General features: G+C 39.1%; 1 protein-coding gene across 1 annotated transcript; it reads right to left on the reverse strand.

Annotated features, from left to right (window-relative positions):
* Nucleotides 1-15712: 15712 nt before the first annotated feature.
* On the reverse strand, nt 15713-108295 carry LOC124623051 (adenylate kinase 9-like). The gene is made up of 8 exons (XM_047148844.1): nt 108225-108295; nt 108113-108126; nt 107875-108000; nt 81942-82128; nt 81192-81353; nt 15915-16129; nt 15825-15829; nt 15713-15763 (listed from the first exon to the last, which is right to left on the reverse strand). Exons 1-8 carry the CDS (start codon nt 108293-108295, stop codon nt 15713-15715), a joined length of 831 nt encoding a protein of 276 aa, XP_047004800.1.
* Nucleotides 108296-144179: the final 35884 nt, after the last annotated feature.

The raw sequence follows: 144179 nt of genomic DNA on the forward strand, positions 1-144179 counted from the left end.
AGGTCCTGAATACTGGCATGCTGTTAAAAGTACTGTGAAGTACCTGCAGAGGACCAAGGACCTGAACAAGAGGTACAAAAATGACTCTACTGGCTGCTGGTCTTTTCTTGTGCTGATTATGCTGGTGACTACGATGGTCACTGGTCACCAACCAGCTATCTGAGCTTGATAGCACCTGGGCTTGTGTAATGGCGTTCACATCAGCAGAAATGTGTGACCAGAATAAATAATGAGGCTGAATACACAACAGGTTCAGTTGCTGCTACAGAAGATGTTTTGGTTATGTGGTTTTCTCAACAAACTTGGTTTTCAGTTAGAAAAACAAACTGGGCTCTGTGCCAATAATCAAAATGCTATTCTTTTGGTTAAAAATACAGAGTTGGTGAAGCTTTACTGAACTTTGAAATTTGATTCTATTTTCAATCTGAGATACTTTTAATAGTTTCCACAACAAAACTCTGTCTCAAAATCTGCTAGAAAATCCAAAAAGATTCTGGTTAGTTGTAAAGTACACCAGTGGCAAGACACAATAAATACCTTCACTGTATGATAGGGATGGTAATGTTACAAATGACAGCATCATCACAGCAAAGTTACAGAACAGTTTTCTGAAATTCCTTCATGGAGTAAATACTACAGAATTCGAATCACGAACTGCTATCATGATAAATAACTTACAAGGGGAGGCCGCCAATTGTGAAATTCAGATTCGATTCATACTGTGCATAATAAAAGCTCATGACCAGAGGTGTAATGTGGCAAAGCACCAAGATGCACTTCTCAGCCATTGTCGAGAAAATCGACATTTAAAAGAAACCATTGCGGGGAAATACTCTCTACGATTAATAATTTTCTACAGCGTCGTGGCGTAGCGTTAAGCACTCGGGATCGTAATCCGAAGGTCGCTGGATCGAATCTCGCGCCATGCAACCTTTCTTTTAGTATTTGTAATTCAAATGTATACACACACCCACCCACCCACACCCACACACACACACACCCACACACACACACACACACACACACACACACACACACATATATATATATATATATATATATATATATATATATATATATATATATATATATATATATATCTAAAAAGAAAGATGATGAAACTTACCAAACAAAAGCGCTGGCAGGTCGATAGACACACAAACAAACACAAACATACACACAAAATTCTAGCTTTCGCAACCAATGGTTGCCTCGTCAGGAAAGAGGGAAGGAGAAGGAAAGACAAAAGGATATGGGTTTTAAGGGAGAGGGTAAGGAGTCATTCCAATCCCGGGAGCGGAAAGACTTACCTTAGGGGGAAAAAAGGACAGGTATACACTCGCACACACACACATATCCATCCACACATACACAGACACAAGCAGACATTTGTAAAGGCAAAGAGTTTCAAAACTCTTTGCCTTTACAAATGTCTGCTTGTGTCTGTGTATGTGTGGATGGATATGTGTGTGTGTGCGAGTGTATACCTGTCCTTTTTTCCCCCTAAGGTAAGTCTTTCCGCTCCCGGGATTGGAATGACTCCTTACCCTCTCCCTTAAAACCCATATCCTTTTGTCTTTCCTTCTCCTTCCCTCTTTCCTGACGAGGCAACCATTGGTTGCGAAAGCTAGAATTTTGTGTGTATGTTTGTGTTTGTTTGTGTGTCTATCGACCTGCCAGCGCTTTTGTTTGGTAAGTTTCATCATCTTTCTTTTTAGATATATTTTTCCCACGTGGAATGTTTCCCTCTATTATATATATATATATTTTTTGTCTTTAAATGTGTCTGCTTGTGTCTGTGTATGTGTGGATGGATATGTGTGTGTGTGCGAGTGTATACCCATCCTTTTTTCCCCCTAAGGTAAGTCTTTCCGCTCCCGGGATTGGAATGACTCCTTACCCTCTCCCTTGAAACCCACATCCTTTCGTCTTTCCCTCTCCTTCCTTCTTTCCTGATGAGGCAAGAGTTTGTTGTGAAAGCTTGAATTTTGTGTGTATGTTTGTGTTTGTTTGTGTGTCTGTCGACCTGCCAGCACTTTCATTTGGTAAGTCACATCATCTTTGTTTTTAGATATATTTTTCCTACGTGGAATGTTTCCCTCTATATTATATGGTTATAATAGAGGGAAACATTCCACGTAGGAAAAATATATCTAAAAACAAAGATGATATATATATATATATATATATAAAATTCCCGGCAATCAGTTGCAACAATTATGCATATAACAAGTTGTTGAAAGTCATTTGTCGTGGAAAAACTGGCGACTTCGAAGATCATTATGTTTTTTGCAAACGAAGTTGTATTTCACAAATGTTATTAATTGTCTTCATAATATTTACCACGTATAGTTAACGGAAGACGTAGAAACGATTCCGAAACAAATACGTATAGTGTAAGTCAAACGTTCGAATTAGAATAGAGACCCCACGAACACACATTTGCTGTGGCAGGTATGAAATATAAACTCCGTTACTCACTCATTACACTTGAAGGACAGATGTTGAATGGACCGAATCGAGCTGCCGCATAACAGCGTAGTTGCCTGCTAACTTCGAAAGAAGGTAGATGCGGTCCCTAGCGCAACTTATAACATCGTCGAAAGTCAGTGCGTACGTGAGAGCTTTGGTACATCCTGTTAAACAAACGGAAAAATGGAGGCGGTACAATTGGAGAGCGATCCGGGCCCTTCGCATGAAAGTGATGTGATCGAAGAAGATTCTATACACAGTCAAGTGGCGAAACAACAATTGAAAGATGCGTTGGTGTATTTTGAAAGCCTCCTTCATAACAGTAATCACATCACAGCAGAACCGTCATCATCAATCAACGAAGAAGCCGTGGTAATTGGGGAAGAAATGTTCCAGAATACGCTGAAAATGCTCGCCGAAAAAACCCTCGTTCATGATGAGGAAATGATAGACATTAATGGAATCGACGATAATAATGCCTATGAATACGTTGAAACGAGTCCCATTGCCAACGAATCATCAGACGAATACGAGCCGGATGATAAGAAAAAAAAGGGTACGACTATATTTCTCTGGATTACAAAATTAGAGCTGTCAATCTGGCCAAAGAACATCCAGGCTGGAGTCTCAAAACTCTACAAAAACAGGGGTGCTCTCGTTTGACAAATATGGGCTATTTATCCAGGTTGGAAGAGCAAATCAAACGTGGCGGTAGCAAATTTGATAAATATTGTACCTTTGATTCATGGGTGCATGATCGCTTCGTATAAGCTCGACAAAACTTCCAGCAAGTTACTACCAGAAACCTGCAGCAGTGGGCCTTGGGCGCTGCAACTCAGTTCCCAGGTTTCAACTTCAAAGCTTCAAAAACATGGGTCACCGAATTTAAAAAGAAGCATCGGATTCGGCAATGGAAAATCACAAAATTTGTTTCCTGGAAAGAGACGGCTACCCAAGACGAAATTTTGGCCGCAGCGGACACATTTCGGATCCAGACGCGAATGTTGATAACTAACTTCGACAAAGATTTCATAATTAATACTGATCAAACAGGTACGTAAAGAGCTGTTCACAAATGTCATATGACATGATGATAGAATATGATAATCTGATATATGATAGACAACACAGATTTCGTATATTTCTTATATAAATGATATTTTTATATTTTGTTTGTCAGGGTGCCAGTACCAGTCCACGTTCTACAGAACTCTCGCCGAAAAGGGTCAAAGGCTGTCCTGGTAACCCCACACGACATGAACAAGGTGACGCATTCATATACGGCACAATATTCAATCACGATGTCTGGATGAGTCTTGCGTCTTGTTTTCGTATGCCTACAAGAGTCCACAGGTATGTTTGGACCCAGAGTACAGAAGATAGTTGATGAGTACGCCAAGAAGTATACCAACATTGTTATTACATGCTCCAAATCCGGTAAACTAACGACAGGTTTGTTCATGGACTTCTTGCGTAATGTTTTGCAACCATACGTACAAAAGAAAGAATTTCTCCTTCTGATCGACTCTTGGGGTGGGCAAACGAACCCGGCGTTATACAATGAGATGTTCCAGGATGATAAGAAGTTACCAACATGCACTATAAAAGTCATTCCTCCAAAGTGCACTCGTCTCGTCCAACCGTGTGACGTGTATTTTTACCGGCAGATAAAAAATTTGATCAAGCGCCTTCAAAATTGTGCTTTTTTAATCGAGTGAAACCGTGACATCAACTCCAAAGACACTTGTATAAAAATTCAATCCATCGTCCACCACCAATTGTCTTCTCCGATTTTTGTCGATATGATACAATACGCATGGTATGCATCAAACCTGACGAACGATAGAACAATTTTTCAGAATGTCGATCAGGTGTGTTTCCCAACAGATAATTTAAAAAACAATTGTTCTTGTAAAAACGCATCGTTTATCAGATGTGCTCGATGTTGTGCTGTTTTCTGCTTTCCATGTTTCTATGATAACTATCACTCCGGTTCGTGCGATACTCCAGCTACTTCTGGTCACTTATTGTTAATTATGTGTGCGAGTGTATACTGAACTTTTCAATAAATTGTATCCACTTTAATATTATTTGTGATATTGTGTTTTATTTCAAGTATTATTTTTCGTGTGTGTATATATATACATTTGAATTACAAAAAACAAATAACAAAAAAAAAAAAGTTGCATGGCGTGAGATTCGATCCGGCGACCTTCGGATTACGAATCCGAGTGCTTACCGCTGCGCCACGACGCTGTAGAAAATTATTAATCGTAGAGAGTATTTCACCGCAACGGTTTCTTTTAACTGTCAATTTTCTCGACAACGGCTGAGAAGTGCATCTTGGTGCTTTGCCACATTACACCTCTGGCCATGAGCTTTTATTACGCGCAATATGAATCGGATCTGAATTTCACAATTGGTGGCCTCCCCTTGTTAGAACTAGATATCCTAGTGAAGCAACTCAAATCACTTGATAAAGGCAAGTCTGCCAGTCCAGATTGTATAGCAGTTAGATTTATGTCAGAGTATGCTGATATTATAGTTCCATACGTAGCAGTCATATACAACCTCTTGCTCGATGAAAGATCCTTACCATTTTACAACACTTATTTACAATGATCACATTACTGCACTGAATTTGTACACAAGCCAGATTGTATTATTTTACATTATTACTAACACACACACACACACACACACACACACACACACACACACACACATTCTAATAGGAAATTCATCAATGGAGTAGAAGGAGTTGGCTTACCAATAAATCATTTAGGCTCCTCTGGTAGTTAAACTTTTTATTCCTGTTGGCAAGTTATTGAAAATGTGTGTTCCTGAATAATGGACACGGACTAAAGTAAGTGACTTTAAATCTTTGTATGGATTATTCTTATTTCTAATGGTGATTCTACATCTACATCTGTACTCCATAAATCACTGTGATGTGCATGGCAGAGGGTACATCATTCTGCACCAGTTCTCAGGGTTTCTTCCTATTATAATCACATGAAACAACTGGTCTAAGATGGCGACGAGTGTAGTGATGCATAGTGAACGAGTGAATAAAAGTTATGTTCTGTCGTAAAAAAGGAATCCTGTGTAAACTGTAAAAGTGAAATCAAAAAACTAAACGAACGCATTTCAAGTTTACAAAAAAATGTAGATGTTTTAAGACGTGAGATTTTGTATATAACTAATGAAAACTGTGAGCTTAAGAAGTTGCGCCATATTCTAAATGATCAAACAATAAAGCCACAAAATGGGAACCTGGTGAGTTATGAGAAGTGGAAAGGAAGTGATAGACAGGCATCAAAGGCAGCAAATGAAATTATAATTACAGATAAAAACAGGTACAATGTTCTGTCGAATAGTAGTGATGCCTGCAATAAGGATATGCAAAACGCTAGTGAAGTGATGCAAGACAGTGAAACAACATCCGAGTGGATAAAAGTGTCGCTAAAAGGTAATCCCTTGTCCACTAAAAGAATAACAAACTCTGTAAAATCTGTCACAATTTGCGATAAAAACAAATACGACGTTTTGCAACGAAGTGAAAATACAAATAAACAAAAACCGACGTGTGTGACAAAGAAGAAAGAATCAAAAGTCGACGTCTTTGGAGACAGTCACGCCAAAGGAATTTCTCAAGAACTGCAAGAAAATAGTAAATCAACAACAGTCACAGGCATGGTTAAACCAGGTGCTGGTTTCAAAGAAGTGACGGAAAACATCGTAAAATATAACTATGACAAGCAGGACGGTGTTGTAATCTGCGCAGGAGCTAAAGACATTTACGAAAACAATGCTATGAAAATGTATAAACAGCTCTTGAGTCTTTTGCTAGTACTGTCAAATACAAATATTTTACTGGTGAACTTTACCCACAGGCATGATTTACCTGAATGGTCATGTGTGAATAAGGAAATTCACAGAATTAATGCGAAACTTAAAAGTAGTTGTAGGCTATTCAGCAATGTGAAATTAATTGACTCAAGCACACTTGACAGAGAATGTTTTACGAAACATGGGCTTCACCTTAACAGAAATGGGAAGGCCAGGTTAGGAAACTTAATAAGGGAAGCAATTAAATGCAATTACAAAGTGACAGCCACTGAACTGGGATGGTATAAATCTCCAATAGAAGAAACACCAGCAAAAACAGGAGCAGCACGCAAATGGACCATCCAAAAAACAGTAGCAACAGAGGAACCTATTACTGAACCAACAGCACGAAGAATCCTGTCAGCACCTCCACCACATCCACTACCATTACCACCACCACCACCTCCGGCCACAGAAGCACCAGCAGCAACAACAGCAGCAGCAACTGAACCAACAACAACAGTAGCAGCAGCAACAAAACCATCAACAACAGTTGCAGCAACATAACACTGCCTAAGGAGGAGTCAAAGACAAGGTATATCTACATCATTAAATAAGGATTTTTTATGGCTTCAGACAAAGAAATGGAAAAGATTGTGACAAATCAGCAAGGAAATTTGCAGATAAGTCACAACTACTATGGAAAAAGCAGCACATTACCAGGTAATGACAAAAGAAAAAATACTTGCAAAACAGTCAGGATAATGTGTCAGAATATTCAATGCCTCAGAAACAAAGTACTAGATCTAGAAGTAGCTTTAAATAATCTTGCTGATGTCTCTTGTATTTGTTTATCTGAACACTGGTGCAAGGCTAGTGAATTAAGTCTCATAAATATAAGCAAGTTTAATTTAGCAACACATTATTGCCAAAGTGTTTTTAAAAATGGTGGGGTATGCATTTACTCTAGAGTAGGACTGCAGTTCAAAGTGAAAACAGAATTGGACCATCTAAATATAGAAAAACATTTTGAATCATGTGCCATAGAGTTAAAAACCGAGGAGAAGAGTGAAAAACTAGTTGTCATTACAGTATATAGATCTCCACTGGGTGACAAAAACATATTCTTCAAAAAAATAGAAGCAGCATTAAACACTTTTTATAGTAATGAAGTGAAATTATTTTTATGTGGAGATTTTAATATTAACCTGTTAATTGAAAGTGATGAAAAAAGACAGCTTTTGAGTATACTCAGCAGCTTCCACATGAAACCACTCTTTACAGATGCCACCAGAATAACAGAACTGTCATCTTCTCTTTTAGACAATATTTTCTCAAATATGGAGAATGGTATCACTGAGCCACTGAACGTAAACTTAGGTCTTTCGGATCACAATACACTATTAACATACATAAATTACTCTATCCCCAAGGCAGTAAAATATAAGTGGGGATACAAAAGGCACTTCTATACAGAAAAAGTAAATACTTTCATCCAGTTGTTAGCTAATGAAACCTGGGAAGATGTCTTTGCACAAACTACAACCGAGGAATCTTTCAATGCTTTCTCTAGTACATTCATGTCCCTATTTGAGATGTGTTTCCCAAAAAAGCTCACAAAGATCAATGTCATGCCTAGGAACACAAGCCAGTGGATAACACCTGCTATTAGAGTATCTAGTCAAACACTAAAACATATCAGTCAACACAAAAAAGATAACAAAGATGAACACTTCACAGATTATGTTAAGACATACAAGAAAATTTACAGGAAGGTGATCAGAAAAGCCAAGACAATGCACAATGACAGTGTAATTGCTGGGTCAGCAAACAAATCAAAAGCTATATGGAATGTAGTAAAAAAAGAAATAGGCCCAAGCTAAAATGTTAGAAATCCAGATGACTTTGTTTTAAAAGATGATCAAGGTGTGCTAGTCAGAAATCATACTTTAGCAAATTACGTTAATGACTACTTCATAAATAGTCCAATCAATCTGCATAAAAATTGTCCTAAGATTAGTAGAACATCAATCCCAGAAGAACAAAGTGTGAATTCATTATTGCTACCTCCCACAAACAAATTGGAAGTTAACACAAATAATAAAAACAATGAAGAATAAAATGTACTCAGGGATTGACGAGATACCTTGCTCAGTCATGATGAGATGTGCTAGTGTCATATCAGACCCACTCTCACACATCATAAAAATATCATTTTCAGAAGGTGTCTTTCAACAACGATTAAAAATTGCAAAAGTAAAACCATTGTATCAAAAGGGCAATATACATGAAGTGGGAAACTATTGACCAATAGCTTTATTATCGGTATTTTCAAAAGTAATAGAGACAGTCATGAAAAACAGAATTACAAATTACCTCGAGAAATTCAATCTATTGTCTGTAAACCAACACGGCTTCCGCAAAGGAATGAGTACAGAGTCAGCCATCACCCAATTCATTGAAAATATTGTAACGGGGCTAGATAAGAACAACAGTACAATAGGAATAAATTTGGACCTCTCAAAGGCATTCGATACTGTCCATGATATCCTGCTAGACAAATTAGAATATGTCGGTATATGAGGAGTAGCTAAAAAGTGGTTTCAGTCATATCTCCATAATAGGAAACAGGTAGTAGAAATTGCAACAACAAACAGTAAAAACCAAAGTATTGTTTACAGATCGGATATTCAGACTGTGGCAATAGGGGTACCGCAGGGGAGTGTTCTAGGACCTCTCCTATTTCTTCTTTACATAAATGATATCAAGATTCCAGTAAATGGTACTCATATAACCCTGTTTGTGGATGACACAAATATTGTAGTAACTGACATAAACTGGGTATTGCCAACATCTGCAACCAGAGTTATAGAATATTTGCAAAATTGGTTTGAAGTGAACAAATTAACCATAAATATCTCTAAAACTAATTATATCCATTACAGGAAAGCAAAGTCACCCTCTGATCTAGATCTCAGAATACAAAATAAAGAAATTGTGACAGTTGCTACCACAAAATTCTTAGGTGTACATACAGATGAAAATTTAGACTGGAAATCCCATATCCTGTATCTCTCACATAAGTTAAGCTCTGCTTGCTTTGCTTTACGCGTTATTAGCTTTGTGTGTAGTAGGGAATGTAGCAGAGCTGTTTACTTCGCTTATATACATTCTGCTATTACCTATGGCCTCATCTTCTGGGGTCATAGTAAGAAAAATCTCAAAACCATCTTCACTCTACAAAAACGAGCTGTTAGAATAATTACCAACAGTTCAAGGCTAATTCCTTCAAAGCAATTATTTAAACAGCTGAATATTCTACCCCTACTGTGCCTCTATATACAGAAAAGCATAATTAATGTAAAACGATATATTAACAATTTCCAATCCAACTCGGATCTACATACTTACAACACAAGAAAGTGCAATGACATCATATAAAAAGAGTTAACAAGGCTTTGGCGCAGAAACAAACAAACATACAAGGAAGTAGATTGTATAACAAACTACCGGTAAAGATAAAAGAAATAAAAAAATTGTCTTCATTTAAAGAAGCAGTATTCAAATTTTTAATGACCAACTGCTATTATAGTGTAAAAGAATACCTGGAATAGCTCCATACTAAACAATTATATTTATGTACTCTGTGCCAATAGTAATTTTTATCTGACTGTTGCTATGATCTAAATAAATAATATGTACAAAAGTGCTAGAATTGTATGTGTTGTATCTAAATATCAACTGTGTATTCCATGTAAAAAGTCTTTCTCATACATCAATGTAAATAATCAAAGTTGTACATGCTATTTCAATGTGGTCTGATGTTACGTAGTCTACTATGCACATCTGTATTTTGTATAGTATTGTTCACCCTATATGTGTGTATATATATACTATGTATTTTTTTGACGAAATCCATGCAATGTAAATTGTCTCTGGATGAATAAACTACTACTACTACTACTACTACTACTACTACTATGGACCACAGGAAGAATGCTTGTTTGAATGCCTCTATGTGTGCAGTAATTACTCTAATCTTATCCTTATGTTCCCTGTGTGAGTGATAAGTAGGGGATTTGTGAGTGATAAGTAGCGGATTGTAATATATTCCTAGAAACATCATTTAAAGATGGTTCCTGAAACTTTGTTAATAGACCTTCTAGGGATCGTTTACATTTATCTTCAAGAGTATTCCAGTTCAGTTCTTTCAATATCTCTGTAACACTCTCCTATGAGTCATGCAATCCTGAGACCATTTGGTTGCCCTCCTATGTATTGCATGAAATGAGCTGTTGCTTTAATAAAGAGATATATTTGTAATGGAATAAATATACTGAAAGCAGTAGTTAATATCCCAAGCTCCCAAACCAGGCACCTGCGAGATGTTCTTGAGTTCACGCCACAAATAATTCTTACTAAACATTTCTATACCTGGAAAATTTTAGCTTGGCTTGATGAGTTACACCAAAAAATAATCCCATATGACATTATGAAATGAAAGTAAGCATAGTACGTCAGCTTTTTCATATTTACACACCCTATGTCTGACAAAATTTGCACTGCAAATAGAGATTTGTTTAGGTGCTTCAGCTGTTCTGTGATGTGCTCCTCCCAATTGAATTTATTACCAAGCTGTAATCCCAAGCATTAGTTAATATCCCAAGCTCCCAAACCAGGCATCTGGAGGATGTTCTTGAGTTCAAACCATAAATAACATTTCTATACCTGGAAAACTTGAGCTTGGCTGGACGAGTTACCCCAAAAAATAATCCCATACGACACTATGAAATGAAAATTTAAAAAGGGAAGTGGGTAGGTTAAAGTTAGATATAGTGGGAATTAGTGAAGTTCGGTGGCAGGAGGAACAAGACTTTTGGTCAGGTGAATACAGGGTTATAAATACAAAATCAAATAGGGGTAATGCAGGAGTAGGTTTAATAATGAATAGGAAAATAGGAATGCAGGTAAGCTACTACAAAAAACACACTGAACGCATTATTCTGGCCGAGATAGATACAAAGCCCACACCTACCACAATAGTACAAGTTTATATGCCAACTAGCTCTGCAGATGACGAAGAGATTGATGAAATGTATGATGAGATAAAAGAAATTATTCAGAAAGTGTAGGGAGATGAAAATTTAATAGCAATGGGTGACTGGAACATGACAGTAAGAAAAGTAAGAAAAGGAAACATAGTAGGTGAATATGGAATGGGAATAAGGAATGAAAGAGGAAGCTGCCTGGTAGAATTTTGCACAGAGCGTAACTTAATCATAGCTAACCCTTGGTTCAAGAATAATAAAAGAAGGTTGTATACATGGAACAAGCCTGGAGATACTGAAAGGTATCAGATATATTATATAATGGTAAGACAGAGATTCAGGAACCAGATTTTAAATTGTGCGACATTTCCAGGGGCAGATGTGGACTCTGACCACAATCTATTGGTTACGAACTGTAGATTAAAACTGAAGAAATTGCAAAAAGGTGGCAAATTGAGGAGATAGGACCTGGATAAACTGACTAAATCAGAGGTTGTACAGAGTTTCAGGGAGAGCATAAGGGAACAATTGACAGGAATGGGGGAAAGAAATTCAGTAGAAGAAGAATTGGTAGCTTTGAGAGATGAAATAGTGAAGGTAAAAAGATGAGGGCTAATATAAATCCTCGGGTAACAGAAGAGATATTGAATTTAATTGATGAAAGGAGAATATACAAAAATGCAGTAAATGAAGCAGGCAAAAAGGAATACAAACATGTCAAAAATGAGATCGACAGGAAGTGCAAAATGGCTAAGCAGGGATGGCTAGAGGACAAACGTAAGTATGTAGAAGCACATATCACTAAGGGTAAGACAGATACTTCCTACAGGAAAATTAAAGAGACCTTTGGAGAAAAGAGGACGACTTGCATGAATATCAAGAGCACAGATGGAAACCCTGTTCTAAGCAAAGAAGGGAAAGAAGAAAGGTGGAAGGAGTATATAGAGGGTCTATAGAAGGGTGATTGTTCCTGAGGACAATATTATAGAAATTGAAGAGAATTTAGATGAAGATGAAATGGGAGATATGATATTACGTGAATAGTTTGACAGAGCACTGAAAGATCTAAGTCAAAACAATGCCCCGGGAATAGACAACATCCAATTAGAACTAATGACAGCCTTGGGAGAGCCAGGCCTAACAAAGCTCTACCATTTAGTGAGCAAGATGTATGAGACAGGTGAAATACCCTCATACTTCACGAAGAATATAATAATTCCAATCCCAAAGAAAGCAGGTGTTGACAGATGTGAAAATTACTGAACTATCAGTTTAATAATCCATGGTTGCAAAATACTAACACGAATTCCTTACAGAAGAATGGAAAAACTGGTAGAAACCAACCTCGGGGAAGATCAGTTTGGATTCCGCAGAAATGTTGGAACACGTGAGGCAATACTGACCATACGATTTATCTTAGAAAATAGATTAAGGATAGGCAAACCTACGTTTCTAGCATTTGTAGACTTACAGAAAGATTTTGACAATGTTGACTGGAATACTCTCTTTCAAATTATGAAGGTGGCAGGGGTAAAATACAGGGAGCGAAAGGCTATTTACAATTTGTACAGAAACCAGATGACAGTTATTAGAGTCGAGGGGCATGAAAGGGAAGCAGTGGTTGGGAAGGGAGTGAGACAGGGTTGTAGCCTATCCCCGATGTTATTCAATCTGTATATTGAGCAAGCAGTAAAGGAAACAAAAGAAAACTGCAGAGTAGGTATTAAAATCCATGGAGAAGAAATAAAAACTTTGAGGTTCGCTGATGACTTGACAATTCTGTCAGAGACAGCAAAGGACCTGGAAGAGCAGTTGAACGAATGGACAGTGTCTTGAAAGGAGGATATAAGATGAACATCAACAAAAGCAAAATGAGGATAATGGAATGTAGTTGAATTAAATTGGGTGATGCTGCCAGAATTAGATTAGGAAATGTGACACTTAAATTGGTAAAGGAGTTTTGCTATTTGGGGAGCAAAATAACTGATGATGGTCGAAGTAGAGAGGATTTAAAATGTAGACTGGCAATGGCAAGGAAAGTGTTTCTGAAGAAGAGAAATTTGTTAACATTGAGTTTAGATTTAAATGTCAGGAAGACATTTCTGAAAGTATTTGTATGGAGTGTAGCCATGTATGGAAGTGCAATGTGGACAATAAATAGTTTAGACAAGAAGAGAATAGAAGCTTTCGAAACGTGGTGCTACAGAAGAATGCTGAAGATTAGATGGGTAGATCACATAAGTAATGAGGAGGTATTGAATAGAATTGGAGAGAAGAGAAATTTGTGGCACAACTTGACTAGAAGAGGGGATCAGTTGGTAGGGCATATTCTGTGGCATCAAGGGATCACCAATTTAGTATTGGAGGGCAGCATGGAGGGTAAAAATCGTAGAGGAAGGCCAAGGGATGAGTACACTAAACAGATTCAGGAGGATGTAGGTTGCAGTAGGTACTGGGAGATGAAGAAGCTTGCACAGGATAGAGTAGCATGGAGAGGTGCATCAAACAAGTGTCTGGACTGAAGACCACAACAACAACAACAACAACAACAATCCCAAGAATTTAATACAGTCACTTCCTCTATCTGTTTGTCATTATATTTTAGTGATATACTGGTGGGATACCTCTTACTAGTTCTGGATGGCATGCAGTGTATTTTTTTAAAGTATAAAGACGAAGAATAGCTCAGAAACCATTTATTATGGCTGCCAACTGTGGACTGCATTGCTTCCACCCCATACTGGCAGTCGAAGAAATGCTTCCACTGACGAGCACAAAACAGTCACTATTTACAAAGTAATTGGTTTATTAATAGTGTCTGTAATCACTACTATCAGTTGGAGAGACTATATCATAGACTGCCAAGAGAGAGCAAAATTCTTTACATTTCATTGTGTTAGGCTTAGGACATTAAGTACCATGCATCAAATTGTATGAAAGTTAAGTACCATTTTGTAATACACTCTCAATAAGTGTTATTATTATTTCTTATTGGATTGCCACATTTCTGTTACAGTGCTATCCTATCAAACAAGTATTTAATTAGCAAAAGTGCAATCAGCCAACTTCAAGGAACTATAGCAGGGAAACACTTTTCTGGCACTAAGGATGTTCGCACTGAATTAATATTAGCATTCAGTTATCACAATCACAACAAAATCAGAAGTGATATCTGGTGTTCCTCAAAGAAGTGTATGAGCCCTCTCCTGTTATTAATGTATGTAAATGATTTAGGTGACAATCTGAACAGCAGTCTTGGATTGTGTCACAGATGACGCTGTCTTTTCCTGTCTAGTAAGGACATCAGAATATAAAAACCAAGATATTAGACAAGATATGTTTAAGGTGTAGAAAGTGGCAACTGATCCAACATGTGAGGTCATCCACATGAATACTGAAGGAAATCTGTTAAATTTTGATTACACAATAAATCACACAAATCTAAAGGCTGCCAGTTCAACTAAATAACTAACAATAACAACTATGAAAAATGTAATTGGAATGTTCACACAGATAATATTGTAGGGAAGGCAAGCTAAAGACTACATTTCATTAGAAGAACACAGAAGATGCAAGGAATCCACTAAAGAGACTGCCTACAGTACACTTATCCATCTTTGCTATAGTATTGGTGTGTGGTATGGGAGTCTTAGCAGATAAGATTGATGCAGGACATTGAAAAATTTCAAAGAAGGGCAACTCATTCTTCATTAAATGCAAATAGGGGAAAGAGAGTCACAGATTCGATATATGACTTGAGGTGGCAATCATCAGAACAAAGATATTTTCGTTGTGGTGAGATATTTTCATGAAATTTCAGTCTCCAGCTTTCTCCTCCAAATGTGAAAATATTTTGTTGACCCCAGCTACATAGGAAAAAATGAAAGATTTAATTGTTCAATTGTCCCACAACTGTATGAGTGTGGAACATTAAAGAAATAGTGTGTGTCTGATGAACCCCCTGCCAGGAACTTAATCATAAATTGTGGAATATTCATGTAGACACAGAGCATTACAAACATACAAGCACATAAACCATTAAATATATGTAGACATGTTGAAAATCATAAGACTGAAGTCTGTTGCATTTGTTCTGGCAAACAGTTGGCACATTTGTTAACAAAGTCTTTGATTTAAAATAAATTCCTGTCAATGGAGTCAATGGTCTCAAAAACAAACTCAGTATCACAAAAGCATCAGTATGATTAAAACAAGTGTGTTATATTGAGAGTTATTATCATTGATAACCTTGTTTTGATATTCTCTCATAATGTGAGCACACCAGATGGCACTTTTGTATGTTCACACTGAGGCATTGTAAAATGTGTCATTAGATATTGTAACTATGTTATGGTTAGGTTCTAATAAAGTGCAATATTATTGTTTAACACTAAGTTTATTTCACTTTGTGACTGTTGGCAAAACAAAATTATTTATATAATAAAATAAAAGCAAAGAAGTGCATTAGTGTACATGACCTGCTACGTGAAATTTCACACATGAAAGCAATGATGAATAGTGAGAATAATTTATTTAAAATTTCATTCATGAGTATTATCTCACCTTTGCCTATTCCTTGGAAATACTTATTGTAACTATTCATTACGACAAATATTTTCTTTTTTATGTCTTGATACGATTTCCATTTTGAATTATCTTCGGTAATGAATAGCAAATTTTTGTTCTCAAAACCAAGTCGTGCAAGATTCTTAGTTATGGCCTCTTTCCATGAGTTGTATTTATAATGCAGCAGTTCAGCAGAGTAAATGGGAGCCTCTCTGTATAAAGAACATATTCAAGCATTATTGCTTATATAACTTTAAAACAGTTAGTTGTAAAACACACACACACACACACACACACACACACACACACACACACACACACACACACACAGTGAATGAGTGAGTGAGTGAGAGAGAGAGAGAGAGAGAGAGAGAGAGAGATATGTGTGCAAGAAAAAATGTTCAAAGTTAGTGCTATTTTGTGATCTATCACATGTTATAAGCTTCGCCCAACAACCATCAGTACATGTTTGTTTGTCTTTCCTAATTTTTTGTTGTTGTTCCTATCCTGAAATTTCCAGTACAGTAATAACTATGACACAATTTCAAACTTTAACTGTGATGGAAAGATACAAACTTAGGCAATATTTGATGGATAAGGAAGTTATCAGAAACACAATTCTAATTCTGACATTGAACTTTGGAAACTATGGTTTCCTTGATTTTCATGTCTTTTTTTTATTTATTTTTTTAGCAGCAGATCCTTACTTTCTTCAATAAATATTGATTAAGGTGTAAGAAGAGGATTTACTTTTCAATTTTTGAAGTAGGAACAAATAGGATAAAACTACCAGTAAATGTATGATCATACAAAGAGTAAGATGTACAATGCAATGGAAGAGCTTGAGAAAGCAAAATTGTAGTGTAAGCTGTAATGTAATGTACAGTGTAATTATAATTAAAGTTAAACTTTCAGACCACTGTAGAAATAACACCAGTGGACAGAATGATGTCACATTGCAATGGCAGAAGAAAAATAAATAGTTTCAAAATGTAACAATAGATGGCACTGTAAGCATCATAATTTAATAGTGGTCAACTACAAATGACAAATGAATCATACAACAATGTCTAAGGTGTACTTTTGACATTAAACAAACTGTACTACTCAGTGTGCATGGGTGTACAGGTGTGATACCGTAAGCCCATATACCATGACAAGGTCATATCACATCGGATGGGAAAAATCAGTTTTTAACTGTCCTGAGGCCAAAAACTGCATAAAAAGAATCAATCAAAATCAAATTGGATTATTAATTTCCATGCAATTGGCGCAAAACATGTTCAATATGCTGTCCACCATTTTCTGCAACATGTTGAAATTGAGAAACAGCATGTTCCACAACTGATAGAAGTGTTTCCTGGGTCACGTTCAGAATGTGTTACGCAATGCGTGCCTTCAATGCAAGTAAGTTTGCAATCAGAACAGTGAACACAACATCTTTCAGATAGCCCCACAGCCAGAAGTCACACGGATTAAGATCAGGTGATCGAGATGGCCAGGATGTAGGGAAATGGCGACTGATAATTCTAGAATTTCTGAAATGGTGCTTCAGCAGCTGCTTAACTGGATTTGCAATGTGCGGAGGTGCATCATCTTGCTTAAAAATGAGCCCATTCTAACACTTTGGACGACAATTTAAGTGTGAAATAGATATACTAACTCCAATTTCTTTTCCGAGATGACTTACTTGAGATGTTCGGCCAACCTTTCTTGCTGGTTAGCCTGCTGCTGGTATCTCTCTTTCACTTCTTCTCTAAAGTATGCTGCTAGGTACAGGAATTTCTTAAGACTCTGTCTACTTATAAAAATAAGAAGATGTACAAAGTTTCATTTGCATTAACTAACAACATATATTTAAACATCACACATGTTACAAAACCCACTCTTCACATTAAATATATACTGTTTAGTAAGTCTCTTGCATCTCCAAAGATCAGAAACAAACTAATTTACATATATGAGAAAGGTGGTTTAAACACCATGTCCATTCTCAACATGAGTCAGGTTACACGTCTTCCCTTCAACAAGGCTAAGACAAGAATTTTTCTCAAGAGTACCTTCTCAACTGTTTTCGTTATTATATCAATGGTCACTGACACAATAGCACCGAATAATATAGAAGCTCCATGGTTCTCCCGTACACTTTCACTAAAACTTCCATGGATCACCAGACAAGTACTTGTCATCGCCGTTCAACCACAGTGTCTACATTCTTCTTGCAACTGAATTTCAAACCTGCACACCCAAACATGTAATTCGCAGTAGGTAGGATTCTATCATCTCTCACTCACATCTAACACATCTAAAATATCGTGTTATTGAGATGGTAGAAGGCTGAGTGGCTGTAGAATTTACGCAGAAATTCTCAAAACACTACATATTCCCCCCCCCCCCCCCTCCCCCCCCCCCACCATGACCTCATCAGACCCACGATATTTTATACACAATCGTTATGTAAATAATATCACTCATAACATTTCATATCATAACAATATACTTTTCTAATACATGTTTATACATACATCTTTCACTTCAACAACAATCTTTTTTTTTCTCTCTAGAACAATCATTAGCTGAGTGTTTCTTTATTCTGTTCTTACTTTACTTTGATATCCAGACATGAGCCTTTATTCATGGTTCCGTCAGCTCCCCTAGTATTAGAAACTGTAAGAACTCTTTCCTTATTTTCAATCATAAACTTCAGGTGTTGATGACACATGAGTAATCTACTTTCCATTCTCTCTCTCTCTCCTTCTTCTTCTTCTTTTTTTCTAGTACTTTTCCTTCGTATATACTATTTTTGTAGTTTGGAGGAACTCTGGACAAAAGGAAAGTGTTTTTAATTTTTTTTATTTATTTTTTATTTTTTTTATACTCGTAAACTTACATGAAATGTAACAATGATAGTTGTGCATAGAATTCAAACTCTCCAGAATAATCTCTACAAAATTTGTTACTTTTGTCACGATACTGTCCCCTTCTCCTAGGATCAGTACCTATACCTCGCTTTTGGGTTGACCTTATGAGAGCACTTCCTCTTTCCATTGTGGTAGGTATGCCCCTTTATAAAGCATTCCCAATTTTTAGGCCACAGGTTGTTCTATCTCCATGTAGGTACACCTGCCCTATATACTTAGCAAATGCTGGGTCCACCCCCCTTATCCTTTTTGAGTAGGCCTCATGGTTCATTATCCTAGTATATATTCCTATGTATACTATAATTAAGTATTCTCTGGTAAAAATAAAAATCTATTTTACACTTTGCATTCACTTTTTACTATTTCATTTATTCCCTAGAGTTCTTCTCTACTTCTCAACTTCTATACTCTTAGTAAATACTATGTCTGTATATACTATTCAAGACCCACTATCCTAAAATTCGTCAGAGCATTTATTAAACTGACGTTTCCTAATTATCAGCATTACTAATGCTACTCCTGCTTTCTTTTTTTCTTTCTTTGCTCATGTCTCTTCCTTGTCTATCTCCTGCTCATTATTGCTTTATAGTTATACCTCAACTCACACGTTTTTGTCCTCCTTCTTTGCGCACGAGTGCCACTATTCTTTCTTTACGTACACATATAAAAACACAGTTAGATATAGATATATATATAATAGAGGGAAACATTCCACGTGGGAAAAATATATCTACAGGGCTATTACAAATGATTGAAGCGATTTTTTTATATATATATATATATATATATATATATATATATATATATATATATATATATATATATATAATAGAGGGAAACATTCCACGTGGGAAAAATATATCTAAAAAGAAAGATGATGAAACTTACCAAACAAAAGCGCTGGCAGGTCGATAGACACACAAAAAAAAAAAAAAAAAAAAAAACACAAACATACACACAAAATTCTAGCTTTCGCAACCAATGGTTGCCTCGTCAGGAAAGAGGGAAGGAGAAGGAAAGACAAAAGGATATGGGTTTTAAGGGAGAGGGTAAGGAGTCATTCCAATCCCGGGAGCGGAAAGACTTACTTTAGGGGGAAAAAAGGACAGGTATACACTCGCACACACACACATATCCATCCACACATACACAGACACAAGCAGACATTTGTAAAGGCAAAGAGTTTGGGCATTTTTTGGGCAGAGATGTCAGTCGGGGCGGATGTACAGAGGCAAAGATGAAGTTGAAAGACAGGTGAGGTATGAGCGGCGGCAAATTGAAATTAGAAATTAGCGGAGATTGAGGCCTGGCGGATAGCGAGAAGAAAGGATATGTTCAAGGGCAAGTTCCCATCTCCGGAGTTCTGACAGGTTGGTGTTAGTGGGAAGTATCCAGATAACCCGGACGGTGTAACACTGTGCCAAGATGTGCTGGCCGTGCACCAAGGCATGTTTAGCCACAGGATGATCCTCATTACCAACAAACACTGTCTGCCTGTGTCAATTAATGCGAATGGACAGTTTGTTGCTGGTCATTCCCACATAGAACGCTTCACAGTGTAGGCAGGTCAGTTGGTAAATCACGTGGGTGCTTTCACACGTGGCTCTGCCTTTGATCGTGTACACCTTCCGGGTTACAGGACTGGAATAGGTGGTGGTGGGAGGGTGCATGGGACAGGTTTTACACCGGGGGCGGTTACAGGGGTAGGAGCCAGAGGGTAGGGAAGGTGGTTTGGGGATTTCATAGGGATGAACTAAGAGGTTGCGAAGGTTAGGTGGACGGCGGAAAGACACTCTTGGTGGAGTGGGGAGGATTTCATGAAGGATGGATCTCATTTCAGGGCAGGATTTGAGGAAGTCGTATCCCTGCTGGAGAGCCACATTCAGAATCTGATCCAGTCCCGGAAAGTATCCTGTCACAAGTGGGGCACTTTTGGGGTTCTTCTGTGGAAGGTTCCGGGTTTGAGGAGATGAGGATGTGGCTCTGGTTATTTGCTTCTGTACCAGGTCGGGAGGGTAGTTACGGGATGCAAAAGCTGTTTTCAGGTTGTTGGTGTAATGGTTCAAGGATTCCGGACTGGAGCAGATTCGTTTGCCACGAAGACCTAGGCTGTAGGGAAGGGACCGTTTGATGTGGAATGGGTGGCAGCTGTCATAATGGAGGTACTGTTGCTTGTTGGTGGGTTTAATGTGGACGGACGTGTGAAGCTGGCCATTGGACAGGTGGAGGTCAACGTCAAGGAAAGTGGCATGGGATTTGGAGTAGGACCAGGTGAATCTGATGGAACCAAAGGAGTTGAGGTTGGAGAGGAAATTCTGGAGTTCTTCTTCACTGTGAGTCCAGATCACGAAAATGTCATCAATAAATCTGTACCAAACTTCGGGTTGGCAGGCCTGGGTAACCAGGAAGGCTTCCTCTAAGCGACCCATGAATAGGTTGGCATACGAGGGGGCCATCCTGGTACCCATGGCTGTTCGCTTTAATTGTTGGTATGTCTGGCCTTCAAAAGTGAAGAAGTTGTGGGTCAGGATGAAGCTGGCTAAGGTAATGAGGAAAGAGGTTTTAGGTAGGGCGGCAGGTGATCGGCGTGAAAGGAAGTGCTCCATCGCAGCGAGGCCCTGGACATGCGGAATATTTGTGTATAAGGAAGTGGCATCAATGGTTACAAGGATGGTTTCCGGGGGTAACAGACTGGGTAGGGATTCCAGGCGTTTGAGAAAGTGGTTGGTGTCTTTGATGAAGGATGGGAGACTGCATGTAATGGGTTGAAGGTGTTGATCTACGTAGGCAGAGATGCGTTCGGTGGGGGCTTGGTAACCAGCTACAATGGGACGGCCGGGATGATTGGGTTTGTGAATTTTGGGAAGAAGGTAGAAGGTAGGGGTGCGGGGTGTTGGTGGGGTCAGGAGGTTGATGGAGTCGGGTGAAAGGTTTTGTAGGGGGCCTAAGGTTCTGAGGATTCCTTGAAGCTCCGCCTGGACATCAGGAATGGGATTGCCTTGGCAAACTTTGTAAGTAGTGTTGTCTGAAAGCTGACGCAGTCCCTCAGCCACATACTCCCGACGATCAAGTACCACAGTTGTGGAACCCTTGTCCGCCGGAAGAATGACGATGGATCGGTCAGCCTTCAGATCACGGATAGCCTGGGCTTCAGCAGTGGTGATGTTGGGAGTAGGATTAAGGTTTTTTAAAAAGGATTGAGAGGCAAGGCTGGAAGTCAGAAATTCCTGGAAGGTTAGGAGAGGGTGATTTTGAGGAAGAGGAGGTGGGTCCCGCTGTGACGGAGGACGGAACTGTTCCAGGCATGGTTCAATTTGGATAGTGTCTTGGGGAGTTGGATCCTTAGGAGTAGGATTAGGATCATTTTTCTTCGTGGCAAAGTGATATTTCCAGCAGAGAGTACGGGTGTAGGACAGAAAATCTTTGATGAGGGCTGTTTCGTTAAATCTGGGAGTGGGGCTGAAGGTGAGGCCTTTGGATAGGACAGAGGTTTCGGATTGGGAGAGAGGTTTGGAGGAAAGGTTAACTACTGAATTGGGGTGTTGTGGTTCCAGATTGCGTTGATTGGAATTTTGAGGTTTTGGAGGGAGTGGAGCTGGAAGTGGGAGATTGAGTAGATGGGAGAGACTGGGTTTGTGTGCAATGAGAGGAGGTTGAGGTTTGCTGGAAAGGTTGTGAAGGGTGAGTGAGTTGCCTTTCCGGAGGTGGGAAACCAGGAGATTGGATAGTTTTTTAAGGTGGAGGGTGGCATGCTGCTCTAATTTTCGGTTGGCCTGTAGGAGGATGCTCTGAACAACAGGTGTGGATGTGGGAGAGGAAAGATTGAGGATTTTTATAAAGGATAGGAGTTGATGGGCGTGTTGATTGGCTGAGTGGATGTGTAGGTGAAGGATTAGGTGGGTGAGGGCAATGGATTGTTTGGTTTGGAACTGGTATAGGGACTGATGGAAAGAAGGGTTGCAGCCAGAGATGGGAACTTTAAGTGTAAGGCCTTTGGGGGTGATGCCAAATGTCAGACAAGCCTGAGAAAATAAAATATGGGAGTGTAATCTGGCTAGGGCGAAGGCATGTTTGCGGAGGGAATGTAAATAAAACTTAATGGGGTCGTTGTGAAGGTGTTGTGAGGGTGACATGGTACTAGAAGGTGGAAAGTGGAACACGAGGCTGAAATGAAAATGAGAATAAATATGAAAAAATATATGGGGAGAGATAAAGGTAAAATTAGAAAGCAAATGGAGATCTGGTGTGAAAAAAGGCGAAAAAGGGTTGGTTAGGGCTGGGCTATGTAGATCCTGTGGTGAACTTGTGTAGGTAGATAATGATGTGCATAAAGGTTAGGTGGTTGTGTTGCCGCCAAAACACGTTAAAGGGTGGAGAAATTCGGGAAAATTTCGAAAAAACTACGTGAGGATGTATTAAAAGGAGTGGTTTGGTGGTGGCAGATTATGGAAATGAAGCTAACAATTGTTTGATGAAGAAATAATGACGTTAAAACCTGTGGGAAGCGGCTAAAAATGATCGGTGATGTGAGAAAAACGGAAATGGAAATAAAGCAAAAGTTATTAAAACTGCCGAAAGGGTTGTTTAATAGCTGAAAGGAACTGTTTGTGGACTGGAAACGGTGGATTTTATAGCAGCAAAGCGGAAAAAAATTTTTTTGGTTATGGTTTGGAAGTGATTTACGTATTATTACGTATTATTGAGTGTATATCGACGGGATAAAATTGTATACTGGATTACGGTAAAAAAGGAGAAGGTGAATAGAAAGTGATGGCAAAAACAGAAGGAGGAAATAAGACGACAGAAAAGACTTCGAAATGTAACAGTGACAACAACAATAACGATAACAATAACAAACGTGATTGTTGGCTTCAAATTAATGATATGAATATAATAGAGGGAAACATTCCACGTGGGAAAAATATATCTAAAAAGAAAGATGATGAAACTTACCAAACAAAAGCGCTGGCAGGTCGATAGACACACAAAAAAAAAAAAAAAAAAAAAAAAAAAACACAAACATACACACAAAATTCTAGCTTTCGCAACCAATGGTTGCCTCGTCAGGAAAGAGGGAAGGAGAAGGAAAGACAAAAGGATATGGGTTTTAAGGGAGAGGGTAAGGAGTCATTCCAATCCCGGGAGCGGAAAGACTTACCTTAGGGGCAAAAAAGGACAGGTATACACTCGCACACACACACATATCCATCCACACATACACAGACACAAGCAGACATTTGTAAAGGCAAAGCGTTTGGGCATTTTTTGGGCAGAGATGTCAGTCGGGGCGGATGTACAGAGGCAAAGATGAAGTTGAAAGACAGGTGAGGTATGAGCGGCGGCAAATTGAAATTAGAAATTAGCGGAGATTGAGGCCTGGCGGATAGCGAGAAGAAAGGATATGTTGAAGGGCAAGTTCCCATCTCCAGAGTTCTGACAGGTTGGTGTTAGTGGGAAGTATCCAGATAACCCGGACGGTGTAACACTGTGCCAAGATGTGCTGGCCGTGCACAAAGGCATGTTTAGCCACAGGGTGATCCTCATTACCAACAAACACTGTCTGCCTGTGTCCATTCATGCGAATGGACAGTTTGTTGCTGGTCATTCCCACATAGAACGCTTCATAGTGTAGGCAGGTCAGTTGGTAAATCACGTGGGTGCTTTCACACGTGACTCTGCCTTTGATCGTGTACACCTTCCGGGTTACAGGACTGGAATAGGTGGTGGTGGGAGGGTGCATGGGACAGGTTTTACACCGGGGGCGGTTACAGGGGTAGGAGCCAGAGGGTAGGGAAGGTGGTTTGGGGATTTCATAGGGATGAACTAAGAGGTTGCGAAGGTTAGGTGGACGGCGGAAAGACACTCTTGGTGGAGTGGGGAGGATTTCATGAAGGATGGATCTCATTTCAGGGCAGGATTTGAGGAAGTCGTATCCCTGCTGGAGAGCCACATTCAGAATCTGATCCAGTCCCGGAAAGTATCCTGTCACAAGTGGGGCACTTTTGGGGTTCTTCTGTGGAAGGTTCCGGGTTTGAGGAGATGAGGATGTGGCTCTGGTTATTTGCTTCTGTACCAGGTCGGGAGGGTAGTTACGGGATGCAAAAGCTGTTTTCAGGTTGTTGGTGTAATGGTTCAAGGATTCCGGACTGGAGCAGATTCGTTTGCCACGAAGACCTAGGCTGTAGGGAAGGGACCGTTTGATGTGGAATGGGTGGCAGCTGTCATAATGGAGGTACTGTTGCTTGTTGGTGGGTTTAATGTGGACGGACGTGTGAAGCTGGCCATTGGACAGGTGGAGGTCAACGTCAAGGAAAGTGGCATGGGATTTGGAGTAGGACCAGGTGAATCTGATGGAACCAAAGGAGTTGAGGTTGGAGAGGAAATTCTGGAGTTCTTCTTCACTGTGAGTCCAGATCACGAAAATGTCATCAATAAATCTGTACCAAACTTCGGGTTGGCAGGCCTGGGTAACCAGGAAGGCTTCCTCTAAGCGACCCATGAATAGGTTGGCATACGAGGGGGCCATCCTGGTACCCATGGCTGTTCCCTTTAATTGTTGGTATGTCTGGCCTTCAAAAGTGAAGAAGTTGTGGGTCAGGATGAAGCTGGCTAAGGTAATGAGGAAAGAGGTTTTAGGTAGGGCGGCAGGTGATCGGCGTGAAAGGAAGTGCTCCATCGCAGCGAGGCCCTGGACATGCGGAATATTTGTGTATAAGGAAGTGGCATCAATGGTTACAAGGATGGTTTCCGGGGGTAACAGACTGGGTAGGGATTCCAGGCGTTTGAGAAAGTGGTTGGTGTCTTTGATGAAGGATGGGAGACTGCATGTAATGGGTTGAAGGTGTTGATCTACGTAGGCAGAGATGCGTTCGGTGGGGGCTTGGTAACCAGCTACAATGGGACGGCCGGGATGATTGGGTTTGTGAATTTTCGGAAGAAGGTAGAAGGTAGGGGTGCGGGGTGTTGGTGGGGTCAGGAGGTTGATGGAGTCGGGTGAAAGGTTTTGTAGGGGGCCTAAGGTTCTGAGGATTCCTTGAAGCTCCGCCTGGACATCAGGAATGGGATTGCCTTGGCAAACTTTGTAAGTAGTGTTGTCTGAAAGCTGACGCAGTCCCTCAGCCACATACTCCCGACGATCAAGTACCACAGTTGTGGAACCCTTGTCCGCCGGAAGAATGACGATGGATCGGTCAGCCTTCAGATCACGGATAGCCTGGGCTTCAGCAGTGGTGATGTTGGGAGTAGGATTAAGGTTTTTTAAAAAGGATTGAGAGGCAAGGCTGGAAGTCAGAAATTCCTGGAAGGTTAGGAGAGGGTGATTTTGAGGAAGAGGAGGTGGGTCCCGCTGTGACGGAGGACGGAACTGTTCCAGGCATGGTTCAATTTGGATAGTGTCTTGGGGAGTTGGATCCTTAGGAGTAGGATTAGGATCATTTTTCTTCGTGGCAAAGTGATATTTCCAGCAGAGAGTACGGGTGTAGGACAGTAAATCTTTGACGAGGGCTGTTTCGTTAAATCTGGGAGTGGGGCTGAAGGTGAGGCCTTTGGATAGGACAGAGGTTTCGGATTGGGAGAGAGGTTTGGAGGAAAGGTTAACTACTGAATTGGGGTGTTGTGGTTCCAGATTGCGTTGATTGGAATTTTGAGGTTTTGGAGGGAGTGGAGCTGGAAGTGGGAGATTGAGTAGATGGGAGAGACTGGGTTTGTGTGCAATGAGAGGAGGTTGAGGTTTGCTGGAAAGGTTGTGAAGGGTGAGTGAGTTGCCTTTCCGGAGGTGGGAAACCAGGAGATTGGATAGTTTTTTAAGGTGGAGGGTGGCATGCTGCTCTAATTTTCGGTTGGCCTGTAGGAGGATGCTCTGAACAACAGGTGTGGATGTGGGAGAGGAAAGATTGAGGATTTTTATAAAGGATAGGAGTTGATGGGCGTGTTGATTGGCTGAGTGGATGTGTAGGTGAAGGATTAGGTGGGTGAGGGCAATGGATTGTTTGGTTTGGAACTGGTATAGGGACTGATGGAAAGAAGGGTTGCAGCCAGAGATGGGAACTTTAAGTGTAAGGCCTTTGGGGGTGATGCCAAATGTCAGACAAGCCTGAGAAAATAAAATATGGGAGTGTAATCTGGCTAGGGCGAAGGCATGTTTGCGGAGGGAATGTAAATAAAACTTAATGGGGTCGTTGTGAAGGTGTTGTGAGGGTGACATGGTACTAGAAGGTGGAAAGTGGAACACGAGGCTGAAATGAAAATGAGAATAAATATGAAAAAATATATGGGGAGAGATAAAGGTAAAATTAGAAAGCAAATGGAGATCTGGTGTGAAAAAAGGCGAAAAAGGGTTGGTTAGGGCTGGGCTATGTAGATCCTGTGGTGAACTTGTGTAGGTAGATAATGATGTGCATAAAGGTTAGGTGGTTGTGTTGCCGCCAAAACACGTTAAAGGGTGGAGAAATTCGGGAAAATTTCGAAAAAACTACGTGAGGATGTATTAAAAGGAGTGGTTTGGTGGTGGCAGATTATGGAAATGAAGCTAACAATTGTTTGATGAAGAAATAATGACGTTAAAACCTGTGGGAAGCGGCTAAAAATGATCGGTGATGTGAGAAAAACGGAAATGGAAATAAAGCAAAAGTTATTAAAACTGCCGAAAGGGTTGTTTAATAGCTGAAAGGAACTGTTTGTGGACTGGAAACGGTGGATTTTATAGCAGCAAAGCGGAAAAAAATTTTTTTGGTTATGGTTTGGAAGTGATTTACGTATTATTACGTATTATTGAGTGTATATCGACGGGATAAAATTGTATACTGGATTACGGTAAAAAAGGAGAAGGTGAATAGAAAGTGATGGCAAAAACAGAAGGAGGAAATAAGACGACAGAAAAGACTTCGAAATGTAACAGTGACAACAACAATAACGATAACAATAACAAACGTGATTGTTGGCTTCAAATTAATGATATGAATATAATAGAGGGAAACATTCCACGTGGGAAAAATATATCTAAAAAGAAAGATGATGAAACTTACCAAACAAAAGCGCTGGCAGGTCGATAGACACACAAAAAAAAAAAAAAACACAAACATACACACAAAATTCTAGCTTTCGCAACCAATGGTTGCCTCGTCAGGAAAGAGGGAAGGAGAAGGAAAGACAAAAGGATATGGGTTTTAAGGGAGAGGGTAAGGAGTCATTCCAATCCCGGGAGCGGAAAGACTTACCTTAGGGGGAAAAAAGGACAGGTATACACTCGCACACACACACATATCCATCCACACATACACAGACACAAGCAGACATTTGTAAAGGCAAAGAGTTTGGGCATTTTTTGGGCAGAGATGTCAGTCGGGGCGGATGTACAGAGGCAAAGATGAAGTTGAAAGACAGGTGAGGTATGAGCGGCGGCAAATTGAAATTAGAAATTAGCGGAGATTGAGGCCTGGCGGATAGCGAGAAGAAAGGATATGTTCAAGGGCAAGTTCCCATCTCCGGAGTTCTGACAGGTTGGTGTTAGTGGGAAGTATCCAGATAACCCGGACGGTGTAACACTGTGCCAAGATGTGCTGGCCGTGCACCAAGGCATGTTTAGCCACAGGGTGATCCTCATTACCAACAAACACTGTCTGCCTGTGTCAATTAATGCGAATGGACAGTTTGTTGCTGGTCATTCCCACATAGAACGCTTCACAGTGTAGGCAGGTCAGTTGGTAAATCACGTGGGTGCTTTCACACGTGGCTCTGCCTTTGATCGTGTACACCTTCCGGGTTACAGGACTGGAATAGGTGGTGGTGGGAGGGTGCATGGGACAGGTTTTACACCGGGGGCGGTTACAGGGGTAGGAGCCAGAGGGTAGGGAAGGTGGTTTGGGGATTTCATAGGGATGAACTAAGAGGTTGCGAAGGTTAGGTGGACGGCGGAAAGACACTCTTGGTGGAGTGGGGAGGATTTCATGAAGGATGGATCTCATTTCAGGGCAGGATTTGAGGAAGTCGTATCCCTGCTGGAGAGCCACATTCAGAATCTGATCCAGTCCCGGAAAGTATCCTGTCACAAGTGGGGCACTTTTGGGGTTCTTCTGTGGAAGGTTCCGGGTTTGAGGAGATGAGGATGTGGCTCTGGTTATTTGCTTCTGTACCAGGTCGGGAGGGTAGTTACGGGATGCAAAAGCTGTTTTCAGGTTGTTGGTGTAATGGTTCAAGGATTCCGGACTGGAGCAGATTCGTTTGCCACGAAGACCTAGGCTGTAGGGAAGGGACCGTTTGATGTGGAATGGGTGGCAGCTGTCATAATGGAGGTACTGTTGCTTGTTGGTGGGTTTAATGTGGACGGACGTGTGAAGCTGGCCATTGGACAGGTGGAGGTCAACGTCAAGGAAAGTGGCATGGGATTTGGAGTAGGACCAGGTGAATCTGATGGAACCAAAGGAGTTGAGGTTGGAGAGGAAATTCTGGAGTTCTTCTTCACTGTGAGTCCAGATCACGAAAATGTCATCAATAAATCTGTACCAAACTTCGGGTTGGCAGGCCTGGGTAACCAGGAAGGCTTCCTCTAAGCGACCCATGAATAGGTTGGCATACGAGGGGGCCATCCTGGTACCCATGGCTGTTCCCTTTAATTGTTGGTATGTCTGGCCTTCAAAAGTGAAGAAGTTGTGGGTCAGGATGAAGCTGGCTAAGGTAATGAGGAAAGAGGTTTTAGGTAGGGCGGCAGGTGATCGGCGTGAAAGGAAGTGCTCCATCGCAGCGAGGCCCAAAGTTTGCCAAGGCAATCCCATTCCTGATGTCCAGGCGGAGCTTCAAGGAATCCTCAGAACCTTAGGCCCCCTACAAAACCTTTCACCCGACTCCATCAACCTCCTGACCCCACCAACACCCCGCACCCCTACCTTCTACCTTCTTCCCAAAATTCACAAACCCAATCATCCCGGCCGTCCCATTGTAGCTGGTTACCAAGCCCCCACCGAACGCATCTCTGCCTACGTAGATCAACACCTTCAACCCATTACACGCAGTCTCCCATCCTTCATCAAAGACACCAACCACTTTCTCAAACGCCTGGAATCCCTACCCAGTCTGTTACCCCCGGAAACCATCCTTGTAACCATTGATGTCACTTCCTTATACACAAATATTCCGCATGTCCAGGGCCTCGCTGCGATGGAGCACTTCCTTTCACGCCGATCACCTGCCGCCCTACCTAAAACCTCTTTCCTCATTACCTTAGCCAGCTTCATCCTGACCCACAACTTCTTCACTTTTGAAGGCCAGACATACCAACAATTAAAGGGAACAGCCATGGGTACCAGGATGGCCCCCTCGTATGCCAACCTATTCATGGGTCGCTTAGAGGAAGCCTTCCTGGTTACCCAGGCCTGCCAACCCGAAGTTTGGTACAGATTTATTGATGACATTTTCGTGATCTGGACTCACAGTGAAGAAGAACTCCAGAATTTCCTCTTCAACCTCAACTCCTTTGGTTCCATCAGATTCACCTGGTCCTACTCCAAATCCCATGCCACTTTCCTTGACGTTGACCTCCACCTGTCCAATGGCCAGCTTCACACGTCCGTCCACATTAAACCCACCAACAAGCAACAGTACCTCCATTATGACAGCTGCCACCCATTCCACATCAAACGGTCCCTTCCCTACAGCCTAGGTCTTCGTGGCAAACGAATCTGCTCCAGTCCGGAATCCTTGAACCATTACACCAACAACCTGAAAACAGCTTTTGCATCCCGTAACTACCCTCCCGACCTGGTACAGAAGCAAATAACCAGAGCCACATCCTCATCTCCTCAAACCCGGAACCTTCCACAGAAGAACCCCAAAAGTGCCCCACTTGTGACAGGATACTTTCCGGGACTGGATCAGATTCTGAATGTGGCTCTCCAGCAGGGATACGACTTCCTCAAATCCTGCCCTGAAATGAGATCCATCCTTCATGAAATCCTCCCCACTCCACCAAGAGTGTCTTTCCGCCGTCCACCTAACCTTCGCAACCTCTTAGTTCATCCCTATGAAATCCCCAAACCACCTTCCCTACCCTCTGGCTCCTACCCCTGTAACCGCCCCCGGTGTAAAACCTGTCCCATGCACCCTCCCACCACCACCTATTCCAGTCCTGTAACCCGGAAGGTGTACACGATCAAAGGCAGAGCCATGTGTGAAAGCACCCACGTGATTTACCAACTGACCTGCCTACACTGTGAAGCGTTCTATGTGGGAATGACCAGCAACAAACTGTCCATTCGCATGAATGGACACAGGCAGACAGTGTTTGTTGGTAATGAGGATCACCCTGTGGCTAAACATGCCTTGGTGCACGGCCAGCACATCTTGGCACAGTGTTACACCGTCCGGGTTATCTGGATACTTCCCACTAACACCAACCTGTCAGAACTCCGGAGATGGGAACTTGCCCTTGAACATATCCTTTCTTCTCGCTATCCGCCAGGCCTCAATCTCCGCTAATTTCTAATTTCAATTTGCCGCCGCTCATACCTCACCTGTCTTTCAACTTCATCTTTGCCTCTGTACATCCGCCCCGACTGACATCTCTGCCCAAAAAATGCCCAAACGCTTTGCCTTTACAAATGTCTGCTTGTGTCTGTGTATGTGTGGATGGATATGTGTGTGTGTGCGAGTGTATACCTGTTCTTTTTTCCCCCTAAGGTAAGTCTTTCCGCTCCCGGGATTGGAATGACTCCTTACCCTCTCCCTTAAAACCCATATCCTTTTGTCTTTCCTTCTCCTTCCCTCTTCCCTGACGAGGCAACCATTGGTTGCGAAAGCTAGAATTTTGTGTGTATGTTTGTGTTTTTTTTTTTTTTTTTTTTTTTTTTTTTTTGTGTGTCTATCGACCTGCCAGCGCTTTTGTTTGGTAAGTTTCATCATCTTTCTTTTTAGATATATTTTTCCCACGTGGAATGTTTCCCTCTATTATATTCATATCATTAATTTGAAGCCAACAATCACGTTTGTTATTGTTATCGTTATTGTTGTTGTCACTGTTACATTTCGAAGTCTTTTCTGTCGTCTTATTTCCTCCTTCTGTTTTTGCCATCACTTTCTATTCACCTTCTCCTTTTTTACCGTAATCCAGTATACAATTTTATCCCGTCGATATACACTCAATAATACGTAATAATACGTAAATCACTTCCAAACCATAACCAAAAAAATTTTTTTCCGCTTTGCTGCTATAAAATCCACCGTTTCCAGTCCACAAACAGTTCCTTTCAGCTATTAAACAACCCTTTCGGCAGTTTTAATAACTTTTGCTTTATTTCCATTTCCGTTTTTCTCACATCACCGATCATTTTTAGCCGCTTCCCACAGGTTTTAACGTCATTATTTCTTCATCAAACAATTGTTAGCTTCATTTCCATAATCTGCCACCACCAAACCACTCCTTTTAATACATCCTCACGTAGTTTTTTCGAAATTTTCCCGAATTTCTCCACCCTTTAACGTGTTTTGGCGGCAACACAACCACCTAACCTTTATGCACATCATTATCTACCTACACAAGTTCACCACAGGATCTACATAGCCCAGCCCTAACCAACCCTTTTTCGCCTTTTTTCACACCAGATCTCCATTTGCTTTCTAATTTTACCTTTATCTCTCCCCATATATTTTTTCATATTTATTCTCATTTTCATTTCAGCCTCGTGTTCCACTTTCCACCTTCTAGTACCATGTCACCCTCACAACACCTTCACAACGACCCCATTAAGTTTTATTTACATTCCCTCCGCAAACATGCCTTCGCCCTAGCCAGATTACACTCCCATATTTTATTTTCTCAGGCTTGTCTGACATTTGGCATCACCCCCAAAGGCCTTACACTTAAAGTTCCCATCTCTGGCTGCAACCCTTCTTTCCATCAGTCCCTATACCAGTTCCAAACCAAACAATCCATTGCCCTCACCCACCTAATCCTTCACCTACACATCCACTCAGCCAATCAACACGCCCATCAACTCCTATCCTTTATAAAAATCCTCAATCTTTCCTCTCCCACATCCACACCTGTTGTTCAGAGCATCCTCCTACAGGCCAACCGAAAATTAGAGCAGCATGCCACCCTCCACCTTAAAAAACTATCCAATCTCCTGGTTTCCCACCTCCGGAAAGGCAACTCACTCACCCTTCACAACCTTTCCAGCAAACCTCAACCTCCTCTCATTGCACACAAACCCAGTCTCTCCCATCTACTCAATCTCCCACTTCCAGCTCCACTCCCTCCAAAACCTCAAAATTCCAATCAACGCAATCTGGAACCACAACACCCCAATTCAGTAGTTAACCTTTCCTCCAAACCTCTCTCCCAATCCGAAACCTCTGTCCTATCCAAAGGCCTCACCTTCAGCCCCACTCCCAGATTTAACGAAACAGCCCTCGTCAAAGATTTACTGTCCTACACCCGTACTCTCTGCTGGAAATATCACTTTGCCACGAAGAAAAATGATCCTAATCCTACTCCTAAGGATCCAACTCCCCAAGACACTATCCAAATTGAACCATGCCTGGAACAGTTCCGTCCTCCGTCACAGCGGGACCCACCTCCTCTTCCTCAAAATCACCCTCTCCTAACCTTCCAGGAATTTCTGACTTCCAGCCTTGCCTCTCAATCCTTTTTAAAAAACCTTAATCCTACTCCCAACATCACCACTGCTGAAGCCCAGGCTATCCGTGATCTGAAGGCTGACCGATCCATCGTCATTCTTCCGGCGGACAAGGGTTCCACAACTGTGGTACTTGATCGTCGGGAGTATGTGGCTGAGGGACTGCGTCAGCTTTCAGACAACACTACTTACAAAGTTTGCCAAGGCAATCCCATTCCTGATGTCCAGGCGGAGCTTCAAGGAATCCTCAGAACCTTAGGCCCCCTACAAAACCTTTCACCCGACTCCATCAACCTCCTGACCCCACCAACACCCCGCACCCCTACCTTCTACCTTCTTCCGAAAATTCACAAACCCAATCATCCCGGCCGTCCCATTGTAGCTGGTTACCAAGCCCCCACCGAACGCATCTCTGCCTACGTAGATCAACACCTTCAACCCATTACATGCAGTCTCCCATCCTTCATCAAAGACACCAACCACTTTCTCAAACGCCTGGAATCCCTACCCAGTCTGTTACCCCCGGAAACCATCCTTGTAACCATTGATGCCACTTCCTTATACACAAATATTCCGCATGTCCAGGGCCTCGCTGCGATGGAGCACTTCCTTTCACGCCGATCACCTGCCGCCCTACCTAAAACCTCTTTCCTCATTACCTTAGCCAGCTTCATCCTGACCCACAACTTCTTCACTTTTGAAGGCCAGACATACCAACAATTAAAGGGAACAGCCATGGGTACCAGGATGGCCCCCTCGTATGCCAACCTATTCATGGGTCGCTTAGAGGAAGCCTTCCTGGTTACCCAGGCCTGCCAACCCGAAGTTTGGTACAGATTTATTGATGACATTTTCGTGATCTGGACTCACAGTGAAGAAGAACTCCAGAATTTCCTCTCCAACCTCAACTCCTTTGGTTCCATCAGATTCACCTGGTCCTACTCCAAATCCCATGCCACTTTCCTTGACGTTGACCTCCACCTGTCCAATGGCCAGCTTCACACGTCCGTCCACATTAAACCCACCAACAAGCAACAGTACCTCCATTATGACAGCTGCCACCCATTCCACATCAAACGGTCCCTTCCCTACAGCCTAGGTCTTCGTGGCAAACGAATCTGCTCCAGTCCGGAATCCTTGAACCATTACACCAACAACCTGAAAACAGCTTTTGCATCCCGTAACTACCCTCCCGACCTGGTACAGAAGCAAATAACCAGAGCCACATCCTCATCTCCTCAAACCCGGAACCTTCCACAGAAGAACCCCAAAAGTGCCCCACTTGTGACAGGATACTTTCCGGGACTGGATCAGATTCTGAATGTGGCTCTCCAGCAGGGATACGACTTCCTCAAATCCTGCCCTGAAATGAGATCCATCCTTCATGAAATCCTCCCCACTCCACCAAGAGTGTCTTTCCGCCGTCCACCTAACCTTCGCAACCTCTTAGTTCATCCCTATGAAATCCCCAAACCACCTTCCCTACCCTCTGGCTCCTACCCCTGTAACCGCCCCCGGTGTAAAACCTGTCCCATGCACCCTCCCACCACCACCTATTCCAGTCCTGTAACCCGGAAGGTGTACACGATCAAAGGCAGAGCCACGTGTGAAAGCACCCACGTGATTTACCAACTGACCTGCCTACACTGTGAAGCGTTCTATGTGGGAATGACCAGCAACAAACTGTCCATTCGCATGAATGGACACAGGCAGACAGTGTTTGTTGGTAATGAGGATCACCCTGTGGCTAAACATGCCTTGGTGCACGGCCAGCACATCTTGGCACAGTGTTACACCGTCCGGGTTATCTGGATACTTCCCACTAACACCAACCTGTCAGAACTCCGGAGATGGGAACTTGCCCTTGAACATATCCTTTCTTCTCGCTATCCGCCAGGCCTCAATCTCCGCTAATTTCTAATTTCAATTTGCCGCCGCTCATACCTCACCTGTCTTTCAACTTCATCTTTGCCTCTGTACATCCGCCCCGACTGACATCTCTGCCCAAAAAATGCCCAAACTCTTTGCCTTTACAAATGTCTGCTTGTGTCTGTGTATGTGTGGATGGATATGTGTGTGTGTGCGAGTGTATACCTGTCCTTTTTTCCCCCTAAGGTAAGTCTTTCCGCTCCCGGGATTGGAATGACTCCTTACCCTCTCCCTTAAAACCCATATCCTTTTGTCTTTCCTTCTCCTTCCCTCTTTCCTGACGACGCAACCATTGGTTGCGAAAGCTAGAATTTTGTGTGTATGTTTGTGTTTTTTTTTTGTGTGTCTATCGACCTGCCAGCGCTTTTGTTTGGTAAGTTTCATCATCTTTCTTTTTAGATATATATATAATGGAAGGAAACATTCCACGTGGGAAAAATTATATTCTTCCTTTCGTCTTCCCCTCTCCTTCCCCTTTCCTGATGAGGCAACAGTTTGTTGCGAAAGCTTGAATTTTGTGTGTATGTTTGTGTTGTTTGTGTGTCTATCGACCTGCCAGCGCTTTTTTTATATATATATATATATATATATATATATATATATATATATAAAAAACAAAGATTCCATGACTTACCAAACGGGAAAGCGCTGGTAGACAGACACAATAAAAAACACACAAACACACACACAGAATTTCAAGCTTTCGCAACCAACGGTTGCTTCATCAGGAAAGAGGGAAGGAGAGGGGAAGACGAAAGGATGTGGGTTTTAAGGGAGAGGGTAAGGAGTCATTCCAATCCCGGGAGCGGAAAGACTTACCTTAGGGGGAAAAAAGGACAGGTATACAATCGCACACACACACATATCCATCCACACATATACAGACACAAGCAGACATATTAAACGCAAAGAGTTTGGGCAGAGATGTCAGTCGAGGCGGAAGTGCAGAAGCAAAGATGTTGTTGAATGACAGGTGAGGTATGAGTGGCCGCCACTTGAAATTAGTGGAGGTTGAGGCCTGGTGGATAACGGGAAGAGAGGATATACTGAAGGGCAAGTTCCCATCTCCATAGTTCGGATAGGTTGGTGTTAGTGGGAAGTATCCAGATAACCTGGATGGTGTAACACTGTGCCAAGATGTGCTGGCCGTGCACCAAGGCATGTTTAGCCACAGGGTGATCCTCATTACCAACAAATACTGTCTGCCTGTGTCCATTCATGCAAATGGACAGTTTGTTGCTGGTCATTCCCACATAGAAAGCGTCACAGTGTAGGCAGGTCAGTTGGTAAATCACGTGGGTGCTTTCCATTTGGCTCTGCCTTTGATCGTGTACACCTTCTGGGTTACAGGACTGGAGTAGGTGGTGGTGGGAGGGTGCATGGGACAGGTTTTACACCGGGGGCGGTTACAGGGGTAGGAGCCAGAGGGTAGGGAAGGTGGTTTGTGGATTTCATAGGGATGAACCAAGAGGTTATGAAGGTTAGGTGGACAGCGGAAAGACACTCTTGGTGGAGTGGGGAGGATTTCATGAAGAATGGATCTCATTTCGGGGCAGGATTTGAGGAAGTCATATCCCTGCTGGAGAGCCACATTGAGAGTCTGATCCAGTCCCGGGAAGTATCCTGTCACAAGTGGGGCACTTTTGGGGTTCTTCTGTGGGAGGTTCTGGGTTTGAGGGGATGAGGAAGTGGCTCTGGTTATTTGCTTCTGTACCAGGTCGGGAGGGTAGTTGCGGGATGCGAAAGCTGTTTTCAGGTTGTTGGTGTAATGGTTCAGGGATTCCGGACTGGAGCAGATTTGTTTGCCATGAAGACCTAGGCTGTAGGGAAGGGACCGTTTGATATGGAATGGGTGGCAGCTGTCATAATGGAGGTACTGTTGCTTGTTGGTGGGTTTGATGTGGACGGATGTGTGAAGCTGGCCATTGAACAGATGGAGGTCAACTTCAAGGAAAAGTGGCATGGGATTTTAAGTAGGACCAGGTGAATCTGATGGAACCAAAGGAGTTGAGGTTGGAGAGGAAATTCTGGAGTTCTTCTTCATTGTGAGTCCAGATCATGAAGATGTCATCAATAAATCTGTACCAAACTTTGGGTTGGCAGGCCTGGGTAACCAAGAAGGCTTCCTCTAAGTGACCCATAAAAAGGTTGGCATACAAGGGGGCCATCCTGGTACCCATGGCTGTTCCCTTTAATTGTTGGTATGTCTGGCCTTCAGAAGTGAAGAAGTTGTGCGTCAGGACGAAGCTGGCTAAGGTGATGAGGAAAGAGGTTTTAGGTAAGGTGGCAGGTGATCGGCATGAAAGGAAGTGCTCCATTGCAGCGAGGCCCTGGACGTGCGGGATATTTGTGTATGGGGAAGTGGCCTCAATGGTTTCAAGGATGGTTTCTGGCAGTAACAGACTGGGTAAGGATTCCAGGTGTTTGAGAAAGTGGTTGGTGTCTTTGATGAAGGATGGGAGACTGCATGTAATGGGTTGAAGGTGTTGATCTACATAGGCAGAGATACGTTCTGTGGGTGCTTGGTAACCAGTTACAATGGGGCGGCCGGGATCTTTGGGTTTGTGAATTTTCGGAAGTAGGTAGATGGTAGGAAGGTGTCGGTGGGGTCAGGAGGTTGATGGAGTCAGGTGAAAGGTTTTGTAGGGGGCCTAAGGTTCTGAGGATTCCTTGAAGCTCCGCCTGGACATCAGGAACAGGATTACCTTGGCAAACTTTGTATGTAGTGTTGTCTGAAAGCTGACGCAGTCCCTCAGCCACATACTCCCGACGATCAAGTACCACGGTCATGGAACCCTTGTCAGCCGGAAGAATGATGATGGATCTGTCAGCTTTCAGATCACGGATAGACTGGGCTTCGGCTGTGGTGATGCTGGGAGTAGGATTAAGGTTTTTCAAGAAAGATTGAGAGGCAAGGCTGGAAGTCAGAAATTCCTGGAAGGTTTGGAGAGGGTGATTTTGGGGAAGACGAGGTGGGTCCCGCTGTGATGGAAGACGGAACTGTTCCAGGCAGGGTTCAATTTGGATAGTGTCTTGGGGAGTTGGATCATTAGGAGTGGGATCAGGATTATTTGTCTTCGTGGCAAAGTGATATTTCCAGCAGAGACTACGAGTGTAGGACAGTAAATCTTTGACAAGGGCAGTTTGGTTTGATCTGGGAGTGGGGCTGAAGGTGGGGCCTTTGGATAGGACAGAGGTTTCAGATTGGGAGAGAGGTTTGGAGGAAAGATTAACTACTGAATTGGGGTGTTGTGGTTCCAGATTGTGTTGACTAGAATTTTGAGGTGTTGGGGGGAGTGGAGCTGGAAGTGGGAGATTGAGTTGATGGGAGAGACTGGGTCTGTGTGCAATGAGAGGAGGTTGAGGTTTGTTGGAAAGGTTGTGGAGGGTGAGTGAGTTGCCTTTCCGGAGGTGGGAAACCAGGAGATTGGATAGTTTTTTGATGTGGAGGGTGGCATGCTATTCTAATTTGCGGTTGGGCTGAAGGAGGATGCTCTGAACAGCCGGTGTGGATGTGGGAGAGGAAAGATTGAGGACTTTGGTTAGGGATAGGAGTTGACGGCTGTGTTCATTGGCTGAGTCGATGGGTAGGTGAAGGATTAGGCGGGTGAGGGCTATGGATTGTGCAGTTTGGAACTGGAATAGGGACTGATGGAAAGAAGGGTTACAGCCAGAGATGGGAACTTTAAGTGTGAGGGCTTTGGGGGTAATGCCAAATGTCAGCCAAGCCTGAGTAAATAAAATATGGGAGTGTAATCTGGCTAGGGTAAAGGCATGTTTGCGGAGGGAATGTAAATAAAATTTAATGGGGTCGTTGTAGGGATGTTGTGAGGGTGATATGGTATTAGAAGGTGGAAAGGGTAACATGAGGCTAAAGTGAAAATAAAAATATATAGGAAGAGATAAAGATGTGAAAAAAGTTGAAAAGTGTTGGTTTGAGATGAGCTATGTTGATCATGTGCTGAACTAAGGTTGGTGAACAACGATGGGTACAAAGTTTAGGTAGTTGTGTTGCCACCAAAACACGTTAAAGGGTGAAGAAATTCTGGAAAATTTCTAAAAAACTGCGTGTAAATGTATTCAAAGGACTGGTTATGTACTGGCAGATTATGAAAATGAGGCTAACAATTGTCTGACGAAGAAATAATAACGTGTTTTGGAGGCAACACAACTGCTTGTGTCTGTGTATGTGCGGTTGGATATGATTGTGTGTGCGAGTGTATACCTGTCCTTTTTTCCCCCTAAGGTAAGTCTTTCCACTCCCGGGATTGGAATGACCCCTTACCCTCTCCCCTAAAACCCACATCCTTTCATCTTTCCCTCTTTTTTCCCTCTTTCCTGATGAAGCAACCGTTGGTTGCGAAAGCTGAATTTTGTGTGCTTTTTATATATATATATATATATATATATATATATATATATATATATATATATATATATATATATATATATATATATATATATATATATATATATAATGGAAGGAAACATTCCACGTGGGAAAAATTATATATAAAAAACAAAGATGAGGTGACTTACCGAACAAAAGCGCTGGCAGGTCGATAGACACACAAACAAACACAAACACACACACAAAATTCAAGCTTTCGCAACAAACTGTTGCCTCATCAGGAAAGAGGGAAGGAGAGGGGAAGACGAAAGGAAGTGGGTTTTAAGGGAGAGGGTAAGGAGTCATTCCAATTCCGCTCCCGGGATTGGAATGACTCCTTACCCTCTCCCTTAAAACCCACTTCCTTTCGTCTTCCCCTCTCCTTCCCTCTTTCCTGATGAGGCAACAGTTTGTTGCGAAAGCTTGAATTTTGTGTGTGTGTTTGTGTTTGTTTGTGTGTCTATCGACCTGCCAGCGCTTTTGTTCGGTAAGTCACCTCATCTATATATATATATATATATATATAAAAAACAAAGATGATGTGACTTACCAAACGAAAGTGCTGGCAGGTCGATAGACGGACGGGTATACACTCGCACACACACACATATCCATCCACACATATACAGACACAAGCAGACATATTTTCAATATTTCCAATTTGTCTGCTTGTGTCTGTATATGTGTGGATGGATATGTGTGTAAGAGCGAGTGTATACCCGTCCTTTTTTCCCCCTAAGGTAATTCTTTCCGCTCCCGGGATTGGAATGACTCCTTACCCTCTTCCTTAAAACCCACATCCTTTCGTCTTTCCCTCTCCTTCCCTCTTTCCTGATGAGGCAACAGTTTTTTGTGAAAGCTTGAATTTTGTGTGTGTGTTTGTGTTTGTTTGTGTGTCTATCAACATACCAATGCTTTCGTTTGGTAAGTTACATCATCTTTGATAAAAACAAAAGATTCTGTAACTTACCAAATGTGACTTTTTGATAACTTACCAGATGAAATAAAATGTCTGACAGACAGCAGTAATAGTTTCAAAAACAAATTGAAATCATACCTCCTTGACGACTACTTCTATACCATAGATGAATTCTTGAATATGAGTAAATAAATCTGGAGATATAATATATGTGCCATTTAAGGGAATGGGATAGATAATAGAAATATTTAGGTATAACACTATAATGTAAACAAAAAAAAAAGAAGAAAAAAAAAAACTTGTTTACCATGCGCATTTCTTGTGCATTTGACATGTTCTGCATCATAACAGTTTTTTTGTGCTATTGATCAATAGAACATGTAACTAACTAACTAACTATTTCATTTCATTCTAGTTCTTGGCAACCTATTCCAACCAGTATAAGTGTCTGGTTGGGATTCTGTTTTTTATATATGCTTTCCCTCACCTCAAGAAGCATTTTTATGTATTTTAAATTAAATTTTCTTCTACCATTGCAGTTGTTGGCACGGTTGCCAGTAAACTGTAAAGTATCTGGGTAGATGTTGACTTGTAGGGAATGGGGTGGCAGGAGGGGAAAGAACTGTAAAGTAGTCTTAAGTTTCTTGGCATTACTGAAGTTTGTAATTTATTTTCTGCACAATTAAATAAAATATTTTCACTATAGGCATTCTCAGCATCTAAAATATCACCTAAGAAGAAGAGATACCTGCCTGAAGATCTAACTGCTATAACTGAAGATGTAATAACAGACAAGAATCTATTGCACAAACAATCTTGTTTCACCAAGCGCCTAGCATCCAGCACTCATTGGTCTAGTGATTATTCATATGATTTTGAAATGCATCCCTGTTGATTTTTGAACATTTTTGAACACATTCTAAGTTGATTTGTGAATGAATCATAAGCTGATTTTTGAATGTGTGCATAGTGTTCGTGATGTCTCTGCCAGGGGAATCCCCATCGCTTCTAGAAATAAAAAACTTTCCCACAGACAAAAGCTAGCTGAGCCAATAAACCTGAGTGGGTGAATGCCAATCATTGTTTGTTTATGTGATAGACAGGGTGTCCAAATGATCAGCATTGTTATAATTATAAGTGAAATCCATAGATTTAGACTACCAGAATGGAAATAAATGATTAATGGGAATAACAGATAAGAAAGATTACGTATGGTCTTCGCAGTGTATCCAAGAAAATGAAATATTAATAGAAAGTTTTTGCCAGATTGATACACTGCTAAGGGTTGTACTGTCTTCAGTTAGCAGCCACTTATGATCTATTCTTGGAATAGAGCAGAAAATGCATTGTACAAATCTGTAATAACGCCTAACCGGATAATAAATGCAGGATAACTAAACCAGTGATTCTGGCACGGTTAGTGAAGTTAACCAGAATAAGTTTTGACAATGGCAGGAATAGTTTCAGAATTAGTAATGATAAGATTTTTTTATTAGAACGAGAAAGAAGAAGAAACAGGACATTACACAAAATATATGGAAGAATATGACAAATCCAAATTTATAAAAAATTTGGTACACCTACTTTTCAATTTCATGTTTGAGAAACTGGAGCATATGAATGAACTGTGAAACTGTTTGATAACATAAAATTTTTTTCTTGTAGTAAGCATAGAAGGCATTTGATATTGGTACTTCATGAATTATATTCTGTCATGTTATTTATGTAAACATGGTAGAGCAAATTTACTATTTGTGCCTAAAAAGCCTCACTTATGTGGTTTGTATTACAACTGCCTATTTTGTTTTATCTAGCAGACTGTGACAAAATAGATGTAATCAAATCTAAAATCCACACCAGTCTCGGATGCTATTCCTATTAACAGCTTTTTCAGCATTAGACAACAACATTTAGATTTTTCATGTAGCTAAACATCTGACAAACTTTGATGAGGTAATAGACTCTTTCACAGAAAGGAAACAGGCCATGCAAAGCTGTAGCAACATAAGAAAGAAAAAATGCTGGGACCAAAGGATTGAAGAAATGTGTACTGTCTCGCTTTTCTCTTGTCTTTATTGGTTTTCTGTTTGCTATAGATAATTTTATGTCACATAAAAGATAAAGTTGTTAGCTAATAGGTAATAAAGAGCACAAATTTTCTGAAGAGTTTGTATCAGCCCAGTTACAAAATATTCCACCCAGTATTAATTGTGATTTTTTTTAAGGGGGTTAGGATGTCAAGCCAGTCGACTGGGAGCAGAAGAGGCACCAAGGACATTTCCATTTCCACTGTCCTGAATATATGTCTGATGGTTTCCACCACATAATATACATGTTTGAATTCCACAGAGTGAATACACTGACATGTGATAGAAGAATGCTGTGTGAAAAGGTGTGGCACTGCACTTTGGCACACATAAGACTAAATAATGTGTCTTACATTTCCTTGAACATACACACATCAAAAAATTTTTTGCATCACCTCAGCTCCGAGAATTCTGGAACTTGTAGAGAAACCTGGAATAGAGATCAACATAAACATCACTTCTGCCCTTTTTATTGTTCATGAAAACCACACATTGCATGTTGTACCACCATACAGCGAGACCATCATACGTAGGGATCCAGATTGCTGTACACATCGGTACCTCTAACACCCAGTAGCACATCCTCTTGCATTGATGCATGCCTGTATTTGTCATGGCATACTATCCACAAGTTCATCAAGGCACTGTTGGTCCAGATTGTCCCACTCCTCAACGGTGATTCAGTGTAGATCCCTCAGAGTGGTTGGTGGATCACGTCATCCATAAACATCTCTTTTCAGTCTATCCCAGGCATGTTCAATAGGATTCATGTGTGGAGAATATGCTGGCCATTCTAGTCGAGTGATGTCATTATCCTGAAGTAAGTCACTCATGAGATGTGCATGATGGGTACGTGGATGGGGGTGCGAATTGTCATTCATGAAGATGAATGCCTCACCAATATGCTGCCAATATGGTTGCACTATTGGTTGGAGGATGGCATTCACATGTCGTGCAACCATTATGCCGCCTCCCATTACCAACAGCAGCATATGCCGACCACACATAATGCCGCCCCAAAACAGCAGAGAACCTCCACCTTGTTGCACTCACTGGAAAGTGTGTCTAAGGTGTTCAGCCTGGCCGGGTTGCCTCCAAACATCTCTGATTAAGGGCATATGCGATACTCATCGGTGAATAGAATGTGATGCCAATCCTGAGCGGTCCATTCGGCATGTTGTTGGGCACATCTGTACTGCATCGCATGGTGTCATGGTTGCAAAGATGGAACTTGCCTTGTATGTCGGGAGTGACATTGCACACCATGCAGCCTATTGCACACAGTTTGAGTCATAACATGACATGCTGTGGCTGCACAAAAAGCATTATTCAACATGGTGATGTTGCTGTCAGGGATCCTCTGAGCCATAATCTGTAGGCAGTGGTCATCCATTGCAGTAGTAGCCTTTGGGTGGCCTGAGCACGGCATGTATCTTTGTATCTCCTCCATGTACAAACAACATCACTTGACCATCTAGGCATGGTTGAACCACAGACAACAGGAGCCGTGTACCTCCTTCCCAGTGGAATGACCGGAACTGATCGACTGTCGGACCCCCTCTGTCTAATAGGCACTGCTCATGCATGGTTGTTTACATCTTTGGGTAGGTTTAGTGACACCTCTGAACAGTCAAACGGGACTGTGTCTGTGATACAATATCCACAGTCAACATCTATCCTCAGGAGTTATGGGAACTGGGGTGATGCAAAACTCTTTTGATGTGTGTATATGTTTTATATATCAAACTCTTCAGAAAGATGTGTGCTTCAAAATGAGTATATTTTTGTATAATTGACATTTTTTAAAATTTTTGACTTCCTATATCAAACACTTGATGGTGTGGGGGGAAGCAACTATCAAGTTTTTGCCCCGGTTGAAAAATAGTCTTTCAGAAAGCATAGTAGAAAAAAAATACATCCCAAGAGCGACAATCCAGTTTCATATGAAACAGGATGTTGTGGAAACAAAGTGTGAACCACAACCAATGCTTTCACAAAATGATGAGAACACTCTGGTGAAATGGATAATAGACAGCTGCAATAAGAGTTTTCCCAGATGTGTGCAAGACATTATCCTGAACATAAAAATGTTTCTACAAATGGATGAGAGGGAAAATCCTTTCAAAAACAGTACACCTGGAGTTGTATGGTACCAAGCATTTCTTTGGAGAGACCCAGAGGTAACATATAGAATTAGTGAAGCTGTGATGGCAGCTAGTACCTGTGTGAGTAGGATATTTGTAATTGGTTCACACAAATTAGTCAATGCCTTAAGGATGAAGGTCTTTTTGATATATTACAGGATCCAACAAGGGTATTTAATGGTGATGAGATATCTTTTTTTGTAAGTCCAACAGGCAGTTAAGTGCTCGGACAAAAGTGGTCTAAAATATGGACCAAACTGAAAGAGGAATGACTAAAACTTCAATTACGGTTATGTCTCCCTTCTCTGCATCAGGACTGATGGCCCTAGCAATGGTAATTATTTCATATCAAAGGATTCCTGCAGGTGTTCTGAATTCTGCTCCACATTCTTGGTGTATTGGTCACAGTTATTTTAACAATATGAGGCCTATTCAGAAAGTAACGTCTGATCAGGTGTGAAATGGAAACCACTGTGAACATTCAATGAAGCTTTGCACAGATATGTTGAGCAGTGTTTCTAGTATTAACATCAATTGTGTTACATCACTCTTTTCAGTTCTGAGAGCACAGTGACCACATAGAGATGCTTAGAAATAGTTTCTCCTGCCAAGTATGAAGGCCTGGTGGGAAATTTTACCTGATATCATGCAGCCTCCATGCGTTTCCTTCTTGAGGACAGTTCTTGCCCTGGCAATGAAGATACTCCAGCAGCATTTTTGATTGGGAAGTGTTTGATCACCCATAATACACTCCATAATTTGCTCCCTCTGAGTTTAATCTCTCCTCATATAAACCACTGGCTATGAAAAAAACATTTTGGCCAGCATAGAGAATTGGCAGCAAGCTCAGGTGGCTGCCTTCTATGGCGAGGGTATTGGGAAATTGGTACAACACTATGACAAATGTCTAAGTTGGAACGGTGACTAGGTAGAGAAGTAGCTGGAAGGTGTAAAATGTTCAAATGTGTATGAATTCTTAAGGGACCAAACTGCTGAGGTCATCAGTCCCTAGACCTACACAGTACTTGAACTAACTTATGCTAAGAAAGGACTCAAACCTACAGCAGGAGGGGCCGCGCAGTCCATGACATGGAGCCTCTAACCACGCGGCCACTCCGAGTGACTGAAAGGTGTAGCTAACTGTTGTAAATAAAACATTTTTGATTTTCACAGTGGTTTCCATTTCGTGGCTGAATGGACCTTACTTTCCGAATAGCCCTTGTACATTTTGTTGACGGCCACAAGAGTCACCTCACGTGCCAGATGATTTGTGCGCCCAGCTTGGTATTGTACTTGTAGCTCTTTATCCTAATGCCGCCTGTATTCTACAACCTGCAGATGTAGCAGAATTTAGGTCAGTTAAAGAGGGGTGGAGAAGAGGAGTTGTTGAATAGTGGAATAATCATCCTCACAAGACCTGATTAAGGATCAGTTTTGTCCGCTCTTGAAAGTTGTCTTAGACAAACATGTGAAACCAGAGAATGATTTCCAGGACTGCAGTCTTGTGCACTGCAATTCAGACCCAGTGAATTTTACAAAAAGTCTTGGCTATTCAAATATTGAATGTGTGACAACAAAAGCAAATGAAATGGGTGAAATACACCAATTAGATTTTGAAATTTTCAGTAATATAATTGTAAATGAGTTATCACAAAAGTTTGCCAACACAGAAAATGAATGTACAGAGGAACACAGCAATGAATTTCACATTCTCTTTCATATGGGAATGAAGTATTTAATAAAAAACCGAAAAAATTTAGAGGAAAGAGAGAAGAGATGAAGAGAAGGACCTCATGGAACAGAATGCCAAAAAAAGAGATGGATCTTCACAAGTAATTAGGCCTACTAATAACTGTCCAGAAATTAATGCAGGAAGTATGTAATCCTATAAGCAAGGCCTTTGTTATGTGTGTGCTAGAAATATCTGGCCACATAAAGAAGACTCACTAAAGTGCTCCATGTGTAACAAACTTTTTCATGAAAAGTGTGTCCCAAAAAGTCGTTTGGTATATATACCCGAAGTTAAAGAGGATACAGTGTGCAACCTGTGTTTCAAAGTGAATGACAGAGATTCAGACAATAGTTTAATAGGTGAAGAGAGTGAGTAAGTAACCATTTTTTTGCCTTTAATATCTTCATTTTGTTTAACCCAACAATAACTACACTCCTGGAAATTGAAATAAGAACACCGTAATTCATTGTCCCAGGAAGGGGAAACTTTATTGACACATTCCTGGGGTCAGATACATCACATGATCACACTGACAGAACCACAGGCACATAGAAACAGGCAACAGAGCATGCACAATGTCGGCACTAGTACAGTGTATATCCACCTTTCGCAGCAATGCAGGCTGCTATTCTCCCATGGAGACGATCGTAGAGATGCTGGATGTAGTCCTGTGGAACAGCTTGCCATGCCATTTCCACCTGGCGCCTCAGTTGGACCAGCGTTCGTGCTGGACGTGCAGACCGCGTGAGACGACGCTTCATCCAGTCCCAAACATGCTCAATGGGGGACAGATCCGGAGATCTTGCTGGCCAGGGTAGTTGACTTACACCTCCTAGAGCACGTTGGGTGGCACGGGATACATGCGGACGTGCATTGTCCTGTTGGAACAGCAAGTTCCCTTGCCGGTCTAGGAATGGTAGAACAATGGGTTCGATGACAGTTTGGATGTACCGTGCACTATTCAGTGTCCCCTCGACGATCACCAGTGGTGTACGGCCAGTGTAGGAGATCGCTCCCCACACCATGATGCCGGGTGTTGGCCCTGTGTGCCTTGGTCGTATGCAGTCCTGATTGTGGCGCTCACCTGCACGGCGCCAAACACGCATATGACCATCATTGGCACCAAGGCAGAAGCGACTCTCATCGCTGAAGACGACACGTCTCCATTCGTCCCTCCATTCACGCCTGTCGCGACACCACTGGAGGCGGGCTGCACGATGTTGGGGCGTGAGCGGAAGACGGCCTAACGGTGTGCGGGACCGTAGCCCAGCTTCATAGAGACGGTTGCGAATGGTCCTTGCCGATACCCCAGGAGCAACAGTGTCTCTAATTTGCTGGGAAGTGGCGGTGCGGTCCCCTACGGCACTGCGTAGGATCCTACGGTCTTGGCGTGCACCCGTGCGTCGCTGCGGTCTGGTCCCAGGTCGACGGGCACGTGCACCTTCCGCCGACCACTGGCGACAACATCGATGTACTGTGGAGACCTCACGCCCCACGTGTTGAGCAATTCGGCGGTACGTCCACCCGGCCTCCCGCATGCCCACTATATGCCCTCGCTCAAAGTCCATCAACTGCACATACGGTTTACGTCCACACTGTTGCGGCATGCTACCAGTGTTAAAGACTGCGATGGAGCTCCATATGCCACGGCAAACTGGCTGACACTGACGGCGGCGGTGCACAAATGCTGCGCAGCTAGCGCCATTCGACGGCCAACACCGCGGTTCCTGGTGTGTCCGCTGTGCCGTGCGTGTGATCATTGCTTTAACAGCCCTCTCGCAGTGTCCGGAGCAAGTATGGTGGGTCTGACACACCGGTGTAAATGTGTTTTTTTTTCGATTTCCAGGAGTGTATATAATGTAGTGCCAATTACTGTAACTTACCTGCTAACAACCGTGCTTTTTTGGATTGTTATTTCATTTAGTGAAAACTTTCTGTAAAAAGTTATAAAATCTTTGCTTAAAATAACTCAATATGTATACTAACCATAAAAGAACCACATAAACATTACAAATTTTCAACTGGAAAATAAATTTTCCTTGAAATAAAATCTTTAACCATGCCAACAACTGTGCCTTTTACCCATGATTGGGGGAATGGTGAATAGTAAATTGGGAAACTTGGGTGGATAATGTGCATAATTTTGTAGGATATTGGCCATATTGGGGAAAAAAATGATACAATTGAAACAGCATTTGGTCAAGAGATTGAGAAGGTACAAGGTGGGCTGAGTAGCAATGTAAAGGATGTGTGCAGAGGCAAAATACACTTGATGGAGAGACTAATAAATCATTAAGAATTTGTCTGGCAGAATTGCAGGCTGTTAGAAAGAGTTCATAAAGACTAGACTTTCGAAATAGAAATCCACGCCAAGGCATGAGGCATCTTAGTGCGAGTAGCAGATTAAAGATGAACATGTTGAGCTAAATTCTCTAGCAGTGGTTTAGGACACCACTGTAATTAATGTACCATGAATTGAGATGAGAAATGCAGATTATTTTGCACATGAGAGAAGATATCATCATATTAATTTTCTAAAGGCATGTAGAGATTGATCTATGCCAGGAATGTTGGATGAAGCAAAGATAAAATAAGAAGCATTTGAAAACTATTTTCTAAACAACTTTTGGAGGGAAGCAAGCAAACATAACTTCATAATCACTTTTAAGCAGACTGAATTACAATAATGGCAGTGTTAGAGCATGGTAGTTTTGTTTGCATGAATTTGGAAAATTAAACACAGAAATTGGTTGTAAGGAATGTTGATGAAAATCACAACAATTAAAATATGGTAGCTGGATTTCCAGTGGAGTGCATAGCTCGATCAGTTTGATAGATGAATTTTCAGATTACATTGACAAGCTGGAACAGACACTAAAATTCAAATCACAAAATTTTAATAACTGACAGGGAAATGGGAATAAGAATATAAACCAGAGTAACAATCAAAATCATAACTATCATAATAATAACTTCCATAGAAACAATAATAATGATTTTCAAGGCAGAAATAATAATAATGCAAATTTTCAGAATGGAGATCATGACAAGGATCAAAAATCTGAGAGACCAGTAATTCATGAATCACCAAACCACAATAAGAGGTCAGGAAACTGACACATGCTGTATTTTAGGTCTGAAATGGGAAAATAAATTGGCAAGAAAAAGGAAATATAATGTTGACAATTTAGTTACACATGACCACACAGAAAATGCCTGACTCAGACATTGCATATGGAGGTAGCTAAGAAGGTAGACAAAATGTGGTAAGATTTGAAGCGGCGCAGCACAAAAGAGAACATACTGAGTTAGAGGAATGCACTTTTGAATTAGATAGTGGGATATGGTGCAGGAGAAGAATTATCTGGAAGTGAAATATGGAATAAAAGATTGAGATAGAAGTTAATCCAGAATTGCCAGAAATTGAATATATTGTGAATTCTGATGAGGTGTGGAGCAGTAGCAGCAATTTGTTAGAGAATAATGTTGGTGAAGGCAGCATAGCTATGATATAATCAGCTGGATATAATTTAGTGATTTATTTGTAGATGTAAGGGAACTTGTGTGTGGGGAATGTTATAATGCACAGGCAGATGTTGGTAACAATGTTATTGGAGGAGTCTGTAAGGTACTGGCAGAAGAAAGTGATGTATTGTAAAGAGAGATGAAGATGATGTTTCTGGTAGTAAAGTTAAGTCTGAGGATGCTGCAGGTATTTAAATCGATACTACTGAGGCAGCAACCAGTGCACTTATCATCATAGACAAAGGTGAGCTGGTGGTTTTAGATGAATTCATAAATTCTATGGGTGTATTAGAAATGGATCAGGGGCATATGCCCATAGGGTAAAGGAAACCTCTTGTTTTAGGAACTGACATTAACAAAGAATGGTGTATCAAGAAGGAAAGTGTTTACTCTATTAATGACTAAAGGTCATTTAGTAAAATATTGAAGGTCTTATTACCTCATATGTGTGCAAGAGAAATTTTTATAGTGGAAAGGGGAGTTAAAGGGAGAAAAAAATGAAACAGGCAAAAATTTTGCGAATAAAAATAAGAACAATAAACTGGTAATTTTTCCAGTCACTGGTGTCAAAATTAAAACTGGCCCTGGTGGCATAAGCAAACTGATCAAAAATAAAATTTTATAAAATTTTACATGTGGTTTATGTTATCTTAATACAAGATGTTTTATAATTAGTGGGATAATCAAAGAACTACATATTTTTTAAGTGAACAGAAACCCTTACTAAATGTGAAGCAAAGTACCTTGAGTTAGATTTACAAAGTAAAAGATGAAAAATAAAGTTCAAAGTTAAGTTAACAGGTAAACGAAAAATCATCCGTGTGGAATGAGAGAAGGTAGCTGTGAACCGGAATCCATAAGTGAGCAGATAAGACACAGTACTGAGCTAATTGAAAATATTTCAGCAGTATGAAAAAGATAAAGTGTGTGGTTTGTTGGCCTGATAAGGGGACGTTATCTCAGGCAATCCACGTACTGTGGTTGATTCTGAGTATTAAGTTAAGATGATGCCTCACAAGCTATCAAAGTAAAACCTGTAGCTATTGTGTTGGTAGATAGGGTGGATGTGTTGAAGCATGCTGTGACAAAGCAAGCTGGGATGATTATACTTCCACTCTTGTTTTGCCATCTGCCTCCTTAAAATTCATTTTGTTATTAACTAATTACCATTAACACATGTGAGTATAATTTGCATTTTCATAAAAGAGAAAGGATGAAGGATGGCCCTTAGTTTTAAAGAATATAACACAAGATCTAATTTTGTGCTTAGTTTTATGTATGTAATTCATTTTCTAGTTTATGTTGATTATTCCTAGTCAGAATCTTTCATTATAGGGTGAAATCAGTAATTGTTTCATAACTTAAATTCTATTGTTGGCTTATAAACAAATATAAATTCTGTACTAAGTATAAACATTTGGAGGAACAACTAAGTATTCTTAAAGTGTCTATTTGGCTCTATTCGAAAACATGTTAGCAAAGCCAGACCTTAATTAATTCCAAAGTAATTAACAGTTTTGTCAAAAGTATTGTTTGTGTAACTAAATATGTTAATTTCATGATTTAAACAAATAATTTGGCTTAACGCCTGTAGTAGAAGGAACTTAAAAAAAAAATTTTTTTTCGATGTGTTCAGTTAATTTAATGAGCTAAGTTTTAATTGTAATTTCTGTAAATTTAACTTCGGACAATGTGTAGTTTCAGTGCCTTTATGGTTAGGATATGTAAGGGCCCAGTTTTTGGTCCCTAGGCAGACAGTTCACAGCCGAGTTTCAGACGAGAAACCTGTGATGATTAGAACAACAACAATATTCCAACTTAATTGTGAAATAAGTGTTACACAATTTGGCTGTGTGTCTGCTCCATACATACCTTTTGTTCTTCAAGAACTGTGAACTTTGTAGTTGGGTTTTTACTGCTCGTAGTAAACTATTGTAGCAGTATATGGAGGTTAGCCTCCAAAATATTAATGAGGCTTATGTAAAGTGAAAACAATAGTGTACTGGCCATATATAACTGTGTGTTATTGTGGGAGTTGTGAACAGTGAAAGTAAAGTAGTGTGAAACGCAACTGTGCACCTCTCAGCTACATTATTTAAAGTAGTCAGTGAACTTCCACACCCCATTTTTCAGCCAGTATCACAATGCAGTACATTGACACCGAGGACAACAAATGAAGAAATAAAGAAGGCAAACTGTCACAATGCAAGCACCACACATTCAATAGGGTCAAAATTTATGCGCTCACCTGAGGATGAACTTAATAGTGTAATGAGTACTGCCGTGGGTTGCTCACTATATGAAGTGATGATGGGTTGTAAGCCAAAATTCTTCTTAATTGAAATTATTAATTTCCTGCAGAATAATGGCAGCTGAAAGATAAAAAGCAGTCAATGCTGGTCTGGGGTAAATGGCACCAGAAAGGAAAAGAGATATGATGGTTGACATAAGCCAATAAATTGTAACATTGGGGGACAAAGTGTTAGCAAAAACAAAGAGAAATTGAGTAATGTAGGTGGGGGAGATCAAAAAACTCTTTGAGATATATGAAGGACTATTCATTGTCACAGAATATCCACACTCAAATTCATAAAGGATTAAATATCCTAAATCTCAGATGCTATTGCTGTTACAGAATGTAAATGAGTTGTGACTGTACACAGAGAAATGAGACTTGTGTTACAAGTGTGAAAGTTTATGGACCCATAGGTAATCATCATTTTTACGTAGAACTTAAGATTTTTTATGGCATATGACTTGTTTGATGCATCTCTCCATGCTACTCTATCCTATGCAAGCTTCTTCATCTCGAAGTTCCTAATGCAACCTACATCCTTTTGAATCCGCTTAGTGTATTCATCTCTTGGTCTTCCTTTACAATTTTTACTCTCCACTCTGCCCTCCAGTACTAAATTGGTGATCCCTTGATGCCTCAGAAAATGTCTTACCAACCGATCCCTTCTTCTAGTCAAGTTGTGCCACAAATTTCTCTTCTCCCCTCCTCATTAGTTATGTTATCTACCCATCTAATCTTCAGCATTCTTCTGTAGCACCACATTTTGAAAGCTTCTATTCTCTTCTTGTCTAAACTATTTATCGTCCATGTTTCACTTCCATACATGGCTACACTCCACACAAATACTTTCAGAAATGACTTCCTGACATTTAAAACTATACTTGATGTTAACAAATTTCTCTTCTTCAGAAACACATTCCTTGCCTTTGCCAGTCTACATTTTATATCCTCTCTACTTCGACCATCATCAGTTATTTTGCTCCCCAAATAGCAAAATGCATTTACTACTTTTAAGCATCTCATTTCCTAATCTAAGTCCCGCAGCACCATCCGATTCAACTCGACTACATTCCTTTATCCTCGTTTTGCTTTTGTTGATGTTCATCTTATATCCTCCTTTCAAGACACTGTCCATTCCACTGAGCTGCTCTTCCAGGTCCTTTGCTGTCTCTCACAGAATTACAATGTCATCGGTGAACCTCAAAGCTTTTATTTCTTCTCCATGGATTTTAATACCTACTCCGAATTATTCTTTTGTTTCCTTTAATGCTTGCTCAATGTACGGATTGAATAACATCGGGGATAGGCTGCAACCCTGTCTCACTCCCTTCCCAGCTACTGCCTCCCCTTCATGCCCCTCGACTCTAATAACTGCCATCTGGTTTCTGTACAAATTGTAAATAGCCATTCGCTCCCTGTATTTTGCCCCTGCCACCTTCAGAATTTGAAAGAGAGTATTCCACTCAACATTGTCAAAAGCGTTCTCTAAGTCTACAAATGCTAGAAACATAGGTTTGCCTTTCCTTAATCTATTTTCTAAGATAAATTGTAGGGTCAGTATTGCCTCATGTGTTCCAATATTTCTACGGAATCTAAACTGATCTTTCCCAGTTTTTCCATTCCTCTGTAAAGAAGTCGTGTTAGTATTTTGCAGCTGTGGCTCATTAAACTGATAGTTCGGTAATTTTCACATCTGTCAACACCTGCTTTCTTTGGGATTGGAATTATTATATTCTTATTGACGTCTGAGGGTATTTCCCCTGTCTCACACATTTTGCTCACCAGATGGTAGAGTTTTGTCAGGGCTGGCTCTCCCAGGGCTATCAGTAGTTCTAATGGAATGTTGTCTACTCCCGGGGCCTTGTTTCGACTTAGGTCTTTCAGTGCTCTGTCAAACTCTTCACACAGTATCAAATCTCCCATTTCATCTTCTTCTACCTCCTCTTCCATTTCCATAATATTGTCCTCAAGAACATCACCCTTGTATAGACCCTCTATACACTCCTTCCACCTTTCTGCTTTCCCTTCTTTGCTTAGAACTGAGTTTCCATCTGAGCTCTTGATATTAATGCAAGTGGTTCTTTTTTCTCCAAAGATGTTTTTAATTTTCCTGTAAGCAGTATCTATCTTACCTCTAGTGATACATGCTTCTACATCCTTACATTTGTCCTCTAACCAACCCTACTTAGCCGTTTTGCACTTCCTGTCTATCTCATTTTTGACACGTTTGTGTCTTTTTGCCTGCTTCATTTACTACATTTTTGTATTTTCTCCTTTCATCAATTAAATTCAATATCTCTTCTGTTACCCAAAGATTTCTATTAGCCCGCATCTTTTTACCTACTTGACCTTCTGCTGCTTTCACTATTTCATCTCTCAAAGCTATCCATTCTTCTTCTACTGTATTTCTTTCCTCATTCTTGTCAATCATTCCCTAATGCTCTCCCTGAAACTTTCTACAACCTCTGGTTCTTTCAATTTATCCAGGTCCCATCTCCTTAAATTCCCACCTTTTTGAAGTTTCTTCAGTTTTAATCTATAGTTCATAACCAGTAGATTGTGGTCAGAGTCCACATCTGCCCCTGGAAATGTCTTACAATTTAAAACCTGGTTCCTAAATCTCTGTCTTACCATTATATAATCTATCTGACACCTTCCAGTATCTCCAGGCTTCTTCCATGTATACAACCTCCTTTTATGATTCTTGCACCAAGTGTTAGCTATGATTAAGTTATGCTCTTTGCAAAATTCTACCAGGTGGCTTTCACTTTCATTCCTTAACCTCATTCCATATTCACCTGCTACATTTCCTTCTCCTCCTTTTCCTACTATCAGATTCCAGTCACCCATTACTATTAAATTTTCATCTCTCTTCACTATCTGAATAATTTCTTATATCTCATCATACATTTCATCAATCTCTTCATCATCTGGCATATAAACTTGTACTATTGTGGTAGGCATGAGCTTCATATCTATCTTGGCCACAATAATGCGTTCACTATGCTTTTTGTAGTAGCTTACCTGCATTCCTACTTTTTTATTCATTATTAAACCTACTCCTGCATTACCCCTATTTGATTTTGTATTTATAACCCTGTATTCACACGACCAGAAGTCTTGTTCATCCTGCCACCGAACTTCACTAATTCCCACTATATCTAACTTTAACCTATCCATTTCCCTTTTTAAATTTTCTAACCTACCTGCCCGATTAAGGGATCTGACATTCCATGCTCCGACTCGTACAACACCAGTTTTCTTTCTCCTGAAAACAACGTCCTCCTGAGTAGTCTCCGCCCGAGATCCGAATGGGGGACTATTTTACCTCCAGAATATTTTACCCAAGAGGACACCATCATCATTTAACCATACAGTAAAGCTGCATGCCCTCGGGAAAAATTACAGCTGTAGTTTCCCTTTGCTTTCAGCCGTTCACAGTACCAGCACAGCAGGGCCGTTTTCAATAGTGTTACAAGGCCAGATCAGTCAATCATCCAGAATGTTGCACCTGCAACTACTGAAAAAGCTGATGCCCCTCTTCAGCAACCACACATCTGTCTGGCCCCTCAACAGATACCCCTCCGTTGTGGTTGCACCTACAGTATGGCTATCTGTATCGCTGAGGCACGCAAGCCTCCCCACCAACGGCAAGGTCCAAGGTTCATTTGGGGGGAGGGGGAGGGGGGGGGTTATTTCAACTATTCCTAGTTAACATCTTTCATTATAGGACGAAGTCAGTAATTGTTCTTAACTTAAATTCTAGTGTTGACATATAAACAAATATAAATTCTATCATAATTACTAACATTTGAAAGACGAAATACTAGCAATCTTTAGGTATTTATTTGGCTCTATTCAAAAAAATGCTAGCAAAACCAGCCCTTCATTAATTCCAAAGGAATTAACATTTTTGTCAAAAGTAATGTTTGTGTACCAATATTTGTTAATTTCATGATTTAAACAAATTTATTCAGCTTAACCCTCATACTAGAAGAAACTGTTAAAAGGAACCAATTTTTTGATCCATTCAGTTAATTTAATTAGTTAAGTTTTAATTGTAATTTCTGTAAATTTAACTTTAAACAATGTGCAGTTTGTAGTACATATTTATTGTGATTATATATAAGGGCTCAAATTTTGGTCATGAGACAGTCAGCCCACAGCCGAGTTTCAGGTGAGTAACCTGTACTGGTTAGAACAACAAAAATGCTGCAGTTTAACTGTGAAATATATGTTAAACAATTAGGTCATGCAAGAAAAACAGTGACAGTGTTTGCTCCATACATACCTGATTATTCTTCCAGAACTGTGCACTTTGTGGTTAGGTTTTTCTGCTCGTAGATGTTCAATAAGTAACTATTGTAGCAGTATGTTGAGTTTCACCTGCTAACTATTAATGAGGCTTTTTGATCTATTCAGTTAATTTAATTAGTTAAATTTTAATTGTAATTTCTGTAAATTTAACTTTAAACAATGTGCAGTTTGTAGTACATATTTATTGTGATTATATATAAGGGCTCAAATTTTGGTCATGAGACAGTCAGTCCACAGCCGAGTTTCAGGTGAGTAACCTGTACTGGTTAGAACAACAAAAATGCTGCAGTTTAACTGTGAAATATATGTTAAACAATTAGGTCATGTGAGAAAAACAGTGACAGTGTTTGCTCCATACATACCTGATTATTCTTCCAGAGCTGTGAAATTTGTGGTTAGGTTTTACTGCTCGTAGATGTTCAACAAGTAACTATTGTAGCAGTATGTGGAGTTTCACCTGCTAACTATTAATGAGGCTTATTGCAAATTAAACAATAGTGCACTAGCCATATAACTGTGTAATATTGGGGTTTGTGCAAAGTGAAAATTAAAGCATTGTAGAACGCAACTGTGCAACTGTCGGCTACATGATTTACAATAGTGTGTCTTGGAATCCACAACCCATTTTTCAGTCAGTATAGCAATGCAGTACATCAACACTGAGGACAACAATCATCAATCAACAAAGAATTAAAAGCGGGTGAGACTGCTACAGTGGGCCTTCATCAACAATATACATAACAGTATAAAATATATTTAAAAACAAAGATGATGTGACTTACCATACGAAAGTGCTGGCAGGTCGATAGAAACACAAACAAACACATACATACACACAAAATTCTAGCTTTCGCAACCAATGGTTGCTTCGTCAGGAAAGAAGGAAGGAGAGGGAAAGACGAAAGGATGTGGGTTTTAAGGGAGAGGGTAAGGAGTCATTCCAGTCCCGGGAGTGGAAAGACTTACCTTAGGGGGAAAAAAGTACAGGTATACACTCGCACACACACACTTATCCATCCGCACATACACAGACACAAGCAGACATTTGTAAAGGCAAAGAGTTTGGGCAGAGATGTCAGTCGAGGCAGAAGTAAAGAGGCAAAGATGTTGTTGAAAGACAGGTGAGGTATGAGCACTGGCAACTTGAAATTAGCGGAGGTTGAGGCCTGGCAAATAATGAGAAGAGAGGATATACTGAAGGGCCAGCTTCATCCTGACCCACAACTTCTTCACTTTTGAAGGCCAGACATACCAACAATTAAAGGGAACAGCCATGGGTACCAGGATGGCCCCATTGTAGGCCAACCTATTCATGGGTCACTTAGAGGAAGCCTTCTTGGTTACCCAGGCCTGCCAACCCAAAGTTTGGTACAGATTTATTGATGACATCTTCATGATCTGGACTCACAGTGAAGAAGAACTCCAGAATTTCCTCTCCAACCTCAACTCCTTTGGTTCCATCAGATTCACCTGGTCCTACTTAAAATCCCATGCCACTTTTCCTTGAAGTTGACCTCCATCTGTCCAATGGCCAGCTTCACACATCCGTCCACATCAAACCCACCAACAAGCAACAGTACCTCCATTATGACAGTTGCCACCCATTCCACATCAAACGGTCCCTTCCCTACAGCCTAGGTCTTCATGGCAAACGAATCTGATCCAGTCCGGAATCCCTGAACCATTGCACCAACAACCTGAAAACAGCTTTCACATCCCGCAACTACCCTCCTGACCTGGTACAGAAGCAAATAACCAGAGCCACTTCCTCGTCTCCTCAAACCCAGAACCTCCCACGGAAGAACCACAAAAGTGCCCCACTTGTGACAGGATACTTTCCGGGACTGGATCAGACTCTGAATGTGGCTCTCCAGCAGGGATATGACTCCCTCAAATCCTGCCCTGAAATGAGATCCATCCTTCATGAAATCCTCCCCACTCCACCAAGAGTGTCTTTCCGCTGTCCACCTAACCTTCGTTACCTCTTAGTTCATCCCCATGAAATCCCCAAACCACCTTCCTTACCCTCTGGCTCCTACCCTTGTAACCACCCCCGGTGTAAAACCTGTCCAATGCATCCTCTCACCACCACCTACTCCAGTCCTGTAACCCGGAAGGTGTACATGATCAAAGGCAGAGCCACGTGTGAAAGCACCCACGTGATTTACCAACTGACCTGCCTACACTGTGAAGCTTTCTATGTGGGAATGACTAGCAACAAACTGTCCATTCGCATGAATGGACACAGGCAGACAGTGTTTGTTGGTAATGAGGATCACCCTGTGGCTAAACATGCCTTGGTGCACGGCCAGCACATCTTGGCACAGTGTTACACCATCCGGGTTATCTGGATACTTCCCACTAACACCAACCTGTCAGAACTCTGGAGATGGGAACTTGCCCTTCAGTATATCCTCTCTTCTCGTTATCCGCCAGGCCTCAACCTCCGCTAATTTCAAGTTGCTGCCACTCATACCTCACCTGTCTTTCAACAACATCTCTGCCTCTTTACTTCCGCCTCAACTGACATATCTGCCCAAACTCTTTGCCTTTGAATATGTCTGCTTGTGTCTGTGTATGTGCGGATGGATATGTGTGTGTGTGCGAGTGTATACCTGTCCTTTTTTCCCCCTAAGGTAAGTCTTTCCGCTCCCGGGACTGGAATGACTCCTTACCCTCTCCCTTAAAACCCACATCCATTCGTCTTTCCCTCTCCTTCCTTCTTTCCTGATGAAGCAACCATTGGTTGCGAAAGCTAGAATTTTGTGTGTATGTATGTGTTTGTTTGTGTTTCTATCGACCTGCCAGCGCTTTCGTATGGTAAGTCACATCATCTTTGTTTTTAAATATATTTTTCCCGCGTGGAATGTTTCCCATTATATACAGTATAAAATATTATATATTTACATCAAGTACAAAATCTTATCATTCATATCTACTCAGCTTTATAACAAAAACTTTATCCCACTTAATTAGATTATAAAATTACATAAATACATATAGATAAAATAAAACTATTAAATACCAGTACTTTAGTTAAATAGGCATAGTAACATACGGCACAGAAGTCAGGTGCATAATTAGATGCATACATGGATAAAAGATGTTTAGTTTTATCTCAGAATGGTTTGATAATTATGAATTTTTGTTGAGAGAGTTATGAAGCAGACCTACAGATTTGAGCAAAATTACAGGTATTCATTAATGCTGTAGAAGCTGTTGTTTATTAGTAGATTTTTTAGTTCTTTTTTAAATGTATTAATGTTTGGTATTTTTTTGATGTTATCTGGCAATGCGCTGTAAAGAATTTTTGGTTTGTAAACAGCACTGTTCTGATATTCTGATTTGCTGTGCACATCCTTATCATATGTTAAGTACATCACAGTTTGGTTACAGAAAAGAAAAGTAAACTATACATGCCATAGAACTCTTCGTGAGAGACATTTTAGCAGCATTTGAGGACCATGTTCACATACAGGTAACCTTATGTGATCTGAGAAATGCCTTTGACTGTGCTGACCACTTTTGTTTTGCTCACAAAACTTGAGTATTATGAAATATATGACAAAAGTTTAAAACTCATCAAATCGTAGCTTAAAAAAAGGAAGCAAGTAGTGAGTTCAGAAAGTCGTCTGTCAAACACACTTGAGGTTCAACATGAAGTGCCACAGGGATATAAATTAGGACCACTTCTTGTACATATACACAACTTACCGGGACATACTACAGATGCAGCATCATCATCTCAATCAACAGCAGAACCACCATCAGAGACAACAACAGAGCTACTATCACAAGTGGTGGCAGCATCAGCATTGCCAGAATCAGGAATATAATCATCACACTAACAAGTGAAGAAGCAACAATAGAAGAACCAACAACATCAACAGAAGAAACAACAGCAGAAGAATCAATAGGAGGCACTCATAACAAGAGAAAAACTTCACCACCATACCATCTTAAGGATTTTTAGTAGAAACTGAGAGGAAAAAAAAAAAAAACAAAAACAAAACATTAAGATAAGTAATATACAAAAAGTTGTGTCTGGCCAGTTTAGAGTAGATAATTTTGATGACATCACATCTAGAACAGCAAATAATAATCTTATTATGCATTTGAATATTGGAGGTTTGTCAAGTACTTTGGTCACTAAGCTTCATGATTAAGAAATATTTCTAGAGAGAACAAAATGGTCTGTAAAGGTTATTTGCTTAAGTGAACATTAGCTTAAAGGTGAAAATACAAATTTATTGGACAAACTTACAGATTATGAAGTAGCAGTTAGCTTATGTAGAGACAGTGGGTATGGAAGTTCATGTATTCTGGTTCATTCATTAGTAAAATACCAAATTAAGCAAAATTTAAATAATTTAAATGAAGAACACACATGTGAGACATGAAGCATAGAACTTAAGGACTATAACATGCTGATTATTCAGCATATATGGTACCCATGCTTACTCAGTCTCCTGCAGTTTTCTGGCCAAACTTGAAAATTTACTCCACCAACTCAAAACTGAAAAGTAAAAAAATTGTTTTTTTTGTGCTGATTTTAATATAGATGTGAGAAAAAATGGCAAATTTGCCTTTAAGATGATGGAGCTGATACCCACACATGGTTTTATTCTAAATTTTGTAGAAATGACAAGGGTAACTGCTTTGTCAGCATCCTGCGTAGATAACATTGCTAGTAGCTTAAACTACAGAGTAACAGAAAAATGTGTAGTAAGCTTAGGGATCTCAGACCACAGGGCTCTATTAGTGTCATTACCCTGTGTTAGCCCAAAGCACACAAATAAGAGAATCAGAAATTTTAGACAAGAAAATATAGAAAGGTTTGTCAATAAAATCAGCCTCATCTCATGGCCATTTACTGCTAAGTCCTCAGTAAATGAAAATTTAAATAACTTTCTGGAGGCCTTCTTGATGGTTTTCAATGAATGCTTTCTTTTTATAACTATACAAACGACACACCTAAGAAGGGTTCATGGATAACAAGGGGTGTTCAAATTTCAAGCTTGAGGAAAAGAGAACTTCATATGGAGGTGAAAGTCAATCTTTCGAGGAAGAATGTTTTCCCTATAGACTGAAGTATGCACAAATATGACCCATTTACAAAAAAGGCAGATACTGAAATGAGTAATTATTGACTAATTCATTGTTATCAACATTTTCCAAAATATTTGAAGAGCTGCTTGTAACCAGATAGTTAACTGTAATAATCTGCATAATATTATCCGGAACAATCAGCATGGTTTCCAAAGAGGACACTGCACTGTGCAAGGCATTAATGAACTTATTACAAAATTTAGCAGTAGTCTAGATAAAAATATGAATGTATCAGACATCTTTTGTGACTTGAGTAAAGCCTTTGACACAGTAGACCACAAATTACTACTTCGCAACTACAAGCATATGGTTTTAGTGAAAATTCATTGAGGTGTATTCCTATTAAACAGGAAACAAAGAACAGTAATAGAAGAAACTGGTAATAGATTCCTCTCAAGTTGGAAAAGGACAGAACAAGGTGTGCCACAAGGTTTTGTCCTTGGGCCAATATTGTTCTTGTATTATATAAATGACCTGCTGATTAACATAAATTCAGACACTATTCTGTATGCGAATGACTCTACAGCAATAGTCTGTTGCAAGAAAAGTGAAAATTTAATTAGTCATCTTCAGCAGTCTCTGGGTGAGAAATAATGGTCTGGAATTAAATCTAACAAAGACTCAAATCATTCACTTTACCACAAAAAAAACTGTACAGGATATACCAGAAATACCAAATGAGGGTAATCACCTAGCCACCCCAAACTGTACCAAATTTCTAGGTGTAATTCTGAACAAGAATTTATCATGGACAGACCATGTAGATGCCACATGTCACTGTCTAAATAATCTAATATTTGCAATGAATGTTATAAGCTGTATAATAGAAACACCAGTCAAAAAAGTTGTATATCATGCATATTTTGTATCTCTGATTAGATATTGTATAATTTTTTGGGGATCAGAGAAAATAAACTTTCAGAGAGTCTTTAGGCTACAGAAAAAAATCATTAGAGCCATGGCAGGTGCAGAAAAAAGACAATCGTGCAAAACTACCACACTACATTGCCAAGCAGTACATAGTACGTCTCTCCCTGTGAAAGATTCCAGAGTTAGGACTTCCCCTCATTTGGATCTCTGGGAGGGGAACACATTGAGAGTAGACATATTTGAAAGGAAGAAAGAGACAGTGAAGGAAGGAAAGATAAGGACTGGAACATGGAATGTGAGGACACTACTGCAAACAGGAAAGCTAGAGAATGCAAAACAGGGGATGAAATGGAACAGATTAGATGCCCTAGATGGGGAGAGAATGGAGAGATAGAAAATTGAGATTATAAGCTCTTTTACTCAGGGGAAATCAAGAATGCTGTAAATGGAGTAGGAATATTGATAGGGCAAAAGCTAAAAAATAAGGTAATCAAGGTACAATATATTGATGGAAGATTGATGATGATACAACTGATGGGTAGTTCAAAAAGATTTGGTGTTAATACATGTATATAAGCCAACCTGCCAGCACAGAGATGAGGAATAAAAGAACTCATAGAGAAAGAAAATTGAAATGCCTGCATTATCATCATAGGGGACTGGAATGCAATGGTGGGTGAAGGAAGAGATGAAGATACAGTAGGAAAATTTGGATTATGAATAAGAAATGAGAGTGGTGAACAAATAATTAGTTTCTGTAAAGAAAATTCATTAGCAATGGGCAACACATTATTTGAACACCACAAAAGGAGATGTCACAGATGTATATCAAATTTGAATGAGAAAGATATCAGTTGGACTACATTCTGATACAAGAAAGGTTTAGGAGCTGTCTGAGGAATGTAAAAACTTATCCAAGAGCAGATATAAATTCAGACGACAACCTAGTAGTAGGAGAAATACAAGTGAAGTTGAAAGAAGTCTGTAGAGGTAAAGGAAAAGAAAGAATAAACACAGAAAGACTCAAAGAGATAGTAAAGGCATCAGATTTGGAAAACAAATTTATGGAAAAATGGGAAAGAGGTAGTGTTGATGAAAGTGTTAATGACAAATGGATAACAATGAGGGAAGGACTTATGCACTCTGCCAAAGAAGTACTAGGAATTAGAGTATCCCAATGATCCAGGAAAGAATGGATAACAGTAAACATGTTGAAATAGATGGAAGATCAGAGAAAGTGGGAAAATGTAGAAACTGAAGAAGGCAAAAAGAGGTATGGGAAACTGAATAATGAATTAAGAAGAGAAATTGAAGAAGCATGGGAAAAATGGATGAAACAGAAATGCAATGAAATGGAGAAAATGGAGAAAGAGGGAAGTATGAAATGATGTATAGATTGGCTAGTGAGATAGTTGTTAAACATAAAAGAAATAGGAATAACATGGAAATAGAAGAGTGAATTGTACTCTGGCAGAAGAACCACATGAGGGTTTGGGCAGATGCCAGGAATATATTGAATGTCTGTATAAGGTGAATGAAATACAAAGTGAAATTAAGGTTGAAGAGGAGCAAGATGTGCTGGAAGGTGGAAAGGGATCCACCATCTTGGAAGCAGAAGCTGAAAAGGCGCTGAAGGAGATGAAGAATAGGAAGGCATGTGGAACTGATGATTTGCCAGCAGAACTGTTGAAGAGTCTGGGAAACAAGGCAAAAAAAAGAAACAGCTACCTCTGTAAAGAGATATATGAAAAGGGGAATTGCCTGAGAACTTCCTTGCAACAGTTATGATACAAATAGAGAAAAAGAGAAACACTAATAAATGTGAAGAGCATAGGACCATCAGTCTAATTTCTCATGCAGCTAAAGTGTTGCTGAGAGTGTTGAATAGAAGGCTGTATGGCAAGCTGGATAGAGCGATCACAGAGGAGCAATTTGGATTTAGAAGAAGAAAAGGAACAAGAGATGCTGTTGGCCTGTTACAAATTAAAGGGGAAAGATATATGGAAAAAGGTAGAGAAATCTTTGCCGTTTTCAAGGATTTAGAAAAGGATTTTGACAGAATTCAGTGGAACAAGCTGATGGATATTTTGAGGAGGAAAGGAGTAGAATGGAAAGAGAGATGACTGATACAGAATCTATATTTACACCTGAAAGTAAGGATAAGGATTGAAAATGAAATGTCAGAAGGAAGTATCATTGGACAAGGTGTGAGACAAGATTGTTGCCTTTCCCCACTGTTGTTTAATGCATACCTTGAAGAAATTATTGCGTAAGGCTTAGATGGGAAAAGAGGAATATGTATTGGTGGAAACAGAATCGAATGTATAAGACTTGCTGATGACATGGTATTAGTGGCAGAAAGTGAGCAGACAGTAAATAACATGGTGAAACATCTGAATGAAGCTTGTGTGGAATATGGGATGCAAATGAACACAGCTAAAAGAAAGAGTATGGTCATCAGTAAAAGACGCAGACTGTCCAGTATTAAAGTAGGACAATGTACCATTAGCCAAGTAAGTGCATTTAAATATCTTGGAAGCACAATTACTGAAGACTTGAGATGTCACCCGGAGGTGAAAACTCGAACTGGCATAGTGAAGGAGGCATTCAACAGAAAGAGGAGACTCTTATGTGGCAAATTAGATAAAAGTCTAAGGAAAAGGCTTGGCAAATGTTTTGTCTGGAGTGTGGCACTATATGGGGCAGAAATATGGATGCTGAGACAAGAGGATGAAAAAAGATTTGAAGCATTTCAGACATGGATATGGAGGAGAATGGAGAGAATAAGCTGGATGGAAAGAGTGAGTAATGAAAGAGTATTGGAAATGGTTGGTGAGAGAAGATGCCTGCTGAAGGTTGTAAGAGAAAGGAAAAAGAACTGGTTGGGACATTCACTGAGAAGGGAGTGCTTGCTAGCAGATGCTTTGGAAGGACTGGCTTGTGGGAGAAGACTGAGAGGAAGAAGGAGATACAAGATGATAGATAACATAAAGGGAAGATGAAATTATGCAGACCTGAGGAGGATGGCAGAAGACCGGACAGCATGGAGAACTACCATGTGAAAACCTGCCTTTTGGCAGAATACTAATGATGATGATGATGATGATGATGATGTGCAGACTTCTGTTCAAGGCCCTTGATCTTATGGCTGTTCCTGGCCTCTATATCTATGAGACAATTAAGTTTTTTTTTAACAAAACCCACATATTTTTGAGGATAACCTGTTTAAGCATGATCAACTCATAGGCTAAAACTGCTGGAGAAGACACCTTACTATATGAGTATCAGGCTGGGAAATAAAGTCTGTGAGAAATTTTAAAATTATGAATCGTAAGAATTTGGACATCATTTAAGAAAATACCTAGCAAGTAAATATTATTACAGTGTAGAAGAATTTATGACTGACTGTCACAAACAACTGTGCCTGATGTTACATTTTATTCTGTCATCCTAAAAAAGTACTTTAAGTAAATACTTACTCTTAATTTTACTTTGTTTTCAACATGATTATTTTAAATCATTTTGTAGTAGTAAAAATTACAAAATACCTATAATTAATCTGTATACTTACAATTAGAAAGTAGCTTTAAACTGATGAGTCACCTATATCCCAATCGTCTGATTGTATCTGACATGTTATCTGACAATAAAGTTTCTCTTCTCTTCTATTCTATTCTATTCTATTCTATTCTATTCTATATGCATGCAGATGATACAACTTTTCTGTCTGTAAACCATTTATTTCATAACCCTGCTAGAAGTATAAATTTGGCAACACAAAATGCAGTATCATGGTTTAATGTGACTGGTCTACTAATAGATGAGAAAAAGTCCCAGGTTATGTGGTTCAGTCTATCAAAGACTGTAAAAATAGAAAAACAAAATGCAAAATTTTTAGGTATCATACTTGACAATAAACTAAGGTGGAACTCTCATGTTGAACACATAGTGGTTAGGCTGTCAAGAGTTATATATCTGCTGAAGAGACTGAATGTGTAAGTACAGCACGTTTCACTTTTTTCAATCTGTTTTAAGGCATATATATCTCCAGTGAATCAGCAAAAAAATAAATGAAATTTTGGTGATCCAGAAGAAAGCAATCAGAGTAACAGCAAAGGAGGATAACAGGAGACACTGTAAAACATTGTTCACTACATACAGAATGTTAACAGTTATTAATCTATGTATTTTTGACAATGTTAACTCTATACTGGCTGAACTACCAAATTTAGGTTAACAAATCAAAGCCATGACTACAATACAAGGATATACACTTCTCTGCTCTTGCCACAAAGTAGATTAACAAAAACTCACAATAGCCATAACTACATGGCAATTGAAATATATAACAAATTGTCTAAACATGCCACAAGCATGCCAATCAAAGTATTTAATGAAAAATCACACAACTTCTATTCATTATAAGAATTTTTTAGATTAGATTAGATTAATACTTGTTCCATAGATCATGAATATGACACTTCGTAATGATGTGGAACATGTCAGATTAATAAAAGATGCCTGTACAAGATATTACATTACACAAAATATTGCATGACACTTAATTTATATCTAAAAATTCAGCCAATGAGTAGAAGGAGTTGTCATTTAGAAATTCTTTTAATTTATTTTTAAATGTTAGTTGGCTATCTGTCAGGCTTTTGATGCTGTTTTCTAGGTGACCAAAGACTTTTGTGGCAGCGTAATTTACCCCTTTCTGTGCCAAAGTCAGATTTAACCCTGCATATTGAAGATCACCCTTTCTCCTGGTGTTATAGCTATGCACACTGCCATTACTTTTGAACTGGTTTGGATTATTAACAACAAATTTCATAAGTGAATATATATACTGTGAGGTTACTGTGAGGATCCCTAGATCCTTAAATAGATGTCTGCAGGATGACCACGGGTGGGCTCCAGCAATTATTATGATTACACGTTTTTGAGCAATGAATACTTTTCTACTCAACAATGAATTACCCCAGAATATGATGCCATACGAAAGCAGTGGATGAAAGTAGGCATAGTAAGCTAATTTACTGAGATTCTTATCACCAAAATTTGCAATAACCCTGATAGCATACGAAGCTGAACTCAGACGTTTCAGCAGACCATCAATGTGTTGCTTCCAGTTTAATCTCTCATCAATGGACACACCTAAAAATTTTGAAAATTCTACCTTAGCTACAGACTTCTGTTCAAAGTCTATATTTATTACTGGAGTTGTGCCATTTACTGTGTGGAACTGTATATACTGTGTTTTATCAAAATTTATTGAGAGTCCATTTGCTGAGAACCACTTAATAATTTTGTGAAAAACATCATTCACAATCACATCACTTAGTTCTTGGTTTTTGGATGTTATTACTATACTTATATCATCAGCAAAAAGAACTAACTTCGCATCTTCATCAATGTGGAATGGTAAGTCATTAATGTATATCAAGAACAGTAAAGGACCTAAGACCGAACCCTGTGGGACCCCGTACTTGATAGCCCCCCAGTTTGAGGAATCAGCTGTTGTTTTAACATTACATGAACCACTTATTTCAACTTTCTACATTCTTCCAGTTAAGTATGAATTAAACCTTAAACCATTTGTGCACTGCCCCCCTCAAACCATAATGATTTAGCTTATCTAAAAGAATTCCATGATTTACACAATCAAAGGCCTTTGAGAGATCACAAAAAATACCAATGGGTGATGTACGGTTATTCAGAGCATTTAATATTTAATCAGTGAAAGTGTATATAGCATTTTCTGTTGAAAAGCCTTTCTGAAAACCAAACTGACATTTTGTTAGTACTTTATTTTTACAAGTATGGGAGGCTACTCTTGAATACATTACTTTCTCAAAACTTTTGATAGAGCTGTCAGAAGAGAGATTGGGCGGTATATGTTGACATCCAACGTATCCCCCTTTTTATGCAATGGTTTTACAATGGCATATTTCAGTCTATTGGGGAAAACACCCTGCTGCAAAGAGCTATTACATACGTGGCTGAGAATCCTACTTATCTGTGGGGAACAAGCTCTAAGTACCTTGCAGGAAATGCCATCAATTCTGTAAGAGCTTTTACTTTTCAGTGAGTTTATTATTTTACTGATTTCAGAGGGTGAGGTTGGTGGAATTACAGTTGTTTCTAACTGCACAGGTATGGCCTCTTCTATTAGTAGTCTTGCCTCTTCTAGTGAAGATCTAGATTCTATTTTCTCCACAACATTTAAAATATGATTATTGAAAATATTTTCAATTTCTGATTGTTTGTTAGTACACTTGTCATTCAGTTTTATGGCACTAAAGTCTTCCTGTGCTCTTGGTTGCCTTGTTTCCCTTTCAATAACATTCCAAATTGCTTTAATTTTATTATCAGAGTTACTGATCTCAGACATGATACACATGCTTCTGGACTTTTTAATAACTTTTATTAGTACCACACAATAGTTTTTATAATATTGAACAATTTCAGGGTCAGTACTCCCTCTTGCTGTTAGATACAGTTCTTTTTTACAGTTGCAAGATATTCGTATTCCTTTAGTTAGCCAACGTTTTTTATATGTTTTCTTGGAATTATGTTTAACTATTTTCTTGGGAAAACAATTTTCAAATACCCTTAAAAATGTATCGTGAAATAAGTTATACTTCAAGTTTGCATTGGGTTCCTTATACACTTCATCCCAGTCTAGCTCCTGTATGCTTTCCCTAAAGTTTGCAATATTTATATTGTTAACTGAACACACTGCTTTGAGAGTCTGATTTGATATACTGCATGGAGCTATGTCATGTATTGTAACTAGCTGTGCACCTTGATCTGAAAGACTATTCTCAACAGGATAAGCATTTATGTCCTTAAACTTATCTTGGTCTATAAAAAAGTTATCTATCACTGTACTGCTGTTCTTTGTTATCCGAGTAGGAAAATCAATGACGGAGCTCAAATTGAAAGAACTGAGTAATACTGCAAGGTCATTCATCCTATTACACTCTATCAGGGAATCAACACTGAAATTCCCACAAATGATAATTTGCTTCCCCCTGTCTGACAGACAGCACAACAAAGCATCCAAGTTTTCTAGAAATAGCTGGAATTTCCCTGAGGGGGACCTATACACTGTTACAGTTATGAGAGTGCCATCATTTAGTTTAAGTTCAGTGGCACATGCTTCCATATGTTGCTCTACACAAAATTTTTTGTTTCTAATTTTTTTACACTGTGGAAGCTTTTGACATACATGGCAACTCCTCCTCTCATCATATTATCTCTACTTACATGTGCAGCTAATTTGTACCCATTGATGCTAACCTTTTGCATATCAACTTCAATCAAAGAATGGAAAATGCAGGATGGAATGTAACAATATTATGAAAGCTGCTATATCAACTTAAATATGTAAAAATATATCTAAAAGTAAACTTACCAAATGAAAGTGTTGGTATGTTGATAGGAGACAATAAAAAACACACAAACACACACACAAATTTCAAGCTTTCACAACAAACGGTTGCTTCATCAGGAAAGAGGGAAGGAGAGGCAAAGACAAAAGGATGTGGGTTTTAAGGGAGAGGGTAAGGAGTCATTCCAATCCCGGGAGTGGAAAGACTTACCTTAGGGGGAAAAAGGGACAGGTATACACTCGCACACACAGACACACATCCATCCGCACATATACAGACACAAGCAGACATTGTAAAGGCCTTTAATCTAAATTGGAATCAGGACAGTGAGATTCAATTTGAAGTTCTGGGTTTATCAATATGTGGGGACACAAGCTCTATGGACTTCTACCCCCGAGAATATCACTGCAAAAACAATATCTCTGGACCTTGGGTAGTGTGTTCTGAGACACCAAGTGTTTAAGTTGTATCTGTCCGTATAATGTGTATAAATAAATATTGTGTATGTGAATCAATAATGTTGACAGTCTTTACCCATAATGAATATTGTGTCTGTTACCCAATTCCTACACTGATGACTTCAAGTTTTTCGACAACCGTGCGGCGACATTTTTGTGTGACATGTTCTCCACCTCCACCCGACATGAGAATCCAACACCTTGCCGACAAGGATCCTACACACACAGATGGTCAGCCAGCTACAGTCACTGATATCAAGTGTTGTGAGTGTTTATCTAATGACTTTTCACTGCTACAAGCAGAAAATTGCAATTCTTTTGTGTTTAATACCCACACAACAATGCAACCATTGTCACATCAGTTCACATACAAGGACTACAATACTGAACTTACATTGACCATAGCACCTTTAACAAACACTGAAAATAGTGCTATGAGTGCTTATGTGGACACTAACCTCATCAGACTACATAACAAAGGACCAACAACCATTGGCGGTAATGCACAATGGCGCTACTCTGCTGCCCCCACCATTCTTGAGTGCAATATTCCAATTGATATACATTTAGCTAGTACTAATGCTACTCGCAAGTCTCCTTATGAGCTGAGTGGCTCTATCATTATTGAGATATCAAGCATTGACAGGCTAATCATGGACACCAACCACAGTGACGTAACAAAATGCCAAACAATCAGTGACAACAAATAAATATGCAGGTCAGTGTATTTGGTGGCCTCAGGGACAGACAGTGCTGGTTAACTGTGATTTTGGACAGAACAGCATATTTCCATGAACCACTTTCGCTCTCACATCATGCGGGTGATGTCATGGCAGCCGCGTTGCATACCGCGGTACGCCTTGGATGTGACGTCACAGCCCCACTGGCCGCACCATTCCCTACATCCAGCTTGCACTGGAATATGCTGATGCTCGCTATGGCTGCATGACATTACCATTTTACCATGACTACACATCAACAGCTACCAGGATGCCACAACAGATGCATCACCAGCACTACGACCAAAAAACAGATATCAGAATTACAAGCTGACTACTACACCACTCGCACTGACAATGAAGGGCATCAAGTTCAAGCCAGACATCGCCACCACACCTACAGTGAAATCCACACCACATGGGCTGATGACCTGCCACGAATTTATCCAGCTGACAGTGATTACACAACACGCTGCTGATCCTATGGGCACACCGCACGGACCTCCTGTGCCACGATGGCTTCTGCCTGACCGTGACTTCACCCCACCTACTGCGACATGTGTTACGACTGAGGGGTATGATGCTGTTAACAAGAACTTACTTGCCACACCATCTGCACCATTCACTACATTTCATTACATCGACGCCACCACAGCAACCACGAGGGCTGCAATGCAACTAAAGGGACAGTGTGCACAGTGCACACATGGACAAACAACACCAGAAAATTGTGATATCCAACGAAACTACATTTGTTCTGCAGTTCGCCGATGCGTCTATATGGTGACACCCGCCAATCCACAGGTGTGACATCACTGCCTGAGTGGCTGCAACACGCGCCAGACCACAGCTCCAACCAGAATATTATGCCACACCATGCTGACAGGTACAACAAACAGGTGCCATACCTCATCAGGCCACCACAGTTGGTCTGAGCAACACCTTTCAGCTACTGAATGATGATAACTCAGTGGGAATAACACAAAATGACCACTACAGGAATGACCTACCATCTATCAAACTCCACCCACAACTATCAAACTCCACCTGCTGCCCATTCACAAAGACTCACCAGAAGTATGGTTTGCTTTATGCAAATGTATGATGAGGACAGCAGGGATAAAGGAATAAAGGATGACTAGAGCAAGCTGTTAATACTTCTCAACCATCTCAGCGAACAAGCGGATCTCATCAGCAATATACTGCTAAATACTTCAACTGTGCACAAATATAAGATGATGAAGTCACTAATATTGCAATGATTATCACATGTGCTGGAGGAACAGCTGCACCTTGCCATAAATGGCATTATGGCACAAACTGCACCTGAAAATTGATAACAACCTACTGCCAGACTGGGCCCTATGGTCATTATGGCTATTGAAGCTTCCAGACCAGATACAGACAGCAATTCTAGTACATGTGGACACACCATTGAGAACGGGCCTAAGACTGGCCAATAGGATGCTGGCACTTGCATGCCACCAGACCCTGATCAGTGCCAGGACATGTATCTATGACAGCCACACCAGTAATGGAAACGGTGCACAACAGACAACAAAACAGCAGCAGCAGCAACAGCACCCACAGTGCAAAACACTGCACACAGACCCTGGTCAACTTCCTCCTCCCTCTGCAACTGGACTGCAGCCACCTTGCAGGCCATGACCACTGCAGTGCCACAACAATCACGGCACATGGACCCAGCTCCTGCAGGAAATAAACAAACAAGGAAGACAGCTGACACCCGGACTGCCACAACACAGCCCAACCAAAACAAAATGACAAGTGGCTACTGCTGGTTTCACTCGCGATTCAGTGCCGACACATGCCACTGCTGACAACCATGCAGCTACCCAAACTACACAGGTGCACCAGTCCACTGCCCTACATTAAGCTGCCTTTCTACTGGAGACACCAAAGCACATAAAATGCAAGACACATGGACAGACAGCACATGACCGTTTGTTTATGATCGCTGGTTACAACAGCATGCTGGTTGAGACAGGTGTGGACATCAGCACACTACCCCCACATCTCACCACAGGAGGTTACAAGCCCTCAACCATAAAACTCCAAGCGGTGAATAATTCAATAATACCAGTAATGGGGACAACCTCCTCGACACCTGGCTAGACGACCACACACCACGTCCATGGACTTCCTTTGTAGCTGAAACATCGGAACTGGTGTTTGGAACGAACTTCTTCCATCATTACTGCCTCATCCCAGACCTCAGCAGGGCTCTGTTATTACAAGGTGATGGACTACACCTTATAGGGTGCGTCTGCAGTGACAGTGCACCATCCACCACAGACCCTTTCCCTCCAGGAGACTGCAGCGGATCTTGCATTATAGAATGCAACATTGTGCAATGAACTCCATGAAAAGATCATGGATTATGAGAAGATCTGCAAAGTGAACAATGAAACATGTACAGAGAATGAGCATCTACATAGCCGCCATCATGAACTGTACAGCCAACTGCAACAAATCCAGCAGCAACTACAGATGGCTCGGCCCACCTGGTGTCACACGATAACTTTACAACCACTAGCACGGATACACAAGTTAGTACAGTGCCTATTATACTTGGTGACACAGCTCTCATGAGAGGGGTTGAACAGTGACAGTGTTTACTCTCTTGCGAGCAGGTCGAACAGTGTCAGTCAGTTTTCTGGTCTTGCAAGTGGGTTACCCACCAACAAGGCTACAATCCCTGGGGACAGATCAGACAACAACAGGATACCGCCGCCCCCCCCCCTCCCCGCCGCGCAAACAAAACAGTTAGCACAGTTATGGACAGCACTGTACACAGAATTAACATGACTCTGCGAGTGCCCGCCCCAGACACACGCACACACACACACACACACACACACACACACACACACACACACACACACACACACATGCACACACACACACACACACACACACACACACACACACACACACTTGAGGCGGCCAAGACAGCCAGGATGGTATAATCAGACCTTTGGACAATGCATGGGCATTACCTATCACTATGCGCCCAGGCAGTATATGGCGCCTCTGCGGTGACTACCAGTACCTCAATGCCACAGTGATTATAGATAACTAACTGGTCCTGAATATCCAAGATTTTGTACACAAGCTGGCAAGGGCAACCATCTTTAGCATACTGGGCTGTAAAAGAGCGTACTCCCAAATACCTATTGCCCCGGAGGACATTCACAAAATGGCCATTATCACTCCATTCAGTTTATATGAATTCTTATTCATGCCGTTTGGGTTGAAAAATGCTGCACAGGTGTGGCACAGATTCATTGATGGGTTGTTTTTCAATGTGCCTCACTGTTACTGTTATTTAGATGATGTAATTATATTCTCAAAATCCACGCCTGCATGGAGTATATGACAAGCTGTCACAACACGGTGTGGAAATTAATACTGACAAATGCCAACTGCAACAGCCTAGCATCATGTTCGACGGCCACCTAGTTGACACATTAGACATATGGTCCACACAGGACAAAATTGAGCAGATTACTAACTGGCTCCCTCCCACAAATTACAAAGAACTATGTAAATTTCTAGATGTTATTACTTTCTAACAACAAACCTACCCCATACAGCAGAAACTCTCCACACAACTCCCATCACAGAAGGTCTATGGGGGAAAAGTACATTGAGGAAGAGGAAGCTAACATGGACAGCCAAGATGCAAACTGAATTTGACAACATTAAAGTTGAACTAGCCCACACCATCACACTCGCACTACCTACACTGGATGCTCATTTTATCATTACATCAGGTGCTAGTCACTGAGTGGTAGGTGCTGTATTACAGTAGGAAGTACCAGGGATGACACAACCTATCTTTTTTTCTCAAGGAAACTTACAGACTCTCAGAGGAAGTTGCCCATCTTCGACTGCAAACTACCGGCCATGTATGAAGTGGTGATCTTCTTTTACAACGATGTTGAAGGGAGACCACTAACTGTCTATAGAGACCATTGACCATTAGCTGTGCAGTAAAGAATCCATCTGCCAATGCCACACCATGCAGGTTTAGGCACTTGGACCACATCTCATAGTTCACAGCAGACATTCGCCAAGTGCACAGAGTGGACAATATGGTTGTGGGCTACCTGTCCTGCCTTACAGCCATGACCAATCAACTGGATTTTGATCATCTCACCGATGCATGGACAACAGATATGGACCTGGAACAATTCTTGTCAGGCAGAGACAAGGGATTACAACTATGACAATGACCAGTGCCTGGAACCAACAAAGTAGTTTGGTGCGATGTGTCAACGAGGAGGCAATGACCTTACATCTCTGCCAACTATCGCCAAACAATATGCGGCTTACTCCATAACTTAGCTCACCCTTGAGTGTGCCCCACAATGAAACTAGTTTCAGAGTGTTATGTGTGGCCGAATATGAAGAAGGATTGTGCCACTTGGACATGAGAGTACATTCCTTGCCAGAGCGTGAAGACAGGACAACACAACCAACTACTGTTAGGGCACTTCCCTGTCCCAAAGGGCCACTTTTTCCATTCATGTATAGATTTAGTGGGGCTACTAGCTGAATCTAATGGATTTCATTATATCCTATTAGTCATTGACTGAACGACTTGGTGGGTGAAGGCCGCTCCACTCAGGGACGTATCAACAGAGACAGTGGCAAGATCATTCATTGACCTATGGATAGTGAGATTTGGCTGCCCTGAGTCGCTAGCAACTGATCAGGGTAGACAATCTGAATTGACCCTGTTTACAGAATTGTGCCGCCTCTGCAGCTGCCACTAATTCCATACCACAGCCTACCATCTACAGTCAAACAACGTAGTGGAATGGTGGCACCTCATGCTGAAAATGGCACTGGTGTGCCATGATAACGAATAGTCAGAGTCCCTACCCTGGGTGCTGCTGGGTATCAGAATGCCTCACTAAGAGGACCTCAGTGCCTCGCTAACAGAGATCCTATACAGCGAAGAGATTTGCCTCCCAGTGCAATCTGTCACACAGACAATGAACAAAGGCAACAAGGACCTCCCAGACCTCGTACGATGGGTCAGAGAACGGATACGCAGCATCACAGTCCCACTACCATTGCACCACTGTATTTGTGCACAAAAACCTACTGACTTTATTCACGTAATGCTATGCACAGGTGCCATTAAGCCAGCACTGCACCCAGTATACAGTGGAACATATAAAGTACTAAGACAGAGACACAACACATTCAAGATCATGCTAGCTATCAAACCTACTACTGTGTCCATCAATAGACTGAAGCCAGCATGGACTTTGGCGGAGACGCTGTGGAACAATACCGCCCCTTTGATCCCACGCCACGACACAATCCCTTTTCCATCACTATCTTCCTGAAGATATCACAGTGCCTCTACATGAAATGATGATTGTGGTATCTGGCATGTACAAAAACCAACAGGTCAGCAACAGCACGGTCTCGTAATCATTGTACCATTCCACACTGATACCACAGTCAGTCGATACAGCTGCACTGTTATCTATGCTATCCAGGGAGAGCATCCCACATGTGTAAGCCCCAGGCCACAACATTGGAAACCAGACACAGGATCAGCCTACACACCCAGCACAGGATGCATACAACCTCCGGCTGATGACCTAACAATGGCACCTTCAGTACCACCTACTGAGCCAATACCGATGTCACGAACATGCAGACTGCTGCACTGACCAAGACATCTAGATGAGTACAAGTTAGCATCTCCAGAGATGACCTGCACCATACTGCAACACAACTTCAGCACTCCATGCCTTTGGGGGGAGCACTGTGGGAACACAAGCTCTATGGACTTCCGTCCAGTGCGTATGTGAATCGGTAATGTTGACAGTCTTTACATTGTGTCCATTACCCAATTTTGACACATATTTAACAGTGATTGATGGGATATTAGTTGCTTGGTGAGACTAATGAATCTTGCTAACACAAAAGCCATATTTCATTGTGAAAGTGGGAGAGGAATGTTAGGAGAAATTATGCACTAAATCATGTGTATTTACCCACGGCATGAAGTAAGTTTTACATCAGTAAATCAAAGTGCATTGTGTCAAGTTTCTGTAGTTTAAAAATTGTGTGTTGTTAACCAACACAACATTAGTAGTTTTGGTTCCTACTGGCATCAGCTATCCAGGGTTAAAATTTCCTGACACAATTTTTCTCCACCCTGTATTATGTTTAATAAAGTCAATTTTAGTGTTACTTAATGTGCCACATAGCAAGCTAAGTGCCACATTAAGAGGAGGCATGTGACATAAAATTTATGTGACAGTAAGCTATCAGGTGCCTAATGTTACTGAAATCATGGAGTTGTAAGCACTGAGTTGGCTGAGGGGTTAAGGCAAGGACAAGAGGCTAGGCTATCTTCAGTAGCTGTGTTGCTGCCAGCAAGCTAGCAACCAACGACAGGACATTGGTGGTCTGTACTGGGCAAGTAAGGGGTAAGTGAGTGCTGGCTTGAGTAGCAACACATTGTGGGAGGTGCTAGCACTGAGGATGGCAACTGTTGCAATATAGCAGACTGAGGCTACTGAGAAATACTTTAAAAATAAATAATAGTTCACAGTTTCAAATTATAACACCACCACTCACATCAGATTAATCTTGGCACTGAGGTGCATGTATTGAGGAATCAATACTACATGTGTCACAAGAAGTACTCAAGGAAGGTCATAACAATAAATGAATCCATACAAATTACAAAAATATATGCATGTATGTATGTTCTACATCTCCTCCTACACTACTGGACCAATCTCAACCAAACTTGGTACACATATCACTTACTGTTTGGAAAAAATTCCTGTGGGGGTGGGGTTGAAAAAGCACTGTAGCCCACAACATGCGATAACTCTTACTTTAGTACAGATTCAGACATACAATGTAGATCATAGTGCAAGAGTCATTAGCAACTTGTTCTTAGCATCAGTTATCTTCAGTGACTTGACAGGACCCCCCCCCCTTTATAAGATGTGTAATTATAAATCTATGACAGAAGGTGTATTTCCTGACAAATTTAAATGTACAGTTACCTGTAAATGGAGATAAGCAAATTACCTCAGTTCATTGCAGGTGTATTCCACTGCTACCAGTATTTTCAGTTTATTTCAAAATGTGGTTCACTGTAGCACACTGACTCATTTTTAAGGAGATGAAGTGGTACCTATTCCTCAGTTTGAGTCTCATGCAGAATCATTTCCTGACCAGGTCATATATGAAGGGCTTATTTCAATAGTGGTACATGTCCATTTTTGATCATTTTGAGATACAGTCCTACAGTTAAATGAGCGCTGAAAAATCTGCAGTTGAGATACCAGAAATATTCAAGCATGTGGCTTCTTGTTAGAGATGAACTTTTCATTCTGTTTGTTTGGATCATTAATTTCAGAAGCATTATAGGCAGAAAAGTGGAGGTAATGGACTTTTACCACTATTGAAATAAGCACTTCGTATGATCCCACAAATGAAATCCTAGCAGAGGGAAACAACAAGACTCTGTCAAAGACAATGATAGAATTCTACTTCAGAAACTAAAATCTTCTCAAATTTTTGGCATGACTAGAGTCTTAACTTTTTAAAAGAAAGCACATGATGACATTGACTAAATACACCAAGAAAGTTAAACTAAACTCAGAATGGGGAAACATAACACAAGTAGACTAACAAATTTTGGCATTGTGTCCAGATCAGTTCTTAATCCAGATAAATGACTTTGTAAGGACTTTATAGAACTGTTTAAAAATTTTACTGTCTGCTGATGAAGAATATATATTAATAATATATGACTGACATGCTCCTATCAGCTTTCTAAACTTTTGGGTTGGTGGGTTTGGGGAGGGGTCAAAACAGCAAGGTCATCAGTCCCATCCCATCGAATTAGAGAAGGATGGCAAAGAAAATTGGCCATGCCCTTTCAAAGGAACCATCCCAGCATTTGCCTGAAGTGATTTAGGGAAATCACACAAAACCTAAGTCAGTACTCGGGTTTGAACTGTTGTCCTCCCTAATGCAAGTCCACTGTGCTAAGCACTGTGCCACCTCGCTGGGTCTAAATTTTTGCTATTTGTATGTAAAATGGTTATTGATTTCTGAATTATATAACTCCATCCTCAGACATTCTGTATATGATTAACCAGTGAAATGACAATGCAATACTGCAAGCAAGAAAGCTAACTGTAAACATGTCAAACATATATTATTAATAAACACAACTGAAAGCCCATGAATTACATTTGGAGAAACAGATCCCACAAAAACAAGGGCCCCAACACAGCCATAAGCTACATCTTCAGAAGAAGGAAGGACTTTAAGGAACATGAAAGCTGCACAACTGAAATAATAGGAACTGTGATATATGTAGGTAAAAAAGAAAATGAAGTTGTACATATGAAAGAAATTTGTTAACATTTAAGTTATTCCTGCTATGTGCTTTCATCTGTTTCTTTTCTGGTGTTATATTTTTACACCAGTCTTGCTTAGCCATGTAAGCAGAAGACTAAGATTCAATTAAATTGTTCTGTAATTTATGTGTCTTTGGTTTGTGTATCCAATTTTGCCAACGTGAGTATTTCACCACATGTTCAGTATACTTTAAAAAGCCTGATGAGATAGAAGAGTCACTTGTTGCTGCAGCATCAAGCATATTCATAATGACTGAGCATGGATGGACTGAAAATGAAATAAATATATACAATTTACAGGCTTATACCTAGGCAAAGGTCCCGAGTTTGAGTCTCGGTCCGGTACACAGTTTTAATCTGCCAGGAAGTTTCATATCAGCACACATTCCACTGCAGAGTGAAAATCTCATTCTGGAAACATCCCTCAGGCTGTGGCTAAGCCATACCTCCACAATATCTGTTCTTCCAGGAGTGCTAGTTTTGCAAGGTTCACAGGAGAGCTTCTGTGAAGTTAAGAAGGTAGGAGTTGAGGTACTGGCAGAATTGAAACTGTGAGGATGGGTCGTGAGCCGTGTTTGGGTAGCTCAGATGTTAGAGCACTTACCTGTGATAGGCAAAGGTCCCAAGTTCAAGTCTTGGTCAAGCATACAGTTTTAATCTGTCAGGAAGTTTCATAAATACGCCTCTTCTTTACATGCGTATAACACCTACTCATGTTATAAAAAATGGCACACCCACTCAAGGGTTAAGTAACCTCAGTAGCATTAACTTCGCTGCCATGAAAATATCTCACACCTATTTGCTATAATCCACTGGCTGTCTACTACACAAAAATGAAATATTGTCAAATAGACTGAATTTACAAGTGCAGTAAATTTTGTACCATAATTTTACTGGAGATATGCCAAATTATAAATATGTCACAAACAAAAGTATTACATATTACTGATCACAAATTTTCAGTTGGTCCCTCTGTGATCAATGGAAGTTGGCTGACTTTGCACTGCTCTGGAATGTTTAAACTCATTTAAGACCTTAGCTATGTAACAGTAGTGGGTGCTGCAACAAGTAACTGCTGTGAATACAGTGTTGATCTGCATGCGATGTTGTGAATAGTGATTATTAATATTATTTACAGAAATGAGTGAAGAGGCTATACCTGGTCCTCCTAGCAACTCACCATCAACTTCTGTGTCATTTTGTGATGCATTAATCAATTACATGATCGTTTGTTTTATAAGCCATAAGCTGGCTGCTCTGAGAGAAGAATGTGGGGCATGTCTCAGCAAACAATGAGCTACAAGCTGACCACAAGCTTCTGCTGTCAGTATTGTCCACTCAGTGTCCAAGTCAAATTGTGTGACCAGCATTAAAATTGAACAAAAACATCTACCTGTATAAGTTGGCACTGAGTTTCTTCAAGTTCTTTTCACTTGTCCTGCTACTGTACTGAAGTATAATAAATATGTATGGTATTATTCCTAAATTTTCTAAAAGTTGTGACTCTTCTTCTGTATTTGGGAAACCATCCAACACAAAACCTTGTGTTGCACCCCTGAAAGAAACAATTTCCTCACTGAAATATGGTATATCTGTTGCATATTGAATTTTAGTTACTTCTAAAAGTTAAAAGATCTATTATAATAAGATTCAGAGTGTTTCTTAGAAATTGTCTATAGTGTACCTTCCTATTTACAACTTAACAAGTACAAGGAAAGGCAATAATTCACAATACACAATATACAATATACCTGAGAAATGAACAAATGCATAAAAAACATGTTTTCAAGTCAACCAAACTTAAGAGACTGAAAGAAGCCACTGTCATTAATATTTAATCAGGTACAGCACACCAAATGCCTCATTTTTATTAGCAATATTGCTGCAGGCTTCTGAGTCTAGTTAATTACACACCCAAGCTCAAGACAAGTTTCAAGTGACTATAATAGAAAAACCTTAACCAGGCAAACTGAGATTCTAATTGATGAATGAAGCAGTGAGATGTTACAGAAGAGCTACATGATTATGAGCTATGATCTGTTATTTCATTTTGAAAGTTATAGTTTAAAAGCAATACATCTCTCCACTTCTGGAGCTTCTAATACTTTTTTAACATGAGGTTATTGAGAACATGATACACTACCTTGGAACCATTGTTGCTACTTCAATACTTGGAACTAGAAGGTAAGAAGGAACATGAGCTCCAGATCGAAGTTTCTCTTCTATGGCAATTGATAATGATGATGCAGGTATCTCTTCCAAAGTGTATCTCAGTGACTGTCCAGGTGTAACAACTTTCACACCAAACTCCCTTGACAATTCTTCAGCCACTAATAAGAAGCAAATATGGTGAAAAAATCATTTATTATCAATAAGTTGAAACAATGTATGTGGTTGACCAATGATACATCAAAGTAATATACTTTTTTACATTATAATGCTTTCATAATGTTTATAATGGCTGAAAGAAAATATTTGTATGCAATTGTGTTTTCATATTCGTACAAAATTAACAATTGATTGAGAAGGAATATCGAAGGAAAAGTAAGTTGTTTGTGATAAGAATAATGCAGGGTGAGAAGAGTATCCTCTCTCAATTGTTGTTATAGTTCACACACTCCAAATCTCAGCATAAAAGACACATTTACCTTTGAAATCTTGTTTGAATGTAGACAGCTATATTGTCTGTTATTCATTCTACTATTTGAAATAACCACAAATAATAACCCCTTCTTTTTTTACTGGTGTGTCTCTTTTCGTCTTTAAATAGTTTCAAATCTCTTTCATACATTCTTTCATAAGGTTCTATACATCACACTAAGAAGGAGAACTTTCAGGTGTGTGAAATGAGGTATACAATAATAAAAGACAAATCACACAAATTCAGCCTCTAAACTGTATTAACAACAAACTATTATTATACTGTTTAGTGTTGTTCATGCTTATTACAAATAATTTTAATCAAGTGAATTTAACAGGATGCCAATACTTTTAAAAAATCTGCTGCTTTCTTACTTCATCTCCTGTTGGTAGCTTAATATTGATTACACTGTTATTTTGAAAGAAAATGGTTACCAACATCTTAAAATAAACAGTTATTTTTACAATACATCAGTGTTTGTCACAAAGCTGTACAATGAACACTGCTACTCACCATGTAGCTAACAGGAAATTTCAGTTTTTGAATCTAGAGATTCAGATAATTTTTGCAATGAGTGGTTACGAAGTATGTTTCTAATTTTCATTTGAATTGTTTCGGCAGGACTCGAGCCATGCAAGACCAATACCATTAAATTCATAACACTTCAGTTTGGCAAGTAGAATTTTGCTACTCAAAGAATTAAAAGTTTTAGAAAATCAAAGAATGCACCAATGGGATAGTGAGCAAACTGAGAGACAGTTAATAAGTTTTTTGCTCAAGTAAATGAGTCAGTAGTCTACCATAAGCCTCTTTCTTAAACTTTTTTGGGAAGAGTTGAAGAAGAGAGATAAGTCTGTGATTACTTGCAGTTTGCTTATCCCCAGCTTTACATATACATATTTTTTTCTGTTTGTCAAGAAATGTGTGTTTAGTCATCAGATGACTACAAAATTAAGTGAAGGGTAATCCTATCAAGCAAGCACAGTTGATGTTATGCTAGTAACACCATAACATCTACATGAATTACTATTTTTAGTAAGAAAATGAATTTTGCAATATCTTTGAATGCTGAAACAAATGTCTGTTGGTTGCTTACAGTACAATGTGCTTACAGTACTTTCAATGCTTACAGTACAGCACTAGGAAATATAATTTATCTAATATTTGGTTGTTTATTAGGTTTTCCTAGATAGCTTGCCATATGTTATTAAGTGTGGCTGAAATTTCTCCATCCCCCTCCCTCATCTCTACCTCTATCTGTAGGAGTGCCAAGAGTGCCCCAGTCATGCAGTAATTTTCTCCCTATAGTAAGCCATTTATGTACCAAGTATTGTTGAAATTGTCCCAGCATTTGAGATTTATACTTTACAGGCCACCTCTTTCTACTATACCTCTTTCTACATACATAAGAGTTAAATATCATTGGGACTGTCATCAACTCAGCAACCTTGCATGTTATGGATTCATTTCTAATTTTAAATAATTTTATATGCTCTCCTTCACATCCTCACTCCACATCTAAGGAAGCTTGGGGTGTCTTATCTCAATGGTGTGTGAGGTGTGGATGTAAAATTACAGGACTGGTGCTGCCACTGAGACAGAAAGATGAGCGACCAATAGCTATGAACTATGAAGCCTTCTCAGACAAGTGAAGCATCTCTAGCATTTATGGAATGATCAGTGTGGTTGTGACCTAGATTTGTGTAAGAGATGTTATTTTATTTTGCCAGAAAAACGATAAGGGTAATAAAAGTGCAATAAATTGTTGTGAAGTTTCATATGAATCTTTGAAAAACTGCTGCCACTGGTACCTACCTTTTACAGAAAGAAGTGTAGGACAAAGAATGTTTAACAGGTACACAAGTTTTTGAGTGGTTCACGTGTTTCAAAGATGACCAAGAAGATACTGAAAATGATTCATGCTCGAAGTTCTACAACATCAAGAAGGAATGAAAATATTGAAAAAGTATAAGATGCATCTTTTTCTTTGAAAAATTGCTACCAAAATCCAGGTGCATCTTATACTCAAAATTAATTAAAAAAGATTAGATTAGATTAGATTTACTTTCATTCCAATTGATCTGTAGTGAGGAGGTCCTCCTGGATGTGGAACATGTCAGAAAAACAACAATACATGACAAATATTTACAACTAAAACAAATAAGCTAATGTACCATTCCACAGGTCCCAAGTGGAATGATCGTCATTTTTAATGAACACTAAGAGTCATTTTACAAATACTAATGCACTGAATTTAAAATAAAAAACGTTTTTTATTTATTTATAAGGTAATAAACATGTAATACAACTACTGTAATACTTATTTACAATGAACACATTACTGCACTGAAATGGTGCAGAAGTCAGATTATACTTACACACACACACAAATTTTCAATGAACACATCACTGCACTGAAATTGTGCAGAAGTTATGTTGTACTTATATACAAATCAGTTGGTTTTACTAAGAAATTCATCAATGGAGTAGAAGGAGTTGGCCACCAATAAATCCTTTAGGCTTCTCTTAAACTGAATTTCATTGGTTGTTAAGCTTTTTATGGCTGCTGGCAAGTTATTGAAAATGTGTGTTCCTGAATAATGCACACCTTTTTGTACAAGACTAAGTGACTTTAAATTCTTGTGAAGATTATTCTTATTTCTAGTATTGATTCCATGAATTGAGCTGTTGGTTTGAAAAAGTGATATATTTTTAATGACAAATTTCATTAAGGAATAAATATACTGGGAAGCTGTAGTTAGTATCCCTAGTTCCCTAAACAGGCTTCTGCAGGATGTTCTTGAGTTCACACCACATATAATTCTTACCGCACGTTTTTGTGCCCGGAAAACTTTAGCTTGGCTTGATGAATTACCCCAAAAAATAATCCCATATGACATTATGGAATGAAAGTAAGCATAGTATGCCAGCTTTTTCATTTTTATATCCCCTACGTCTGACAAAATTCGCATTGCAAACAGAGATTTGTTAAGACGCTTCAGCAGTTCTGTGGTGTGCTCCTCCCAATTGAATTTATTATCAAGCTGTAATCCCAAGAATTTAACACTGTCCACTTCTTCTATCTTCTTGTCATCATATGTTAGACATATACTCTTGGGACACCCCTTACAAGTTCTGAACTGCATGTAGTGTGTTTTTTCAAAGTTTAGTGACAAAAAATTGGCTAGGAACCAGTGATTAATGTCCACAAATATTTTATTGGCTGATCTTTCTAAGACTACACTTGATTTGCTATTTATTGCAATGTTTGTATCATCGGCAAACAAAACAAACTTGGCATCTGGTAATGTTACTGATGAAAGGTCATTGATATACACAAGAAAAAGTAAGGGCCCCAAAATGGAACCTTGTGGGACCCCACATGTAATTAGTTCCCAGTTGGATGATGCCTGATAGACATGTATCAAGCTCTTTCCTAATAACACCCTTTGTTTCCTGCCAGAGATATAAGATTTGAACCATTTTGCAGCATTTCCTGTTACACTATAATATTCTAGTTTACTTAAAAGGATATTGTGATTTACACAGTCAAATGCCTTTGATAGATCACAAAATATACCAGTTGCCTGCAATTTTTTGTCTAATGAATTAAGCACATTTTCACTGTAAGTGAAGATAGCCTTCTCAATATCAGAACCTTTTAGAAATCCAAACTGTGACTTTGACAGTATGTTATTTGAGATAAGATGGTTATAAAGACGACGGTACATTACTTTTTCGAAAATTTTTGAGAATGCTGGTAACAGTGAAATTGGACGGAAATTTGATGCTATTTCTTTATCTCCCTTCTTAAACAGTGGCTTAACTTCAGCATATTTCAGCCATTCAGGAAATATTCCACTGATAAACGACTGGTTACACAGATAGCTTAATATGTTACTTAGCTCAGAATCACATTCTTTAATTAACTTTGTTGATATTTCATCATACCCACTAGATGTTTTTGATTTTAAAGATTTTATGATGGACATTATTTCTGTTGGGGTAGTGAGGGTCAAATTCATATTATGGAAATTACTTGAAATGTCTGGTCTAAGGTAATCCATAGCAGCATCTACCGAACCTGACAACCCCATCTTTTCAGTAACAGTTATAAAATGTTTGTTAAAAAGTTCTGCAACACTATACACATCTGTCACCAATGTATCATTTACTCTTAATGCTATTTGTTCTTCTTCATGTCTGGTCCTACCGGTCTCCTCCTTCACTATATCCCATATTGTCTTTATTTTGTTATCTGATATGACTATCTTTTCCTTGTAATATATTTGCTTTGACATCCATATTACAGTCTTTAATATTTTGCAGTATTTCTTATAATGTGCTATAGCATCAACATTGGAAATGTTTCGGATTGACAGATACAGTTTTCTTTTTGTTTTACAAGATACCCTTATTCCTCGAGTAATCCATGGCTTCTTTGTAGATTTTCCTCTAACCTTGGTAAGTTTTGGGGGAAAGCAGTGTTCAAATAAGGTAAGCACTTTATTAGCAAAAATGTTATATTTTTCATTCATGCCATGAGCACTGTAAACATCAGTCCAGTGAATGTCTCTGAGGAGTGTCCTAAAATAATCAATTTTTGGCTTACTGATTACCCTCTTGAGCTCAGATTTAACAGATTTTATATCCTGTTCAGTATTAACATTTAACAGAAGGAACTGCATGTCATGGTCTGAGAGGCCATTGGCTATTGGTTTTGTAACATAATTTTGTTCATTGGACTTTTCTATAAAGATATTATCAATGGCTGTTTGTGAGCAAGTGGCTATCCTAGTGGGGAACTTTACTGTGGGAATTAAGTTGAATGATAGTGTTACTAACTCAAATAAGTTCTTATTCGGAGAGTCTTTAAGGAAATCTACATTGAAATCACCAGCAACCACTATTTCTTTGTTTTTGGTTATTAAATGGGCCAGTACAGCTTCAAGGTGGTTTACAAACAGATTAAAGTTACCTGCAGGTGCTCGATATACACTTAATATTATGAAAGATTTTTTGTGAAAATCTAATTCTGTTGCACATGCTTCCATATGCTGTTCTAGGCAAAATTTATGAATGTCTATGTTCTTAAATTTATGACAGTTCCTGATGAATGTGGCAACTCCTCCTTTCTCCATTTCTGATCTACAAAAGTGAGATGCTAACCTAAACCCTGTAACACTTAAAAGTTCTATACCAGTGGTCACATGATGTTCAGAGAGGCAGATTATGTCAGCTGGGTTTGAAGACTCTAATTCATCTATGCATATAGTTAATTCATTAATTTTATTTCTCAGTCCTCGAATATTTTGATGCAATAAAGATAGCTGACATTTCACATTGTCTGAGTTTTACTGTTTACTGTTTGATTTAAAATTCCCACCAGTCTTAAAAATGGCCATGTATTCAGTGTCATGAGAAACCTGTCTCCATCTGGCAACATTGGATTCAGCAGGCAGCAGCAGTGCACCGATGCAACGAACATGACTTGCAGGGATGCACAAGCTTCCTAGCACTGTCCTCCCACTCTGCTATCATAAAGCCAGCACACTCTCTAGCCTGTGATGCTAAGATGTATATTAGGTTTTTTTCTTTTCTTGCTGTTATTCTTACAAAAATTTTGATTATTGAATCCTTTACCTGAGCACAATCTAATATAAATTAATTTCCCCTGTGAAACCTATTTATTCAGGATAACCAATTTGTTGTTGAAAATGATGTAATTCAAAAGTACAGTATTTCAAAGTTTTCAATCTTGAGGGCATCCATAAAAATCTATTGAAATAATAAATAGATTCAGAAAAGTACATTAGCCTATCTCTAAACTGTAGAACAGATTTTGCTCATTTCAAAGACATGTTTATTTTAGCTTAAACCTAATTAATTCAGGAGATATAATTAATTGCAGATTTCAACCAGCCTAAACTTTCAGTTGATATTGTGACCAAACCACTACAAATTTCTGGAATATGCACAGTTCTGTCATACACTACTAGTTTTTCTTGAAACAAAGTCTTGATAAGTATGTAACTTGCTCCAGGATTTCAGAATTCTCTACACTGTTTGCTCTAGTGTCTTTGTTTGAACTATCCTTGGGATTATTCGAGGATATGAGCAGAGATTATTAGACACTGTGAAAGACTTAACAAGTAACTCTCATAAATGCAACATTGTACCTTAATGAACTATTATCATCATTCCGTGTGCCTTGAACACAATTTGTAGATTTGCTATAGATAATTAACTCATGATTCTCATCATTTTGGCACAATATAATTTAAAGTTATCCATGAAATGTGAGTACATCATAAATATTTTTGATCTATAATGAGGCCTGGTCTTTAGTGATAGGCATCAAATTATGTGAATAAATACGTGATTTCATATGAACATCTGAAAAGAGCTACTGGATGTAACTTTTTATTTATGAAGAGATATAGTCCTAGCATGAACATTTTAACTTCAAGAAACAATATTACACTAGGTACAGTGCTTGTTTGCTGACTTGCAAGCACAAAGGACAGCATTTAGAAGAGACTTTTAATGTAAAGTAGCACAACTGTGTTTACATATGCTTCTTTAGACAAATGAGGAGCAGTACAAAAATTGATATAGTGTTACGAATGAGTGAGTGCTGAGAGCATAATGTAACAAAGTGACTTTAGTGGGATGTTATTGGAAGTTTACATTGATGACTCATTGCAGAAGGATCACTTTGCTAAGACACATTAGAGAGGAATTTATAAAACATTCAAGTGACTGTTAGTGGAGTATACACTCTGCAGAGAACTAAAATGTGACTGAGTAAAATGTACAATGACTGGTAAAAAAATTTGGAACAAAGTGACTATTTCCGAATATAACTGGAGCTGGATTGTGAGGTATAACAACAGAAGAGGACATGGCAATTATGAATAACTGGACTAGTCTATAGATAATGGAGCAGCTCAGAGAGCAGCCATATTGAAAATTCAACCAATCCCATGTTTGGTGTGATACAGCAGGTGGCGTATCAGATGATACCAGATAGTACCAAATGGCTTGTGACAAAGCAAGCTGGGATAATTTTACTTCCTCTTGTTTTGCCATCTGCCTACTTATTTTTTTTTTTTTCAATTTCAACTAATTAGCATTAACATAAGTGAGTATAATCTGCATTTTCATAAAAGAGAAAGGTTTGCCCTCAGTTTTAAAGAATATAACAACAGATCTAATGTTGTGCTTAGTTTTATGTATGTAATTGATTTTCGAGTTTATTTTAACTATTCCTAGTTAGTATCTTTTATTAAAGGTTGAAATCAGTAATTGATTTGTAACTTAAATTCTATCATTGGCATATAAACAAATATAAATTCTGTACTCATTATAAACATTTGGAAGACGAAGTACTAGTAAAGTATCTATTTGGCTCTAGTTGGAAACATGTTAGCAAAGCCAGACCTTACTTAATTCCAAAGTAATTAATAGTTTTGTCAAAAGTATTCTTTGTGTAATGATATACTTTAATTATATCAATATAATAGAAGGAAACATTCCACGTGGGAAAAATTATATATAAAAACAAAGATGAGGTGACTTACCGAACGAAAGCGCTGGCAGGTCGATAGACACACAAACAAACACAAACATACACACAAAATTCAAGCTTTCGCAACAAACTGTTGCCTCATCAGGAAAGAGGGAAGGAGAGGGGAAGACGAAAGGAAGTGGGGCACTTCCTTTCGTCTTCCCCTCTCCTTCCCTCTTTCCTGATGAGGCAACAGTTTGTTGCGAAAGCTTGAATTTTGTGTGTATGTTTGTGTTTGTTTGTGTGTCTATCGACCTGCCAGCGCTTTCGTTCGGTAAGTCACCTCATCTTTGTTTTTAGATATACATTAATTTCATCATATAAACATAAGAACTTCTTTCATTGTCTACCTCAGTACCATTTAAAAGTTCTGTCTTAATGAGAAAATTAGGTACAATCACTACTCTATTGTCATGATTTCCTCCATCATCAACAAGAATTTTCTCACCATTAACACTTTTTTTCCTTATCAGCCACTTTTATAGAGTTAAAGTGGGACACTGAGTTAAACAAGATACTGAAATAGTTCTTCAATTCATCTACCTGATGAGTGTAGGAACGCCACCTCTGGAGTCTGTTATGGTTCGCCTGCTTTTTTTTCGTCATTTGTTGTCCTCAGTGTCAACCTACTGCATTGCTACACTGGCTGAAAGATGGGGCTTGTAATTTGGACACTGGCTATGGTAAATAATGTAGCTGACAGCTCCACAGTTGCGTTTCACAGATCACAGATGTTTTACTTTCACTTTTCACAACACCCCCCTCATAAACAGATTTAGTATGGCCAGTGCACTACTGTTTAACTTTCCATAAACCTCATAAATAGTTTGCAGGTGAACATCCATATACTGCTACAATAGTTTCCTGTTGAACATCTACTAGCAGTAAAAACATAACCACACAGTTTACAGCCTTTCAAATAAATTGAACAGTCACTGCCGTTGCTGTAACACTAACTTCACTGTTAAGTTGATGCAGTGTTGTCATTCTAACCAACACAGGTTCCTCATCCGAAACTCGACCATGGACTGACTGTCTCGTGGCCAAAAATGGGGCCATTACATATTCTCACATATCCTGAAACTACACACTGTTTGAAGTTAAATGTACAGAAATTACAATTAAAACTTAACTCATTAAACTAACTGAATACATTGAAAAATTCTGTCTTTTTAACTGTTTCTTCTGCTACAAGTGACATATATATGCATTTGTGCACTTTACTACTGCCATATGTATGCATTTGTGCACTTTAAATATGAAGAAGCATACCTGTGTTTTATAAAAACAGTGTCCTAATGTACTGCAGCCATAGTGGCATCATCAAATATTGAATGCAAGATCAGCACCAGCATCGTCAAATATATATAAATAACAGCATACGCATGAGTCATGTTGTCAGTAGCACTACTGTTCAAAACAAGCTGCCCTACAGTAGCCACAATATGTTTGTGTTGCAAGTTCACCAGATGTCAGTAGTGCTTTTCATTATGGTCTGTTTATTGTTTTTAAGCCGTAAACAATCTGCAAGTGTATTTATGTTTTTCCCATATTTTTTGCTGCAGATCTGAAGATGGTCATTATAGACCGAAACCGGTAATCTGTGAACAAAAAGTTTGTGACCATAGACATAAATTAAAGGAAATTTATTCTATATATGGGTCACTGTTTTATTTGTGACAGTGCTGCAGCTTGTGAAGCCTATGAATTGGCTTATGTAAAATCAGGTAAGCTGTTTGGATTGAAAAATGTATTTGATTTAAGACCTTATGTGATTCCTGTAAGACCTATGACAATAAAGAAACTAACCAAGGTTGAGCTCAGTAATGTTGGTGACATTAATTTTACTGATAGAACAAAAGAATTATGAAAGAGTCACAATGTCATTTAGGTGGAGGATACACTGCTCTTTAGTGAATACACCAATTGGTGATTGGTGCCTCCTCAGCTGGCTGAGATCATTTGTCTCTTTTCTGATCTACTCATCTATAACTGTCCTTTAAAACTATTTATAATTACACATTTCTTCAAACACACACACACACACACACACACACACACACACACACACACACACACACACATATGCACAAACATGCACACTTCGACTGAATCACTTTTAATATCTTAATTACTTTTAATTTGAATGTTTTCCTGGTAAACCCTGTCTTTCAGGTAGCCCCACAACCAGAAATCACAGAAAGTGAGATCAGGTGATCATACCAGCCAAGAATTTGTAAACAACTGGCTAATAATTTGATCATTTCCAAATGTGTTTCAGAGAAGCAGGTGAACTTCACAAGAGATGTGCCGTGGGGCCCCATCTTGCATGAAAACTGTTGAGTTCAATGCATCTCTCTCATGTACAGCAGGTATGACATGCTGGCGAAGCATATTGCAATATTGCTGCACGTCTTTGGTCCTTGAGTACTAACTGTTCAAAAATGAATGAGCCAATGATGTTTGTGATCTTAAAGTTGCACCGTATGGTGACACATTCACCATACAGAGGAACTTCATGCACAATGAGTGGACGTGAAGATCTCCACACCCAGCAACTGTGTGTGTTCACCTCACCTGTCAGATAAAAATGAGCTTTGTCTGTCCATAGGATGGTCCAGGGCCAGCCCTCATCAACTTCTATCCTTGCGAGAAAGTGGAGAGTGAAGTCAGCATGTCATTATAAGTTCTGTGGTGCAAGATGCTGTATGATATGGATCTTGTATAGATACTATATACTATTTGAGAATGGTTAGAAGCACCTTCCGTAGAGTGGACCATGGGATGTTCAATATTTGTGAAACAGCAAATGCACTGCCTGATAATCGGAAATTGAGTGTCTGCCATAGCAACAGTAATTTCATTAGTCACCTATGATGCAACCAATCATAAACCTCTTCCTGGAGTGAAGCCGAATTCTCCAGCTGATTCGAACTTTTTCATCATGCTCTGCACAATTTGTGGAGAAAGAGGACCCTTCCATAATCCTTTCAGCCAGCAATATTTCCGAAATGCAGCCACAGCATTACTGTTGTTTTGATAATAAGAGCTTCACCAATAACGCTCTGTTCCTTCTGTCCAAGCTCACGTCAACAGGTAAACAAGTGCACTGTGACTGGTCAGGTGTGTATGAATCACGATGACTGATCACAGCACCTGGTGGCCATAGTTGGAACTAGATGGTGGCACTGTGATTCATGGAAATCAGGCACCCAATACTTTGGACATTAATGCTATGAAGTTTGGTACCCATATGGTAATTAGTTTCCATGTTATAACATGTTAAAAAGCGACAGTAGTGATAATTTTTTTAACAGATACCCAAAAAAGAAAGCAAAATAATAAAACTGGCAGAAATGTATCTATATATCTACATCCGGATTCCGCTTCAGCTACTGCTGGGTCTGGGTGCTGACGAGTCCTCTCCATTTGGCTTAGTCCTCCCACCACTTTTCTTCCTCCACTTGCTGCCAGATCACACCTCTCCTTTCCACAGATATTCTCACTCCCATTTTCCACCATGTTCTTGGGCGGCCTCTAGGTCTGTTTCCATCCATCTTTAGTTCTACCATAATTTTGGGAAGTGTCTGCCCATGCATCCTCTTAACATGCCCATACCATCTTAATCTCTTTTTTTTCAATTTCTTCTCTCATAATTTCTTGTTTAAGATTCTTTCTAATCTCTACATTCCTTTTTAATCCATACCTTTTCATTATTTCCTTCCACGCATCAAGCTGTAACTGTACATCTACCTCTTTATCACCCCATATTACCACATCATCTGCAAAAACCATCTTTTTGTCTTTTTCTTTCACTATATCTTTAACTGCCCTATTCATTCCCTCCATCACAACATTAAAGGTGCAGGAGATAGAATACTTCCTTGCTTAAGTCCTTGTCTTATTTCAAAGTATTCAGAGTTCCCCGATGGTGTTCTAATTCTATAATTGTGTCCTCTGTACATTGTCTTTATTGCATTAATGTATCCATCTTCTATATCTATCTTCTTTATTTCTTCCCAGAGTCATTCCCTGTTAACTGAGTCATATGCCTTTTCTATGTCTATAAAAACCATTATCATCCTTTTGTTATACTCCAAACTTTTTTCCAACAGTTGACGGTTAGAAAATATCAGGTCGGTCATGCTTCTTCCTTTCATTAACCCATGCTGTTCTTCACTCAGCTCCTTTTCTATCTTTTCACTTATTTGATTTAGTAAAATTCCTTCAAAAATCTTGGCTGTATGACTCATAAGTGTTATGCCTCTGTAGTTTTTACAAATTCTTTTATTGGCTTTCTCCACATTGTACTCTATACAGCCACTGCATTCCCACTGGACCCGCTGCTATTATCATGTCCACTGATACTTTATCAGGTCCTGGGGCTTCCTCCCCCCCCCCCCCCCATTCATCTTTCTTCCAGTGTAATTGGTCCTAGTTCTGCTTCCCAACATCTCTCAATTTCTCCATTATTTGTTGTTTCCTCGTGTACCTGCTCCTCAGAGTTTAACAGTTTCTTAAAATGTTCTTTCCAGAGATTTTTTATATTCCCTGGATCTTCTATCACAGTATCGTCCTCTGTTTCCATCTTTACTGGTACTTCAAAAGTTTTCCTATTATTTTTCATCATTTTATACAACATTTTCTTATTGCTCTTCACATCTTCTTCATGTTTTTTGTATACTCTTCCCATGCCTTTTTCTTTGCTGTTTCCACTATTTCTTTGCACTTCTTCTTTTCCTCTATTTATCTTTTATGGTCTTCGTCATTTCTAGTTTTCCACTACTTTCTCCATGCTCCATTTTTTTCTTCTAACTGCTTGGATTGTGTTATCATCCCACCAACTTGTCTGTCTTACTTTTTCCTTTCCAGATGTTCTACCACATACTTTTTGTGCTGCTTCAACTAAAGTGTCTTTGAATAAACTCCTTTCTTTTTCTACATTGCAGAAAACTTCTTTTTGGAAATTTTTGTGTCATTAATTCTCTACACTTCTCAGCACTTTCACTCTCCTTCAGTTTCCAATCGTGTATCCTCATCACTTTCTTCTGTTTTCTATTTTTCACACACTGATTCATTCTCCATTGCCCAACCAGTAATTTATGGTCTCCATCTGCACTCACACTTATAATTACCTTACATCTGTTACTTTCTCTCCCCATTCCCTATCTACTCTTGGTTTTTCCATCCCAATTTTATCTGTTGATAACATGACTTTCTCTCTTTGTAAACCAGCTGTTTGCTGTTTTCATTCCATTCCTCTGGCACACATCCAGGAGTCTTTCCCCTTCTTCATTTCTGGATCCATATCCAAAACATCCCAAAACTTACTCAAATCCCTTTCTGTCTTTGCCTACCTGTGCGTTAAAATCTCTCTATATGGGTTTCTAACTCATTTTCAAAGCCCATCTTCTCTTCTTCACTACATCCCACTTGAGGTGCATAAATCTGGATTACTTTTAGTGTTTCTTTTTGTAATCTCAGGTTTAAGATTATGATCCTGTCTGATATATATCTCACAGTTTCAATACAGCTTTGTACATTACTATTCACCATCACTGCCACACTATTTCTTCCAAACCTGTTACTCCCACTCCACTACAGTTTTCCTCCTCCTCTCAAATTCTTCTCACCTTTTCCCTTCCACATTGTTTCACTTAATCCCAATATATCTGACTTTCTCTCTGTTAGTACATCTGTCATTTCTTCCATTTTTCCATTGAGAGTTAATATATTAAGAGTGCCAATATTTAGCTTACATTTTAGTCCATTTGGTTTCATCACCTTGTACTGATGAATATCATCAGGTCTCACATCATTCGCACCAGTACTTGTAAAAGCAGTGGGGTCAAATCCTGAGTGGTTTGTTCTGAGGCTCGTCTGTTTTTTGAAAGCAAAATATGAAGACTTTCCTACTGGCTTGCTAGGCCTAATGCAAGAAACGATTTTCTGTTGGGGTTGTGTCCCTTAGCCTTTGGAGTTTCTCCTCCACCACAGGGCAGTGGTTCTCTTCTCATTTAATCCTGAGAAAGGAGGGTTGCCTCATGGGATTGGGTCCCTGCCTGAACTTAGCCATCCTAGCACTCAGGCCTACTGAAGTGTAGGATGCCCACCCCTGCAACGTGGATGCATCAGACAGGAATTAACCCAGTGGAGGAATAGGGAAGGGGACCCTACCTCCCTGGAGTGAGGTTAATGATTGTGTATGGTGCCACAATGTATCTATAACATCAGGGATTCCTATCGTTGAAAAAATTACTGAACTTCTTACAAAAAAAGAAAAGAAATTAACTTGATGTGGGTTAATAAAACATGGAGGTGGATTTTAACCATTATTATTGGCTGCATTATCATATTTAACTGCTGCTACTACAGTAGCTGGTACAGTAGCAGAAACAACAATAGGTAAAAAGAGATCACATATTAGAAGAACAAATAAGACATAATTTAGCAATGGAAAAGAAAGCTGGCATCGGTGTGAAAAAATCAAGAACAAAAAGTTTCCACAAACTAATTCGAAAATATAGTAAACCTTTATACATTTTGATAAAGAGAATCTTAGAATTAAAAATTAAACATTTTACACATGTTTTATGACAGGTGATGTACCTGTTAAATCTAAAAAAATGAACCGGCATAGTAAATTTATTTCTGATAATGCTGGCAATCATTGAATTCTTTTATTATACGGCCAAAAATATAAATTTTATTTTTGGTTCAGTTGAGGGGAGTTTACTGAAAGAATTGGTAAATCATTTGGGAAAAAATGTTTTATAACGTCGAAAAAATAAAAAATTTTGGTGAATTTATTTATAGTCATTTATGTTTATTCATATCAAAATACTTTCAGATAATATGAATTACAAGATTTTTAAATTCAATAAATAACACATTTTTGGCAATAAAATAAAATATCAAGAATTAGAAAATTTAGAACTTAAATTAACAACAAAACAAGATTTCTGAGAAGAATTCATTCCGAAAAATAAATAATATTTATAAGGAATGAGAAGAATAGAACCAACATATGAAACAAATTTTCATAAAGTATTATATAAAAATCAAAAAGAAAATTGCGAATTTTCAATCAAAAATTGATAAAAAAATAAAAAATAAAATGAACAACAGAATTAAATTTTAATAAAGAATTAGAAAAAATAAAAAAGGAATAGCTCCAAAAATAGAGAATGTAATTAAAAAATCTCAAAATAAATGAGTTAAGATTATTATAACAACTAAAATTTATATTGATTAGAAGATTAGTAATTGTAAAAAATTCAGTAATTGTCTATGATGCTGTTTCTGAAAAATATTAGGAAAAAGAATTAAGTAATGTTGTTACTAAAGCAGAATGTACAAGTATTGTAACACAAGTCATTAATTAGGTCATGAAAACATATCTTAATGAAAAGATTAATCAGATTCATAAATACAACCAACAACTGAAAAAAATACTTTACCAAAAAAGAAGTAGAAAGCTTTTGTAGATTATTTTCCATAAATGGATTTAACTCCATGCATAAACTGAATAAATAATCTTCAAAATAAATTACGTGACAAACAAATAAATGACTTTTCATTCATGAAAGAGTGAACTAAAATTTCAGCATCTTGAATATACCTTCAATCATAAGAAAATCATTGTTATAGGCAAAAATAAATATAAAAATTTACCATTTAATGATTTAGATATGCCAATAAGGCTGATAAGTTATATAGAATAAATAATAGCAATTATTTATTGGTGGTACACAATTCATTTGTTTTACATGTAAGATTAATCAATCCTATTAAAAATGTACCAGTAATTTAAAAACAATTTTATTAGGTGAAGTCATCTAAATTTCTTGTCTATATCAATGAATAACCCTACTCACCATTCAGGAAATCATATTTGGTGTCTAAAATATAAAAAAAATTACTGACACATATCATCCAGATAGAGCAACAACAAAAAAGGAAGACAAGGAATTGAAGGAATTTGTTCAATCTGTAAAACCAAAAAAGTAAATCTCTCAAAAAAATGTAGGTAATGGGATGCAGTCTGAAGACCCACTCTTTACAAGATAATAATGTTCATGAAGAAATAATATGTGCAAAAAGAAGAAATGTTATTATATTTGGACTAGATTATTTATGGCAAGTTGATTTAGTAAAAAAGTATTTTAGAAATTTAATAGAAATCTGAAAAATAAATAAAACCTATATATATTTATTAACTGTAATTTATGTTTTTTTTCAAAATATTCTTGGACTACTCCAATTAAAGATATAACTAGCAAAAATGTAATGACGCTTTTGAAAAAAGAACTACAAAAAATTTACATACAAATAATGAAAAAGAATTTTTTTTATAAAGATTTCCTAGAACTTACAAAAAAATATAATATTAATCACTATTCAACCTTTAAAGCATTAAAAGCATCTGTTGTTGAAAGATTTAATAGAATCATGGAAAAAAATTGCTCTTCAAGAAAATAATAAATATAGGTTAATGCAATTTCTAATTAATTGAGGAATATAATAATACAAAACATTTGATTATAAAAAACTGTTCCTCAATTACAACAATAAAAATAAACCAAATTTCTTAAATAGGAGATAAAATTAGAATAAGTAAATTAAGAGGAATTTTTGAAAAAGAAGACACAGCTTATTGGTTAACAGAAATTTTTTGAATTAAAAGCATTAGTTATTCCAACCCAGTTACATATAAGTCGAGAAGAAGTGAAGGAAATTTTTATGAACGAGAACTACAAAAACGAATTTTTCAGATAGGCTTATATATCTTGCAAAAAAATTTTAAAGAAGAAATCCGATTAAGTTTCATTTAAATGGTTAGGATTTGATAATTCCGATAATAGTTGGCTAACAAAAAATAATGTTATAATATATTTAAAAACTTTAATATTTATAAATGTTAAACATTTTGTTCTTTATAAAAAAGAGGTATAAATTAATATAAATATTGGAATAGGCTGGATTCGTCCTAATCACACTCAATAATCTTTGGGTTTCAAAATTATTCAAGCTGATGGTTCAGATTATCCAATATGTGATGGAAAATGCAATACAATATTAATCAAAAAATGGAAAATCCAGGATGAGGCCAAAAATCACGTAAAAAGCATCAATCACATCAGTTTTTAATTGTCCTGAGGCCAAAAACTGCATAAAAAGCATCAGTCAAAATCAAATTGGATTATTAATTTCCACGTGACTGTTGCAAAACATATTCAATATGCTGTCCACCGTTTTTTGCAACAAACTGAAATCAAGAAACAGCATGTTTCACAACTGATCAAAGTGTTTCCAGGGTTATGTTCAGAATGTGTTGCAGAATGTGTGCCTTCAATGCAGCTAAGTTTGCAATCAGAAGACTGAACACAACATCTTTCACATAGCCCCACAGCCAGAAAGCACACAGATTAAGATCAGGTGATCAGGACAGCCAGGCTGTAGGGAAATAGCAGCTGATAATTCTAGCATTTCCGAAATGGCATTTCAGCAGCTGCTTAACCAGATTTGCAGTGTGTGGAGGTTGCATTAAAATGATCCCATCCAAATATCCATGCTGTTGGAGAGCTAGAATGACATGGTTGTGGAAAAGACACTCATAGTGCTTACCAGTGACGATACATGCAACAGGACTGGAAGCACCTCTCTCTTCAAAAACATATGGCCCTATGATAAATGATGCTGTAAATCTGCACCACACAGTGATCTTTCCAGGATGAAGTGGTGCTGGTTGATTTGCGTGTGGATTTTCTGTTGCCCATATTCAACAATTCTGTGTGTTGTGGAAGTGGGTTTCATCTGTCCACAAAATCTTCCATGCCTGGTCATTGTCCACTTCCATGTAAGCAAGAAATTCTAAAGCAAAAGTCTCTCTTGCTGGCAGGTCAACAGGAAGCAACTTGTGCACATGGGTAATTTTGAATGGACAGCAAAGAAGGGTGTTTTGTAGGTTTATTATGCACTGTACGTATGGATATGTACAATGTTTGGGCAATTCTCCGTGCACTACATGTTTGCACGCCATCACTCATCTCCTCCTGCATTGCTGTGGCCACTGCTTCCACTGACATTGAATCAATTCATTTCCTTCCTGTACCTGGTTGCACCCCAAAAGAACCCGTGTTTTTGAATTTTGCGAATCATTTTCTCCAGGGCCATGGCAGTCATTGGACCAACACCTATTTTCAAATCCTTCAGAGTCAGGAACTTCTGCAGAGCGATGTATGCACAGTCATCATTCTTGTAATACAGTTTTACAAGCACAGCATGATGCTGCATTGAGACAGTCATGGCGAATGTTGCAGATATGAGAGGAGGAAAAGCCATGTACCTGGTGTGTTTATACCAACTTCAATGGGTCGTGCGCATGACAGAAGTTTTCATTTACATATTCGGATACATAAAGCACCATCTATTGATCAATTTTCACACTATTTTTTCTTCTTCTGCCATATGTTTTCGCTCTTCTCCGATAATATTCCATTGCAATTTGATGTCATTCTTACCAGTGGTGTTATTTCGACAGCATTTTGAAAGTTTAACTTTAATTATAATCATCCTGTACATTGAAGGTGAAATTACTTCTAAGAAATATAAGTAATTAAATGTACATGTTTTTAAAACTTAGTGTATCCATTTACAAGGAAATTTTATTTCTTAGTTTTTATTTTTTACTTTAAATTTTTAAAATTTTTCAATTTTGTTTTCAATTTTTAAAACTTATTAATTTTAGGAAGTTTTAAGAACACTTTCATGTATGATATTTTTTTAATTGGTTTGAATATAAAATTCTTTCTAATTTTTTTCAATCATTAGATTAAGTTAAATTTAATAAGATATATCGGTTTGGGGGGGGGGGGGGGGGGGAGGGGGAGGGTGGAAATCAGAAATCAGTCACAGTAGCGGAAATTTGGCAGTAGTCCTACCTGTGGCAAATTTAATCTACTAACAAGCATTCAGGTCTGAGTGGGAGCATTATTGTGATGCAGTTTCCATGATAGGTTTTGCCACAATTCTGGTCATTTTCTTTGGATTACTTCACAAAAATGGTACGTAGCTTCCAGATAATATTCCTTACTGATTGTATGACTGTAAGGCAGGAACTCATGATGCACCATCCAATTGTAATTGAAAAAAAAAACAGGTAGAAGAAACTTCACATGTGATCAAGAATGTTGATTTTTTTCAGTCTTCATGTTTCAGGCAGTTTCCAATGGGATGACTGGATCTTGGTTTCAATGTCATACATGTACATCCATGTTTAGTCACCTTTTATAATCTCCATTAGAGATTCTGGGTTGCTGTCAACTTCATTCAGTAATTCCTCAGCATTATCTATATGATGCTGGTCTTCGCCAAAATTCAACAAATTTGGAACAAACTTTTCAGTTACACATTTCATGCCCAAAATATCCAAAACCACAGCGTGGTATGAGCCAAAGGATAAGCTGACATGAACAACAACTTCTCTGATGGTGATATGGTGATTTTCCAGAACCATTTTCTTTACTTATTCCACATTGTCATCAGTAGTTGATGTACTAGGGAGTCCAAAGTGGTTGTCATCTTCAACATTTTCTCAAACCCTCATTAAACTGTTTATACCACTTGTAAACTGCTGTCTCACTTAAAGCAGATTTGCCAAAAGCCACAGTCAACATTTTGAATGTGGTGCTGCATTTTATTCCATTATCCAAGCAAACTTTAATACAAATTCTTTGAACGATCCTTTTTATAAAGAAAAATTCACCAAGCACTTTAAAGCACTGTCAACAATAAGCCAAATATTCAAAAGAGCTGAAAATGTAAAAGTTCATCAAGAACATGTGTAGCAGCAAGATTAAAAAAAATTGGATGTATAAAGACGGCGAAATTAAAACCCTTTGTATGTGTCCAGTGTTGTCAGAACTTTTGGCATGCGCCTCTCTGCTACCATGTCAGGAGAAGCTGAGACAATCATTACCATGTTGATACAGGATGAGGCTCCAGACATTGTTACACTGTATATGTGGATACATAGCTTGCAGCAAGCAAGCATATTTTCTAACTTTAAGTATGTGGTATGGCTGTTTGGTTGTGTTCAACTGACGGAACAGTCCCCTTAGATGTTTGCTGTGCAGTGCTGCTAAGATCCAGTGTGAAGTTATGTCTTCCCTCACAAACCTGTCTATTTCAGTTGTGGGGATGTGAGGAGATATTCCACAAGCTTGAAAAACCATGGTCCAGCTGTTGTCAAATTCCAACACATGTCGGTACACATTTCTCCTTCTTGCATGGGGTGTAACATTATCTCATCATAAACAACAAAAATGCAAAACCAGTTTTTGAAAGAGAAATCTTGAGCATAATCTTTCCTTTATATATAGAATGTAGATGGCATTACTCCTACTTGCTTTGTGCAGTTGTGCAGAAATGCTAATCTTTTGCATACACAAGCATGTAGTATACTTCTTACCAATTTGAAATTTTTAGCATGCCACCTTCATGGTGGTACTATTTTAAGAAACCAGCAGTCTACATTCTTATCACAGTGTACACAGAAGGGATAGTTATAAAGTTTTAATCATTTTGAAAAGGTAAAGCTGCAATCAGGAAATATTGTAAAGGTGTTACATCTTCTCTGTGTATTCACCATTCGATGTGTTTTCTTTTGCACTGAAGACCTTGGTGGCAGAAGTCCACAAGTTGGCTGTTCAGGACATCTTCCCCCTAATTCTAGTCTGAAAATTTGGTGCACCATCTCTCCAAGAAGACATTGTCATTTTGCGCTGGCAACCTACCACAGGCAAGCATTTCCTAGTGTTCGTGATTTGGACCATCCACAAAAATAAAACACATCACATCTCATTAAGAGTGTTTTGTGTGTTATAGATAAAGGCAGTAAGATGTGGGTGTGGGACTACCTGGCCTACCAAAGGAGTAAATTGGAATGCTACACCCAGCCCTTTTTGGGGACATTTCCTGACAGTTGCTAAAGATTTGTGTACATTCGTATTGACTTGGTGGGGCCACTATCTCCATCAGACGGATTGTGCTAGCTGTTTACAGCTGTTGGTTTATACAAGTATTTGGCAGAAGCCATTCCTGTCACTGATATTTTAGCCAAGACAATGGCAAAGCCTTTCTTGTGCACACTGTCAGGTTACAGGTAGATAATTGGAGTCAGTTCTACGCCAACATTTAGCCAAGCTGTGGAGGGTGAACTACCATAAAATCACCAGCTACAACCCGCAAAGTAATTGAATAGTGGAAAGATGGCACTGAACCTGGAAGGCAACTACATTGTGTCACAGGGACAAATGTTTACATACAATACCATTGGTTTAACTGGGTTTACACATTGTTTACAAGCCAGACATTGGCATGTCTGTTGCAGAAATGTTATACTGCAAGGAAACCTGCATTCCAGCTGATTTAATGATGTCTACAGCTGTAGGAACTAACACATTGCCAATATTTATCAATCAGTTATGACGAGAGATGACTCAAAAGGGCACAGCTCCAAGAAACAGACATGAAACCTGACTAACTTTGTCTGATCAGATGTTTGTTATCAAGCCACTGTTGTGGCCACTGATGGGCCTCATGAGGTTGTTATGCAGAGACAAACATATAATGGAAATATGCCACAATGGAAAACTCATAGTGGTTTCAATAGACATGGTCAAGGTAGCATATATGCCATCTGGAAATTCCCTAGCCACCAACCAAATGACAACAAAAGCACCAACTACTCCAAAACAAAACCAATGTCAAACTTGCTTCCACCAACACCTCAACAAACAACTATGCAACAGCAAACGCTGCAAATGCAAACCCAAGCAGGATGTCAAGTGAGTTTTAAACATCCATACATCCTGAGCACTGAACAGTTTAGGCAGGGAGGCCATTTGGTAGATGATGATGATGTTTGGTTTGTGGGGCACACAACTGCATGGTCATTAGCGCCCATACAAAGTCCCAATTTATTCACAGTTCAATTTTTTTCACAGTCCAATCTAGCCACTGTCACGAATGATGAGGATGATGATGAAATGACAAGACAACACAAACACCCAGTCACCAGGCAGAGAAAATCCCCAACCCGCCTGAGAATCGAACCAGGGGTAGGTAGGTAGGTAGAGGTATGCCACTAGACCACGAGCTGTGGACGTGATGGATGATGGTGAATTGATATGGCAGTACTGAAAGCTGAGAGGTTACAACACATTGAAGTACTGCTGTGCTGCTGACATCTTTAATTGTTTACTCTTAGTTTTCTTCTGGAGAGAAGATTAGATGCAGTATTCATTGTTTCACAGCAAGTTATAAATTTTAATAATTAATAAACAATTCAGTATTCTGTAATGTTCTTTTTAGCCTGCATTTAATACAATAAATAAATAGTACTTAATGCTCTACATAAAAAACAAGAATCAAAATAATTTATGGCACTTGAGAATTTTATAAGTGTACTCATGTAAATATTAATATGAGGCATTTCTGGAAAGTAAGTACCTCATTGGAAAAGAACTCATAAAAACATTTTTTTTCAAACCAAAATTTATCTTTAGTAGAAAGAGCATTTCTTAAACTATTTTTCTACCTAGTTGCCACCATTTTTCAGTCATTTGCCTTAGCAGGAGACCAACTTTTCCATACCCACTTCGTAGATAGATGCCACCAGTGAAGGCAGCTGTTGCTGAATACTATTTTTTGCTTTTCTGCTTGTTGAGTTCCTTTCCAGAGGTGAAACCATCAATATATATATATATATATATATATATATATATATAAGTGCTGGCAGGTCGACAGACACACAAACACCCACAAACATACACACAAAATTCAAGCTTTCGCAACAAACTGTTGCCTCATCAGGAAAGAGGGAAGGAGAGATAAAGACGAAAGGATGTGGGTTTTAAGGGAGAGAGTAAGGAGTCATTCCAGTCCTGGGAGTGGAAAGACTTACCTTAGGGGGAAAAAAGGACGGGTGTACACTCGCACACACACACATATCCATCCACACGTATACAGACTCAAGCAGACATATTTAAAGATAAAGAGTTTGGGCAGAGATGTCAGTCGAGGCAGAAGTGCAGAGGCAAAGATGTTGTTGAATGACAGGTGAGGTATGAGTGGCGGCAACTTGATGGCAATAAGTGGCGACAATTTCCGATAATTTCAAGTTGCCGCCACTCATACCTCACCTGTCATTCAACAACATCTTTGCCTCTGCACTTCTGCCTCGACTGACATCTCTGTCCAAACTCTTTGTCTTTAAATATGTCTGCTTGTGTCTGTATATCTGTGGATGGATATGTGTGTGTGTGCGAGTGTACACCCGTCCTTTTTTCACCCTAAGGTAAGTCTTTCCGCTCCCGGGGTTGGAATGACTCCTTACCCTCTCCCTTAAAACCCACATCCTTTCGTCTTTCCCTATCCTTCCCTCTTTCCTGATGAGGCAACAGTTTGTTGCGAAAGCTTGAATTTTGTGTGTATGTTTGTGTTTGTTTGTGTGTCTGTTGACCTGCCAGCACTTTCATTTTGTAAGTCACTTCATCTTTGTATATATATATATATATATATATATATATATATATATATATATATATATATATATATATATATTAGGTGGACAGCGGAAAGACACTCTTGGTGGAGTGGGGAGGATTTCATGAAGGATGGAGCTCATTTCAGGGCAGGATCTGAGGAAGTCGTATCCCTGCTGGAGAGGCACATTCAGAGTCTGATCCAGTCCCGGAAAGTATCCTGTCACAAGTGGGGCACTTTTGTGGTTGTTCTGTGGGAGGTTCTGGGTTTGAGAGGATGAGGAAGTGGCTCTGGTTATTTGCTTCTGTACCAGGCCGGGAGGGTAGTTGCGGGATGTGAAAGCTGTTGTCAGGTTGTTGGTAATGGTTCAGGGATTCCAGACTGGAGCAGATTCGTTTGCCACGATGACCTAGGCTGTAGGGAAGGAACCGTTTGATGTGGAATGGGTGGCAGCTGTCATAATGGAGGTACTGTTGCTTGTTGGTGGGTTTGATGTGGGTGGACGTGTGAAGCTGGCCATTGGACAGGTGGAGGTCAACATCAAGGAAAGTGGCATGGGATTTGGAGTAGGACCAGGTGAATCTGATGGAACCAAAGGAGTTGAGGTTGGAGAGGAAATTCTGGAGTTCTTCTTCACTGTGAGTCCAGATCATGAAGATGTCATCAATAAATCAGTACCAAACTTTGGGTTGGCAGGATTGGGTAACCAAGAAGGCTTCCTCTAAGCGACCCATGAATAGGTTGGTGTGCGAGGGGGCCATCCTGGTAGCCATGGCTGTTCCCTTTAATTGTTGGTATGTCTGGCCTTCAAAAGTGAAGAAGTTGTGGGTCAGGATGAAGCTGGCTAAGGTGATGAGGAAAGAGGTTTTAGGTAGGGTGGCAGGTGATCGGCGTGAAAGGAAGTGCTCCATCGCAGCGAGGCCCTGGACGTGTGGGATATTTGTGTATAAGGAAGTGGATCAATGGTTACAAGGATGGTTTCTGGGGGTAACAGATTGGGTAAGGATTCCAGGCATTCGAGAAAGTGGTTGGTGTCTTTGATGAAGGATGGGAAACTGCATGTAATGGGTTGAAGGTGTCTACATAGGCAGAGATACGTTCTGTGGGTGCTTGGTAACCAGTTACAATGCGGCGGCCGGGATCTTTGGGTTTGTGAATTTTAGGAAGTAGGTAGAAGGTAGCAAGGTTTCGGTGGGGTCAGGAGGTTGATGGAGTCAGGTGAAAGGTTTTGTAGGGAGCCTAAGGTTCTGAGGATTCCTTGAAGCTCCGCCTGGACATCAGGAATGGGATTACCTTGGCAAACTTTGTATGTGGTGTTGTCTGAAAGCTGACGCAGTCCCTCAGCCACATACTCCCGACGATCAAGTACCACGGTCGTGGAACCCTTGTCCGCCGGAAGAATGACGATGGATATGTCAGTCTTCAGATCACGGATAGCGCAGTTGTGGCTGTCTTCCCTGATCACATCTTTCTATGAATAGGGCATAGAAAAGTCAGTTTCTCGCAAAGACAAATGTCTGAACAATGGTGGCAACTATGTAGAAAATATGTTTAAGACGTGCTCTTCCTCATAAACACAAATTTTGGTTTGATGAAAAGTCTTTATGATTTTTTTCCAAAGTTATACTAACTTTGTGTACATGCCTCATATTAATGTTTAATGTGTCATCAATTTGGAGCTCATTAGGGACAGAGAACTATCTTAGTTGGGCAAACATGGGAAGGGAAGTCTGTGTTCTTCAGAAGTGATACATAGAAAACACATAAAGCCTAAATCAGAGTGGGCAGATATCATTCAAATATTCAAATATTGTGTTCTTTAAACGCATTATGAAGCCCATCCCCCCCACCCCCCCCCCACCCCCTCCCCCCACCCCCTGTCAGCAGGAAAATTTAAAATTTGTTTGTATGAACCTTAGTGTTACCCAGAATTTACTTGTGTCATGCTAAATATTTTAATAAATTGTAAAGGTGACTTGTAAGGTATGTTTTTACTTTGCTTTTGCGGTATGTTTCTGCTTTGTAATGTGCCAATGCTTAGACACCTATATCACTTTATTTGACATATGACAGGGAGAATAGTAAGCAGATCATTATTTAGCAGCAAAATGCATGTAATACATTTGACAGTTTCACAGTCTCTTTTCCATTACAAAACATGAAATGCGATTATGCCATCACAAAAATTGACAATGTTTTCATATCCAGTTATACCTGGCTACATTCATGCTGTATATATATATATTTTTTAAAAAAATGTGAAGTTACTTTCAAAACTTTCCAGAATTTTTTTGAAATGATCTCATCACTACTTACACTTTGATTTTCCAGATTTTGGAGGTCCTATAATTGCCAATTTTATAGGTAAGTTTGGAATATAGCTTTCTTGGTTTATGTACTTCATTGGGTCTTTCATAAACAAATCACAGTTTTCTTTGCTAGCTAAAGAAAAGAAGAAATTGAGAAACATATAAAGTCATGGTGGATCTTTAAAAATTATACTTATTATTTATAAAAAGGAATGGAAAACAAGAATGTAAATTTTCCAGGAAACTTCTCAGAAAGATACTATACAAAGACCATAAAAGAAAAAAATATATTTTTGTAACTGTGTTCATGTGTAGCAAAAAACATTAGTCACTGTATTAAAAATGTAATGTAGATACATCATTTTTGTAATGGGTGAAAAGTACAGTGTTCTTAATAGAAGTGCAATTGTAATGACATCATCATTCATTATTTATTCAGTGTAACGCTTTGAAATTTTCTTGAAATATAAATAACACTGCAAGTTTACCATGATGAGTTACACAATACCATGTACATTTTAAGTGACTCTTTACAAATTGTTCACTATAATTCAACAAGACTGAAATCTTTGCTTTTAACTCTAAAGAAGATTCTGAGGGGAATAATACCCCAGTTTATGTGCTTGCTGCAATTGGGATAGGCCAGAGTCACCGGAAAACAGTGTCATCAGAAGCAGACATCACTACTTTAATGTGCAGACTGTAGACGCATTTAATCATAGAAGGCAAGGTACAGAAAAATCGCTAATGTGCCTCATTTGGGCCATGCTGCACTCAGCTGTTGAGATCATGAAGAATGTAGGCAGATTATCAATTACATTATGGATCTGTGAGCAACTGCCTGCAGTTCATTTATTAACAATTGGAGCATTCTAAGCCTTGCACCTGCAGTTAGGGATAAGCTGCAGCCTTGCTTCCATATGTGGCAGACATTCAAATACATTACATCATCATGACTGATTTACAGGAAGTTATTCACCAACACTAGATGTAGGATGATAGCCATAAGGCAGCTGAAATGGGACACACATTGAGACTACACACTATTTTGTGAGTGTGCTGAGTAGTTCATTAATAAATTGTTTGTCACCAAAATAAGTGAGTGCTTGGAGAGTGGGAAGAGTAATTTGTTTGATATGATTCAAAACATTATAAAAAGAGTGATTAATGGATTTTCTAGGATGAATACTATGTATGACTGAAATGGATCAAAACAATAAAAGAGATACAAGAGGATGTGGACACAAGGTTAGCCACTATGGAAACAAGGTTTGATAACATGCATATAAAGTTTTCAGAAATGGAGATATTAGATTAACCCCATGGAATACTGTATAAGAACTTAAGGTTTACAACATGGAGCGTTCAGTAACTGTGTATCAATCTGGACCATTATACAAGAATCAGTAAAATTAAATAATGTGAGTAGGGAAAACTGCAATCATGTGAAAGACATTCATGGTAATTTTAATTGTAGATTAACACATGCTGACACATTTATAACAGGTTGACAGTCTCTGTGCGTAGTGGGACTGTATTGGTGACTAGCATTTACCTTCAGGAAGTGAGAAGTTTAGTGCTACCAGTACACATAAACAACAGTACATAAAACTGCTCTAGCGTTTGGAAATATTATCTTGGGCCTCTTACACTTTATGATCCTCCTACTCTTTCTGATGTCTACCTCTTTATCACTGTTTCCCTTCACTCACATCACAGGTGGACTTCTCTCATTCTAGCGACCTGACTGACAATATCTTCCTCTTTAACATCCTCGACCTAAACTCCCCATCACCTACTTGTGGCTCCAAGGAAGGAACTAATAATTTTAAAAGATTTTGTGCTTTAATGTACTTTTGTATGTGTACATAATTACAAACAGCACATTTTCAGGACTGAGTGACTGCGTACATATTTTAACCACAGGAAATATAAATATAGACTTACTAACCCATGATTACAGCTATAAAGAGCTACATCTTGTACTAGATGAATTCAGTCTGACTCCACTCATTCATGAGACAGCTACAGAAATTGGCAACAGCAAAAAATGTCTGGATAACATTATAACAAACAAGAGCAATCTTTCCTACAAAACAGCTGTTTTAAAGCTAGCTATACATGACCACCAGGCATTTACAATTGGAGGCCTATTTTTGTCACTAAAAAGAAAAACTACATGAGCAAAGAATCATGTATGAGGGTCATTTCAAACTAAATTGAACAGGCTGCTGATGCTGACTGAATCAAAATTTCATATGAATACAATGGGAGATGGGGATTACTAGACACTGTCTACTCCTGAGTAGGAGAGGGAAGACAGGCTGGCTCAGCTTCTTACTCAAAATGTGTGGTGGCCTCCTTTACACAGAGTGAGATCCCAGTGATTAATGTTGTCAGGTACCTTGTTTTGGTTAGAATCAGAACACTGTTATGAAAGGAGTTAAAATAAGGGAAAAGCCCAACAAAATGCTTAAGAATGACCAGAAAAGTAAAGCTAGCTTACTTAATTAGAATTTTAGAGGATTCAGTAATAAAGTAGAACAGTCTTGTGAGTGTCTACAAGACTGAGAGTTCTGAAACAATACATGGTCTGTTCAAAAAAATTATGAAACCTTCATAATCTTGCACCAATTATGTGTTGAAGTGAAGTGTGGTTGGTGTCGCTGCTGGAAGTTTCACTGTTGTATGTCTGTTAGGTTTTGTTATACTAAGTAAACTGTTGTGTCACACAGTTCATGAATTTTGAGATGGCAGAGTTAGAGGAGCAATGTGTCTGCATAAAAAGAAAAATTTTACAGAGACACACCAAATGATGTCAAAAACCTATGGTCATGAGAGCTTAAGCCATACTTGGTGTTACGAATGGCTGACATTGTTTAAAAATGGCCGGTTGGAAATTCAAATGGCCCCCGTTCAGGCCATCCTTTGACGTCTGCTGATGACACTCATGTCAGAAATGTCAACAAAATTATGCATGCCAATCAAAGACCAACTGTCCAAAAGAGTGCAGAAGATTGTAACATTTCAGTTGGATCATGTCACAAAATCCTGACACAGCAGCTTGGAGTGTCTCATCTTGCTGTCAAGTTTATTCCATGGCTCACAACTCAAGACCAGAAAGACCTTTGACTAGTAATCTGTGAAGAGCTTTTGGAACATGAAAATGAGGACAAGATGTTTTTTAATAGGGTTAAGATGTTGAGGCCAAGGTTCCATCTTCACAATGGGTCACGAAAGATTCTCCATGACCAAAAAAAAAGCTCATCAGGTTAGGTCAAATGTCAGAGTCCTGCTAATAGTTAACTGATGATGGTATTGAGATGTTTTGTGACTCCTGCAAGGACATATGAGAAGGAAAGATCCTGAAATGGGGTGAGACAATTCATGGCTCTTGCATCGCAATAATGCACCCACACATTCATCCCTGTTGGTGCATGACTGTTGCATAGAAAATGAAATCACTGTGCTGCCTCATCATCTGTACTCTCCAGACTTACCATTGCTGCCTATTTTTTATTTCCATTGTTGAACACCCCCACTGAAAGGACAAAAATTTGCAACGATAGATGAGATAAAAGAACATTTGCAGATGGTGCTTCATGCAATTTGGCAAGAGGCATACCAAGACTGCTTCTGGAAGTGGAAACAGCATTGTGAGCAACATATAAATTGTGGAGGAGAGTATTTCGAAGGAGATCATGTGCAATAGGTAAAAGTGAAGCTTAGAAAATTTTTGTGGACAAAGTTCTGGAATTTCTTGAACAGACATCATAGACATCCTGTGCCTGTCTCAGCACCACATAACTACAAGGTTATACAAGTTGAATATAATACATTACCTTCTAGTTTATTACTCATGTTGGACTAATATTGGAAAAGGAGGGGTTGTTATATATATTGAGGCAGAGCACACTGGGAAATTTTGAACCGTTTATGAAATGCAGACATGGATTCCTTACTATGTTGTCTATCAGACAGCAGTAATCAGTTAATGGTCTAAGGTGATTTCAATGTAGGTTTTCTAAAGGGCTCTAATAGGAAAAATGAAGTTTCAAGCTTATAAGGATCCTCCAATTTTATCTCAGTAACTAAATTTCCATTTTGGTCAGATAAAGACAGTAGGAATCCAACTGATAATATTTTCTTTGATGAAGATCAAAGCAAGATAACAACTGTATACTCAGTAACAAATGTCCTCTCTGACTATGATGTACAATTAGTTAAGGTAAAAAAGATAGTACTTTCCAGTGTAAACACTCCTCAGTGGAAATCAGTGTGTGAATGACTCCAGGACAAATGTTATTAAATATAGTTTACAAGAAACGACCTTGAATGAAATTTATAAGGAGCAAAGTACTGAAATAAAATTTAATCTATTCCATGATGAATTCATATCATTATATGACAATAGCTTCCTACATAAGATAACAGAAAGGACAGTAACTAGCCATGTAAAAAACACGCGCACACACACACACACACACACACACACACACACACACACACACACACACACACACAGAGAGATCAGTAGATATAATCATCAGCAGATTAAAAAAATTTCTAGTTTTTGCAGTGATGAGGAGAAAATCAAGTATGGAGTCCCACAAGGGTCAGTTATGGGACCTGTCCTATTTCTGCTGTATATAAATGACTTGGTTGGTAAAATACATGACAAAACCACTGTACTCTTTGCAGATGACACTAATTTTCTAATTAAATCACAGAATGAGGAAAATCTGCAGGAGCAGTTATGCACACCTTAAAACCAATAGGCTCATCATAAATTCTGAAAAAACCGTGGCAGTTAACTTCCACACCACACAAAACCATCATCCTGCAAACTCTGTCTTCACTATTGAAGGAAAAAATATGTCAAAGGTCAGTCACAAAATCTGTAGGCATTCATGTTCAGGCAAATCTGTAGTAGGACGTGCACCTAAACAATTTAAATAACAGAATACAAGCTTCTCATCAGTGCTGGCAATGTACCATTGTGATATAAAGTCAGTACTAATGTACAGAATAATTTTTTGGGGAATCCCACAAATTCTACAAAAATATTTAAAATACAGAAAAAGATTAACAGGGTGATAAAAATAGTTAAATGCAAGGATTCCTATAAACCCCTTTTTAAAACTATCAAAATATTGCCTCTGCCTTGCTTGTATATATACAAAATGCTAATTTTTGCAAAAGGGAGCATCTTCAAAAAGGGAAATCTCTTCAGTCACAACTATGATATACACACTCATGAAACTAGGCAGAAGGTGAACCTACATATGAACACAGTAAATACAAACTTATGCAGAATAGCAGTGTATCATACTGGAGCTATGTTCTTACCTAAAATGCTTACTAACATTGAATGTATTTAAAATAAAGTTAAAACAGTTCTTGCTTGACCACTGCTTCTATTCTTCATCTGAATTTATGGAACATCATAATAAGTAAACCTCATTTATCAAATTTTACTTATTGTCAATTCATAATATAGTTTACATTGTGTTTATCATGTTATCTCACTTAATAACTGCTATTGTCACATGGAGAATCAATGTAGTCCACCAACCTACATTATTACGCATTTTGATTATGTCAACAATGTAGTCAAAATAACAACTGTATTGTAAATTAACTAGGTTTACCACTGTCCTTGCCGGCCGCGGTGGTCTCGCGGTTCTAGGCGCGCAGTCCGGAACCGTGCGACCGCTACGGTTGCAGGTTCGAATCCTGCCTCGGGCATGGATGTGTGTGATGTCCTTAGGTTAGTTAGGTTTAAGTAGTTCTAAGTTCTAGGGGACTGATGACCACAGCAGTTGAGTCCCATAGTGCTCAGAGCCATTTTGAACCACTGTCCTATATCACATGTACAAACAATGTACTGAAATGATTCTTGGACAAATACAAAAATATTAAGGTTTTTTCACAATACTTTTCATATATGGAGTGTTGGAAAATTTATTATTAAAGTACCTCCTTATGTGCTGTAACTAATCTAATCTTGCCCTCACAATCTCTGTAGGAAAGGGAAAGGGATTGTAGCATAGTCTAGACTCATCATTTTAAGCTGATTCCTGAAACTTTGTAAGTAGGCTTTCTCGGGATACTTTACGTCTATCTTCAACAGTCTACAAGTTCAGCTTCTTCACCACTGCTGTGACGCTCTTCCATGGATCAAACAAACCTGTGTCCATTTGTACTGTCCTTCACTGTATACATTCAATATTTCCTATGTGTCCCACACACTTGAGCCATATCCCAGGATGCTTTACATGAGTAATTTGTATGTAGTTTACTTTGTAAACTTTTTGCATTTCCCCACTATTTTACCAATTAACTTAGGTCTGCTAGATGCTTCGCCCATGACGTAGCCTATGACATCATTCCACTTCATATCCCTCCAAAGTTTTACACCCACATATTTGCATGAATTGACAATTGTAACTGTGAATCATTGATATTATAATCATACGCTACTACATTTTTTAATTTGTGAAGCACACACTTTTACATTTCTGAAAATCTAAAGCAAGCCACCAGTCTTTGCCCCACTTAGAAATATTATCATCTGAAAATAGTCTGAGGTTACAATCAATATTGTCCAAAAGATCTTTAGCATACAAAATGTTCAGTAAGTGTCCTAACACACCCCTGGGGCACACCTGAGGTCAGATCTACATCTGTTGATGACTCTCCATCCAAGATAACTTAGTGTGTCCTCCTTACCAAAAAATCCACAACCCAGTCATAACTATTGCTTGGTACCTCAAATGAACAAACTTTGACAATAAGTGTATATATGATTCCAAGTCAAATGCTTTATGGGAATCAATATACATTCCATCAACCTAACCACCTTGATCCAAGGCTTTCAGTGTGTCCTGTGAGAAAAGTGTGAGTTGGGCGCCACATGATTGTCTTTTTCGTAAATCATGCTGGTTGGCATGGATGAAGTCATACTATTCAAGATTTCTTATTATGTTTGAGCACAGAATATGATCTAAGGCTCTACAACAAATAATGTCAAGGATATTGGATGCTAGTTTTGTGGATCACTTCTACAATTCTTCTTGTAAACAGATGTTACCTGCTCTTTCTTCCAACTTCTGGACACTATCTTTTATTCAAGGTATCTGAGTTAGATATAGATAAAATAAGTGCTAATTCTGTCACATATTTAGTGTAGAATTTGATACGGATTCCATCAGCCCTGGAGCTTCATTCAGCTTTGATGATTTCAGATGTTTCTAACACCTCTGACACTAACAGTTATTTCACTCATCTTGTCAGTGGTACAAAGAATTAACTGGGGAAATTCTTTTTTTTTTTTTTTTTAACCTGAGACACCAATTCACTAAAAGCTCCTGTCTTGTCCTGAATGTCTCAAGTTCCTCACTGAGATATGAAACTAATGCTTTTTTATCTCATTTACTGAATGTATATATCTCTACACTTGTTTCAGTTGGCCTTTATACTTTGGTAATCATCGTTGCTACAACCACCGCATTATGGTCACTGATATCAGTTTTGATGTGGACAATCTCAAAGAGGTCAGGTACACGTGTTGCCATTTGGTCTAATACATTTCCATCATGAGTGATGTTTCGAATCATTGTAGCATTACATGGCTAATCGTCTGAGTAGCCCACAAAATCTTTAAGCAGTAACCTTGTCGGTATGTCCATTAAAGTCAGATATACTTTGTGTCACATGAGAGTAGGAGAATCAAAACAGGTACTAATGTGTGACTTCATCCCAAGTCGAGATTTTTTTGTAGTGCAATCTTTGCTGAGCGATTGACACTGTACAAGAATCAATAGGTAATGAGTTTTTTTTGACATAGCAGATCACAATGCTGCATTATGCATGATTTTTTTCTTTGAAAAAGATAATATCTTCTTAGTTGTTCAAGTGCGCAGACAAGTTGTAATCGAGCGTGGGTCTTCTTTAATTTTAAATAATTGACCTAAAACTGATAATCCATAATCTGGAGTTGGTTTGGAAAACATTCTAGAGAGCCATGGCCAAACTTTCTTATAAATATATTGCATGTGGACTTTGAAATAACGACACGAATTTTGAGATACACAGTAGGTTATCGCACGTTATAGTCGCATGAAGGATTAATTGATACTCCCCATATATTCTTGACATTAACTTGGTAATAATTATTAAACTATTATTGGAGGTTATAGTAGTTGTTCTTGGCGCTTACAGTAAATGGGGTTTGATTTACTGTTTGAATACAACATATATTTACTGTTTTAATATGACATATATTAATTATGGAGTAGTTAATTGATTGATACTTTGGTTAGCAACGAATAAACAGATTCTAATGGAATTACCAGAACGATCATTCCAATCATTGGTGACCTCTACACACACACTAGAAAACTAACTATGCTCGTTTTGAATGACATTTGGAATGGATGAGTTTTGTTTCAGCTCCTTTGGAACAATAAACTTCATCTGAAGTTGAAACTTTATAAACTGTGTCGTGTTCCTTCAGTTCAGTAGATCTATAAAAATTATAGTCTTCACTACAATTTTCACCCTTTGGAAAAGAGAGCACTTACCTTTTTTAGAGAAATGTTTCAGCTTTAGTCATCAATCTTCCCAAAACGAAGATAAGGGTGACACTCACAAACAGCACTATGTCATTGTGATCAACCACATATGTACCCCCTTCTCCCTCCCTTTTGTTAAAAAGCCTGGGTTGTAGCCATGGTACAATGAAGGAAAAAGGAAGAGGGTATGGACAGCCGAGGAGAAAAGAAGAAAATGATGATGATAGAGCAAGAGAGAGAAAGAAGGAGAGGGGAGGTCACATCTGGCGCCCAACAAGTTGGCCTGAGTATATTGCAGCGCAGGAGACATCTGGCCACAATGTCTAACTTCTCAGGGACCAACCAAATAAGTACTCGTTAATGAAATGCAAGACCCGCAGGTATGAGTAGAGTAGTGAATTGAAACCCATTATTGTATTCTTTTGTGTGTGTTGTCACAACATCAGTAGCAGCAGTGTGTTGGGAGATTTAATTTGTGAAAATGCTTACTTGAAGAAAAAGAGATTTGAATAAGAGTATGAAAAACATGGGCGTAGGGAGTAGTGATAATGAAACTGAACCTGTGCCGCGGGGTGAGGCATTTCAGGAATTAAATGTGGGACAGATATTGCATGAGCTAAGAGAGGGGAGCCATGAAATATCAGATGTGGGAGAGATAGAACCATAAGCACCGTGTTTGGGTGAAAGTGATGTGCATGATACTGAAACAGATAGGGAGACAGGTGCCGCAGCCAGTGGCCCAAGTGAAGTAAATGTGCCCACCAACATGGTAATGAACAGGGACACTAAGATATTTGATTTGTTGGTGGCACTAAACAGAGACATGATTTCACTGAAAACAGATATGAGTTCATTGAAAACGGATGTGGGTTCACTGAACACAGACATGGGTTCACTGAAAATGGAAATGGGGTCCCTAAATGAGAAGTTTGAGGAATTACAACTTAATTGGGAAGGACAATTAAATGCTAAGTTCAAAGAATTTGAAACAAAAGTATCTAATATGAAGATGGTATCTGTTTTTTTCATACATGTCCAAAAGAACAGATACCATCTTCATATAGTTAAGGCTAACTGGCCATTGACCTTCTTCCTCTATGCTGGATGCACACACATTGCCTGAACTCTTACGGGACTGGGTAAGATTGTCTGCGGTGAGTAATGACTGTAATGGGCAGGGGCATTATGAATGTAGTGTGTGGACATTAAGTTGGGAATGTGGGTCTCATGGGGAGTGGGCAAGGAATAAATCCCTGCAGTTGCACTGTCCTCTGTGCCCTGGGTGCCTCAGATGGATAGAGCGTCTGCCATATAAGCAGGAAATCCCAGGTTCGAGTCCCGGTCATGGCACACATTTTCAGCTGTCCCCGTTGATGTATATCAACGCCTGTCAACAGCATAGGGTCTTGATTTAATTATTATTACAAAGGTATCCAAGATTCAATGAATTACATTTTGAACTTGTGGGGAAAATCAATGAAATAGGCAATAAATGTGATATTATTTCTCAAGTGCATATCGATTTATCAAATAGAGTCAGTAATTGTGAAAGTAGTTGTCTGAAAACTGGTGTACAGATCGAGAATCTGTCTGCAAAAATAACAGATTTCAAAACAACAAAAAAACTTGTAAGAGTATTGACTAGTATTTAAAGGAACAAACTTCAAAATTGGAGGAAGATCTTAACAAATGGACTGAGGTTAAAAATAATTGTGAATTGAATTGTGAATTGTGGTTTACTAGTCTCATAATGTACATAATCTAAATCATTTGATTCAGGTACAGGAGACACGTCAAAATTTTGGTAAAGTTTTACCATATACATACAACACCGGATTTTAACAAATGGTACTATAACAATAATGCAATATAAAAATACACATACAATAAAAAACTAACAATTACAACTGATTTTAACAAATGGTATCATAATAATAATACAATTTTGTTACACATACAATAAAAGACTAACAATTAATTACTCCTTGCCTCTATGAATTCTTCTACTGAATAGTGGCATTTCTCCCACAGAATCTGCTGTAGCCTTATTTTTAGACTCTCTGGCTCTATATTAAATATATTTTTGCCCATTAGCTTGTTATATATTGTCTTCCCCACATGCTGTGGAGTTCGTGCATATAATTTCAAATGGTGTGTGGGTAACATAAAATTATTTTTATTTCTTGTGTTGTATGTGTGGTTAAAATGATTTTCCTCAAATAATGTTTTTCTGCTGTGTACGAAGATTATAATTTCATAAATGTTTATGGAGGAAACTGTTAGGATTTGCAGGTTCTGAAATAATGGGCGACAAGATTCTGTTTGTTGTGCACTACACATGTATCTTATAATTTTCTTTTGCAGTTTCAGTATTCGAGATACACTACTTGCATTTCCTCAGAAAATGATACCATACCTAATGACAGATTCAAAATAACTATGATATGCTATTTTTCGTGTACTCATGTCAGTAAAGGTTGCTAGTATTTGCGTTGCAAATGCAAAGCTGCTTAATTTATTTGATAGGAACTCAATATGTGTACTCCAGTTTAAGTTGTTGTCCACATTTAGTGCTAGGAATTTGACTGTGTTAACTTCTTCCATAAGATGATTGTGATGGTGTATTTTAAGATCCACACATTCCAAATGTTTGGTTTTGAAATGTACCATATACGTTTTTGCAATGTTCAGTTTCAAGCCATTCAATTCAATTTTTATTATCACATAACATACCTTATACAATCAAAGATTGTGACATAGGTGACTTGTCAGTTTTACACTATATATAACAATACTAAAAATAGACAATAAACTGATAATATATATGGTGTAACATCTTAAAAGAGGTATTTTAATTACAATTATAATGCATTGTTGCCATTCATGAAATCTTCTACACTATAGTAACAAAATCTTTCAGATACTTTTCCAGGTCTCTTTTGGTACCTTTTACATTTGGGTCATCCATATATTTCCATATTTTATTTACAAATTCCATGCCCATATAGTATGGAGTTTTTCATACGATTTTAAATGGTGGGTAGGTAACATGTAGCTTGTTCTATGTTTAGTATCATATTGATGCAAGAAGAAGTTGCCCTCAAAAAGTTGTGGGTTTCTTTTTGTGAAAGTGAGAGTTTCATAGATGTATATGCTTGGAATGCTCATTAGATCCAGTTTTACAAATAAAGGTTTGCAATGTTGCTTTGGTTTTGCTCCCACTATTGCTCAGATGATTCTTTTTTCTAGTCTAAAAGCTCTAAGTAAATTTGTTTTTTCAGACCCCCAGAAAATTATGCTATACCTAATGACTGAAACAAAATATGCATTATATACGGTATTTCTTACAGCTAAATCAGTAATACTATACAAGATATTCATAATATATACAAGGCTATTCAGTCGACCCAGTATGTTGTACACATGGTGACTCCATAACAGGTTTTTATTGACTAACATGCCAAGGAATTTGACACAGTCTGCAGTCTCTAATTTTTTGTCCCTATACCTTATTTCACTTATAGACTGTGCAGATTGTTTTGTGGTAAAATGAACAATTTCCGTTTTTGTAAAATTTAATGTCGAGTTATAGTTTTTTAACCCATGCCTCCACTTCTCCAAGTGTTTGTTCAATATGACGAATTAGGTCTACCTCATTTTTACAACAGACTACAGCTGTTGAGTCATCTGCATAGAGGATAGTATCAGACTGGACCTGACATGGCATATCATTAATATAATATAGAAAAAGCAGTGGCCCTAATATTGAACCTTGTGGAACACCTAATTGAGTGTTTTTCCAGCCAGAGAGAAATTTCTTGCCTTTGATGTTAATAAGTACTCTTTGTTTTCTGTTTGCCAAGCATGATGACATCCAAATGAGAGATTTGCCTTGAAAACCATAGCGTGCCAATTTTTGGAGAAGAAAGGTCATGATTTACTGTGTCGAAGGCTTTGGACAGGTCACAAAAGATGCCTGACACACACATTCTATCATCAAGACATCTGCTGACTTTTGTGACTAATTCATTTATTGCATGGATTGTGCTGGAGCCTTTTCTGAAACCATATTGATTGCCTAAGATAATGCTGTTAGATGAATTGTGATTTTCGATCTGATCACATGCAGCTCTTTCAAATATTTTTGAGAAAATTGGTAACAGTGAGATTGGCCTATAGTTGCCCAATTCATCTTGTTTGCTTTTTTTATGTATGGACCGAACTTCTGCATATTTTAATCGATCTGGGAAACATCCCTCATCAAAAGATTGGTTGATTATGAAAGAGAGTGGATATGCAATACTGTGACAGACTATTTTTATTATTTCAGTGGGGACCTCATCCCACCCCGCAGATTTTGAATTTTTTAGGGACATTATGATTTTGATGACATCTGAGATGGAAACATGAGAAAACTTAAAACATGTGCAATTGATATCTGCCATTTAACTGGAACCAGTTTTCTAAAGTACCCATTGTGCTCACAATGAAGCTCTGAATTTTTCCTGCATCATCTTCAATTAAAACAGAAGTATCATCAGCAAACAGAACTGATGGGGAATTTATATTTATGGGCAAGTTATTTACATAGAATAGGAACAGGATTGTGCCCGAAATGGAGCCCTGAGGCACACCTTCTGATACTGTACTCCATTTAGAATAATATGTCACTGCATTTGATGTGACACTTACCCTTTGCTTTCTGTTGTGCAAGTATGATGTGAGCCATTTCAGAGATTTGTCCTTAATCCCATATTTGTTTAATTTCTAGATAAGCAAGTCATGGTTCACCGAGTCAAATGCTTTTGAAAGATCACAGAAGATACCCGCGACTTTACTCCTCTGATCCAATGATTTGCATATCTTCTCAGTAAAGTTATTTACTGCATCCAGTGTGTTTTTTCCTTGTTGGAATCCAAATTGGTTACTTACAATAATATCATTTTTTACGATAAAATTTTTGATCTGATTTGCAGCTACTTTCTCTAACAATTTTGACAGGATTGGGAGAATAGAAATAGTGCAATAGTTTCCTATAACTTTCCTCAACCCTTTCTTGAACAGAGGTCTCAGGAAAGCACCCCTGTTCAAAAGATTGGTTGATATTTTAGCTAGCAGGAGTGCTATTATGTCATATTCTGCTTTAATCACTTTACTTGGTGTCCCATCCCACCCAGCAGAATTTTTATTTTTTAATGACAATATAACATTTTTCACATCCTTTATTGTGACTTTTTTAAAGTCTGTGAGATACTCAGCTTCTTGGTCTAGTCCAAAGGGATTTACATTACTCTGATATCCTGCTACAACTTCTGACTTTGCTACATTTATGAAGAATTCATTTAAACTGTCTGATATTTGAGCTGGGTTTACAACAACAATATCATCTACTTGTATCTTAGTTATTGCATTACTACTGACTTTAACACCTAACCCTGATTTGACAACATACCACACTGCCTTTGTCTTACTATTATGTTGTAAAATAAACTTATTGTTTGTCATTTGTTTTGCTGCCTTTACAACTTTTTTGAATATGGTTTTATAATGTTTCACATAAACAGCAAAATGTCTGTTTTTGTTATATTTCAGTTCATTATGTAGTTGCCTCTTTCTGGCACTAGAAATTTTTATACCCTGAGTTACCCATTTAATTGTCCTAGTCGTTTTGTTACATTTGGTTTTAAGTGGAAAAGTTTCATTAAATATTTCAAGAAAGCTACCAATAAATTTATTTAAGTTAGTTCTACTTGAGATACAGCTGTCATAAGGCCATTCAACCTCTCTTAACTTATTGCTAAATATAGTAAGGTTTTTTTCATTGAAGTTCCTTTTCATGTGGCTTTTGTTACATGAAATTTTTTTGTAGAATGTTGGTAGTTCAATGAATAATGCAGAGTGGTCAGAGATTCCTAAATCTAAGCAAAATTTAAAACATCTTCAAACACATAATTTGTTAAAATATAATATATACAGTTCACTGACTGTGCATTTATTCTAGTGGGTTGCATGAAGTTTGCTTTGAAGCCAAAGTTTTTTATTAAGTCATTCAATTTGGACACATCATTGCTGTCAGCTATGATATTATATTGAAATCAGCAGCTGTTATAATATTTTTTCCTTTTTTCTTTATTAAGATTTTCAAGAAGGCACTTAAATTTGAGCAGGAAAGCTTCAATTGTAGTTTTGTCTGGTACTCTGCAAATAGAAACTACTAAGACATTTAGGTCCCTTAACTCAATACAACAGCTTTCAAATATACATTCTTCATTCAAATGATTAAAATCGTTCCTTATTTCATATTTCATGTCAGAATGAGTAAGTATGCCAGAACCTCCATGTGATTTCTCTTGTCTACAAAAATTGTTAGCTAATTCGAAATTTTCGATTTTATTAAGAATTTTAATATTACCACATGTAAGCCAATGTTCATTGAGACAGATAACTGTAATATTTTTAAATCCTGAGAGAATAATTTGTAAGTCGTCAAGTTTATGATTTTGAAAAGTGGGCACTGACACCATTTATATTCAAATGCATTATACATGGACACTCTTTTTTATTTCTGGGTTCAGGTAGAGGCCTACTCTTTCTTGGGTACTGTTTTGGTCTCACTGTTTTTATTAGCAAACACTGTTTCCCATCCCCATCATTACTTACAAGTTTCCCTTATTATTCAGAATTTTACATGTATCAGCGAACATTTTACTGAGAATTCTGGATCCTAGCCTGTTTAAATGAAGACCATCTTTACCCAAGCATTTATTGTTTAAGAACTTGTTCGGATTTATAAACACAGCTCCTAGATTGTTACAGATTTCGTTTACATCATGGTTTATTCTGTCTATGTATTGATCACTGATGGATCGTCTGTATACAATACCACTCACTAAAATTCTAGATGTTTTGTAGAGATTACTGGCTGATTGAATTAAGTTTTTTGTTTCACTAACAATTTCCTCTTCAGTGTGGTTGAGGAGAAATTTAATAATGCCCTCAATGTGAAATGATCTGAGCTTATCGAAAGGAGACAGTCGGAACATGACGAACTTGTCAGATTGTTTACTGATGAATTTCAGGCAATTAAAGAAGGAGTAATTGAAGAATTGCCGAAGGAGCAAAGGGAGACTAATTTTAAAACGTCCGAGTTAGGTCGGAGGTCATCTAAAAGTGTTTAGACTGACGATAATTGTTCAGTTGACAAACTGAAAAATGGTAGACACTGTAGTGAGAGTAAATGTAACTTCGGCGCCATGGTACCTGACAAATCCTATGAAGATTATGAGACTGAACATGATCCGTTTGTTCAGAGAGGGTATCTATCGTCTCTAAAAGTTGAAACCAGCATATTTAAAAGCAGGCAGTTTCCAACCTTTACATCAGAAAAGGGCAACATCCATCCAAAAATTTTCATAAATAACTTCAAGCATATTTTTCCACATAGTTGGTCAGAACAAGATAAGATTCAGTTCATCGTATCCAAAATCACAGGTAAAGCAGCACTGTGGGCTGCAGAAGCAAGTGAGAAATATAGAACTTGCTCAGAATTTAAGCAGCTTTTCCTGTCAAAATACTGGTCCAAGAGCAAATAGGAACAGTTGCATAAAGAAGTGTACCAACCCAAATGTTATAACAGCGAGTGAGGCTTACTGCAACAGTATTTTGAAAAAAAAAAAAACATTAACAAAAGGAGATACTGGAGTGAGCCTGTCTCACATCACGAAGTAATACGCATTCTAAAGGGAAGGTTTCCAATTCATATTCGCAAAAAACTGATAAATGTTCCTGATTGTGATGTGGATCAATTTTTGTCTGTAGTTGATTCTTTTGATATGATTTTGGAAGATGCCAAAGTTTGGAATAATAACCAATGATCTGCTACACAGTGTAATGATGTGGGTATTAATAATCATGGTGGTGGTTGTAATGACAACAACACAGATAGGAATGCTAAGCCTACACTACCAGAAAGAAAGCAAATGATGTCTTATGACTATCATAAAACTAACAATGAAAGAGATCAATATAAATACGATGCTTATTATATTAAGAAAAAGAATGGGAATATTCGTAATCACGTAAATCATATCAATATGGGAAAGCCTAGTCATAAACGCAGACATGATAGGTATCCGGAAGAAGATCCTGATAGGATACAACCATGGGCAGATCATCTGCAAGGAGCCGCACCAGCATCACAACCACAAGGACCAATACCAATGAATAACAGACCACTGGAATTATGGAGGGAACCAATACTGAACTCTGAACACATTCGTATACTTCAAGTTCATGAACCACCGATGAAGGCAGCTACTGAGAGGTAAAACTAAAACTGGTCTCCATAAGCCTTCCTAGAATGACTGGGGATGAAAAGGAGGCCAGGCATCATTTTTCAACAGATGTATTGGGATATAATAATGATTTGGACTTAAGGGAAGAGTTGAGTGAAGAAGTGCCAAACATTTCCAATAAATGTGGGTGAATTTTACAACTTGTGATGCAAGCAGTAATAAATGGTATTGATAGAGAAATCTTGATCGACACAGGTACAACAATTAGCGTAATGATGCAAGGTTGTTATAAACAGATCAGCCAAGAAGGGAGAGTGTTGACATTTACTGTTACTGGATGCACTGTATCCGGCACATTTGGAGTGAAAAGACAGAGAGTCTCAAAACAGGCACGAGTTGACATTATAATGCAAGGGGCTTCTATAGAAAGTACCTTCCTGATCGTTTCAAAAATGGCCGTACCTTGTGTTTGGGGTCCTGATTTTTTTGTGTAGAGCTGGAGCAGGAATTATTTTAAAGGAAGGAACGTGTACGTTGGACTCCAGAAGCGAGGTTGTAACAATTTCTATGATGAAGGGCCAACTAGTCCTGGAGCAATGTTGTACACAGCTAATGGTTAGCTATATTGGTGTTAAGTGCAATATTTCAAATGAAATTTATTTTATTGAATCTTCTGAAGAAGAGATAGATCAAGACACAATACAAGACAAAGTCTCTGAATCCGAGTATCTGACGTCAGATCAGAGGGAAAACTTACTCTGCTTGTTAACTAATTATGCAACAGTATTTAGTAAACTTCCAGGAATCATCAAGGTGCTCAAGTTTGATATTCAAACATATCCTCATGAAGCTTTTTGTCACACTTTCTACTCTGTTCCGTGGTCTAAGAGAGAGGCAGTAAAAAAAGAAATCACTAAGATGTTGGAGTCGGGAATAATAGAGCCCTCTAATTCTCCATATTCGAGCCCTCTCTTGGCTATCTTAAAGTCAAATGGTGATGTAAGACTGGTTCTTGATGCCAGCAAAATTAACAAAATTATTGTTCCATTACAAATGAGACCAGAGAATTTAGAAGAACTTAATGGAGCCCACTTTTTGACATCCCTGGATATGAGGAGTTCACTTTGACAGACGAGAATCTCACCTGAATCATGGAAGTACACTGCTTTTATCTTTCTTAGGAGAAGCTATCAATTCACAGTCATGCCATTCAGCTTAAACAACAGTGGAGGAGTGTTTATTTCTGCATTAGATACTGTACTAGGATGAGATCTACTTTGACTACGACATGGGAGGAACATCTTGATTTGTTAGAGGAAGTATTCATGAAGTTCTCAGAGTACAGAGTGACGGTGAATTTGACGAAGTCAAAATTCACCAAGAATCAACTAAAGTTTCTCAGACACATAATTATGCCAGACAGAATTATGCCCGACCCCAAGAAAATGAACAACTTCAAAGAGTGTCCATATCTTTGGAGTAAAAAATAATTAAAGTCTGTTTTGGTCCTTGCTTCATTCTTCCGTCAATTTCTGCCTGACCAAATAATTAGCCTAGATTATTGCTATGCACAATTTCTGCACCATCCGAAACTTGAACAAGACTTTTGTATTGCAACAGATGCCTCAGAAACAGGCTTAGGCACCACATTGCTTCAAACAGATGTTCCACATGACCTGAACACCATTAAAATTATAGGGTTTGCAAGCAGAACACTGTCTAAATGTGAGAGAGCATACTGAACCATGGAATTAGAAGTTTTAGCTGTAATTTGGGCACTCAAGAAGTTCAGATATTTTGTTTATGGCAAGAGGATTATGATATACTGTGATCATAAGGCTTTGTCCTTATCTTGATGGGTCAAATGTTTCATTCAAGGTTAACCTGACGGGATATTTTGTTACAAGAACACAACATTTCGGTGCAATACATAAGGGGAAAAGACAACATAATTTCTGATGCTTTATCTCAGTTACCAAAAGGGAGAGTGAATGAAAAACATGAGGAGCTATCTTTAAATTTTAAAATAATGGATATATCAGTAAATTATTCTGAAGGTAGCAGAACTGTGTCAAAAGCTGCCACAGTTGCAAGAAGAAGACCTATTTTGGAAGACTATTAGGGATAAAGTTAAACATAAAAATCCTACTAATGCTAAATATAAATATACTTTACAGTCTGAGGTATTATTTAGGAAAGAAAACAACAATGATAGCTGTAACATTTGTGTCCCAAAAGATTATATAGAACCATTACTTTGGTATACTCACCTGAAGTGGGGACACTTTGGGCCTTCTAAATGCAAAGCTAAATTGGATCAATATTGCTAGTATCTGGGCCTAGAATGGCTAGCAAATAATATTCTGAAGAAATGCAAAACATGTCAAAAGACCAAACCCAAAAACTATTGCAGAGGGATCGAAAAACATCCCATAATACCTCAGCAACCTTTAACGCAAATAGCTTGCGATGTGTGTGGTCTGTGTACGACTGCACAAGGGAGATTTAAGTATATACTGCCCTGTTACGACATTTTTTTTCAAAATATGTCAAATTATATCTTTTGCAGAGCAAAATGTATGGACAATGTTAAGGAAGTTCATCATCAACTTCATTACTGACTATGGAAAACCAAAAATGATTCTGACTGGTAATGCAGCATATTATACTAGTGGATTGTGGAAAAAGACTATGAAGGAACACAATATCAAACATATATACATATCACGGTTCTATCCTTGTAAGAATATGATTGAGAGACTATTTTGGGAATTAAATCAATTTATGCATGCGCATACACCACAGCGACACTACCAATGGATTGATTGGTTGCCAAAATTCGAAAGGATCTACTATGACATGGTTCTACTGGATATTCACCAAATCAAATAATGTATGGAAGAAACAAATCTCAAGACTGGTTAGGAAAGGTGATCATACACAAGGAGACATTCTGCAAAAAGTTTATGAGAACCTCCAACATCAGGCTAAACTATGGAAAGCAAAATTTGACAGAAGTGTAAAGAAAGTGATCACATATACAGTTGGTGATAAAATACTATTAAGAAATCATCAAAAACCATCCAGAAAGAAGAAACTTAACAAAAAGTGGCAGTATTTATATAGAGGGACATACAAGGTAATGCAGATACCACATGAAGGCAGTTACATATTAGCTGATTGTGACTCAGATACCATAAAGGGACTGTTTCACTATAGAGAAATTAAGAAGTACTTTTAGTAAGGATAGATAGACAGTAATATGGAAATAAACTGCAAAAAAGAAGAATAAAGATGGAATTTGATACTGGGACACCAATAGTGGAATGGAGCCACACAAGTAGGCCAAAAGCATATCATGAATGCTATTGTATATTAGTAGTATACAGATAAGAAGACACATACATAGTAGAAATCATTTGTGTATATATATATATTGAAAGGAGACGGAATGAAGAAACTCATGAGGAAAAGAAAACAGATTTTCTGTTATATGTACGAGGGCAGTTCAATAAGTAATGCAACACACTTTTTTTCTCGGCCAATTTTGGTTGAAAAAACCGGAAATTTCTTGTGGAATATTTTCAAACATTCCCGCTTCGTCTCGTATAGTTTCATTGACTTCCGAAAGGTGGCAGTGCTGTACGGAGCTGTTAAAATGGCGTCTGTAACGGATGTGCGTTGCAAACAACGGGCAGTGATCGAGTTTCTTTTGGCGGAAAACCAGGGCATCTCAGATATTCATAGACGCTTGCAGAATGTCTACGGTGATCTGGCAGTGGACAAAAGCACGGTGAGTCGTTGGGCAAAGCGTGTGTCATCATCGCCGCAAGGTCAAGCAAGACTGTCTGATCTCCCGCGTGCGGGCCGGCCGTGCACAGCTGTGACTCCTGCAATGGCGGAGCGTGCGAACACACTCGTTCGAGATGATCGACGGATCACCATCAGATAACTCAGTGCTCAACTTGACATCTCTGTTGGTAGTGCTGTCACAATTGTTCACCAGTTGGGATATTCAAAGGTTTGTTCCCGCTGGGTCCCTCGTTGTCTAACCGCACACCATAAAGAGCAAATGAGAACCATCTGTGCGGAATTGCTTGCTCGTCATGTGGCTGAGGGTGACAATTTCTTGTCAAAGATAGTTACAGGCGATGAAACATGGGTTCATCACTTCGAACCTGAAACAAAACGGCAATCAATGGAGTGGCGCCACACCCACTCCCCTACCAAGAAAAAGTTTAAAGCCATACCCTCAGCCGGTAAAGTCATGGTTACAGTCTTCTGGGACACTGAAGGGGTTATTCTGTTCGATGCCCTTCCCCATGGTCAAACGATCAACTCTGAAGTGTATTGTGCTACTCTTCAGAAATTGAAGAAACGACTTCAGCGTGTTCGTAGGCACAAAAATCTGAACGAACTTCTCCTTCTTCATGACAACGCAAGACCTCACACAAGTCTTTGCACCCGAGAGGAGCTCACAAAACTTCAGTGGACTGTTCTTCCTCATGCACCCTACAGCCCCTATCTTGCACCGTCGGATTTCCATATGTTTGGCCCAATGAAGGACGCAATCCGTGGGAGGCACTACGCGGATGATGAAGAAGTTATTGATGCAGTACGACGTTGGCTCCGACATCGACCAGTGGAATGGTACCGTGCAGGCATACAGGCCCTCATTTCAAGGTGGCGTAAGGCCGTAGCATTGAATGGAGATTACGTTGAAAAATAGTGTTGTGTAGCTAAAAGATTGAGGAATAACCTGGTGTATTTCAATGCTGAATAAAATAACCCCTGTTTCAGAAAAAAAATGTGTTGCATTACTTATTGAACTGCCCTTGTATATGGAAAAAAGAAAGGAGATCATCAGCGACAAGAAGATGACCTGCAAAAGATCACATTGGAGAATTCATTGTCAACTACAGTGAATCTGGACACAAAATGTATTAAGATATTTTTATGACTGTTATTGTAAAATAATCATCAGTAAAGTGCAAAATGGGAGGACGAGCATCATGTAAACACGAGAATGATGGAAATACTGGAATGGTTCACTGACGTAATTTAGGACAGTGGAAGGTACAGTGCTGAAATGCATTAATAACAAGGATATCTTTTATTGAATTAATTTCAGAAATCATTCACCATATAATTGTAAAGGAAAATTAGAGCAGATTACTTTAGCACAAGCAACAACTTGTTGATAAACATTAAGTGTCAAAGAGCCAATACTGACACCAAAGAGAGTAGAAGATGCACTATTTGGAAACAGAGATGACCCTATCAGCTAAACTATTAGATAACCCAGCGTTATAAGCGGCCTGTTTAAAATTTGGAATCGCTGATCGATGAGCAGCGGTACCAGGGTCTTCAAATGACGAAGAGCTGAAGAAGATGACCGAGCTGACTTTAGTAGCCTGAACAGTTCAGTGGCAGCCGCTGCCTTGGTCATTTTTTCCATCAGAACTGGCTGCAATCCATGCATTATGCAGTTAGTTATAAAAAGGGCTTCTCAACTAATAAAGTAAAATTAGTGCAGTGAAGTAAAATTGTGATATTTTATTATGAAAAATTACCTAAAAATTTGGACGGATTTCATGACATTTGTGGTTTATTTAATGGGTAAATTCTGTTAGGCCCCACATTTTATCAACACTGTAAACATTGATGAACAGTGTCCATAACTTGTGGTATGAGTCTGGAAATGACTGGTTCAGAAGCTACAGTACACAACACCATGTCGCCATCGCTCAGAGATACCTCCAATATCTGGGACCTCTTCAAAGATATTAAGGTTTGGGAGGATGTGTAGCATTACATGGGTAATCATCCAACTAGCCCACGAAATCTTTAAGCAATAATCTTGTCGGGATGTCCATTAAAGCCAGTATGCTTTGTGTCACATGAGAGTAGGAGAGTCAAAACAGGTAGTAATGTGTGACGTCATCTCAAGTCGAGATTTTTTTGTAGTGCAATCTTTGCTGAGTGATTGACACTGTACAAGAATCAATAAGTAATGAGTTTTTTTTTTTTTGACATAGCAGATCACAATGCTGCATTATGCATGACTTTTTTTTCTTTGAAAAATATAATAACTTCTTAGTTGTTCAAGTGCGCAAACAAGTTGTAATTGAGTGCGGGTCTTCTTTAATTTTAAAGAATTGACCTAAAACTGATAATCCATAATCTGGAGTTGGTTTGGAAAACATTCTAGAGAGCCATGGCCAAACTTTCTTATAAATATATTGTGCATGGACTTTGAAGTAACGACACGAATTTTGGGATACACAGTAGGTTATCGCGCATTATAGTCGCATGAAGGATTAATTGATACTCCCCGTAATTTCTTGACATTAACTTGGTAATAATTATTAAAGAATTATTGGAGGTTATAGTAGTCAATCTTGGTACTTACAGTAAATGGGGTTTGATTTACTATTTGAATACAAGATATATTTACTGTTTGAATACGACATATATTAATCACGGAATAGTCAATTGATTGATACATTGGTTAGTAACCAATGAACAGATTCTAATGGAATTACCGGAGGATTCATTCCAATCATTGGTGACCACTACACACACACTAGAAAACTAACTACCCTCGTTTTGAATGACATTTGGAACGGATGAGTTTTGTTTCAGCTCCTTTGGAACAATAAACTTCATCCAAAGTTGAAACTTTATAAACTGTGTTGTGTTCCTTCAATTCAGTAGATCAATAAAAATTATAGTCTACACTACAATTTTCACCGTTTGAAAAAGAGAGCACTTACCTTTTTAGATAAATGTTTCAGCTTTAGTCATCAATCTTCCCAAAATGGAAATAATGGTGACGACACTCACGCATATCACTACATCATCATGACCAACCACATATGCGCCCCCTTCTCCCTCCCTTTTGTTAAAAACCTGAGATATAGCCATGGTATGATGAAGGAAGAAGGATGAGGGTTTGGACAGCCTCTACATCTGCATCTACATCCACACTCTGCAAGCCACCTGATGGTGTGTGGTGGAGGGTACCCTGAGTACCTCTATCGGTTCTCCCTTCTATTCCAGCCTCGAATTGTTCGTGGAAAGAAGGATTACTGGTATGCTTCTGTGTGGGCTCTAATCTCTCTGATTTTATCCTCATGGTCTCTTTGCAAGATATACGTAGGAGGGAGCAATATACTGCTTAACTCTTCGGTGAAGCTATGTTCTCGAAACTTTAACAAAAGCCCGTACCGAGCTACTGAGCGTCTCTCCTGCAGAGTCTTCCACTGGAGTTTATCTATCATCTCCGTAATGCTTTCGCAATTACTAAATGATCCTGTAACAAAGTGCGTTGCTCTCTGTTGGATCTTCTCTATCTCTTCTATCAACCCCATCTGGTACTGATCCCACACTGCTGAGCAGTATTCAAGCAGTGGGCGAACAAGTGTACTGTAACCTACTTCCTTTGTTTTCGGATTGCATTTCCTTAGGATTCTTCCAATGAATCTGCCTGGCATCTTCTTTACCGACGATCAGCTTTATATGATCATTCCATTTTAAATCACTCCTAATCCATACTCCCAGATAATTTACGGAATTAACTGCTTCCAGTTGCTGACCTGCTATTTTGTAGCTAAATGATAAGGAATCTATCTTTCTATGTCTTCGCAGCACATTACACTTGTCTACATTGAGATTCAATTGCCATGCCCTGCACCATGCGTCAATTTGCTGCAGATCCTCCTGTATTTCAGTACAATTATCCATTGTTACAACCTCTCAATACACCACAGCATCATCTGCAAAAAGCCTCAGCGAACTTCCGATGTCATCCACCCGGTCATTTATGTATATTGTGAATAGCAACGGTCCTATGACACTCCCCTGCGGCACACCTGAAATCACTCTTACTTCTGAAGACTTCTCTCCACTGAGAATGACATGCTGCGTTCTGTTATCTAGGAACTCCTCAATCCAATCACATAATTGGTCTGATAGTCCATATGCTCTTACTTTGTTCATTAAACGACTGTGGGGAACTGTATCAAACGCCTTGTGGTAGTCAAGAAATACGGCATCTACCTGGGAACCCGTGTCTATGGCCCTCTGAGTCTCGTGGACGAATAGCGCGAGCTGGGTTTCACATGACCGTCTTTTTCGAAACCCATGCTGATTCCTACAGAGTAGATTTCTAGTCCCCAGAAAAGTCATTATACTCGAACATAATACGTGTTCCAAAATTCTACAACTGATTGACGTTAGAGTTACAGGTCTATAGTTCTGCACATCTGTTCGACGTCCCTTCTTGAAAACGGGGATGACCTGTGCCCTTTTCCAATCCTTTGGAATGCTATGCTCTTCTAGAGACCTACGGTACACTGCTGCAAGAAGGGGGGCCAAGTTCCTTCGCGTCCTCTGTGTGAAATCGAACTGGCATCCCATCAGGTCCAGGGGCCTTTCCTCTTCTGAGCGATTTTAATTGTTTCTCTACCCCTCTGTTGTCTATTTCGATAGCTACCATTTTGTCATCTGTGCAACAATCTAGAGAAGGAACTACAGTGTAGTCTTCCTCTGTGAAACAACTTTGGAAAAAGACATTTAGTATTTCAGCCTTTAGTCTGTCATCCTCTGTTTCAGTACCATTTTGGTCACAGAATGTCTGGACATTTTGTTTTGATCCACCTACCGCTTTGGCATAAGACCGAAATTTATTAGGATTTTCTGCGAAGTCAGTACATAGAACTTTACTTTCGAATTCATTGAATGCCTCTCGCATAGCCCTCCTCACACTACATTTCGCTTCGCGTAATTTTTGTTTGTCTGCAAGGCTTTGGCTATGTCTATGTTTACTGTGAAGTTCCCTTTGCTTCTGTAGCAGTTTTCTAACTTGGTTGTTGTACCACGGTGGCTCTTTTCCATCTCTTATGATCTTGCTTGGCACATACTCATCTAACGCATAATGTACGATGGTTTTGAACTTTGTCCACTGATTCTCAACACTATCTGTACTTGAGACAAAACTTTTATGTTGAGCCATCAGGTACTCTGAAGTTTGCTTTTTGTCACTTTTGCTAAACAGAAAAATCTTCCTACCATTTTTAATATTTCTATTTACGGCTGAAATCATCGATGCCGTAAGCGCTTTGTGATCGCCGATTCCCTGTTCTGCGTTAACTGTTTCAAATAGTTCGGGTCTGTTTGTCACCAGAAGGTCTAATATGTTATTGCCATGAGTCGGTTCTCTGTTAAACTGCTCAAGGTAGTTTTCAGATAAAGCACTTAAAAAATTTCACTGGATTCTTTGTCCCTGCCACCCGTTATGAACGTTTGAGTCTCCCAGTCTATATCCGGCAAATTAAAATCTCCACCCAGAACTATAACATGGTGGGGAAATCTACTCAAAATATTTTCCAAATTATTCTTCAGGTGCTCAGCCACTACAGCTGCTGAGCCAGGGGGCCTATAGAGACATCCAATTGCCATGTCTGAGCCTGCTTTAACCGTGACCTTCACTCAAATCATTTCACATTTCGGATCTCCGTCAATTTCCTTCGATACTATTGCACTTTTTATCACTATAAACATGCCTCCCCCTTCACTGTCCAGCCTGTCTCTGCGGTATAGCCAAGGAGAAAAGAAGAAGACGATGGCGACGGAGCAAGAGAGAGGGGAGATCACTCCATCTATTCTAGATAGTTCCATGGGAGGTATTCAGTAATGTTTCACAGGATGTCTTATCATGCTCACCACTGACAAAATTGTAATTTCCCAATTAATTGTTGGATGATTATAATCTCCACCAGTGGGTATATTATGATTGGGAAACTTAAGTATAGGTGAAGTGAAGTTTTGTCTAAAGTTTTCAGTTACATCAAGAGGTGAGCTTGTTTGTCAATAGGATACTATTACAATTTTATATCAACCCCTGATGTGAGTATTGTCCAAACAATCTCAACATGCAGCTTCAATTTCTATCTCAGTCGTTTTGAAAGTCTTGGCTAGTGTGACAAATACATCACCTACATTTCCCATCCTTTTAATATATATTTAAATTTTCCCCAAAAATCTCACTGCATCAACTTCAGTTTGTAACCAGATTTCTGTACCTAGCATTACATGAGCTTCACTGTTTTTCAGGAGTGGTTCAAACTCTGGTGCTTTATTGTGAATGATTCAGCAGTTAACTACAAGGATTTTAACTCTCTTACCTGTGCAGGGCATTCCTTTTGACCTTACACTTACATTTTTGAGTTCTTAAATTGCTGTTATCTGCACTGGATGGAGAGTCAACTAAGCTAGGAAACCTTTGTGTGCAGCCCACTCACAGAGAGCCACCTGGGTAGTGGCACCTGGTGCTTGGTGCCCACCTGAACCAATTAGATCGATGTACCATTTTCAAGCCCCATGGTGCATGAGTCTTTGAAGTCTCTGGTTCAATCTTTCCACTGATGCAAGAATCTTTGAAGTCTCTGGTGTAATTCATTCACTCGACTCAGAACCAGGGACCACAATTAGTTCAGGGCCAATGCTGAAAATTGTGAACATCATTACAACTCTATGCACAGAGCTTGTCTTCTCAACCTTCCCTGCTAGTCACTGGAATTATCCAAGTATGACCTTGGAGCCCAAGTGACAAGCATTGTTTGTTCCAACATGCATTACTGTCTGAAGCTGGATGCACCCTGTTCCCTCAATGGCAGCCGGAATACCTCATTCCACATGAATGGGACTCCCAGGCATACACACTAAGTGCATCTGGTGTTCCTTCCTGCCCCTTACTGCCATTTCCCTAACGGTACCATTACTTGCTATATATTGGAACTGTCAATGATTAATAGACTCCTACCCTTTTGTGTTTGCCTCCTCTTGATGCAGGGCCAACCCAATTTCCCAACACGTGAAGTGAGTCCCACTGGCTCAGTTTCAGTTTCAATGAAAGACAGCACCTTGAACATGTTAGTTATGGGTCCTCCTTGCTCTCTGTCTACCCTGAAACAGGATGTCTAGACCTACCATCAACACACTACTCACAGCCAAGTGGACAAATAATGTCAGGTCCCAAACATCCTGCATCCTGCAGGAGACACGGTTGCTCTTATCATAGTTTGTAGGATGGGGGTGGGGGGGAGACAAGGTTTTCCATGCTGTAGTTTTTACGGGTGGGTGAGACTAGATCTGGCATTATGGAGTATTTTTAATATTTTTCAAGATGAATGGCAAATTTTAAGTAGCCATACAAAAGTTCCAGTTCTGACCCTGTTAAGAACCTGCATAATACCATGTTTCAAATGATTTATCAAAGAAAAAAATCTGATTACACTATAATTTTTCTATTTCCTGACAGCTGGGGGGGGGGGGGGGGGGGGGGGAATTTGTGGACTGGGTTTGAGGGTAGTGCATGTCTGTGAAAGACCTCATGAGATTTTCGGCATACTGGGCAAGGGAATTCTCATCATTGCAAATAAGCTGCTCCCAGGTGGCTAGGTTGTATGGGAAAGATTTTTTGGAGTGGATGGGATGACAGCTGTGGAGGTGGAGGTCAATGTCAAGGAAAGTGGCATACTGGGTAGAGGAGATGAGGATAGGGTGCCTGGACCATCAGTCCAGAACATGAAGATATCATCAGTAAAGCTGAACCAGACAAGGGGTTTGCCATTTTGGAAGGTTAGAAATGTTTCATTTAGAAGGTCCTTAGAAAGTTGGTATGTCAGAGTGCCTTGTAGTGCCTAGAAGCTCCTGTATTTTCCATTGGACAATACAAAGTAGGGTAGATTGATACTCACCCCATTGAGGACATGATGACTGGACCACAGGCACAATGAAAAAAGTCAGCTTCATATTATTACCTATCAGACTGTATTTCACCATATATAGACAAAACACAGACATATTCACATGTGCATAGCTCACAAAACATGGCCAATGTCATCTCCGCGCACCAAGGCCCAACTGAGACTGAGGTGAGAAGTGACCTCTCCTGGGGCAGACAGTGGGGATACAAAAGAGGAGTTGGGTGAGGAGGAGAAGGAATAGCAAGGTAAAGGTGGGGGAAGGTGTTGCACTGTTGCTTGTGGAAGTGTCTGCAGGGATGGGTTGGTGGGCTGCTAGTTGCAGAATAAGGAGGGGGTGCTGTGGGAGTGAAAGGGGAGTAAAGAGAAGCAGAGATAGGGGAAAGAACTGTGCAATTGCATTTGGGGGAGCAAGTGAAGGACAGGGAATAGTGAAGGTCAAAGCCAGGGTAGTTATAAAAATAAAATATATTTTGCAAAGAGAGTTCAAAGAAGCTAATATTGATGAGAGAAATCCAGTCAGGCAGTATTAGCAGACTGAGACACATGCAGCAACAGGGAAGTAACCTTTTTTGTGACATTTAGGAGTTCGCAAGCAGGAGTGAATTTTATTATACCATCTGCATGCTTTAATAGTTTAATTTCTTGAGTTTGTGCGTGTAAATTTAATATCTAATAGCCACAGTTCTCGCGTTTTCATTTGCATCGGAAAGTAAACCAATTTTGTGACATATTACAAGTTCCTGTTCAGGGGAAAATTATTTAGGTTCACCTGAGTGCTTTGGCAGTTAGGTTTTTGAATATCTACATATTACTAGACATAGTTCATCCTTTTTCATCAGGGTATACAGTAGAGTTGCACAGCACGTGCCGATAGTCCCTTTATCTGCATAGTTTAGTTTTCCATGGTATTTAGTATGGACAGGGACTGCGATTGTTGTGTGCAGATGCGAGCCAAGTTGGTGACACTTTGCTCTCAGCTTCAGGCTGTGATGACTTTAGTTACACAGCTTGAGGCTGCAGTGGATGGGCACAACTGTTGTGGGCCGGCCATGGGGATCCAATGGACATCCAGCACGTCAGAGACCTCTGATCGGTCCTCACCGGTGGCCGACCCAGTTACTGCTCGCACTGAGGCTGACCCCTCACCTGTGTTCGAGCGGGAGGTCACCCCAGGGTAAAGCAGGTGGCAAAATACTTCCCAGGTGGCTGCACGTAAGGCCTCCCCAATTTGTCCAACAAACAAGTTCCAGGTGCTGTCTGTGGCTGACACTGTTGCTGAGCCAGACGCTGTCGCCTCTCCTGTTTTGGAGGAAACCACACAGCCTGCAAGATCCAGGAAATCACAGAGGGTGGGATTATTGGTAGTTGGGAGCTCCAACATTAGGCGCATTATGTGGCCTGTTAGGGACTTGGCTGACAAGATGGATAAGAAAACCAATGTGCACTCAGTGTGCATAGTGGGTGGAGTCATTCCAGATGTGGAAAGGGTCCTCCCGGATATCATGAAGAGCACAGTGTGCAGCCAACTGCAGGTGGTTGCTCATGTTAGTACCAATGATGTGTGTCACTTTGGATCAGAAGAGATTCTCTCTGGTTTCGAGGAGCTAACAGATATGGTAAAGGATGCCACGCTTGCTTGCAAGATGATAGCAGAGCTGACCATTTACAGCATAGTCGACAGGACCGATTGTGGACCTCTTCTACAGAGCTGAGTGGAGGGTCTGAATCAGAGGCTCAGACGGTTCTGTGACTGTGTAGGCTGCAGATTCCTCGACTTGTGCCACGGGGTGGTTGGGTTTCGGGTTCCGCTGAATAGGTCAAGTGTCCACTATATGCAGGAGGCAGCTATAAGGGTAGCAGGGGCTGTGTGGCATGGACTGGGTGGTTTTTTAGGTTAGAGGGTCTTGGGAAAACACAAGAAGGGCTTCAGTCACAAAGGGCACAGGCTGAACACAGGAAGAATGTAGATACAGGAACCACTGGTATAACAGTTATAAATTGCTTTAGTTGTGTTGGGAAAGTACCAGAGCTCCAAGCACTAACAGAAAGCACTGATACTCCAATCATTAAAGGCACCACAGAGCTGGCTAAAGCTGGATACAAGCTCAGCTGAAATTTCTGCAAAGAACCTAATGGTATTCCAAAAGGATAGGCGGTGACGTGTTTGTTGCTGTCAGAAGTAGTTTAACTTGTTGCGAAATTGAAGTAGATACTTCCTGTGAGTTAGTATGGGCAGAGATCATTGTTGGCAACCAGAATAAAATAATAATTTGATCCTTTTACTGACCTCCCAATTCAGATGATACAGTTCCTGAAACCCCCCCATGAACCATGGACCTTGCCGTTGGTGGGGAGGCTTGCGTGCCTCAGCGATGCAGATAGCGGTACCGTAGGTGCAACCACAACGGAGGGGTATCTGTTGAGAGGCCAGACAAACATGTGGTTCCTGAAGAGGGGCAGCAGCCTTTTCAGTAGTTGCAAGGGCAACAATCTGGATGATTGACTGATCTGGCCTTGTAACAATAACCAAAACGGCCTTGCTGTGCTGGTACTGCGAACGGCTGAAAGCAAGGGGAAACTACAGCCGTAATTTTTCCCGAGGGCATGCAGCTTTACTGTATGATTAAATGATGATGGCGTCCTCTTGGGTAAAATATTCCGGAGGTAAAATAGTCCCCCATTCGGATCTCCGGGCAGGGACTACTCAAGAGGATGTCGTTATCAGGAGAAAGAAAACTGGCGTTCTACGGATCAGAGCGTGGAATGTCAGATTCCTTAATCGGGCAGGTAGGTTAGAAAATTTAAAAAGGGAAATGGATAGGTTGAAGTTAGATATAGTGGGAATTAGTGAAGTTCAGTGGCAGGAGGAACAAGACTTCTGTTCAGGTGTCTACAGGGTTATAAACACAAAATCAAATAGGGGTAATGCAGGAGTAGGTTTAATAATGAATAGGAAAATAGGAATGCGGGTAAGCTACTACAAACAGCATAGTGAACGCATTATTGTGGCCAAGATAGATACGAAGCCCACACCTACTACAGTAGTACAAGTTTATATGCCAACTAGCTCTGCAGATGATGAAGAAATTGAAGAAATGTATGATGAGATAAAAGAAATTATTCAGATTGTGAAGGGAGACGAAAATTTAATAGTCATGGGTGACTGGAATTCGAGTGTAGGAAAAGGGAGAGAAGGAAACATAGTAGGTGAATATGGATTGGGGCTAAGAAATGAAAGAGGAAGCCGCCTGGTAGAATTTTGCACAGAGCACAACATAATCATAGCTAACACTTGGTTTAAGAATCATGAAAGAAGGTTGTATACATGGAAGAACCCTGGAGATACTAAAAGGTATCAGATAGATTATATAATGGTAAGACAGAGATTTAGGAACCAGGTTTTAAATTGTAAGACATTTCCAGGGGCAGATGGGGACTCTGACCACAATCTATTGGTTATGACCTGTAGATTAAAACTGAAGAAACTGCAAAAAGGTGGGAATTTAAGGAGATGGGACCTGGATAAACTGAAAGAACCAGAGGTTGTACAGAGTATCAGGGAGAGCATAAGGGAACAATTGACAGGAATGGGGGAAAGAAATACAGTAGAAGAAGAATGGGTAGCTTTGAGATATGAAATAGCGAAGGCAGCAGAGGATCAAGTAGGTAAAAAGACGAGGGCTAGTAGAAATCCTTGGGTAACAGAAGAAATATTGAATTTAATTGATGAAAGGAGAAAATATAAAAATGCAGTAAATGAAGCAGGCAAAAAGGAATACAAACGTGTCAAAAATGAGATCGACAGGAAGTGCAAAATGGCTAAGCAGGGATGGCTAGAGGACAAATGTAAGGATGTAGAGGCCTATCTCACTAGGGGTAAGATAGATACTGCCTACAGGAAAATTAAAGAGACCTTTGGAGATGAGAGAACGACTTGTATGAATATCAAGAGCTCAGATGGAAACCCATTTCTAAGCAAAGAAGGGAAAGCAGAAAGGTGGAAGGAGTATATAGAGGGTCTATACAAGGGCGATGTACTTGAGGACAATATTATGGAAATGGAAGAGGATGTAGATGAAGATGAAATGGGAGATATGATACTGCGTGAAGAGTTTGACAGAGCAATGAAAGGCCTGAGTCGAAACAGGGCCCCCGGAGTAGACAACATTCCACTGGAACTACTGATGGCCTTGGGAGAGCCAGTACTGACAGAACTCTACCATCTGGTGAGCAAGATGTATGAGACAGGCGAAATACCCTCAGACTTCAAGAAGAATATAATAATTCCAATCCCAAAGATAGCAGGTGTTGACAGATGTGAAAATTACCGAACGATCAATTTAATAAGTCACAGCTGCAAAATATTAACATGAATTCTTTACAGACGAATGGAAAAACTAGTAGAAGTCAACCTCAGGGAAGATCAGTTTGGATTCTGTAGAAACACTGGAACACATGAGGCAATACTCACCTTATGACTAATCTTAGAAGAAAGATTAAGAAAGGCAAACCTATGTTTCTAGCATTTGTAGACTTAGAGAAAGCTTTTGACAATGTTGACTGGAATACTCTCTTTCAAATTCTAAAGGTGGCAGGGGTAAAATACAGGGAGCGAAAGGCTATTTACAATTTGTACAGAAATGAGATGGCAGTTATAAGAGTCAAGGGACATGAAAGGGAAGCAGTGGTTGGGAAGGAAGTGAGACAGGGTTGTAGCCTCTCCCCGATGTTGTTCAATCTGTATATTGAGCAAGCAGTAAAGGAAACAAAAGAAAAATTCGGAGTAGGTATTAAAATTCATGGAGAAGAAATAAAAGCTTTGAGGTTCGCCGATGACATTGCAATTCTGTCAGAGACAGCAAAGGACTTGGAAGAGCAGTTGAATGGAATGGACAGTGTCTTGAAAGGAGGATATAAGATGAACATCAACAAAAGCAAAACAAGCATAATGGAATGTAGTCTAATTAAGTCAGGTGATGCTGAGGGAATTAGATTAGAAAATGAGACACTTAAAGTAGTAAAGGAGTTTTGCTATTTGGGGAGGAAAATAACTGATGATGGTCGAAGTAGAGAGGATATAAAATGTAGACTGGCAATGGCAAGGAAAGCGTTTCTGAAGAAGAGAAATTTGTTAACATGGAGTATAGATTTAAATGTCAGGAAGTCGTTTCTGAAAGTATTTGTATGGAGTGTAGCCATGTATGGAAGTGAAATGTGGACAATAAATAGTTTAGACAAGAAGAGAATAGAAGCTTTTGAAATGTGGTGCTACAGAAGAATGCTGAAGATTTGATGGGTAGATCACATAACTAATGAGGAGGTATTGAATAAAATTGGAGAGAAGAGGAGCTTGTGGCACAACTTGATTAGAAGAAGGGATCGGTTGGTAGGACACGTTCTGAGACATTGAGGCATCACCAATTTAGTATTGGAGGGCAGCGTGGAGGGTAAAAATCATAGAGGGAGACCAAGAAATGAATACACTAAGCAGATTCAGAAGGATGTAGGTTGCAGTAGGTACTGGGAGATGAAGAAGCTTGCACAGGATAGAGTAGCATGGAGAGCTGCATCAAACCAGTCTCAGGACTGAAGACCACAACAACAACAACAACAACAACAGTTCCTGAAAGGTCCAAAGAAAACTTGAGTTTGATTTCAAACATGTACCTGACTCATACAATAATAGTTGGTGGTGACTTTAATTTACCTTTGATATGCTGGCAAAAATAAATGTTTAATTCCAGAGGTATGCATAAAATATCATCCAAAATTGTGCTAAATGCATTCTCTGAAAATGATTTTGAGCAGTTAGTTCATGAGCACACACGAATAGTAAACGGTTGTGAAAATACGCTTGACTTCTTAGCAACAAATAATCCTGAGTTGATAATGAGCACCAAAACCGATTCAGGGGTTAGTGAACACAGGGTTGTTGTAGTGAGATTGAATATTGTAATCCCAAAATCCTCAAAAAATAAGTGAAAAATATACCTATTAAAAACAGCAGATAAAATTTCACTTGACACCTTCCTGAGAGACAATCACCACTAATTCGAAATAAATTAACAAACAACAGAGCTGATCCTCCTTGGAACACAAAACGGGCTAGAACACTGTTGCAGAAGCAATGAAACAAACATGCTCAAGATTGGCAATCTTTAACAGAAGCTCGAAATTTAGTGCGGACTTCAATGCAAGATGCTTATAACAGTTGCCACAATGAAACTCTGTCTTGAAACCTGGCAGAAAATCCAAAGAGATTCTGGTCATATGTAAAGTATGTTAGAAGTAAGAAACAATCAATGCCTTCCTTGTGTGATAGCAATGGAGATGCTATCGAAGACAGTGCTGCCAAATCAGAGTTATTAATCACAACCTTCCAAAATGCCTTCATAAAAGAAGATGAAGTAAATATTCCAGAATTCGAATCAAGAACAGCTGCCAAGATGAGTAACATGGAAGTAAATATCCTCGGAGTAGTGAAGCATCTTAAATCACTTAATAAAAGCAAGTCTTCTGGTCTGGACTGTATACCAATTAGGTTACTTTCAGAGAATGCTGATGCATTAACTCCATACTTAACAATCATATACTACCATTTGCTCGACGAAAGATCTATACGCAAAGACTGGAAAGTTGCACAGGTCACACCAATATTCAAGAAAGGTAGTAGGAGAAATCCACTAAATTACAGGCCCATACCTTTAACGTCAACATGCAGCAGGATTTTGGAACATATATTGTGTTTGAACATTATGAATTACCTTGAAGAAAACCGTCTATTGACACACAGTCAACATGGGTTTAGAAAACATCGTTCCTGTGAAACACAACAAGATCTTTATTCACATGAAGTGTTGAGTGCTATTGACAAGGGATTTCAGACTGATTCCATATTTCTGGATTTCCAAAAGGTTTTTGACACTATACCATCGAAGCGGCTTGTAGTGAAAATGCATACTTATGGAATATCGCCTCAGTTATGTGACTGGATTTGTGATTTCCTGTCAGACAGGTCACAGTTCATAGTAACTGACTGGAAGTCATCAAGTAAAACAGAAGTGATTTCTGGCATTCCCCGAGGTAGTGTTATAGGCCCTTTGCTGTTCCTTAACTATATAAACGATTTGGGAGACAATATGAGCAGCCGCCTTTGGCTGTTTGCAGATGATGCTGTTATTTATCGACCAATGAAATCATCAGAAGATCAAAACAAACTGCAAAACGATTTAGAAAAGATATCTGAATGGTGCGACAAGTGGCAGTTGACCCTAAATAATGAAAAGTGTGAGGTCATCCACATGAGTGCTAAAAGGAACTTGTTAAACTTCAGTTATTTGATAAATCAGTCTTATCTAAAAGCCATAAATTCAACTAAATACCTAGGTACTACAATTACGAACAACTTAAGTTGGAAGGAACACATAGAAAATGTTGTGGGGAAGGCTAACCAAAGACTGCATTTTATTGGCAGGACACTTAGGAAATGTAACAGACCTACTAAGGAGACTGCCTACACTATGCTTGTCCATCCTCTTTTAGAATACTGCTGCATGGCGTGGGATCCTTACCAGACAGGACTGATGGATATATCAAAAAAGTTTAAAGAAAGGCAGCATGTTTTGTATTATAGTGAAATATGGGAGAGAATGCCACAGAAATGATACAGGA

Source organism: Schistocerca americana, chromosome 7 (genome assembly GCF_021461395.2).
Source record: "Schistocerca americana isolate TAMUIC-IGC-003095 chromosome 7, iqSchAmer2.1, whole genome shotgun sequence".
NCBI classification, from domain to species: domain Eukaryota; kingdom Metazoa; phylum Arthropoda; class Insecta; order Orthoptera; family Acrididae; genus Schistocerca; species Schistocerca americana.

Coding starts and splice junctions, on each gene's coding strand:
- LOC124623051 (XM_047148844.1), bottom strand. CDS start 108,295: ATGAATGATGATGTCATTACAATTGCACTTCTATTAAGAACACTGTAC. Junction 82,129..107,874: donor AAAATCTGGAAAATCAAAGT/GTAAGTAGTGAT, acceptor GCTTCTTATTAG/TGGCTGAAGAATTGTCAAGG. Junction 16,130..81,191: donor CTCAGTGCCAACTTATACAG/GTAGATGTTTTT, acceptor TTCTTTATACAG/AGAGGCTCCCATTTACTCTG.